The following is a 113,392-nucleotide window of genomic DNA, read 5'->3' as shown; positions in this document are numbered from 1 at the left end:
TCGCTATCTTCTAACACGTCTCCAGCTGTTTTTACCTCTGCCTGTACAGGTCATCGATTTCACAAACCACTGTGAAATCGGCAGCAGCCTCCACGTTTAGAATGAAAGTGGTTGGATTTGTCAGAATTTCTTTTATCGTGGCGTTTAACCCCGTTGTCTCTGATCAGACTGCGTCATGCTGCCGATGCCACGCAAATGGTTTCCTTCTCAGAATAAATCATGTCAGGTACAACTGAAAAAGGTAATTAGACCAGGTTTTATGCTGTTGTCATGTGTTTGATGTGTGTAAATAAAAACCATTGATGTGATAGAGAATACTGAACAGTCTGCTGCAGGGAGGCGGATTAGAGGCACATCTATCAACCTACAGATTAGCATTCTGTTTCTGTGCTACAATCCTGGATTCAAATCAGAATTTCTGTAGAGGGAAGTGTCAGTGAACCCTAAGTCAGCTTCCTGAGTGTGAAGTGAAGTAGATTGAATTAATACAGTAGACCGGGCATCTTAAGTTGACTCTAATTTTGGTGAATTAGATACTGTATAGTGGCATTGATTCAACAACAGGATCGTTTTTTATTTTAAAAAAGAAAAATAGAGCAGGTTGCATGCATCACCATCAGTTTTCAGCCAACCAACTGCCCTTCTTTAAATGTCCGTTCCTTGAATACTTAAAGGACTGTTTGGATAAAAACGAATTAGCTGTGTGCTGCGCTCAACTGATCGGACTCTTGTGCTGATGAATGCAGTGGTTTCAGCAGCTGGACCCTGGATGCACAGCGGAATTGGAAGTGGGAAAATCCATTCCGTCACCCACCCAACCCAGTGGAGTTATCAGGGGCGCAGCAACAGTGCTGTGCACGCATTTTAAACAAGCGCACTCATTCAACCCATCGGGAGGACACTGTTGAAATGTGAATCAAACGTTTCCCGGCTACAACTCAACGTTCCTGTGAAGCGTAATCGGGAGAACAATTACCAAGCTTCTCCTCTCAGGTGACTTTTAGCTACCTATTAAAATCCCGCTCGTGGTGTCGAATGTGGTATTCATTTCCACAGAGGTGGCGCTCCGCCCGTCTGCCTGTCTGGCTCCGTATTGTCCCACAGGGGGAACAATGAAACATTCATTGACTTCTACTCAATGTAATTAAACAGTATTAACTTGATTACCTCCGCCTCTAACGCAGTAATCAAACAGATCGAGTTCGGCGGCGTGCTAACCTTTCCCTCAGGTGTGAGTTACATGTCCAGAGAGGGATAAGGTTACCATCTCAGCCAAGTACCACGCCGTGTGGCTTCTGAGGTCCAAGGTCTTTATCATCTGGACACCGGTGCCCTCCAAACGGAAGAAACTCTATTCTTAGAACAATGACCCATCTCCCACGTGGAATTAAGCCCCTATATGATCCCTTCAGCCTTCACTGATTCACAGAGGGTCTCCTCCGCAGTGACGGCAATAATTAATTCCGCTGCGTCTCATCATAAGTCTACTTTTGGACAGGGAATTGACCTTGTATTCTGGTGAAAGAGCATGTTAAGCTGACCAACATGTGGCAGGCATGCAGGAGTAAACTGCAGGATCATCTTAGAACACTATTTTATTTCATCCAAAAATATATTTAAATAAAGTCAAAAGTTTAAGCTTCAATCAAAATAATTTGGTCCTCTTCCGCTAAAGATTAGGTAGCAAAATTGAATAAGGATGAAAAATAAAACTCCCCTTATGAAAAATGTGTCTTTTAGCGTAGCGGCACATCTAAGAGCATTGAGTGCATGTATACAGGCTCTGTTGTCAGGTCTATTTTTAAATGTTTGGACAGAATGGTAATCAAAGATGACTTCACCGAATCAGTATCTGGAGCTTCGACTGCTCCGCATGTCAGTGAACAACAAATGTCACCTCTGTCGTCGCTATAGCAACTTTACCATTCAACACCCTGCCGTTGTAAACACGCCTGGAGCTCAGACTTTTCATTTTGACAAGTAATTAAAGCACGTAAAACACACGTGCACGGCTAATTCATCTTCATTCCCAAACAAGTCGTCAGAGACTGAAGGTATCATAATGTATCACGTTAAACATAAGAGTTATTTTAAATTATAAATGTAGCCTGAATCTAAAACCTACGGCGACATCTTTGCATCCTATCCTATTGTATTGTGTTTAAAACCTAAATGGAAGATAAATTCTAGACTGTGAGGAAAAGTACAAGTAAAGGTTGACTGATGTTTAAATGTCCATAAGGGATGATTCTTAAGATGTTAATATTCTTTTTAAGGCTCAACTCAGCCTTGATTGCACTCTTATAGCCTTTTAATCTCCTTAAAGTGCTTTAGGGCATAAATAAACTATATGGCCATTATCAGAAACCTATTCTTTCTGGTGAACACATTACCTAAAATTACCCATTTACCTTCAGGTTGTTAAAATATATTAAAAACTCATTAAACAGGGATAAATATTGTATACTTTTTATTGATTGATTTAAAAAAAGCGGGGACAAATTCACAAAACTTTCACCAACTCGGAGGTGAAAAGAAATTTAGATTTACTCAGTATTTAAAGATAAATATACATGGTTTTATGTAGAAGAGAGTTTTATTATGAGAGTTCTATCGTGTTTGAGTGCTGCGCGTCATACACAGGTACCAAATTTATTGCACGTCTCTCATGATCACTCCAGCCAGTCCCACACGTCCCATCCGTCTGTATCGTGCTGCCAGAGCCGCCCAATCAGTGTGCGAAAGACTCAGGGTCAACTGTCAAGGACGGGAATCCATCGGCACCGGTGACCCGTTTAATAGACTGCTTTAAATTAGGTGGTAATGCCAGAGAACATGTACTATCAGGGGCCTTGACATGTCCAGCAGTTAACATTAGCTTTAAACACCAATATGAGCAACCTTGAAGGACATGGATGAAATGATAGCGCATAGCCACAGGACACAGGTATTGATTGGATTTCTCAAGCGGATGAGTGTGCATTCAGTGACTTATTGAACTGCTTCATGCAAATATACAAGGTTAACTCACTCACACACACACACGCACGCAGCAAAGATGGGGGATTGGATTTCCCTGCAATGCTATCCTCCATGCTTAAAGACGTCAGTATCCCCAACAAGCCTGCGACCCACATCAGCAGGTACACATCTTGAAAATGGAAACAAGAGAAGGCGACACCTGCTCGAGTTTGCCCCACTATTCAGCCGGTGCCTCTCCTCAGCAGCCTCTAACTGCCTCACAACCGGGCGAGCAAGGCACACAAAGCAGACGCCAATACATAATTCAAGTCAATTGGACGTAAACAAAAAGGCCCGTGCATCTGTAACCTTGTAATGGTAACTTTGCTCCCTGGCAGAAAACATTTCTGCACACTCCAGAAAAGGCTGTCATTACTTGCAGCCCATTAACGGTTAAGCACCACATCAGTATTACAGGATGCAATAACACCATATTGCAATTTGCAGTTGGTGTCTTAACAAACTGCCCTAGAGTTGCCATTTTATGTTGCAAATATCCTTTCATTCTTAACATCATTATAATGTTTTAAACCTATGTCAACTCAAGCAGTTCTGACAGTTTTTAAGATGAGATCATCCATGTATGAAGGGAAAGTGGTCGCCATTACATCTGCCCATAGCTTTCTCCAGTAGCGCTCATTGGTTAAAAGATTTCCCCATCACCGTATCTGAGGCAGGAACGGGCAGGTTTTGGTTTCCTGTCCAAATAAATGATCTTTCACACACTCGCGCTCAAACACCTGAACATACCCGTGGAGCCAATTACACAACTGACAGCTGTTTCTGTGCACCTCTCTGACTTCTGGCAGAATAAACAGCGCTGCTGTGCAGCATTAGCATTGATGATTTATGTGAATGATCTGCGCAGATTAGCGCAATAGGGAGCCATTTCGGAATTACGAACTTCTCCTGAAGCTAAACATCGGATTCACCCGGGAGACGATTCGGCATTAACAAAAACTTCACCACCAATCTGAAAAATCATCTACAGAGCATGCAAATCCTGTACTTCAGTGTAAACAAGTCAGAGCGATCTCTCCCTTATTTGTATTACTGAACCTCTTACTGCACATGTTCTACTGGTGAGGTATAAAACTGCTGCAATGTGGATGTTATACTGAAACCCTGCTGCATAATAGAGTTTAATAGGTGGTAAACTCAAAGGAGGTTGCAGTGCCTGCCTGTGCTACATCAGAGAGACCCATCAACTGTTCAGCTGATGTATGGGGGAACGCAATCAAAATAGAGCGGTTCCTGACTGTGTAGCAGCGGCTCTGAAGGAGGACGGAGTAATAATCGATCATGGTTTATAGGGAACAGCCTCAGTATTGTGGACGGAGCAGCATTTGTGCGTGTGTTTGTTTTAAGGGTGGCTTTGAAGCCGTTTGATTGATTGCAGTAGCGAGTGAGAATAAATACAGGGAGATAGAAGAAGAGATGATGGTTGGCTTTGAAGCAGGATTTAGGAGCCACCATACAAAGTCCGGCCTAGCTGGAGAGCCCCAGGGAGCCATGACGAAGGCCAGCGGCACCACCAAATACCAAACCACTTGCCCTGGGTTGTGCATTTGTAACATGTTAGGCGCTGCTGGCAGCATCAGTGGTGAACAGGTGTTCTTCAGGGGTTGAATGAAGAGATGACACGGATTGATGACCGTGGTTTGTCACGGGCCATTATATCGAAGGCCGCTGCTGCCCACTGTGGGCGGATGGATGTGTGGGCCTTGACATGGCCAGTAGCTAAAAATAGCCAAAGGGAATAAACAGGCTCTTGCTATAGGTTGTTCCCTCCCCCTTATTGACCCATAGACTCACAAACAGCTGAACACACAGCAACATTTTGCCCCGTAATGTTGCCCGGATCCTCACATCAACCCGACCTGACGCGGTCTGCGCTTTGAATGCCACAGAATAATAAATTATTTAACTGAATGGGACGACATATATTTGCCTTTTATTGGCAGCAGATGGCAGAATAATAGAGGGGAAGAGAACATACGCTTACACTTTTAATCCACACACGCACCAATTGTCTGCCTCCAGGTTCTTCCATGCATTTCAATATGCCCAAATAGAGGCGTTCCATGCTTTTTGTTATCTAACTGAATGTGACTTTTGATGAGAGAAGTCATTCAGCTATTTGCAGACAGGTTCTATTGATTTGTGCTCCTCTCCCTCTAATGAAGGTGTTATGAACAGATAATGTGTGCCTTGTTTGGATGACAGAGCCGTTGATGGAGAGTGTGATGTCCACAGTGTGGTTGGGACAATGGAGCGAGCACATTTTTGACAAATTGGAAGGAGAATACATTGCAGTCAATGGAAGCTCAGGGGTGATGTCGACGGTGGAGTCAGTCAATTCTCTTTGGATGAGAGCGAGCTGGCAAAAAGATGGGAGCCTTGAGTTGAACTTCATAACTTCCCTTCTCTTTCCACCTTAAGAAATTGCAATATCGAACTCCGGCGTGTCGCTCAATCGCCTCATCACATCACATCATTGCTGTCAGGGTGCACGATGTACTCAGATAAATGCAGCCACACAAAATTGATGCAGTTAAATCAGTTACTCTCAGACATGCTATCACAAGCTATGGTGGGCTGCCATTAAGTTGCAATTTGTGAGGCCGCAAGACCCATCATCGCTCCGTAACCACCATGTGTGTTTCTGTGTGTGTTTGTGTGGCCGAGGGGTGGGGGGGGGGGTGTAGACTAAATCGTCATTGAAAGGATCTTATTTTGTTGGTCTGTTCAGAGTTCAGAATTATCAAATTGCTGCTAACTGGAGCTCTTCCGCCCACATGGTGGGATGCAGGCTGGCTTCTACTCCCAGGAGTACCCGTCCAAGCGAGTGGTGTTAGTAGCTCAGCTTCTGCTGCATAAAGTGTGCCATTACTCCTCACAACCGATCACATTCGCCTGCATTAGAAACTGCGCTGCAAATCCCAGCCATCCAGATGATTTTGCATCAATGCGACTTTGCTCGTAGTCGGTCTGATTGGCAGGCTCTTTTAAAAATAATTAATGGAAGTGGACACACTCAATTGCCCTTAATCATTTCTCTGTACCCTATCTAATTAATTAGCATGTCATCAGTGCTTCTGTCACCAGGAGGATAATTCACATCTTTCACTCAGGGGGTCTGGGTGATGCATCCCTGCTCGATGCTGGCGAACCTCTACACCTTTTGTGCATATTTTCCAGACGCGTCCCGCGGCGATATTGCCACATTCAAATCAAATTTGCATGGCAAAGAGATGGAAACAGTCAGAGAAGTCGCATTCAAATAATTACCCGTGTCCATATGACGATACGTGATTGCCATAAAGATGGTGTCAGGTTGTGTTACACAAAAATGAAATCAGGAAATGTGACATCTGGACAAAGCCTTTGACCTTCCAGCAACAGTGTCCACACAGTCAGGCCAAAGTATCTCTGTACCGCAGAGGCTTCGTTACTCGATGCTGCATTGATCACTTGTCACTGGAAGGAAGGAACATGGCAAAAAAAATCAATATATATCAATATACCTATATGTGGTGTATAATCAAATTTCTGAGGAAAAAATGTGCTTGGCTAAGGGGAAATATTCACCTGACACACTAATGCCGTATGGGGAAAAGTGCTGTGAACAATACATAAGCTGAGTGAAGGAGTCAGAGAGGAGTGAAGCTAATGAGGGACGGTAATGGATCCCTGTTTATTTGGTAGGAATATACTGATGGGGTGGGATTTGACCAGCTGCACTTCAGTGCATATAAATCTGGACTTAACTGGAAACTGGTCAGAAGTATGACGGTAGAATCCTCTCATGTGTGATGGTGTGTATTTGCCTTCACATCGTTTTAAAAGTGAATCTTGGTGGTGCACGATTTTTTTTTGTGTTCCCACAATCACAATAACTAAAATGTAATTAAGAATTTCATGGCTAATCCTCACCAACTCTGAAAAATACAAACAAATTGATCGTTGTGATTAAGTCTAAGACCTGCCTCTACTTTTAGGACTTGGCGTAAAAGCTGCAAGTCTGTGAAATACCCACCAAACTCCGTGCGCTCATCATTTTTCCGCCTGAACCAACGGATCGTTTTTTTTTGTGTGTGTGTGCGTGCTTGTCCTTTAACAGAACAATGTTCTGTCAATTTGCCCAGGTGCATTAAAGGTTTCACCTCTGGGATGTAGTGTAATCCATGCGCGCCGCTCCGCTACTCCTTATGTAGTGTAGAGTGGGACACTCCGCAGTTCGCTCCTTCCCTTTTACGCGCCACACCGTCTGCAATACGGCGACTCAGCGGCTCCGTTTCCTCCGCACGTTGCGAGCTGTTTGGATGAATGCAGGACTCTTTCACCTCGTGTTCTGATGGCGAGCCAACGCCGGGTCTCTCATGCCATGGCTTTTTAGAGGGAGACACGCCCTTTCCCCTTTACGATATTCTTCTCGACTCGTTTTCAACAAAATGCGGGACAAACGTTCCGTGCGCGGCCACCGCAGGACGCTCTGTTCGGTCGCGGCCGCTTGACTGAAGGGGAATCCCGGCTCCCTTTTCATCCCCTACTCCTGAAGAAAACGGAGCAGTTTGCATGCAAGAGGAGGTTTACCTCGGCAAGGTGAGAGTTTTCGCTACTTTTTTCAAATGTGGATGTGACTTTGAGGAAGAATAAAGGAAATGTGCAGCCGGTGCTGCCTGTTTTAGGCTCATTCACACAGATGGTGTTTAATTTTGAGGAGCTCACAGCAGTCATTCTAGCGTAACAGGTAGCCTATGCAGTATTTTTTTTTTTTTTTTTATGTAAAGGACTTCAGAAGATGACAAGATTTTTACGCAATTAACCCTTTTCCTATTTATGATCTTATTTTTTTCTGGTAAAAATAGTACTTTAGTAATCATTTTTCAATTCAGTCATTTTTAGTCATTAAAGCACTACCAAATGTGACTTAAACTGTTGCCTTGAGGAGTGTTGGCACGTTGCATTAAAGCACAAAGCTATAACAAATATGTTTTAAACAGACTGATTCAGATTCTACAATTTTTATCTGTGGAAAATACTTAAATCCATAGAAAAGTACTTTAACCCAGTGGATGTGAACCATGTCTATTACAATAAGAACATTATTGAATAAGTGGCTGCAGTAAGTGTTGCTCCAGCAGGAGTTCACTACCCTTCTGGTCTTAAGATGCTGAAGTGGGGTGTCAAACAAAGCAGCCATGTTGGACATTAAAACCAAATAATTGATTCTGTGAAAGACTTTCTTCATAATGTTCAAGCTCACACATGCACAGAAGAAACCATTCACCTTATTGATTGCATTTTCCCTTTTTGTTTTGGTGTCTATTTGTTAAACATAGAATATATGTGTACGTATAGAATACTATTCTAAAATATCACACTTTGTCATGTCTCAGCAGTCATTTAGACCTCTTTCTCTTGCAGCCATGGAGGGACTTTCTTAAAGAGGACCCCACATAACTACAAAGTTTTATTTTTTCCCCATCGTTTTCCACCACCATGGCTGAGAAACTTGGTCCGGCAGGATTCAAGCCTGCAAACGCTCAAACCAGTCCTTCTCTTCCCCCGGAGCCCATCGACATCATCCGCACCAAGGCTCGCTCCCGCAGGGTCCGCCTCAACGTCGGGGGTCTGAACCATGAGGTTTTGTGGAGGACCTTGGATCGGCTGCCCCGGACTCGTCTGGGAAAGCTCCGAGACTGCAACACCCACGAGTCCCTGATGGAGGTCTGCGACGACTACAGTCTGAATGAAAATGAATACTTCTTCGACCGTCACCCGGGGGCTTTCACCTCAATCCTAAACTTTTACCGAACCGGCAAGCTGCACATGATGGAGGAGATGTGCGCCCTCTCCTTCGGCCAGGAGTTAGACTATTGGGGGATTGATGAGATCTACTTGGAGTCCTGCTGTCAGGCCCGTTACCACCAGAAAAAGGAGCAGATGAACGAGGAGCTGCGGCGGGAGGCTGAGACGATGCGCGAGAGGGAAGGAGAGGGAGAGTTTGATAACACCTGCTGCCCGGAGAAGAGGAAGAAGCTGTGGGATCTCCTGGAGAAGCCCAGCTCCTCGGTGGCTGCCAAGGTAAGGGAACCGAAACTGGGAGTGCGATCACACCGCCCTCCATCTCACACTCCCGGTCACATTCGGCCAGATCATAACACATTACCAGCGCGCTTATTAAAGGCTTACTCCCACGTGTAATAGATAAGCATGAGTTCATCAATCTGAATCCGGAGCAGACGTGTGCTGTAATCTCAGGAAGTCTCTTGTGCCATCTGCGTGCACTGCACCTTTTTAAGTAACAACAGCTATTTGGTTGTTATTGAGTTTGAGAAATCCAGATATATTGGATGTAATAAATTGGATAAAACAGCAGCTGAAGAGCGAATGTGTCATGTGCACATCTGGTTCTGCTTCCTCTGCTGTGCAGTGAGGACGAGGTCTGTCAGCGCGCTGCTACAGTGCATCTTTAAAAGTACGATCATGTTTCAGTCCCGCTGCTTCTGCGATTCTGTCAGTCCTGCTGCACCTATATTTACCTTGAGCACATTCATGCGGTTTTCTGATGAGACTGAGACAGTCATCGACACTTCTCCCTTCCCACGTACCACATGTTTAGAAAACTGCTGCATCATAAGCATTCGCACGTGGTAAAATGCCCATGTAGCGATATCAAAGCTGTGCTAAAATGCCAAAAATATCATCTCCTCCTCCTCCTCCTCCTCCTCCACCTGCTCAAGTCCAATCCACAATTAGGTAGGTCAGTGCTGCAGATAGCCACATTAGCTTGATGAAATCCAATCAGATGTAATTTACCTTTGGTCTCCAGTATCCTGATCTCATCATGAGGCAGTTCTGGCCTGGATTATATTTCATGTCAGAGGATCATAAACAATCGGGTTGTCGGTGTGACACTTTCTGACATCATCCCCTCGTTGTTTTAGATGCGTCCCGTGGACTCTCTGCCACACGCCGCGTTGTTTTAGTCCCTCCCAATGAAGCAAGCAGATGGGCTAAAAAATCATACTTGATTCAATCTTAGTACTCTATTGCATGGCAGAAAATGTATAATCTATTATTAACCTTTATAAAACGTGGTAATGACGTTTGAGGTCTGAGGTTAAGATGTGGTTTTATTATCATACACGTTGCTCTGCCCCGCCCTGTGTCATTTCTAGTTTCATGAGTCAACCAGTGATTTGTGGTTGACAAAGACCCCGTGTCATCTCTATTATCGGGTTAATCTGTCAGCAGTGAATCTGTAAATCAGTATTTTCATTTAAGGTGCGCTGGGGTGACAGCGTTGGGATATTTCAATGATACTCAGCCGTTAAATTACACCCACAGTGCGATCCCTCGTTCCCTGGACGCGCCTCCCCTGTATTGCTGACCAGTTCAAAAGCATGTGAGGGAAGCCTGTAAAACCTTGCAGGGAAATCCCATCATAATTCAGGCTGCACTGGCATTCTGCTGAGTGCTCCATGCGCAGAACCAGAACGTGACTCTTAACAGCGCGGCTCTGATCACATGTGCCGTTGAAAGTAAATTCTGGAACGGACCACATTGGCCACTCGACTGTCAGGTGGCAGCTGTCTGAGGTCGGTAAAGTCTTTTATGCGGCATGCTTGATGCAGCGAGGACCACTGAAAGCCCTTCACCAAGCAAATGCTATTACAAGGCTGGTACACAACCTTTACTTCACAAGCAACCTGAGCTGTATGTCAAATGCAATCACCGAGCCATGCACACGCACATTCTCTACCTTTTTCTGTTCTTTCACTCCTCTTCTCCTCTGTGGGCTGCTTTATTCGGCTCTTAGGTCACAGTGTGCTTCTCTGTGTCACCCATGGCTCTTTCTGCCCTTAAATAAAAGGGCAAGCATGAGAGGAGTGACCTTTTTCAACAGGGTCAATCAAAGCAGGGATTCAGAAATTAACAATTACAGCAGAGCACTGGCCCCCGAAGAGAGGAAACAGTGAGGACTTTGAGGGAGAAAAACTCTGGATTTGAGGATGCTACAAGTGATAGAAGAAAACCTGCAGAGAGAGAGAGAGAAAGACTGGGAGAGGATGATGTAAGAGATGTAGTCATGTAAGTTATGCTTCTAGATGCTGAGCTGGATCTTTGCAAACCTTCCCCAATGAATAATGAATGCAGTGGTCAAAACAAAGATGCCGCTGGCTAATGCAGTGGCCTCTTTGTGGTACCGCGTGTTTTGGTTGAGTGCTTCATCACAAGAGTGAGGGAGTGATGGGGTGGGGGGGGTGCAGAAGGCGGGTGTCCATGATGTCTGTTGCTATATGGACCTCATCTGCTACCCGTCGCAGGTGTGATGATGACGCTGCATGTACTCTAACGCTGTACCACAGCACAGGTACCTGCCTGGTACATGGCAGCACACTGAATGGGTGTCATAAATATCAGTGTGAGGGCGCTTTGCTGCACCAGAGATTTAGTGGATGTAACATCAGACTGTCACGGCATTATAAATGATTAGTGTTCCTACAGTTGTTGGGTCTGGATGCCCATTGTGCTCTCTTTAAATCTATTTATAGTATCCTCTCCAAGAGCAGCATTGTTTTATTTTGATTTGTGTTCATTGAAAGCTTTTCGGAATATCAGCAATGTCACATGAAATATTAAAGCTGCAGGAAACTCATTACTCTAAGAGAGAAAGCATTACCCTATTTAGGGTTTTCTTCCCTTTACGGTCGTTTTCCGGCTGGGCCACCCTGAAAAATAATGGCAGAGTGAGAGGGTTTTAAATGGAATCGATGTTTCAAGTCCTGCTTTTCTATCTCCACCCTCCTCCCTACATCAGCCCTGCCTACCCCTCTGCATGCTCCTAATGTGGATGTGCAACATCATTCTTTCCTTTATCTAATAATCTGGTCTAGCTATTGGGAATGCTTCGAAATGGGCCCGCATGAGGCGCAGTCTTGCTTTCTCCAGCACTCCCACGCTTGCAAGTGGCCAAATTCAACCCTCGGTGGACAGTGCTGGCAATGAGGATACACTTTGAGGATTCTGTAGCACAATATGTAACAGCAAGTGTCAATCTTAGTGGTCCGGTAGATTTATCTGCTCGAATATTGTTCCAAAGTACACTATGAGGGCTATTAATGGCAAGTTTCTGCATGATTTGTGGAGAGTTTTGCTCTTGCTCTCCTTTAATATCTTCCAAGACTGTTGTGACACGAAAACAAGAGGACAGAGGAGGAAATATCGCAAGAGGGAGACCTTTAGCCAACATTAAGTCCAATTTTCTAACCTGTTTGCACCCTGTACACGGTAGAATTTTATTCCAGAAATCTTTTCATCTTGAATGGATTTCAGTTTGGATAGTTGATGGCAGTGTAGCTCCTCCAGGCACACTTGATTTAGCATTTTTAATAGCGATGCCTGTGTGGCAGAGACAGCAGAGATGACCCAAGGGAGTTTCTGTTGAACTACACTATCTTTGTTTGGCCTTTGGGGACTTATCAGCATGTATTACCAGAGAGGAGTTTGTCATTTTGTAAAAAAAACAGAGCGCGCCTTCTCGCCTCCTTGTTATGTAAGCCTTCGGCCTGGGCTCTAATCAGTGCAGCCTCGCATTTAGGCACAAGCACCTAAATCCTCTTTACCCCACAATTATAATCAGATAAGAGAGGACCTAGATTATAGGTGGCATGAGTCCTTGTAGATCCCGCATGGGCAGAGGCAATGACATTTATCACGGGGATGTTCCAGGGTGCAGTGTCAACACAGGACTTCCTATTAAATATCTCACATTTTTATTATTTTCTTTAATACGCTATATATCTTAAATGACTATTGAGTTTATAGGTACACCAAATAGGGAGACCCTTTCCTTCATAGCCTCCGCTCAGGTCAGAGTATTTAGTTTAAAGTCAGCGCTTTTCATGAAAAATGGATGATTTCGCTGTATTTACAGCAAGTACTCGCCAGTTTGCCCCACTCTTTGCTCAATCTAAACATGAACTTCCTCATATGGACAACAAACTGAGCGGTGTAAGCAGTGGACGCTGTTGCGCTAGCGTCTCTCGAATTTATGGTTTTGTTACCGAGCAGCAAATGTCAGCTCTCAGAACAACCGCAGGATCACGTTCGGCGTGGATGGGCTATCTGTCGGCGTCGTCGTAAAATGAACTTTTAAAAAATCAATAAATTCTCAGTTTGGACGGGAGAGGTTTACGCTATAAATGCGGCATTTGTGTATCCTGTCAGAGAGAGAACATTTTAACAGCAAAGGAAGAAATCTTTGAACATTTCAGAGAGATAGAACACATGCTCTAAAATAAAAACCTATAATTATTCTAGAAACTGTGCATGAATTTAGGAGGTCATTAAAAAGAGCTCCCGAGGCTGGAAAAATCTACATTGTTTTACGAGTTATTTACCCACTTTAATGGACTGAAACAGAAACAACTCATTTTAACACATATTTAAAATGAACAACATGGCCACTACAAGCTAGAGCTAATGGGAGGCCATATGGCGTGAGGAGTCTAATGGCTCAAGTCTTATTAGTAATTCTACTGTCATCCTCAGAATACACCCTCACATTTTCCTGAGCAAATGTGTCACACTAGTGCTGTTACTGAAGATCATTTTCATATTTTTCCCCCCCTTGTTATGTAACCGTCTCGTATAAATTTAACAGGAAGCGGATTTTTACATTTTCCTGTTCTGTTGAGGATGTGGTCCTAAAATCCTCGTCTAGTTATTAGTATGCAAAAGAAAAGAAGGTTAACGCAGCACTACCGGTGAATGATTGCGTGATAATTACTCCTGTCACAAGAAGACCTGAGACATTTGGATTTTCTTGATCTATTGCCAGCTCATCCTTCAACTTCCAATAAATGACATCCTGCTTTAGGCTGACGTGGGGTACTTGTTAGCAAACAGATGGCAGATAGCACACTTGATGGAGAGGGAGCGCCATTAGCGTCTGGAGTTGTGTTTGTGTCTAACTGATGAAGTCAGTCGTGCCACTCTGTGTCAGTGCACGTGCTCTGATGCAGTGTTGGGGATTTTTTGGATGTGATGGATTTTGTCGCTCATATCTGGTTGATATGAAACCGCTGTTTACTCTTCACTAAGGTTGAGGACAGATATCTGACAATCTCCATGTGAAAATCGCCCCCTCGTTCCCCGGCTGGCTTAGTTTATCTCTCCCATTCAGCCATTGTGAACCAAGCAGTTGTTGGTGATGCCAGATACTAACAATGGTCGCAGCATTGATTGAAAATCCCATTTTCTTGCCGGGCCTAGCTAAGTTGTACGTTGGCGCGGAGCATCGGGCCGAGGGCAGGAATCCCACTGAAATCTGGGAGTGGCTGTGAAGTAGGAAGTAGCAGAGTGACACTATAGATCCGAGACGATTGTTTTCTTTTCTCATCTCCTCTTGCTCACAGTCTCCACCTCTGTCCTCTTTCAGGGTTTACCCACCTTGTCTTTTTGCTGTTGAAGGACGTCCGACACAGGCAGATATAGAGAGAGGACTGAGGTGGAGGTAGTCATCATTCTAAATGCTACCAGCGCCGGGTCTCTATTACGTGCTCCGGTGAACCTCCCTCAGCACACATACTCACACACACACGCACTCACAGCATATTTGGTTTTCCACATCTCTGCACATACAGTAGGACATGTGTTTGGCCCTAGGAAAGGACGGCACACAGAAGCGGGCGTGTCAGACAGACAGCCAAACACGTCTTTAAATTCTGCTGAGACAGCCTAGTGTGGGTGCACAGCCAGTGCCACGCTGTCTCTTTCACTGTCCTTATGCCATCACTCTTCTTAGTGTCCTTTACCTGCTGTTTTTTGTCACCCCAGCTTTCAAAGCCTCCTTTTACATTTTCTTTTTGACTGATAAATGCCCTAAATTTTCCCATTTCCTCTTTTAATGCACACTTTACTGCACCGGAGCGGTTCATATATACTTGCCTATATACTCGTATATACTTATATATTTGTAAGCATGTGAGCATTTTCTTGCTCTATTCTTTATTTAACACAAAATAAGCGTTTGCGTGCAACAACAGCACAGACGGCCTGAAAAATGACTAATGGTGAAGCATTTTCAGGATCCTCACTAACAGAAGGGAGAACCTTCAGCGCTCGCAGTCTCCACTGACCAAGAACAACCTGCCGCGGTGCTCTTGGAAATATGTAATCAACTTGGTTTTACTTGTTTCCTCAGAATTGCTGTGTTTGCATAGTTTCCATGGCGACCGTGGTGCGCCATGGTGACTTATCAACACCCAGGGAGCAATTCATCTCCACAGGCTGTGGGAGAGGCAGAGCAGCTGGTACCTCAGCCCCCACAGCCAACCCCAAATGCAAATGTAAAGGAAATGCTCATACAGTTCAGACACCATTGACTCCAGTATTCAGCACAGGTTCTCTCTCCTTTTCTTCCACTGCGTATTTTTTTTTTACTTCCATCAAAGGTTTCAGTGGTTCTAACTGATGCAGATCTGGGCTCCTGTTGAGCTGTGGGCTATGATAAGCATCAACTACAGCCACTTTTAATGACACCGAGCTTTGAGAAGCATTGAGGTGGGATTTCCATTTATCTGAAAGAATTCAGAAAACTGACGTCTGCTCTTTTCTCACGACCCGGGTGATCGGGCCGATCAGAGTGTCTGCAGAGCGTCGGCAGGAGAGCAGGCACTTGAGTTTACATGAAAGAGGAGATTAATTTAAAAGGATCTTCTGAGGATGAATGCGAGAAAAGGGACAGATCGTTGGGAGGTGGAAAAGGTTGGAGCTTCTTGCCAACCCTACCCTCATTGATATGGAGTGAAGGAGCAGGGGATCTTGTGGTTCGGCCCCTCTCATCACCATCCGCCTCCCCTCTCCTCCTCTCTGCTCTTCCCCATTTTTCTAATTTAAGCTCCTGTGTTGGACCACCTCCTTCTTGTTTTGCTTCTCTCTTGTGTCATAATGCGTATGGTGTCACCGTGGGCTGCTACCAGCTGTTTGCTGTCTTCCCGCACCCCAGGAAGTGACAGAAGTAATTATTATGTTATGTCACGTTCCGTGTTGCACATTGGACCTCCTGCATCTTCTGCTGAGCCACAGGAGTTCCTTCCTGCTGACCACAGTATTGCTGCCTTTGCCTCTTCTGCTTCTATGCATATTTTCTCCTATGCAATATATAAAGAAATGTCTTTAACTGTTTATTGAGATAAACACCTCAAATATGGAGTCGCTGAATTGTGAAGTTGCCCTTAAAACCAGTTCAAAATGCCACTAAATTTCCCTCTAACTTAAAGTCTGTGTGTGGTGTCAAATGAGGTGATCATCGGAACACCCAGAGGACAAAAGGACACCCAGACCATGTGACCAGTGTCGCTGTCAGCCAAGCAGCGGGCCGGTGAATCAGCTGCATCTAACACACCTGAGGTCACCTCTCATCTGCATGCATGTGTGTGTATGTGTGTGTGTGTGTGTGTGTGTGTGCGTGTCTTCAAAGTTAATAAAAAGAGGCTCAGCATCTCCTCTGAAGTGTTGTTGGGGAGACTTTCTTTGCATTTCCATGCATTATTCTGCCACCTGAAGAGACTGGCAGGATCTGTGAAGTCTGCTGGGTGCTGACATTTGGCTGTGGCTCCACCAGTCAATAGGATGACTCTCAGGTATTGACCGGTGTGCTGAAAGGCCCGTGTCTCATTGTATTTCGAGCAGAGTACAAGCATGTGTTGTCTGTACGATGCAAGTATCTGCCTTGAAATGCTAGCTTAGCGTTTGCTGTATGTTATAAATGTACTGATGCTCTTACATTTGTGTTTATTGCTATATAATTATTCACTCTTCTTTGCCCCCTCTGTCTTATTGCACCCTTCTGGCCACCTTTGATGGCACTGACCCAACTAAGGATTTTTTAAGTACCGGTATACTTGATTTGTGATGAACCCACTTTAAGCAACATCAAGGTGTTGAAAACTGCAGGTTTCACTTCTTTTGCCTCCTCTTAAGAGGTATTAAATCAAGTGTCTGAAATCAAAACACAGTGTTAATGGATGGTGGATTGTTTGTTGCCATCCTGTGTTTGTATTTTGTCCTACACTTTACTTAGAAGTCTTGATCTAGATGATGCTAATACCGCCTTAAATCTGTGTAAATGTTTCCATTAACATAACCTGAAACAATAAAGCTCAGTGTGAGATCTAATTTAAAGATGCTGTAAAAGGAAACTTGTTTTTAGGAATCACAGCAAGGCAAATATTTCATTTCCATAATGTGGAAATTTTCATTTTTGCCTTCATTTGAAATGTATAACTGCATAATGAATGGGTAAAAGATAATGCAGATTATAGCGTGAAGCATTAAATCGGTTAGTGATTCATCCTCTGTTGGAAATATGATTCATCTCCTGTTTTATTACTTCAACATGATTTTAAGCCCATTCTTCACATCTCATAGCTGATGAAAGCTTGGTCTTGTTGGATTCACTCAGGACAGTGTTCAGTTTTATAGTGATGCTTTTCCAAAGTGACCTTCAGCCAAACAAACATGGGTTTCGAAAAGCATTTTGCTTCAATTTGGGGAAAAAAACTTGGCTCAGATACATTCACTGATCTTACAGAAAAAAAATATAAAGTGAGTTTAGATGTTGGGTCCAGATTTGTGTGTTTCGCTCAGTCCTGCACCTTCTTAGATCCACTTGTCCACTTCAGATTCAGGTGAATTCAGGAGAAAAGAGTCTAGTAGGTTGTATTAAATATGCTTTGATCCTATATAATCTATATCTAAGATTGTTTAAGAGAAGTAAATTGCACATATTTCTTGCTCCTAATTGAAAACCCAGCCTGGATTAACTGGTGCTGAGACATGTAAATCCAGCCTCCTGTCTGTCTGACAGTCAGGGCAATACCCCCCCTCCCCGGCCTGATGTGCTGCTACCCTAATCCCCACTGATGACACCACCATCTGAAGAGAGAAATAACCTGCCCTGGTCCGTTGTGTCAGCCGCGTTGTCCTGCCTGCCTGTCATCGCTACATGCACTTTTGACAGCGGCGAATCAGTTAGCATTGCTGGTGCGCTGGGGCAGATTAAGGTTAAATGGGGGCAAAGACAGGCTCATTAAAATGGCTGTCTGTTTTCCCTCTGATAGAAGGAAGAAGATGGGGGAGGGTTAATGTTGTTAAGGTACCCATAGATTAACCGGGGTTCGCAGCCTAATCTGGCATTAGTGGCTCTTGTCTGAATTTAAATCTGACAAAAGGGGAAGGAACAGGTGGACATATACGCAAACTGGGATTAACACTTGAAGGGTGTTTGCCTCCACATGACGACACAGAAGGCGTATGCTCCATCCTTGTGTGTCATTCCAGGTTATTCTAGTCAGAGTTTGTGCATGTACAGATTAAACTCAGAGTTTCAGATAGCTTGGTCAGAGCAGGTTGTGTAAAAGCCCGAAGGCTCTGTATTTTAGTCAGCAACCCAGATTAGGAACGCCATTGTCAGTGCAGGTGAATCCATGTTCTCCAAATGTGCCCTTTTTCATTCATCTCTATCTTAAAACAGGATGCCCGCATGCTTGCAGTGTTTTTCCTGTTGGTTCTCTGCCCATATTGCTGTGCACTATAGCACATACATGCACGCTGAATGTGTGCAGGTATGCAAATGCAGCAAAGTGCAGCCATTCATGTAGAACACTGCATCACATTAAAGCGGCACGCTTTGCGGTTCAGATTTGCAGTTACATGACATTAAAAACAATCAAATGTCCCTTTTGTTGTTTGAATAATATAATGCCATTCACAACCTTTTACGTCTGGTACCACCCACAAAGAGGGAGATGTGTTTTCATATGAAATATTGATAGCCAGGAGGACGTTTACTTGAACTGCAACTGAGTGCTCGCAGACAGAATGAAAAGCTAATGTAGCGCAAGGACGGGGAAATACCAGGAAATGCCATGAGAGAGAGTGTGTGTGTGTGTGCGTGTGTGTGTGAGAGAGAGAGAGAGCACCGCAGAGTGGAGCACAGTGATAGAGGAAAATGATGGAGCTCTGTAGTGGCTCAGATTGGGCTGTGTGCTCCTGTGTGCCTCACAGGTATGTGACCTTTCATCCTCATTGGTCACTTCGTCCTTCGTCTCCTGCTGCTCCGTGCACGGCCAAGTCCAGAGCGCTTGTTTCTAGGCCACGCAGAAGACTGAACACGTGCGGAAAACGCTTTACTGTAAAATCAATAGTCCCCAAATAATTTCCTAACTCCTTATGTGATGTTTGTTTCGATCCGAGAGGTTCATCGATAATGCTGTCAGATGAAATAATGTCGTTGTTTCTGGTTAGCTTCCCCCCATGTATTTCTTCTCTCCTCCCCTCTCTCTTCCTCTCTCCCTCCCCCATCTCTCTCTCTTCTCCTTCTCTATTTAAATGTTTAATGGTCACATGTGTTCATCTTGCACCTGAAGTGTTCCTCCCTTTGAGAAGCACACCCCGTGCTGCTGATGTGTGTGACAGCCAAGCAAAAAAAAAACCACGCACGTCCAACCTTCTGTAAACTCTGCTGCGTTTAATGGGTCTTCTGCCTGCTGGTCTTTCCTATTTTGAAGTTCAAAGCGTGAGCTTCATATCTCTGTTTATATATATGAGGCGCATTTGCATTTAGCTGACGTTGCTGGAAGTGTAACGGGGCATAATGTGGAGTAGTACACACCGAGCCGGAGCAAAGTCACGGTTCATTTGGAAGCAGGATACTCGCGCTGGAAAGTGATATAGCTGATAAACTCGACTGCACCTGCAGCATCTTTGCTGTCGCAATCAAGCACCATTTCTTTTAATCCAATTTTAACCCTCTCGTTAGGTTCCTCATCTGTTTTCATCGTGCTCGCTGTTATTTATTTTTCCTCTTTTTTTCCCCTCCCTTGATGCCAATCTCTTTCTGGCCTCTATTTGCTTCCACCCACACACACACCCACAATCATTTTCTCCTCTATCCAGCAGAGAAAACTGCCGGGCACTTTGCATTGGCCCTCTAGGCATGGACCATTAAATGTGGTAGGGAATGGGAATCTGGGCCCATTTTAATTGGAGGAAAATAGGATACGTCCGAGCAATATCCATACCGCTACCAATCGATTAAGTCGTGTTTGACTAGTGATGCCTAGAATGACTGGAGGCATCTGAAGGGCCTGAAAATGACTATATAGTGACACAAAGAGAAAATGTTCACACAAACAAAGATAAAGACACAATCCTGTCTCGCGGTACCTACATCTCACAATATAACTTGTATTAAATGTCTTTATTTGGTCCTTCTAGCCTTGGTCCTTTCTCACCCAGGTCTCACACAACCTTCTATAAAGAGTTTCTGGATGATACTACAGTACTGGTGGAGAAGCAACTGTGCCAACAAAGCTATGAGTAACCTGAACCTGAACGGAACCTGAACTGTTCTCTGTAATGGTCGCTGTGTTTGAAAGGGTTAATATGTGTTTGCATTTGTGTGTCCTCCTTCCTGGATTCAGTGAGCGTCTCACAAGCCCATGTGGCACGAGTGCAAGTCATCACACCACCTAATCTGATGTCCCCGCGTAAGACAATTTAGGCAAATTAGCAAGTGAGCCGTGTGTGTCGGCACTAATCTGGCATAAACACAGAGAGGGCTATTTAAAGTCCACTTTCCACTGCAACACGTTGAATTTAGCTGGATCATTTGGATATCATTCCATCTTTCTGATAACTTAATCCCTTCTTTGTGTAGCGGTGCGAGAGGCAGTGACGGATAGGCTGGAGTCTCGGTGGCTGTGGATTAATAAACTATGGGAAGGTGATGGAGTGTGATGGTCTTAGACAGTGATCGAAGGCTACTTGTGTTTTTCTATTTGATTAAGCAGCGAGAGGATGTATGAAATGTCCGGGGAGCATTTTGGGCCTGAAGATGATGCTGTTTTAATGGAAGCTGTGTGTCATCTCAGATTCTGTGCTGTGGTCAAACACACACACACACACACACACACACACGCACACACACACACAAACACACACTATATGGTGTGTTCTGTGACTGCCGGTTCAGTGATGTATTCAGTTTTGTGAAAGCCACACAAAGTTTAATATTTAGTTCAAATCCATTTTAGTCCCACAACAGCATGGCAAGGGTCCATATAAAGAGTTCAGTATAAAAATGAATTTCATTTGGGTTTCAAGGCCTGGAATACATCTTTTTATAAACCAATCAAGAGAAAAGTTGCACCCTGTGCACCCTCTTTATGAGTTGCCCATCTGGACACAATTCACGGTGATGGATATTTTTTTCCCACCTCAACAATAAAAGTTTCCAAGCAGGTCCTCGGAGGATCTTTTGTCTGACTTCTGGAAACCAGAAGAATGAGCTGAAGAAATCTGGGATGCCTTCCTGCTAGGACAGTGAACTTCTGTCATGTTTCGTCTGTTCGCGTAGAACTTTTAGAAGCTGCTTCCAGACAGAGTGGAGCATTTTTTAAAAACTCCTCACCCTCCATATCCATTTCTTTGAAATTTGAGGTATCTGCACGTGCGTTCTTTACTACACCATCACCCAGATCGGCGCAGATACATATTATGTACAACTGCCCCTGATTTGATTCTGTTTTCTTTCATCCTGATTATCATCCTGAGAAAGCGCACCAGGTAAATGTTCAGGAAGGTAATCATATCACACACATAAATAACAGATCATAAATCACAGCCGGTCGGAGCAGCTAGCTTGAAACATTAAATCGGACTGATTTCTGTCAGAATGAAAAATGTGCCCAGGTGACCGAAGCCAGGGCAGTGTTTAAAGTTATCGGAGCATGCTTTCTAGTCATGGCAGCATGAAATCAAACCTACTCCTTCCGTGCGATCATGTGAGAGTCGAGCTTACATTTCTGTGACATTGCCTTATCGCTATTATTGTAGGACATCGGTGGCTGTGAAATGATACGGCAAAAAGGCCTGTGATGTATAACGCCGCAAACAAATGTAAATGTGGGGCTTTTATGATATAAAGTAGATGATTCGCAGAGTGAGGGAGATGAGAGGAAGCAGCGGGAAGTGAAAGAGTGAGAATGGAGGAGTGCAGACTGGGTGGGGCGGGGTGGCGAACTAATGTGTCCTTCATGGGGTGAGGCCGGACAGAAATGGCCCAGCGTGGAGCTAAATTGACTCCATTACAAGAGCGGCGCAGTGGAAAGCATCAGTGACATCATCCATCCCTCCTGGACAGCCAGTTACAACCCTCAGAGGGTTGATGGGCGTGGCCTATCAGCAGGATGGGGTTGAGTTATGTGCTGACGTAGGCGCGAGCGTGCGTGTGAAACTATGGGGAAATGATTTTTATAACTAAGAGAAACATATGTGAATTCTATTTTTAATTCGGGTCAGAAGCATCTTGAACCTATGACAAAGGTCCAATATTGGGTCCATGTTGGGTGAATACGGGGATATGTGTTCGTATTGATCCTGCTCCTCCTAAACTGCTGAATCCTGGACTTGTTTCACAGAAAACTGAGTGTGTGCAACAGCGTCCACATCAGCATCTGCACCTCCAGCGCGGTGCCTGAGCACAAAATGCAGTTAAAATTCTGCGCTAAATCCTACCTGCCAGCCAGGATCAACAGCGCCGTGCTGGAATCCATAACGGCTCTGTTTCAGTGTCGGATTTCTCATGCTCTGGCTTTGGAGAAGGTCACGAGTCCGCAAGTATGGGAATCACATGCCAGCATGTCATGTTGTTTTGTGTCTTTGTTCCCTGGCGTATTTTCTGTTTTTTAACTAAGCGTCGGTATCGATTGGATGTTTCGGGTCACTCTCTTGTCTCCCACCTGGGCTAAATCCTCACCGTTTGTTGCTAACGTTCGACTTTTTTTCTCGAACCTTCTGCCATTCAGTTTTTACTTCTTGATGCTTTACACCGTTGACTCACACTGAAGGGGGCTTCCTCTGAGTTCAGAACCCTCGGCGTTATTTATAGCGGCAGAAAAGACAAGAAGAAACATGTAACCAAGACAACAGTGGATACTTTCACAGCTCGCCATGGATTGAGCTCAATGGAAAAGAAAGCATGCAATTATGTGCCTTCCCTCGCTGCGATGCAGCTGCTTGATTATAGAGCCAGAACATGCACAAGATGGTGAATGCGTCCAGAAAAGAAGCCACGGAAACACCTTCAAGACAATAACATCATGTGAGATGGATGCTGAAGCATTTATCCTGGTCTCAAATGAGCTCCGGTTTGCAAACCCACTGCAGCGCCGCTGGACCTGGTCTTAGCTGTGCGATAGCTCCGCGATTAGGTAATGCAGAGTGAACAAGTGCGGGGACAATAATGCGCGCAGCAATGACTGATTAAGGAGGGTTAGTGCAGTAATTATACAGCTGTATGAAGTAGCTCATTAAAAAGTGACACTTGGCGGGCCATGTGCGTTGGACAGAAAAAAGATGGAGGCAACCTGCAACACTCTGGACACTGGACACTGTGCAGCTTTATTTTCTGGCCACTGGCCCATGGCCTTGGTTTCCTACCCTCCCCTACATTTGACTGATCAATCTCCAGCTGTTCTCCGAAGCCAAGGCACCCACGGTCCATTCTTTCCAGAACTGATTTCCATCTGTTCTTAGAACTTCCCAAGTAATAAAGGCGAGCGGATGACAAATGAGGGAGACAACCTCCCCACCCCCACCCCCCACTCACATTCATGGTTAATGCAATGGCACGTTGTCTGCTCGACTCATCGCTGTGAGCCTTTCCATTATTGACGATATTTTCCAGATCTGCTCGGCCACAGATTGCAGCCGGCTGCGCTTGACCCATGACTGACAGGGGAAGCTTTGCAGAAAGTGTTCAATATATATGTCAAACAGAGGGAAATCAAGATAACTGATGCCATGAAAAACTTATTTAAAGCGGAGATGTGCAGGTGGAGACTCATTAAATGTTGGTTACTTGCCTAATTTCAACAAAAACGGGCTTTAAGAGATTCTACAAAGCTAATTTGCCAAGGTTTCATTTTGCAAAGAGCAGCACTAACAGGAAGCACGACGTATGATGTATTTTTGTCATGTGCAGTATAATTAGCAGATCAGAAGAATACTGAGGGACATTTCGGTCTTTGGAGTTCACTTACTGCCTATTATCTGCATTGATTCAATCTGTCCCCCCCCCCCCCCCCCCCCCCCCCCAATTGGTCACATTAACTGGGTAATTATCAAACAGGGCCCGGAGAAACAAAAGTGCACAACATTTGGCAAGCCCGATGGCTCTGTTATCGTCCCTTTATTAATAAGACACATCCTTGTTCAGTGGCGAACCTCCACAGATTTCTTTGGGTGCATCAACTTTCCACGGTGACATCACTTCCTGTCTCTTTCAACCCTTCTTCTCATTTGCTAATAGCATTTCAAAAGGGGTTTCTGTGGCCCCTATTATCACAGGCTAGCACTCCATCACCACAATTAAAGCTTTACGTTTCAGGTCGCCGGGTCTCTCGCTCCAGCGGAGGTGAAACGAAAGACGGAACGTTTAAGGTAGTTTAAGGAACAGAAGTTGGGTTTCTGCGCAGAAGATGGATGGAGGGATCGTCTGTCCTTGCGGCGACGCTAATAAATACCTTTTTTGTCATTAGAAAGGGGAAGAGGTTATGTTTCACGTGTAAAGGAAGAAAGAACAGGCTGATAATGGGAAAAGAAAAGTGGCAAAAAGCAGGGAGGGTGAGTGACATTGAAAGGCAAAGGGAAGGACAGAGGCCTTTTGATAGGAGGCTTGTTTTGGCTCCTGTGAGAGTCCCACCTTTATTGTTCAGGTGCCCACATCTGAAAAGGGGCTGACTCGGTCAGCTCTCGTAAGCCCTCTGAGGCTTATTTCCTTATCAAAGAGAGCTAGCACTTAGAGCCCAGGAATGCGAGGCCGTCTGAATGTAGGTACTGTCAGGTTATTTAAAGGTCGTTTCAATTTTTTGAGCGCTTTCCTTTTTTCTGTCTGACTTGCTAAAAAACAACAGATTTTTCACAGAGATTTCTTCATTCCACTTTTAATTTTAAAGGAGTTCAATGCTAATATTTTTCCTGGAAGCTACCAAGCCAAATCAGGATCCAATAAGAACTGCAGGCGGGTGGCTACCCAAGTGCCTCGGCTGCCTGCTGCCGTTTTCCTGAAGGTCCCAAATCTGTGCAGCATATTAGAAGGTATTTTTTAAATGATGTTTTTCTGCAGTGAGTTTTGTTTTCCAGCCTTTCAAAATTTCCAAATGTGGCTTTTCAAGGAGTCTGATCCAGGCTGGAGGTGGAAACGGCCACGTCTGTCCCTGTGGGTGCTTTGTCCTGAGCTTTATTTTTATGTTTTGACGGCAGGGCTGAGGTTTCTGGGCTCAGGCAGTATCCTTCCTATGAGTGCTGGGTGCTCCCCTCTCCACCTCCTCTGATCCCACCCCCACAACAGTAAGCCCGTATCGCTGTCGGCAGACTTAGCTTTTCCCGGCAGTGTGTAGTGAGAAAAGGGACTGAGAGGTGCGAGAACATTAAGAAACGGCACTGAATGATGTGGAGCTCGACTTAAAAGATGAATCAAGGGAGGAGTCAAAGAACTGGTGGAAAATGGAGAAATGGATGAACGCAGGACAAAGAGAAGAGGGGAAAGATGAATGAGTTGAGACGGCTGAGTCACTTGGCTTCTGTCTGAATAATCAGATATTGTTATTCATGTGGAGCAAGCCGCTGCGCACAGCCACCGGCCGTGTGTAAAAGCTGAATGACTGTAAAGAAAGACAGTGACAAGCTAATAGACTTCTGTGAGGGTGTGAAGAGGCACTCTGAGGAAAGCTTCATCGACGGATGCGCACGTTGTTTACTTGGTGACGCCCGTGACATCCTCGTCTCCTATGAGGGTTGTTTTTCTGCCCAGGGGCCGCGACCTTGTCAGGATTACAGAAAGATGATGTGAATCCGTTTTGGGGATAGGTTTTATTTTCTTCCTGGGTTCTGTTCGGGAAAGCAGTCTGTTGTATCGACCTCACAGGGAAGAGCGAGTCCATATTACATGACCTGAACAAAAGCCGGGGCACACGCGGATCCCTGCACGTCTTCACGGAATCACACCTAGATGCGCCGACGACATGCGTCACAGAGTCAGACGTATGTGCAGTGAACAGAAACCTATGTGCTCTTACCTCATTAAACCTCAATATATCCTTACGGGATTATCCCATTACGGGATAATGGGAGATTCTGGAGTTGGTGCTACAGTATTATCTTATTCTTGTGTGTTTTCCTTCCAATCCCAGGATAGAAGAGGTCATTCCCTGTAAGGATTCCTGGATCTGCTTATATCTTTACATCTATATCAAGATATATCTGTATATATCTATATTGATATAGACATATATCTATATAGATATATAAAATATACATCTCAATCTCACTATGTATCAGCAGAAAATGATCTTGTTAATATTACACTGCTAACTGGCATGGGTTATATATGAATTGGAAGCAGCAAATAATTGAATTTGCGCTCCTAATCCCGAGGCGAAGGTTCAGAATTAGCAGCAGCTATCAGCTGTTCTTTGCATCCTATTATGCTCGGTTCCAGTTTCATACCTGCAGCATTTCAGAGAAATTGCCGCGGATTTATTTGTTTAATGCTTTGCCTTATGGGATGAGCCATCTCTTAAGACCTTTTACAACTCCCTGAATTGCGGTGAAAGCGAGTACGGGCCGTCACTTTGCTGTTTGTTATGGGTATCGCGAGTGATTTGTCATCATTGGGTGAAAAATCTGCAAAAAAATGGCATAAATCCTATAACGTGCGATGCAGTTTCCTAATCAATTAAGAGATGCCTGTGCGTCGGATGGCCATTGGGACTCTAAGTAGATATTAATGTGATATCCGTCCATGGAGGATGGAAAAGGGAATTATGATGGTTGACCCATCTATCTACCTGTATTTTATTCCTGACAGAAGCCATTAATCATTCTAATTTGTCACATGAAGCATGATTAATGAGTCTGCACTTCTCTTACCGCCTTACTTCCTCTTCTCATCCATTGTCTCCTGTTCTCGGTCGGCCCATCTTTCGCTCTTTTCTTCTGGTGATTTTTGAATGAATTTGGGAGCGACAGCCATCAGGAGCAGATTCTCAAGCTCCTTGGACTTTGACTTTGTTGTGGCGGCTCCTTCCGGCCATCCTGGTGACCTCTTAGGGGTGACGGCAATTAAGCCCTCGTATTGAGTTTGAGGTGACATTAGTTTAATTTAACGCTCGCTGAGTATATGACACGCTGACACACCTGAAGGGTCTTCACCGCTGTACCCAGGACGTGAGGGGAATCTGTACCATCTGCACAGCTAGCTTGGCCCTAACAAAAGCTGATTGATTTTTTTGTATTATGAGTGATTCCATCGGTTTGTTATATTACTGATAATATCTTTCCCTAATGAGGGGTTCAGAAATGCAAAGAAAAGCCATGTGAAACCCTCATAGGACATTCTTTGGCCTCTAGTTTCATGAAATCGCGGGCTGTCAGCGGGGTTAACATCCTCTGTGTGGTTGTTTCGCAGTAATGGACGTTAAATATATGTGATGGCTGTTTGGTAATGTCACTAATGGCCGCGAGGCGCAGCCATGATCTCCGTCATTAGAGGAACAATTGCTCCCGTTGATGATTGCGGCACACTTTTAAAAATGCTCCTGATCGTAGATCCCCCGTGCACGCGAGTGGAGCGCCTCATTTGGGACTTTACCGTACCGCATTACACGGACAGGCGCGTGGCGAACGCGCACATGCCAAGACACACATAAGCAAAGGCAGCATGCGCATTACAAGGGTCGTTTCTCTCAGCAGTGAGGAATATTGACTCTATTACTGCACCAGTGACAGCTCCACCCTCTGATATTCATCAGCCGCACCATCCAATGGCCCAACACGCCACCTCTCACTTCATTAGCGAGATCATTATCACTGACAGTGCTTATCAAGATGGAGAGGACTTTAAACATTAACTTTTGACAATCTGCGGGGGCATTTCACGCAGGTATTTATTTTCCGGTGCGTATTTCCTCAGATTTTGAGGCTGCAGAAGAAGATCTGTTAAGTAAGAGCGAGTTTGTCTGTGTTCTGCGATGAGACACCTTTCATGGGGTTAGAGAGGCGAGCTGTCACAATAACGCGGCGCTGTTATCCATCTCGCTGGCAGTTTGTACAACCAGTCTGGTCGCCCGCATCACTGTGACTCATTGCAAATGAATTATGAGTTATCCATGCCACGGAGTCTGGCACGCTCCCTGGAACTTCCTGCATTTACAACACACATTGAGATGAGTATTGATTTGCTTTTACGGCAAATTTGAACATACAGTATCAGTGTGGGATCCTCCACATGTGCCAGCTTATACACAGACAGAAAGACATTAGATATTAGATATTAGAGGATTTGTATCTTTTTAATATTGAGAGATTTTATCTGGGAGGAACTGATAACTGTTGAAGATCAGGGCCTCTCCGAAGTGTCTTTCCTGGAAATATGGATGGTAAAAAGCTTTTACCCATTACAGGGGGAAACATGCTGACCATGGGCGGCCACAGCAATTCCTCAGTCAGGAGCTAAACTTGCTAATAAAGAGAAAAAAGCAGATGGGATGGGAGGATTCATTTCAAGCATATGCTACATGGAAAGAGAAATTATAAACTAAGTGTGCCTTTAAAGCGCCACCCTCAAGATTTTGGCACTCACCCTTTCCTACTTTATGCATTATTTTTCACTGTGTAAAAGCAGCAATAAGCCATAGAAATCAGTTTTTTAATGAAAACTGCCATTCATACCATTTTAAATTAACTATTTTCTTTATGAGAAAAAGCATTCGCATTAGCACTGAAGCGTGCTCCTGATCCATTCATTCTGCTTTTTGCAGTTCCCTCCTACAAAAGAAAACAATGATAGTTAATAAGCGCCTGCGTGTCGCTTCATTGAGGCTTGGCGGAAACACACAGCCTGACAAGGTCACCAAACCCAGCACGTAACATCATATATACAACATATACAACATAATATCTTCGCACGTAGATCGTGTTTAAACCAAGCCTTCCCTGTCTGTTTTAAAGATAAGCCACATCGGCTGTGACCGCATTACCTTCCTGTTGGGGAGAAAGTGATCAGTTTTCTTCCCGTGCTGTTGCCATCAGAGGAATGAGACGGAAGCTTCGGTTTACTTGCTGAAAGGGCAACCACACGTGTGCCGTGTGAGCTACAAGTGTGGGCCCTGGTGAGGTTTATTTTTATAGTAGCACACGAACATGTAAGATTACAATAAGCATAAGCGTCACATGATAAAACAAAGCATGATATATACAAAAGGAGCATATAAGGAAATGAGGGATGGAGTGTCACAGGATGTTCAGGTTGTCCCCTGCTATTCCAAGGTGATAGAACATCAGCTAAAGTAGGTCACAGGGTTCTGCACAGGAGTGATAATAAGTATATGAACAGTTTGAACCTAACATTCCCTCCTCTTTATCACGAACTGAGCAGGAACATCCATAGTATACATTCTGACAAGCATTTTCAGCACACTACTTCATAAAGCATCAGAATTTCGCTACTCGTGTCGAGAACTGGTTCTTTACTGTTTGAAAACATTAGCAGATTGGAATCAATCGTCAGACTTTAGCAATTAAAATCACATTCAATTTTAGTTTTTAGCAATCAAAATCACATTCAATTTCAGTTTTTAGTAATCAAAATCACATTCAATTGGGTATGGGAAAAGATCTGGCCAGCGGTATTCAGCATTTTCCTCTCGTTTCTCATCACCATCCTTGTCGAGCAGAGGATAGAGCTGGGCCATTTGTGTGGCTACTGGTGAGATAGCTGTAGCGATTAAACGATTAACAAGAGAACGTACGCAGGGGATACAACAACAACCACACAGTGTCAATATTGCAGAAAAAATTGCTAAGGAGGTTAACACTGATGTTACCAACATCTTGTATTGTCCAAAAACATTCATCCCATATGGAGGTGTCAATTCCAGAGTGATCTTTCATCTTTCCGTTCAGGATCCGGAGGCCCTCTATGGCTTGGGTGAGGCTTCCATCTGAGGCGGTGTTGTTAGCAATGCCACATCGGCTGGGACTGCATTACCTTCCACCACAGACAATGGTGCAGCGCATTAATAATTCATAACATCATTACAGATGTACTGAAGAAGATATTCGCTTTGATTTTCCCTGTGCAGATCCGGAGACCTGGATCATGTTTAACAAGCAGAATGGTCCCAGTTAGAGTACAGCCCGTCTGAGTCAGGCTTGCATGTTTACTAAGCGTCTGGCTGAGGGTTAATCTACAGCAGTTAATTGGATTGTACAGGACAGCGCGTATATGTTTAAGCATTTGTTACGACTCTGTTTATTTTAATACCAGGCGGTGGGATTTTTTTTTGTGGCCTGTGGATATGCTGATCGTTTGTAACAGGGAATAGATTGCACTTTTCTTACAATGTTGAGTATTTACAGTAAATCTGAGTTTAACTGCACAACACAGGGAGCTCTGCTTTGTTAGTCGCAGCTTTATCTGTTCAAAGGTCCCCCTGTGAAATATCAGCCTCGGATGAATCCGCATCTAATTATAGAAGCCAAAACCACCAAATGACCCCCCGAGCTCAGGTGTCCCCTGCACCACACCACCGGCAGCAATGCTCAGGCGGTACGCAGCAGCGCCCTTTTGGGAATCGACTTTGATATCCAACCTTGTCTTGCAGTACTTCGTCTTGGTGTCGGTGGTGCTGACATTTTGACACCTAATAAACCATCTCTTATAACAAGTATGATCTGTGATCTATGAACTATAAACACCCAAGAAGCAGGGCTTCTGCATCAGGGACCTCTCACAGTCATCGCGGATGAAGCTATCTTTACATAAATTAGCATTGGCGAGGTCTCGTGGTATGATCTGACTCCATATTTTTAGGCTTTACACCTGAGTTGAAAAAAAAATCTATATATTTTCTATATATATTTTCTAGAAAAGCGTTGGGAATACGTTGCATGTCTTGACAGTGTGAAATGACAAGATTGATCCCACTTTTATCTCTCTATGCTAAATATACTAGCAGGCTGAGGTTGCATATCAACAGAGCACTAAACAGAGCGAAGTTGCCCGACAGCAGCATCAACTCTCACTTTTAATTCTGAAAAACCGAAAATGCCAAAAACAGGAGAAGGAGAATGTGTGTGTGAATTGTAGAAAAAGAGCTGGCACGTTTCAGAGATGCGTTTTTAACAGCATGTAATTTCAGCTAACACCAACTAAAAATGCTGCTAGAACAAGTAAAAGTCTGGTTCTGTGTTTTTTCCTCTCTTGCCTGCCTCCGATGCAGGGAAGTCACCCTGAATTACCTCGTCTTTACCTCCTGACAGGGATTAACCGTTGACATCACCACTCTGGCGGGCTACACCGCACGCATCACATGACGAGGCCTGAAGTATATGCTTTGTTCTCGCAGTCATCCCCGCTGGAAACGAAATTCAATTTAGGCACTATTGCAACCTCAATTGCGTTCTAATTGCCAGTGCATCAATGGCTTGTTGGAAAAGACCCCCAGATGTCTTGGTTTGTTTTCCGGAAAGCCGCGTAACAAGGAGCGGTTGTACCGGAAGTTTTGAGTGCATAGAGAAAGACCCGCACAGATTGAATTACTTCGCCATTACTGACCACTTAACAGTGGAGGCTTTGGCGTTGCCCTACACACACTGGAACATCTCTGAAAGTTGAGACGTTGGGCACTCTATGGCAGCCACTTTTCAGAAGCTGGAGGCTGGAGACAGAAATCTAGGAAGCATGTCTGAAATTCCCTAATGTGGCACAAAATTCTGAGCTGCGCGCGGCACGAGCGTTGTTTCAGCCATAATGGGCTTAATTACCCTTTAAGCCTCACGTGGCGTTCGGCGTTTGCCGCTGGGCTTTCTGCTTCCCAACGACAGAAGGATGGAATTTTTTTCCTGTCAAATCAACGCTAACCTCTCGGTTTTGACCCGCGGATTTGCCAAATGTCAAATGCAGCAGACGGAGTCAAATGTAAACCACATGCGCTCTGATTAGAACAAGCGCCATGATGGAGAAAGCAGTTTAGCCCGTTAGAAAGGAATAAAAGGAATCTTCATCAGCGTAGATGATCTGTCGATTACGCCCTGCTGCGGTCCTCCTCAGGTCTTCTCCTGGACCGCCTTTGTGCGGAGATGATGGGCCGAGGCCTCCCGAAGAATTGAGGTCAATTGACAAATAACAAAGCCGCTCAATGGTGTCTGCTGATAAGGCTTGTTTCCATGGCGATAAATGCAGTGACCACCGAGCTCAAGTGATTGGATCTGGATAAGATCCAATCGGTCACTGTGCTGTTTTGTTAAAGGAAAGAGCCGGTCGATGGAAAATCTGTTGGTTTTAAACTTTCAACCCAAATTTGATACTTCCCATTTGCAGGCTCAAGAACATTTAAAAATAGAAATTATAATTCCTCATGTGCTCATGCACAATTAATGTCTGCCTAAAATATCAATATTTCACTAATATTGATCGTTCTTCACCCCCATCTTTTTTGCAGCCACATTTAGAGCAAACAAAACATGTTTGCAATCCTGGAACTTCTCCTCTGAAGTGTTTTCTTCATTAATTAGCTGCGCGGCGGCGTGTTTCAGAAGCCGAGCTCGTTAGCTGCTGTGCGGGAGTATCATCTGCTCCCAGATCAGCAGCGCTCACTGACCCTCTGCTCGCCGCTCAGATAATTGTTTGCTCCTCTCGCGGCCGTACCACGTTGTTCTGTTCGCCGAGGTCAGCGTAGAGACGCACTTGTTGTATCGGTTATGTAAGTGTCGGTTTTGGAGAATGAATATTTGATTAATGCAGAGTGAGTGCTCGGATGAGGAGGCGGTCAGTAGGCGGGGAGCAGCGAGCTGTCCAGGAGCTGGCGGTGTTCCAACATGGAGAAGAGCTTTTTACTGTACCCACTCTGCTGCTCTTCTGTCTCCTCTCCAGCGTTCTGACCGCTTTACTGGTGTTTTCCTCTCCATGAGTACTCCTGATTAGTCACCTGCGGGACTAGTGAGGGAGTCTGATCACTACAACTAGTCTAATAACTGATCAGCGAGATTAAGCATTAAGTCGTTTGTTAACAGGCTTGTGTTGGAGGGAAGTATAACGGGGCTGCTTTTCCCTGTTCTATAAATATGCAGTAAATATGTGGTAATTATATGCGACTGCACAATCGTGCATAGTTAAATTGTGCCTCTTGGTCACATCGCAACACATGCGATGTCAAGAAAGGAACATTGACTTGAAGTGCTGCCGAAGCCCTTATTTCTATGCTTATATAACAGCAAAAGTCTTGTCTTCTGCAGCATCCTGCAGCACCTTTCAAATGAAAGAGAGGGGGTTGGATTTTTCTGATGTCTGTGATTTTTTGATTGACATTTAATAGCATTAACTGACCGGTTTGTGGGATTAAACCAGGCTGCGTCCTCAGTTGTTTCGGTTTACTCGCAGGATCCAGGTCGGGTCAGACTGGGGTTGTTGTAACTTAATTCACCTTCTTGATTTGCTGTCTCACATTCCTGCTATGGACACCAGCAGAGCCGGCATCTCCCCCTGTTAACCTTCTTTTCAATATTTAGTTTCTGATTAAGGCTGCAGCCTCGGAAGGGGGTGCAGCCGTACTGTTTGCAGCCATATTTCCATCTCTCCTCTCATTTCTTCCTCTCCTGGCTCACCCGCCCTCCCCATGGGGGAGGTCAGGCAGAGAGGCAGTTTGGCTCACCAGCTTAATGCCTCCCTAATTGTCCTGTGGGTGAGCGAATGATAGGGAAGCTTGAGAGAAGTCAGAGGAAACGAAGGGGGTTGAACAGTCGGAAGGGGAGGTCGCTTGTTTCACAAAGGACCAGGCTAATGATAGAAGCACCGACGCACAAGGAGAGTCAAGTTTACAGCAGGTTCCGCAGAACACTGGTGGCACAAGAGGGTCCAGATGGACCTTCGCTGAGCACACAGGGAGTACAGTAATGCATCCAGGAGAAAGATGTTGGAAGGTCACTGTTACACCCACATGGATTTATGGTTTGTACGAGGTAAACAGTCAGACAAGCAAACGGGTTTGTGTATGTGTGGTTCTGAATAATAACAAGTGGTTCAAAAGAGGATAAAACAGCTCGTTTTTTTTAACTTTTCTTTTGAAAGGGAAATGCTACAAGAGCTAAAACGGCCTGAACCTCCACATAACCGACAACCGTCATTATTTTATTTTATTACATGTAAATAATTATATCCTAATACTCATTCTGAATGTTATATAAATATAGCACCCATATATTACATCAACAAATCAAGATTTGCCCCTGTTAATAACATTAAGCTGATCATTAATACACAAGGTGCCCTTCGGTCCTTTTATATTCTCTTTGCTAAGCTAATGCCGCTTCGTGCACTAATGCAAATACTTACATAAGGATAGGGCATCAAATTACATTCTGATATCTTAATTAAGAGTGATCGATTTGGAGCAGCATTGTTATTAATTTTGTTGTGCTGGGACCATTATGTAAATTGAATGGACTGCTTTCCATTAAAATTAACTGTCAGCGTGCGAGGAAAAACTCATTAACTGGAACTACAGAGGTTTCTCCTCAATGATTTTTTTCCCTCTCACCCTTGATCTAAAATCGAGTTATTCTTAGCTTTGGTCGCTCTGGGTAACTGTTGCTATGCATATATACAGTATCTGTAGGTGAGCCCGGTAGTGTAGAGTTCTATTCTTCTTTTTCTTTTTGCTGACTTGACGGAGGCAGGAAGGTGATAATAAACCCAGGGGAACAAATAGATTTCTGACCGCTGCAGTTCAGCAGTCGTCTGTCCAAGGTGGGTAAAGGAGCCGTGACGAGGCCGTTGTTCAGGAGTCGAGTTAAGGCTCGGGTTGGTCCTGCAGGAGGGTCTCTGTCTGCGCGCTAAGTTAGAAACAACAATCGATCCATCTTTATTTATATAGCGTCTGTTACAATCAAAATTGTTTCTAGGCGCTTCCCAGAATCCCAGGGCCTGACCCCAAACAAGCAACAGTGGCAAGGAAAAACTCCCCTTTAACAGGAAGAAACCTTGAGCAGGACCAGGCTCATGTAGGGGGACCCTCCTGCTGATGGCCGGCTGGATAGAGAGAGAGGAGAAGGGGGGAGGACAGGTAGAGGATAGAATAGATAGAACATAGAAATACATTATATTAATTAAAATATGCTGCTGGTAGAGTCGGGTTGGGTGGGTCAGCGGGGTCGGAGGTCAGTATACAACAAAGAAACTCCAAATTTCCAATGGGATTGTGTGGATCAAGCAAGCCTGATTTGCTTGTCTGTGTGTGTGTGTGCGTGTGTGCGCACGTGTGGGTTCATGTGAAGCGGCCGGTTTAGCCGGTCCTCCTGTCCTGATGTGGGCAGATGTTTGCGGAAAAGCCTCCCCAGAAAAGAAATCATGTAAACATTTCAGCAATACCTTAATCTTCTTACAGACTTATACGTTTATTATGCTTTTGCCTCGTGCGAGCCTGTGGCTCACGTCACAGTTTTACTCAGCTGCGGAACCTCGTCGATGAAAATGTGCCTGGTGCCACCTGTCATCGCCGTATTACTCCAGGTTTTCAAGCTCCGTGACTGAAAGCTAACAATAATATTACGTCGCCGCGCATTTCGGAAGCTTCTCCGGCTGCCGGTGTTCCTGCAGCCGCGATTCCTGACAGTGTGGCGCCAACTTCAGTGCCAGCTGGTTTGAAGTAACCTGTCTCAGAACAAAAAGTTTTACCCCAGATATTCTTTCTCCTCCAGTTTTGAGGGCCAGCCTCTTAGCACATCATATTTTTAGGCGCTCTGTTGATTGATATCCTTCAGCAAATGGATTTGATGTGATGGATGGAAGCCATCGATTAAAGCTGATGGTCAATGGCCGGTGTTCACAAATAAATCTGGAGGAACGGAAAGCCTTGGCAGCAAAGGTTAGGGCAGCAGAATGAATTTCTTTGCCTTTTCTTCCTCTATACATGGATTTATTACAAGTGAGCTTAAAAGAAGCGTTCTTAAATCAGGGATTCTGACCCACGTGTGCTTGTGCGGATGAGAACGTGACATCACAGGAGCAGCGACTCGTTATGCAGCCTTATCGCTGCAGTAAGACAACACAGATGTTGATAACATCACAACAATGAAGCTAATGATTGTTGTCGAACCAAATGGGAACGTTTAACTGCTTTATTTGGCAATTTTATCTCATAATTTCTAGAGTTGAAATGTTGTTCTGTATTCTACAGTGAAATAAAAAAAGTGTAGCGTGCACAGTTCGCATTTACCTTCAAACCCCTCCGCTCATTTAAAACTGCACTGTTTAGCACCTTAATCCGACTCTCATTTCCATATCGCTGACTGTCTGGTGTTAATCTCGACCCCCTGCCACGACGTGTAATCTTTGATCTGCAAGTTGATTACTATGAATGCGAGTTTGTCATCTGTTTTGCTTTTTGTTCAGAGTTTTAAATGTCAATGCTGTAAGACCTACTGTAGTTTAAAATCCAAATAGTTTTACAAGCTTATTGTATGGAAAAAGACAGATTTACACAGCTTTTTATGCAAATCCAGCTGGCATAACAACATCCTGTTTATTCTATTTATACAGCTGGTCGGTATTTAGTATTTATAGCCCCTCTTTAGTTTTCATCGTAAGAACTGGTGATCAGAAGCGAACAACACTTATTACCACTTATTCATACAGTGTGTGCAGAATTGCTATCTAAGAATAACTGTAATGGTGATGCTCCAAATTGTGTATTTATTGCTGTTATCGCAGCCAGTTTGATCAGTGTGTGGCCGGTGATTGAGGGCCGCCCGTCTATCTGCTCCAATATTGATGGAACCCTGAAAGGATTATGTATCTTGGCGATGCGCTTTGACATTTCCAGCTGCATTAAGAGATATGTCTTTATCAACATCGTGCCAAGCGGCGCCCTTTAAAAATCAACAAAGCAAGTCAATGACACTTCCCATAAAGCTTGGAGGCAGCGGCTGCAAGGGCAAAGTGGATGAGCCTTTGATGCAGTTTGAAGAAAGTGCTGCTTTTAAAGGGACTGTGGACAACTTTTAGCCAGGTGACTAAATGTGTTCACATCATTTTCACAAACAGAAGACGTTATGTTTCATAGAGGGATGTTGGTGTTAAAAGTTGTCGTGATGTCTCTCCATCAACCCTGTCTTCTTATCTTGCACCAACTAACCTCATGTCCTCTTTGGTCTTCCTCTAGGCTTCCTGCTGGGCACTTCCAACCCCAGCAACCTTCTTCCCATATATTCCCGATCCCTCCTCTAGACATGTCCAAACCGTCTGGCCATTATGGCTTTTTTTTCCCTCCTCTGTGACCTCCAGCTCTGCTTCCTGTTCCTCAATGGCGCTGTCTAACACCATACATTACTGCTCTCACCGCCATCTTTTTCTTTCATTCTTCAAGTCAAAAAGACTGGAATTGTCATCATAAACCTTCTGAACCAACTCTTTCATCTGCAACTGTAGTGACGGGAAGATCACATGACTCTATCAGCAAATTATAGATGATCACACTGACAAATTAAAGCAATAGTTTGTATTTTGCATTAATTAGTCTGGGGTAAAAACATATATTCAAATGCTGATATGGATGTTGTTGTGTTTTTGCAATAACAGGTATAAACTCTGTGAAGGTAATGATCCAGCTGGGTTTTCTGTCCTACCAGAAGTCCGTAGAAATCTGCGCTGTAGTATTTCTCCACTAAAGTTCGATTTGATTTGTGTGGGAGACAAAAGCAAGTCAAGAGAGTTAAACTCCTGCCACGCTGGCAAGCGCTCCTATAACTCCTGGCCTGGATGACTTTATGACCTTCGGCTGTATGACAAAGGAAAAGAGGGTGGAAAACTGACCACATAACTAATACGGCTGTCCGGGCCCACGGTTGAGGTAGCTGGACATCCTCAGAGTGGGTAATAGCTGTTTAGGTGCTCGTATATAGCGTGGAATCGATGGAAGGGCTCTGCTGTGAGCAACGTATCCATCCTCCTGCACCGCGGGCAGCGGAAAACAGTAACCCTGGTCTCCTCGTTAAAGTAGCACAGAGAGAGAAGATCAACAAAAGTGCTCACACTTGCATGGACTCACACACTCACAAGCACTGGGAGAGTTCAGACGTGACTCTCAAAGACGCGAGCCGTCTGAATACACCAAAGATAACGCCACATTAAAAAAACTGATGAAAACTTCCCTGGGAATCACTTAGAGATTTCTCCGATTGCATTATTTGTTTGGAAGGGGGCTGTGGAAAAGTCAATAGACCCACTTTGTTGTTGTCCCTGGAATAGTTGTGGCAGTATCGATCAAGTATTTGTCTTTTTCTAGCAAGGTATATTCTCCAGTTTCTTGGTCTGGAGGACGCAGGGTTTCAGAAATGTGACCTGAAATACACCTTTCTCTATCCAATAATATCTGAACTCGGATCATTACATGCTTTTATTACAGCCCGACAGCTCTCTGGAGATCATGCGGAATATATTCTCATATAGAATTTTGATATAAAGAATTAAAATTGCTTGGCAGTTTGGGTATATTTTCATCCCTGAAAGCTCCAGTTACTGATAACTGTCTGTCAGAATGAGATCCCAGGTCATTATAAAAGCTTTTATTAGTTCAAGATCATATTATCCACAGCTGGTGTAAAACAAATAAATAATTGAATAGGTAATGAAAAATCACGTAAGGAATTTTTCTTTATCCCTCACTAAAGCTGGGTTCCATAGAAGTTCAATGAGTCCCTCCAGGGAAATTAAAGAAAATGTTTAAGTTTCCAGTGAAGGTTGAAAAATGAAATGAAGTAGGAGTTAAGTAGAAGGCTTCCATACAAACACGTCAGTTATTGTATAAATTATCCAAAACATCCGTTTATTTTAACTGGGTGCAGCCAGGACTCGTTTTTATGCAGTGGCACAAATTATCATCATTTATGGAAAGATGTTTTTTTTAAGTGCCTTTCAGACATTCAAGATCACTCTACAAGGGTTAAAAGAATTAAAATAACTAAGGATGACAAGAAATTCAAAGACAAAACTACAGTAATACAAAAGCACATCAGTAAAATCGAATATAAAAACAGTTAACCATAGGCCTAAGAACAACATTGAGAGTAACCAGCTGAAGGAGGAGGGTGGGGAGGAGGGTGGGGAGAGGGTCCGGTAAGGTGAACGGATGAAGATGGACAGAGAAAACGAGATGGGATATTGATATAGAGCAGTTCGGTGTAGGTAGGGGCAAGATCAGGAAGCTGCTATTATTGAGGCAAAAAGGGACCAAGGAGTGAAAGCGGATGGCAGTGGGGCTGAGTGTGAGGGAGGGGTGCAGGTGGTTGATGGAAGGAAGGTGATAGTAGGCATCATTGATGTGGGGCTGCTTGTCACCTGGGTGGGAGGGTGAAAATTAATGGTTGCTGAGAAGTTGTGGGGTTTGGACAGTGTGGATTTAGTGCCAAACAAGAGGGTCTCGGTTTTATTGCTGTTTAGTTTGAGGAAGTTGAGTGAAAACCAGAGCTGAAGTTTAGCGGGGCAGTTACAGACAGACGGGAGGGATGAGTGAAGTGGGGTAGGTGGAGAGGTAGAGCTGGGTGTCGTCTGCGTATAACATATAATATACTTCTGTGAAAAACCTGCTGTTTTCCGTGCATGGTGTCAGAACAGAGTTATGTTTGCAGGTTCTCTTGCATAGAAACGACTTGTTCCAGGCCCGGCTGCAGTGTTCAGGGAACCAAATGGCTCTGCAGGAACCATAAATTGAAAATATACATAATTATGCAGGCGGCATATGGTCATCTAAAAGCACAAGAGAGGTTAGCGCGAGGCAAAACTGTGCAGAACACCTGCAGTATTTGACAAATGAGGCTAATTTATGATGTTTTTTCGTACCAGGATTTCATAGCGAGCCAGTTTCATGATTTCAGAACACTGGCCTACAGGCTCTGGTGCTCCACCTCCGTGTAGTATCACTGGTTTGGGTGGGCAAGAGTTGCTTTATAGGTCTACAGTAAGTGCTTATTTTACATGCAATGATAGGAGAAAATCGTTTCCCCCGCCATCTGTTATACTTTCGCCATATTTTTTCATGGCCTGCCTATAAAGTTACTTTGGACAGACGTCCACATGTAAATGCAGGTTGCATACTCACAGTTACGCTGGGGACATGTTCATTATTGCTTCACCCATGCGATTAATTGTACCAGGCCGGAAAATAGGGTAGTAAAGTTAAGGTCACCTTGCGCTCGGCCCCGGCTGATAAGCCATAATGTTGTGTTTTATGTGATGCCGTATCCCTCCAAGGACCCTCTGCAAGCTTACAGCAGGTGATCAATACACTAAATCTGACGGTCTCATTATGACACGCTTGCCGTGCACGCTCCCCTGCGCCTGCGTGCACGTGTGTGCTCGTGCATGCATGCAGAATAGCATTTAGCATGATATCCGCCGAGCTCTGAGTTAGCGCACTGCTACCGCACACACATACAGATTTCTCAGGAGTGTAAGACAATTATTTTCTCAGTCTTTCCGTCGCACGATGCCCCAAATTAAAGGCAATTTAGGGTCGCTGAGCTGTCCCCATTGACATTTTGTGACATTCAGTGATATACGGCGTAAAAATGATCTTCAGGCAAAATGTCAAAAGGATTGACATTCATTGAGGCCACGCTTCCCTTGGGCAAATTGTAGAATGTGTTTTGCACTTCCTAATGTGGCAGACTGCACTGTCGTGGTTTAACAAAAAAAGCAGATGTGCGCATTTTCTCTAATGGAAGGAGAGAGGCTGCTCAAAAATGTGACTTTAAGTACAGGGAAACCGGGATTCTGTGGGTGTGTGAGACCTTAAGAACGAGGAAAACCATGAAGTCAGATGCAGCCTTCAGATCTGAAATGTGATCTGAAAGCATGGAGAAAAAAAAGCATCCATGGCATATTTAGCAGCTTGGAAATACCTTCCACCTTGAGGTTTCACCTTCGGCTTCCCTTCACAGGTTGTACCTGCCTGTTCCGTGATTTCCTCTGTCGCCTTTATTCCCTTGTTTCCCATTTTTCCCATCTCCCTTTGCTGTAATTGATGCATGTCTTCCCAGCCCATCCCTTCAGCTGCTGCTCTGAAAGAGGGAAATGCTCTGGAAGCTCAGGAAACCTGTCAGATGGGATGGATACTTCCTGGCTGCTTCCTTCCTCCAGTCTGACTGTTTCCCAATATTTTATTCTCTCACATAAAATCTTATTTGCTCACCGACCTGGTGGAAATTCAGCATTTTATTACATCACACAGGCATAAAGGTTGATGATAATCTGATGGCCCTGCTACTCTTTCTTAAGAGCTGCAAACTGCCATCGGTGATGTGTGCAACTCTCCATCCATTTCTCTCTGATACCCGCACAAAAAACCTGCAGTGCAATATGCTGCCATCAACAATCTGGTGACAGTTATTTTTGGCTTCCATTCTTCTCGGTCTGAAGAGTAACTGTGAGAAAAGGTCACGCGAATGGGAGCAGGAGGGAGGAGAAAGGAGACGAGATGTCTCGCAGTCGACTAAGCTGAAAGAATAGAAATCTAAATCTTTCAATTAATCTGCTTAGCCCTCCTGTGGGCAGATGTTGGGAGGGACTGCGTCAGGGCACAGGTCAGGAAAAAAAGGAGGCGAGAGGAATTGAGTCGGGGAAATAAAGAATCAAAGCTTAAGCGTGTCTGTACTTCCGTCCTGCCACCTTGTCCAAATCTGTGCTCCGATATGTATAATTTTTTTAAATTTCTCATTCAGCCATTTGACAAGGGGACAACTTTCTTGTCCTCTTGTCCACCTGTCCTTGTGCTCTATACAGTCATCTCATCCTGCCAAGAGATTTATTAACATATGCAAGAGATTTAGATGGGAACCTGAACAATGGCAATATTTCACTTAATATGTCATCGCACCATTGCAAGCGCTTTATCAATATTATCATTTTACTACAGTATTATATTAAAAACATGAATCAGGCTTTACCTGCATGAGCAGGTTGGGAAAACAAGACTCAGCATGTCATCCAGTGGACGAATGCACAATTTATTATATCACTGTGCCCTTATGCAGAAATAACATCACATGATAAATTCATCCAAATGTGCCAGTGTTTGTTTTTGCTGTGTGATACAAAGAATGAGGACATTCATGTATACCGCAGAAGTGTAGATATATTTCATTTTAAAGGTTTACATCTGTTTAGATCCAAAAATGAGCTCAATTAATGTCATCCTCTTATTTCACCCGCACCCGCGGTAAAATGCTACCTGGTTTTATTTCACTACTGAAATGTGCACAAAAGTAATCCTTGCATTCTTTAATGGGATGTTCCAGTTGTGTGTCTGCAGAAGATAATGGCGCTGTTTGCCGCAAGAGAGGGAGCTCATATTGAGTAGCATCCATAAAAGACATTAGTTGGGAACCAAGAGCGCTGCCCGAGGGATAACTTATGAGCTTTAATTGTACAGTATGTGCAGTCAGTAAAAAGGATGACAGCGTTTCCTCTCTCTGTTACCTGGAGAGGCAAAGGTCTCGTTCAGCCTTTCATTTAAACACACAAGAGAGACAAGTGTGTGTGTGTGTGTGTGTGTGTCCCCTCACCTGGCAGAGATCATCTCACACTATAATCAGGAAGCAAAAACTGCACAAGCAATGATAAATCGCAGCTAATTAGCCGCACCACGCGTCAAAGGAGGAAATGCATCCTTTGCTGTTTTCCAGTGTGCAGTTCAGTTTGATGTACCAAACTGGAGTGTGTATTTTTGGGAACCCAATTGTGTATTTTTGGGAACCCAATTTAGGCCGTAATCTACGGCTCAATTAGGACGCGAGGCAATTTTTCGTCCTCGGCGTGTTCCTCCGCTATCTGATAGGAAGGCAAACTGTGGTTCAGGCGGCCAACGCTGCCCGGAATGTCGATGAGAAGATGAAGGATGGAAGGATGAAGGATGGACAAGCTGGCTTTATCCCCCCCCCCACACACACACCCCCCTGCCCATCTTTTCTTTGTAGTTATAAAGTTCCACAGCCGAGAGTGAAGCTAACCGCTCAGCAAAACATCCAGTTAGATGCACGCTCCAAATCACAGGACACAAACTAGCTTTTCTGCTGCATTTAATAAATCAAAGTAATCAAAGCCTTGTTGAATAATACAAACAGAAATACAATCCCAAATCCTAGAAAACCTAATAAAGGTGAGCATATCGCAACTTCTTTCTAATAACGAGATCATCTGAGCTGCACAGATGCTGCTGCATCCATCCAAAAAAAGGGCTTTTAGTTATTCTTTTTATAGGCAATATATTTGCGGATGGTCTGTGAAACGGATTTTCCTCGGGCGTATATCTCCTGCGAGCTCAACATATATATGGATAATCTCTGTGAATTGGCTGGAGTAATACTCCCTTTGATAGCAGACCCCTGTGACACAGACTAGGTGTGACATTCATATTACTTTAGCTGGAAATATCCCGAGATATTTTCATACCTCTCGACCGAGAGTGTGATATAAGTGTCTTGGTAGAAAGAGCTTATAGCACTTAAGACAGATGGATTAATCCTGCATTTTCCTTCTCATTTCAAATAAAATTGATCGATTTGGTTATTCCTAAAGGAATATAGATTAGACCTTTCTTCCCCAGATGGTGGAAAATGCTCCTGTTGACATTTGCCAATATCATAACCCGCGTCTCAGCAGCCGGAGTGGTGCATTCCTATTGGGGATCATTATATGGATTAAAGAAAATCTCATTGTCCATAAATCTTTTCATCAAGGCTCTCCTCGCAGCATCACAATGTAATCAAGCAAGTCAGCCACACAAGGCTCATCCTGTGGCATCATTATTTTTTATTCCCCCTGGCTTTTGGATGAGCTCTCTTAAGGGTTTACGATACATCACGTCCGTTATTTTTAAACATTCTGCGCTCCTACTTCCACGTAAAACCCTCATCTTTCATCTCCGCGTATTCTGGCGATGTCAACACCACATGGCTGCTGAGATAAGACCTTGTAACTCATCGTGTGTAGTGGGAGCTCCAGTGGATTTATTGTCTTGCCATTTCCGTGACAAGAGTGAGAGCCCCGTATTATAGCCGACACAAAGCGGCACCAAGCTCGACACAATTGTCTTGGCTATTTTAAGACTGACGCAGTTGTCGTTCCTCTGTCCGGCACCACTGTGGCTTAAATAGCAAATGCACATGTGCCTGTGGGCCCATTGGTCTTAAAAGGAGGTGCGGTCGGGCACATTGTTGGCACGTTGAGGAATCAGAAAGCAATTTTGTAGATCAGAAACAAAAACAAGACTACTTAGCCAAAAACAAGCTGGCTAAGTAGTCGCGTGAAGTCCACGAAACGGGTTCTCGCTGTTATTTTAAGGGGCCATTCTCGAGGCCGCGGCAGGATCAGCACCTCGGAGAGCGCTGCAGCTGCACAATCCTGGAAAGAACACGCTGCAATTGAAACGATCGAAACGCCGTTTGTTGTTCAATGTTTTATGTTTTGAGCAATTTTCAATTTTGTGCCTGGATTTAACCATTTTATGTATCAAAATTCATTGACAGACCCTGAATACTTTGCCCCATTATAGTATAGCTGAGAGATTCCAGCCATGCTAACACCTTCCTGAACAGTTACTTATGCCTCAATGTCATTATGCCATCGCTATGCTGCCATGCAAGACGTAGAGTAGTTTGTGAGTAAGAATGCTAATGTTAGCATATGCTAATATTAGTATTCATTGGGTTTGGGATCACTTATGATGTTTTTGTGTACTGTCATTGCAATGAGAACAGAAGCAGCTGTCGCAAAGTGGAAACTTTCCATTAGGAGTGACAGCACTATGTTACTGTATATTCCATAGCAACATCCCTAAGGTTTATAGGATTTGATGTGTTGAAACATCCTGTCCAGTAAATATTGCGATATTAAATGAAGCTCAAAAATAACAAGCTGCTGGAGGAGCTAGGGACCAAAATGGCAAACTTTTCTGCATGCAGACTGTTGGACAGACTCTCCCGTATCTCTCATGCAGCAGGATCTACATCTGGTCCCTCTGCTCCTTGTTGTGCTTTGTAGCACCACAGCTTGCAGCTTTATTAGCACCAACAAATTTGTTCTTGACACTAATTACTGCTTCACAGTAAGCACTGCAGTGGGCTCGGCGAATGAAAGCGGCAATCTCCCCATCACCGCGGCCTTTTTGTGAGCTCAAACAGTGACAGGTGTGGGGGAGGAGGGAGGGAGTCAAACAATGCGTCCTCTTTTGGCTGCTGGGTTAAAGGTGCCCCCCTTCAAAGGAAGGAGTGGGAAGAGTAAAGGATGGGAGGATAAGAGATGCGAGGTCATCCTAAAGGGATTTTCTGTTCGTCTATTGAGGGTTGACAGAAGTCTGGAGGAGGATAAGTAATCCACACATCAGCAATGAAACGATATGTCCTCCCAGCGCAGCAGACAAACTGTTTTAAACTTCCCTTCTTTTCATGCTTTCTGCTCAACGGGCACGAGCTCATCTCTTCACTGCCAATTCTGTGGGAGTTATTTCCTGTCAGCGGCTTCGTAGGTGTACCCCTACACGGGAAAAAAGGAGTTAACTCTGTACTTACTGAGAAGCCCGTGACTCTCAAGCGTCTAAAAACAGACGAGAATGTTGAGCCACTCTCAACCCTCAAAAGAGGCGCCGCGAAGGCTCGTGATGCCACAACGTTGGTATCGGTAATGGTCTCACTCGCCGGACTGACTGCTGTAGAGGAGTAGCGGAGATGCGGCTGATGATGAGGGAGGTGTGTAGGCGCTGCTGAGGATCGGTGGAGAGAGCAGCAGGCGCATGCTAACTTCCTCTCCTACATTAGCGAAGGCCCCTCAGGGAGAAAAACAAGATGGACAAACATCCCTGCAGTTTTTTTTTGGTCTGTATTTGAGTGCGGAAATGTGCGAAAGTGGACATCGTGACTGATGCATTCTGTTCAGGCAGCCTATTAGACACCTGGAGCCATAAGCAGATGGGCTGACGACGTCTCTTTCAAGAGGCCTTGCATGCCCGGACCGTTTATTTATTGCTCACGTCCCATGAGGGCTTGTCTAATAGGAGTTTGCCGCAGATGCCGAGTGGGTGTGGATGTGGACCAGGAGGCTCCAAGCACCAGCTGGAGTTGCAAAAACTCCAGGCAAAAAAAAAATCTGTTTTTGGTTTCTTACGCAGACCTGTGAGTGACAACATGAGGGATGTTTCAATATCGCTGAAAACAACCTGTCTGAGCGGGCGAAACAAACAGTCCAAACTTTCTGGGAAGGCTTTTTCATGCCGGGTCCACTGGGTGTACACACTGTACTGGAAATTTGGCCGGACGGGCTGAATAAAAACCCTGAAGCACCAAATATGGCGTGAATGCGGCGCGGGCTGCCGGGGAGATTCCTTTCTGGTCCTCCCACATGTGTTTCCATCTGTGGGGTTTTGTGATTACATGTGACTCCCCTGCTCCCTCCAGCACATGCGCGCATGCAGACGCACAGTTTATCACGCGTAATGTGCAGATTGCCGGGCTGAACTTGGGAGGCTCCTGAATTTATTCCACTTATAAATCCCACACCAGTGTCCCAGTTTTTGCCTGCGCGTGTATGTGCGTGTGTGTGTGTGTGTGTGTGTGTTTGTGCCGGAATCTCGAGAATAATTTCCTCTGTCACTCCTTTCCTCGTTTCTCCTCGTCACCGATTTAATCTCCAGACACGCGTCGTCCCGCTGAAATTATCTTGAAAGAGGTGAGCGGCGACCTCCTCTGAGGATCCTTTTCATTCATTCATAAATCTGAAGATTTCCCCTCCATATGCTGGGAACGCAGGTTTGCTTTTTCCGAAACGCTCCTTCGATCCTCCGTCCGCGCTCGATGAATCCATTAAAAGCTCCTTTGAATAGCCCACCTTGACAAAGTGCTGACAGAGAATTCCAAACAAAGATAAAGTCCGTCAACGGCTATTTGTAACCATTAAGGCGGTGATAAAGACACACATGGGAGAGAAAGCAGCAAAAAAAATTAATAATTGAGAGAGATTGATTATTTAGTGAGGGTGGCTTGGCCAGTCATGCATTCCCTTTTAATTGGTTATTTGTCTCTATTAATGAGGGTCTTGTCCCTCTTGTTCCTAGGGGTTAGGTCCAGCATCATTAGAAGGAAGGAGGAAAAAGAGTGGTTTATGTAAGCGCAGAGGAGCGCGGCATTGCGTGATTTTCAGGCATGTGACGCACGTGTTCTGGCCTCCCTCCTTCCCCCGTCTCACAGAAGGAGAGAGCAGAAGCGCCCCGACGCGTTTATCACGCAGCCGGAGCGAATCAGCACAGGTGCCGCTCCAGATTCCCAATATTTGCCTCGTTAGGAGCCGGATGAGGGTCGCCTGTCGGGATACGGTCGACCCGCCTTCATGTGGATAGGAGGAAAAATGCAGGAGGGCGCCGGTGTCACACGGTCGCAGATCTGAAGTATGAATTGGGAGGATGAGGCCCAACGGGGAGAGACCAGCCTCCGCATTAAGAGGGAGGACATCCGACACCCACGGCATAACTGTATTAAGCAGATTGTTGTGATGCTTTGGGCGTTCCAGCTTCTGTCTGCAGCAGTTGGCGTTGACTGTCAGGAGGGGAAGGAAGGAGCAGAAAGTAAAAAAGACACATTTCTGACAGTTTCAGGTGTTTTATGCTTTCAAAACGCTGAATCTATTCAACGGCGTCACTTTGTGTTGTGATTGTCTATTTTTTTATTGAATTGGGATTTTTTTATGGCACGTCTCAGCTATTTCTTCTGAGTCTGAGCTCGTTCGTGCTGTCAGCAGACATTTGAGCCACTTTGCTGATGCCACTTCAATTCCCGTACTTGTAGCTCTACATTAGAGTGATATAATGTCGTGCAGCACAAATGGGAGCTCTGCATGACCTGCGAGCCCAAAAGTGCTGCCTCGCTGTCTGTCATCCGCTCTCTTATGGGCTGGATCGTTCAAGTTCGAACGGCGAAAATGACCCTCCGCTCATTTGTCATCATTAGCGGATTTTATTGCGACAACTCTGAAGAGATTGTTTACCGCTCTGCCGACAGCTTCCAGCTGGTGTCTGAACGAACCGGCATCCAGCGCGGGCAGGAAGGAAGGAGGGGAAAAGGCCGTGGAATCGGGAGAAAGTAGAAGTGTTGAATGGGAAAGAGAAAGAGAAAGCGGGCTGACATTTTGAGGGGGGACGCAAAGATGGAACGCAATGCAGCCTGGGGGCCAAGGTTAAAGCCGCTGTTGTTCGAGGGACATCTGTTCCCAGAATCCCGGTAACACTGCGGTGCGGCCCGCTGTCCCCGGACCTAATTTAGCCACATATGCTGGCTGACGCGGAATCCACTGTTCCTGTTCGTCAAGCAGGAAGCGTCGATGCCAGTAATGACATCACCATTTAGACACACGGGGAAGCTCTCCCACACACACACGCATGCACATTCGTAGGAGTCTGCACATGAATTTGGGATCCCGGCAGGAATATCGTCTTCGCCTGCCGCGGCGTTATCTGTATTACAGCGGTGTCATGTCGCCATTCCGGTAAGTTCATTCGAGAAAGCAGCGGGGAAGACCCCTTAATTCAGACGCAAATGGGCGGAGCCGTCATAGTTCCATCACAAACGTATCGTTCTAAAGGCAGACACCTCTCAGGTTACTCATGTTTCCCCATCCCCATTAGTTCTGATGAAAACTTCAGAGGGTCTTTTTTCTGAGGGCCCGTGACTGGACTTAATGAATCCGAATCAATACTTGGCATTGATTGCGGGATTTTCTGAGTGTACGGTGGGCCTCCGTGGGCCGTTCAGGCGGCCTGAATTTTTTATTTGAACTGGAGCGTGATGCCAAACAGTCAGGTGAGGTCAACACAGGAAGTGAAAGGCCCCATAATGCTGCTCATTAGTGCTGCTCGCTAATGGGCCGGTTGCTAAGAGCCGCGGGATTTAACTCTCTCTTTCTTACTGCAAATCATGTCCATATGCTAACGGACTGGCTGGTGGATGTCATTTAAACATTCAATCATAAAAGATGAGATCGATCACCGTGCCACTTATGAAATAAGGTCAAATTTGAAAACATCACATCTTTAAATAGCTAGTGGATTTAATTATAAATAATAATTTACCCAACCTTAGGTTTGTGTGTGCGTGTGTGCGTGTGTGTGTCTGCCTGGAGTGCATCAATTGTTTTAAGTGTGGAGGAGCGCGGGTGTGTTTGTTTACTCAGCGAAGAATCACTCTGTCAGGTGCTGCTCGATGCGCATCAGGGCGAGTCAGGGAGGACCTCGCGTCTTCGTTTCCGGGCTTAAATCATGACCAGGAGGAGCTCCCTGTTGCCGGAGGGGGGGGGGGGGGGGGGGGGGGATGATGCGCTGGGAGGTAACAGTGGCAGTAGGACCACAGGGCCACGAGACAGCCAATTCTTTTGATCACGGGTTGCTCCAGCTAAGGAAGCAAAAGTAGCATCAAAGTGGGAAATGTTGTCCGACTTCTTTTGCTCTTGGAAATGAGCTGAATCTTTTTCTTAATTTATGAGAAAAAAATCTGATCCCGTACAATTTGAATTATACTCCACGCTTGGCCAATTTGTACATGGCTTAAGACAATTTAATCCACATTATCCCCATTTTAGCATAATATTCTTTATTTATTTAAACTAAGCCAAGCTGTTAAACACTAATATATGAGGGGGAAAAGGTGTTTTTCATCTTTAATGCTCCTGGCGATTCCTTAATCAAGGTATAATTTACCTCTGATCTCACGATCTCAGCATCTTTTATAGACCCTTCTCTCCATGGTATTTTGGAATTATTATAGGCTTTAAAATGTGACAGGTCCCCACGAGGTTGCTGCGTCCCCTTTTTTATGAGTTTGTACAACCGTAAAGATTAACGGGTCGCTAGTTCACTGGAACATCACTGAAATCATAAACAATGGGGTGGATTCTTCTTCGCAGGCCTTGAAAATATCATGAGTGGGGACCTCGCTCGGACACTTTACGGCCATCGGCGGCAGGAAAGGTTGTTTTTAAGTCGGTATTACCATCGTCCAGATTGCTGATTCACTTCACGGTCAAATAATGTAGCGCTGGAGCTCTTTCAGTAACAAGATTACACAGGCAAGCATGTCAATGTGGAACTATTTACTAGTTTCTTTTCCCCATTATTGGATTTCAGTGTTCGTATGTGCCACCCATCCTTCTCAGAAAGGTTGTTTACTGTCTGTACTTCCTGTTTTCCACGTATGTGCACGCACGGGGTGGATGTCCCTGCTTAATCAGGCAACCAGTCAACAAATGCAGACTCGTCATTTCATCTGAGGTCATTCGAGTAGATGACACTGAAGAATGATGTTTCCAGGCGTTTCCAGGTAGCGGGCGCGCTCAATTCCCTCCCTCCACTTGGAGATCGAGGGTCAAGCTAGCTCAGAAGTCCCGGCTGGGAATTGGGGGCCTCGCACACGCAGCAGCCCAGCGCACGCGTGCGCGTCTTCCTCATGAAGGGCAGCGAGGCCTCCCACTCGCTCGTGCGATTGCGCCCACTCAGAAACTGTTTCACGTGTTCTGATTCACAACTGAGTCAGCCCCAAGGCTCAGTGACCATATTATTATCAGAGAACGCGCCGCTTTAGTCTCTAGCGGTGCGCGCTCATCATGATTAACCCTCCATTTCTTTCATCTGCCATGCTAAGCCCACATGTCGGGTCGTAATAATGCACTTAGCTTCACAGAGGAAACCTTTACAGCATCAAAACAGTCACTCAACTGTAGGAACAACAACAAAAGGGTCCTCCTGGCATCCCTCCTCTTCAAGGAGCTTTGGATGTAGAGTCCGCAGCGGCATCCATACAATTAAATCTGAAGATGATTCAGGCTCATCGTAATAGGATTTCAAGGCTATCTTTAGTAAGGATGGAAGGACAGTTGCAAGTAGTTACTCACTCCTTCCTTCAGGTAATAGACAAATAATCTGATTGCATTGCCAGCTTTTCATTTTTTTAGATTCCCCCGCCGCTCAGCCTGCAGGGGAACACTCATGGCGTTTGCGGAAACGTTAGCTTATCTTCTTACGCGCGCGGATTTGCTCATCGTCTACCTGCTTTGACACAACGGTGCTGATTTGACTGAGCCATAAAGCAGGAGGCCATATTTAGTTCAATATTTAGACTTATTTTACCTTTATTGGTTTTACATGGTTTAAATTTTTAAAAATCAGCATATGAGTGTTACAATCGGTAGCAGTGACCTCTGTAAATTGCAGTGTCCTCATTTTTTCCTGACCATTGCAGCAACAATTACACACTGTTCTGAACACAGTATGTGTGTGTGTGTGTGTGTGTGTGTGTGTGTGTGTGTGTGTGTGTGTGTGTGTGTGTAACCGTGTCCTGTTGTGAATTAATTAAAGGAAATCTCCCATGAAGAGTGGGTGCATCCCCGTCTGCTCTTCACAAGGACCGACAGCCTATCAATAATCCCCAGCCTCTGCCCGACCTACCCACAGAAGGCTACCACCCACCCACACACACACACACACACACACCCGCTATACCTCATTCTACCTCCATGGTAACAGTCTCCCAGCGCCGCTGCTGAGCCTTGTGATCATCACTCTGATTTGCAGCGGAACAAAGGCTGTAAAAATTGCCCGTTATTACAGCTCTCTTATCAGAGCTCCCTGCTAGCCTCCGCTAGCTCACTAGCTTATTCATTCATAAAGCCTTCGTTTCCCTGATTTTTGTCCCGTTTTCTTAGTGACGTTTGTGATGTAGGCTGGCTGAGGTTGCTGAACATGCTGACTAAGATCCATCGTGAGTCATGACTGAGGTAAACATCGTGGCACTTTGTGAGGCAGAGAGCAGCAGGAGGGGTTGCCCCGCCGCAGATAATTAGTGGAATCACTCAGCCGAAGCGCGTGCACGCCAACGCACGCGCGCTCGTGCCCGCAATGTCACTCGAACCGGATATTTAACGTGCACGGAATCTCTTTTGGGGTTGGAGGGTTTTTTTTCCCGTGACGACAGCTGCCGTTCACACGTGAGAGCCAGTGGATTCCATTCACAAGTTTCTATGGTTACAGAGACAAGCGTCAATATGCTCTTGACACCATAGTCCCCGGGCCTCTCTCTCTTTCTCACTTCGAGCAGACGGGAATTCAAGGTGCCATTTGGTAATTGGGTTGAAAAGAAATTTGTTGTTTTAAAAAAAAAAAAAAAGAGGGTTAAAACTTTGATGCAGGGAGGGACGCCTCCACCACCATGTTTGTTTTTCTCTTTGTTAATTTCTCTGTTGTTTCAGCCAACTCTTTCACTTATTCACCGCTCTTGTGTCTTGTCTCTGGCTCCTCTCTGTGTCGCTCATGCATTTATTCATGCGCACATCCTCGAGGGGGAGCCTCGTTAGAAAGTAAACCGTGTTTTCAGTTTGGTGCGCTCCTCTCTGTAAACAGCCCTCACTCCTTTTCGGCCTTTTTTCTCTATATAGTTCTGTGAATCGTGGTAAAATAAAAAAGACACACAAGTGCAACGCTGTCCTTGGAAGTGTAGCTGAATAATAATAAATCAACTCTGCTTTGGTCAGGGAGTTTTGCACTGCTAGCACATAACTTTAAAGAGACTTTGTAAGAGGCCCCGTTGACATTGACACAATATTCACATCTGAAGCCATCACTCACTCAGACAGTGGACATTTCACTGGGGTAAACGCTGGAGGCTGAAGCTGATGGGAATATCAATAAAGGGGGGTGTCATTTAGGGCTTTATTCTTTATATTTGATTGGGATTAGCTGGTTCCTCGGTGATCCCCGGGCCTCTCTAATGAAAGGCTGCTCCCAGCATGAAGGGTAGAGGTACAAGGATTAGCTCAACTCCTTTGTGCATCACACCTAATCTGATTTGTCTCTTTATGTCCATTTGGGGGGTAAAAAACACGGGAGGAAAAACCAACTTCATATCTCAGTAATTAAGAGATGATGACCAGTTGACAGGCTCCCCGGTGGGGCTCCCTGATGTCAGAAACATAAGTATGGACAGCAGGGATGCAGCTAATTATCCAGTTTTCCTTAGAATATCACAGGAAAAGAAAAGTTTAACTTACTCAAAGCTGATGCGGGTGGGGGGGGGGGGGGTTGCCTTGAGCTTTGGGAGCCCACTGAGTGCAGCTGAATGCGAGAAGTAAGAAAATGGAACGTCGGAGCAAAAGATACAGGCGGGAAGTGGTGCCAGCATTTGCTTTGTATAGATCTGGCGTGTGTGGGCGGAGCCTCTCAGGTTTTCTCTGTGAAGGTGAACAAAAAGAATACCCAGAAGAGGTGACGGGCGGGTCATTTCTTTGATTCTGAAACTGATGGTGCATCTTGTCTTGGAAGTGAGGGGAACCAGCTCGCAGATAAAACCTAGAATGCTCCTCGGTGAGACATTTGAGGGTATGGGAGCATCGTGGGTATCAGCAGAGATCCAGCCCGCATGTTTGCCCTTTGCTTCCGTGGGTCTGTGGGAGCGTTGGTTATATGGGCCTTGGTCGGGTGATTAACACAGTAATCGCTGGTCAGGCTCAGGGGCTCACAGAGGTAATTACATATAGTCCTGTTGACTGCTCTCTCTCTCACGCTCACTCTCTCTCTATGTCTCTCTCTCTCTCTCTCCATCTCTCTCTCTGTCGCACAAGACAGGACTCTCCCCTGTGGAAAGACTGAGCTTCTCGAACTAAAACACACAAAAATTACCATTAAAAAGTTATGCATGGACATCATCCTTTATTAGAACGTGCACCGTTCTCCTCTTTAACATGCACTTTTATTAGATTGGGCTTGTATTGAGGGGTGTGTACATGGATCTACGTGCTCCAGTGTGTTAGACTGAGGACTTCAGAGGGGCTGAGTGTGTATCTGTCATCCTCTGGCTGTTCTCTTCTCTCCGGGGAGGCGAGTCAGAGGCATATAGGTTAATAATGTTGTCACGCTATGAGGGCTGAAGGCTTGTTCTGCCCAGCAGCGCACATGCTGCAACATATGGACACACATGCACCATGCAGCATGGGCGCTGAAACACTAGACCTAACATCTTTATTTGGGATTCAAAGGAAGGAAATTGGTTGGATTAGCATTTAATGCAATCATCTAAAGTATATCACGTCGGCATTAATGAGATTTAAACAGTTTGGGCTGTCTTCTAGCTGAATCACATCCTTTTTTCCCTCTGTATATCTTCCTTACCATGTGAGTTTTTGTATGATAATTTAATTTAATGCTGGATTTGTGATTTTAGGCTGCACTTTTAACGACCTGGGCTGTTCCAGGTTGACACCAAGGACAGGTCTGATGGAGATTGCAAAGTATGGACAGTGAGAGATGAAGAGAGTGATAAAGAATGCAGTGCCATCAGTTTTCCTGAAAAAAGAGGGGGGGGGAGTTGTTCTTACTCCCTAAATCTCAGGATTTGATGCATCAAATGTGCTGCAGTGTGCATGACTTTCCTCGCCGCCCTTCCTGGGAGGCTCGGTCTCAGCAGGACCACTTTGGCATGGAATGCTTAATTCCCCAACCTGCTGAGTCATCGTCAGGAATAGCATCGGGACACCATGGGGATGTTTCTTCTTCCTTTTCTTTTTAATAGTTACTCCGATGACATATGTCGGGCCACAGTTGCTCCCGCCCTGATGATACTGTGAGGCGAAACGTGATGGCAGAGGCAGGAGGTTATGTTACAGGATGCAGAGAGGGACGGATCTGGCTTTACGGATCTATTTCAGTCAGCGGATAGCTCCAAGATCCTATCAGAGCTTTAAATAAATTCATCAATATGCTTGATTGAGACAGAGAGCCAGGCCCAGAAATGGCCTCGCTAGCTTGTTTAACATTTGATCAATTGCTTCTCTGACTTTGAAATCAGTGTGGGCGCTCGTACATTACTTACCCAAGCAACTAAATCTTCCTAAAATCCATTTTCCACATCCTGTATCCTGTCTGCTCTGTTTAAATCCTGTTTTTATTTCTGTTGTCATGCCCGTATGATTATGAAAGTGGAGCTCAGACAGCCAAAAATCTCCTTTTTGATCCCCACATTAGAGAAGGCTTCTATGTATCCTACATCAAACAATGAGGATAGTCAGCTTTGAAATTCTGGGCAAGGGTTGTTGCCATCTTGCGCATGACGATGTTATTTGCAGTCTTTGAGTTCCTGCCCATTCATGAGGAAATGTAAAAACTTTAATTCAAAATAATGATAAAGGAACACATTTTAAATCTTGTATGGGATAATAAATAACTTAAAAATACAGATAAATAGATATCAGAGGGCATTAGATGGCCTGAATTTTTTTTTAAAAAAGCCACCACTGGGAAAGTTTTTTTAGTGTAGACTTTTCAGCCACCAGAGGGCGCCTGTGAGGCTTTGACCTCACTGGTTAGGCCCTTTATTACTTACAAGTTGCTTGGCCACTTACTTATTTTATTAGGTATTTGAGCTTAATAGCATCAGAGAAGAATATTCTGCACTTTTATCACTTATTTTCTAAACCTCAAATGTCACTTTCTTGTTTGTTCCATTACACCACAGCAGTATGAAAGGTAGATCCAGATTCCTGATTCCTGCCTTCTCCCAGAGTCATCATCAGGAATAATCTGACACTATCACATTACAACATTCTAAATCTTCTTGCCTTACCACATGCTGGAATAGTTGTTGCCGGCACGGATGTGTTTGTGGCACAACTTGCCCATCAGAAGAACGCAGTAGATTAATATTTAATACAAGCCCACTTTTCCTTCTGGTTCCTTCTACAGAATGAAAGATCGAGTTATGCAAAAACAAATACCAGCGCAGCATACATCAAATGTGAAAAGAGTGGGAGAGAGAAAAGGACTCAATATGTTGGGGAAATGGGGGGAAAAGGACGACACACAAGATTGCTGCCGTGCACAAAGGAAGGAGGATTATGCAGGGAACACACACCTCCAGAAGGAAGAGTGGAGTGATGGATGGCACTCTAAACAAAATGTAGAGGAGTAATTTGATATATAACCTGCTTTAATTATTTAACACCTCATCCTCCTGAATAGACTCAAGCGATCCTGAATCAAAGGCTGCAAATTGATGACTATTGAATATTGATTGCTTTCCGATTCCTTCAGTCCACTCCGCCACTGTGCTGCTGAGGGAACGTCCCACCTCCAGGAGGAACTTTTGGCTGAATCCCTCAGGAAACCTTCTGTTGCCTGCAGGAAGAATGACTTAATGAGTGAATAAAACTAGTTTCCTCTAAAAAGTGTTGCAACTTTTCCAGAGAGTTAAGAGTTAGAGTTATTGTTGCTTTCAAAATTAATGAAGCAGATGGCCAGTGGCGCGGTTTCTTTTGTACAAATGTGTTGCACAGGAAAGTTGTTGGACATATTTTAGTTCCAAACCTGTTCTGCCAACATTTATTTTTGCCTGAATTTTACCACTGTTGTGTCTGTAATTGTTCCAATCATGTCTGAAAATGGAATCACTGGGGGGGAAACAGTGGAAGGCCATCAAATATCACATTCCCCCCCATCGCTCTATGGATGAAATCCATCATAAATGATAATAATTAATACAAGACTGCTTTCCCAAACTTTTTTCTAGCGGTGCTACAGCTGTAGCTCCTATGGATCGCAGAAGGCTGGTTAACTGGGCGTCTCCACTCGCTGCACACTGCATTAGCTGTCCTCCCATTGATTGGCATTATCATAGCCCTAATATCCCACATTGGTTCTGTGGCGTAAAAACGGATCATACCCAAGGCATCGCTCAATTTGACCAGTGCAAATTGATGGCACAAGTGGAAAGGGAAGGATACGTGGACACCTGGGAGGTGGATTGTGGTCCAAGAGAGCTTTGAGCAGGGGATCAATAGGGGCTTCCTGGACCTGACTCCCTGTCTAATGTCATGTGTGCATAATCAATAGAAAACCCCAAACCACTGGCTGCACATTTAAAGAGAAGTTGAAGCTGCAGGAACTGTGGTAAAGTCTGATTTTTTTCCACGGGGGACGTGAGGAAGGTAGAGGGCTGAAGATAGAAATCAGGAGATGCTCGGTTAAAAGGCTTTAAAAAGCTATAAAGTCCTGTGTGTTCTCTCCTGCGAGTAAACCTCGTGCTCCCAGAGGATCTAATAGTACCTTAACGTATGTGAATGATAGAGATGTGATGGCTGTCTGTGGCTGAAGTGCATTCTCTACCCTTGACTTCATCTAAATCGCTGCCTAAACTGCCTTTGGCTCTGTATTCTGAGCTGTCCCCGGAGGACTCGAGCCAGCTGTTTTTTCATGTTTTGTTTTCGTGTGCCATTTTTTCTGGTTATATAATGGGTTTAAGGGGGAAAAATCAAGTGCCCAGAGGAAATCCTGAAGGTACTGTACGACCGAGAGGTCATGTGACCTCGTATAATCCACGCCGTGCCCTGTATCTTATTGCTAATCGTAAAAGTGGAGCCTTTTCTTCGTCACACTCTGCAGCTAAATTAGTGAGAGGAGTTGCTCAAGAGTCTGAGGGCATCAGTAGCACATCACTCACGTCACCTTATTATCTGAAGCCGCTGCCTTCCCGTCTAAGCTAATCAAGAGAATCCTGACAGTGACCTGACTGCAGTGTCCTGAGGTCAAAGGAACTGAGGGATGACGCAGTCTGGAGGGTATCACATGAAACTTTATTTTTACTGGGACCTTCGCGTAGCACTGACTGCAGCTGTGAGTCTTAAACCAATTCTTATTCAGATATTGTTAATCTTTAAAGTTGATAGATCACTAGTGGTTAAATATAGCACTGTCCATTTGTAGACAGTCCTATATGGTTAGCTCTGTTAGCAGTCAGAGTTGACATGTTTAGCATGTTAGCGATAAATCCAAGTCATTTTGGCCTCGTTGAGATTTGGCCAAGTTCAATGAGATACTGTTTCACTTCCTGTTTCTGATAGTTATCCTCTTGCTCGGTCACCTCCGGGCCAGCTGCCCTGACTGTGCCCTTTTTTTTTTTTATGTTCCACCTGAGCTGTTCGATGCTATACTTAATGTCCCACACATGCAGATCAGGGGCAAAGAAGACAGTCCAAGTAATTGATCTTCTTAACTACTCCCACTCAATTACAAGAGGTTAATGCAAGCCACCTCAGGATTACTCATCCCCACTCTCAGCGCCATTTTCCGCTGTTCATGAGTTAGAGCTACAGTAGATTGCAGAGGTGTGGGACAGTGAAGACATTACTCTCTACAGTGAGTCCTCAAAGTCCTCAAATCTGATTGTGTATCCAGTGTCAATTATTGTGTATCCCATCAGTTATCATCGACCATCGTTATCTCTTAAACCCCAGTCTATTATATTAATAACCACTTCCTTTAGATCAACAAAGGGCCCGTTTATACGACGTTTTCCAAATCTCTAATAAAAAGGTTTCCCGCACAGACGATGTGTAGAAAACCATCTGCGTGCACTCTGTGGTACACATGCTGCTAAATTAGCAATGGAGCTGATTCAGTGGTATCTCCTGTTAACTAATTCTGTCATTTCACTTTTCACTTGTCAGTTTCTGGAGTCATGTCTTGATTCTGTCACGGTAGCTGGAGGCTGATAGATGCATCAGAGAAAAGGGTGACCCCAGAACACCTCTGCAAAGCCCTTGAACTTAATCCCAGCGTACTGAAGTGAGACGTGATCTTTGCTAAATCAGGGCAGACCGAGGAGATGTGCCTACTAACTTTGGACCACGCCGTGTAAATTCATTTAGGATAATCTGCCTGATTTGCAGCCTAATTCCACTTGTGATTAGTATTCTAGCTGCTATGATTTCCAATCTTGACTTGGAATCTTCAGCCTTTTTTCATTTAATAGGATTGAATATTCAATTCTCATCACACTCTCGCTTTCATATATTACTCACACCCTGTCATCTATATAAAGAGAATGTACACAAAGCCCACTTTGTATCCAAACTAGCTTTTTTAATCACCACTGCCCTTCCTTTACTTTACTGACTTGTCTCATGAGTAGTGAATGATAGTGTGCAGGACAAAGGATCAAAGCAAAGGTTTACAAATATAGTTTGAAAAGCATAAAGACAAGAACATCCAGCACTGTAGATGAGGGACAATCAACCATGTTGCTCATCCTTGCCTCGTAACATGGAGCATCACTTACTTTGCTAGTGAGCAAATACTAGAGCTGTTATATAATGATGCTGCAATATCCTTTTTATGCAGATGTGCATGAAAACACAATTAGTGGACCTAATTGATGTTGATCCCAACATCATCAACGTAAATGTCATACGCACAACAGTCCAACCACAGTAGTGTCATTGAAGCAGGAGGCTGATGGATGCACCAGAGAAAAGGGTGACCCCAGAACACCTCTGCAAAGCCCTTGAACTTAATCCCAGCGTACTGAAGTGAGACGTGATCTTTGCTAAATCAGGGCAGACCAAGGAGATGTGCCTCCTGACTTTGGACCGCGCCGTGTAAATTTATTTAGGATAATCTGCCTGATTTGCAGCCTAATTCCACCTGTGATTAGTATTCTAGCTGCTTCGGTTTCCAATCTTGACTTGGAATCTTCAGCCTTTGTTCATTTATTGGGTTTGATATAGCTGAGATCCACAGAGGACTCACAAAAGAATGAAACTGTTGACTGCTGTGGTGTGTGGGACAGTTCAGCTGTGTGGTCTGACCAGGGCTCCACTGCATGAGTTTTAGCTAAACTTGGAGTGATACGCTAGGACAGAACAAAGATAAACACATTTTAAAAAAACAATTTCACACTTTCTATTTATTTATGGAGATGGGTAAAAAAAGCTGCAGTTGAAGTGCAGCGTCATGCTGTGTTGGCCTCGTAGGATTATGCGGGATGTTCTTACTGAGTTCTTACTGAGCAGAAAGTGCAGCTCAGGAAGGACGTCAGAGGGTCATTAAATCTGGTGCAGTATTTTTTTGGAAGCTTGTTTTTCTAAATCGGAGGATGCTCATTTTAAAGCAGATTTCGTTAGCATTTTTTTGTTCACTTTTATCTCTGCTGCTCTGAGAACTTTCGATCTAATCTTTATGGCCAAACCCAGTAGATAATTTAATTGATCAGCAGCAGAAAATGTCTTAAGTGAACTTTTTATTGGTTCTTCTATAATGTGTACTCCACTAATGCCCCCCTCTGTTCTCTCTTTTCAGATTCTAGCCATTATCTCCATCCTCTTTATCGTCCTCTCCACCGTCGCTCTGTCCCTCAACACCTTACCAGAGCTCCAGGTCCTAGACGAGTTCGGCCACGCCAACGACAACCCACAGCTGGCCCATGTGGAGGCTGTGTGCATTGCCTGGTTCACCATGGAGTACCTCCTCCGCTTCCTCTCCTCTCCCAATAAGTGGAAGTTTTTCAAAGGCCCGCTGAACGTCATTGACTTGCTGGCCATCCTGCCGTACTATGTCACCATCTTCCTGACTGAGTCCAACAAGAGCGTGCTGCAGTTCCAGAACGTCCGCCGTGTGGTGCAGATATTTCGGATCATGAGAATATTGAGGATCCTCAAGTTGGCCAGGCATTCTACAGGACTCCAATCTCTTGGATTTACATTGAGAAGGAGCTACAATGAACTGGGGCTGCTCATCTTGTTCCTCGCCATGGGCATCATGATCTTTTCCAGCTTGGTCTTCTTTGCTGAAAAAGACGAGGATGCCACCAAATTTACCAGTATCCCTGCCTCGTTCTGGTGGGCGACCATCACAATGACCACCGTCGGCTATGGCGACATTTACCCGCAGACTTTACTCGGAAAAATAGTGGGTGGGCTTTGCTGCATCGCGGGGGTGCTCGTCATCGCTTTACCTATCCCCATCATCGTCAACAACTTCTCTGAGTTCTACAAAGAGCAGAAGAGGCAGGAGAAGGCCATCAAGAGGAGAGAGGCACTGGAGAGAGCCAAGAGGAATGGCAGCATCGTGTCGATGAATCTCAAAGACGCGTTTGCACGGAGTATGGAGCTGATGGACGTGGTGGTTGAAAAAGAAGACGACAAACCCTCCCTGGAAAACCACCTCACGCCGGGCCGCTGGGGAGGCTCCACGAGGCACGCCAGTTCAGAGACTAACCTGAAATCCCCAGATAAAAGAAACCCAGAAACTTTGTTACACAGTTCCCCTCATCGCGTAACCATCACCACCACGGGAAGTCCCCAGTGGACCAACCGCACCCCGCAGCACCTTAACGTGCAGCAACTAGAAGAGATGTACAACCAGATGAGGAAGTCCCAGTCCTTCACTAATCTCAACATTTCATGTTCCACGAGCGCTCGCCCCGCAGCCTCGACTGCGCCCGTGTCACCTAAGAAATCTCACAGCCCCGAGTCTGCTTTAAAAGAGAAAGTACATCTGGAGATGAAGGAGGTCCCTGCTCCCTCAGCAGATTACCTAGTTTCTGACTCAGGTGTTGGAAAAGGGGGACACCTTGAAATTAGACATGCAAAAGCACCACCTCATTTGGATCATCAGAAAGTAGGGTCCAGGGAGGAAGGAGATCTTTATGAATCTTTCAATCCAGCGGGTGGGATCGACATGCGGGAAGGAGAGAGTTTCAGCTGTGCTCTAGAAAACAGCCAGGGATCTCAAAAGAGGAATAACCCTCTTAAAATCAAAGGACTGTCAGTCAATTTCACCAAAACATCTGCAGAAGGCCCACTAACGCCACCGAGCACTACCTCTCCTGGAGACAGGAGCTCTAGCATCCTGGAATACGAGTCTCCGGAAGGTGAGACGTCGCTTCTTATCCCCAGTTCAGAGGAGCTGCTTCCAGTCACAGAGGAGCAGCTCTGCCCTTTGTCCCCAAAGAGGCTGGTAGTAGACACTCCCCCGGGCGACGAAGATCAGTCCACTGACAACCTCGAGGAGCAGCATCTCCTGGAGGCGGCGGGCGCCACTCCTTTGTCACCCAAGACGGACGCTCAGAACTGCACCCAAGCTGCGGCCGGCGCAGACGAAGAGTTGAAGGACGACAGCAGCCAAAGTGGACTCAAAGTAGACAACCACATGTTCAAGTCAGACATCCACCTGATACCTGGGGAAGGCAGCCTGTCTCCGACCTGTGAAACCAGCATGTGACTGTGGGGGAAGCCCTGAGGGACAGCAACCCCCCACCACCTGCAACTTCAGCCTGAGGAGCAGCAGGAAGCAGACATCGGTGCTGTTGTAGAGACAGATATTTTTGCATGGCATGAGAAGTCCTTTTTACTTGTGTTGTGTTTTGCTGGAAAAGAAAACCGCAGCACGTTGTGCAGATGCTGGACTTATAGAGGAGGCTCTTAAAAAGCAAAGGAACCCGACTTTTAGACACTTTGATCCTCCTAATGTACATAAAGACGTTCCCTTTTTAGCAACGGAGGAAAACCGCACAGAGGGCCTGAACTGTAAAAAGCATGCGTTAAAGGAGGCTAATTTACGGTGCTGAAAGCACTTCACTGTAAATAGTCGGACATGTACGGCAATGACAATGCACGGAAGGCAACTGAACACTGTGTCTGACAGTGCAATGTAAAAAAAGCGTGAAGAGCCCGGAGGTTAACCACAGAGGGCCCCTCAGACTGGGTATTACATCGTAGCGACTTATTAAAAAATGAACAAAAAAAAAACATATCATTACTTATTTGTGGAAATGCAAATTGTTCCCATGATGACCCTGTTATGTTTTATGTTGTGAAGAATGAACTGTTGACCTCGTCACTTTTGGTTGTCATAACAACTGTTGAACTTTTCATTTGAGCATTCGATATGCAGTCTTTAACGAGCGAGATGGAATTAAAACCATTCTGAGTCCTTTTGAAAGATCTGTAGTTGCCAAAACACACATATAACCGATAAGGATCATGCTATTTAAGATATTTAACGTGGTTTTAGGACAAGGTTTGCCCCTTGTATTTTGATTCTCTCCAAATCACACACGAATGTATTTACTCTCAGAATATAGATATATGTACACCTAATAGTAGTTTTAAGGAAAAAAATATGAAATAAGTAGGTTTAGATGGGTCATAGACAAGTTCTACATTAGGTGAGGTTCCATTAAATAATAGATAAGGATATTTATTAATGCAGCACCATAGATCTGGTCATATTACACATATACACTTTACACACACACACATACATATATATACTGGAAGTTTTAATTGGTCGGATTTTAGAAAAATATCATTTCAATGGACCAAATCAAGCACACTTACAAGCTTTCATCTATCTCAGCTGCATAGTGGCATATACTGTACACTCACAATATTCATCCTGACAGGGTTTTGGGGGGGGGAATTTTCTTAGGGTTTTGTTTACTTGTGTTGCGTTCATCAGCCGTCCCCTTATGTCAGAGTCGCCGTTTGTTTGGTCTACCCAATCCTGCATTTTAAAGCAGCTATTGTCATCTTTTACAGTCTTGGATTGTACATTTTTGTGTGTGTTCTTGTGAACAAATATGATTTTTACAGTCAAACTTAAACCCAAAGGAGTTTTATTGTATTTCCTCGTGCTCTGTTCTTGCTGTTCGTTTTACACCGACATTGTATGTTGCCTTCAATTCCACTGTACTTGCTGGGATTTTTATTTATTGTTTCAGCATGACACTTGGCTGAGTGCACTAGCAGTGTGTTTGTGAATGCCACGCAAACCAGAACGGTACTGAAGGGACATGAGTGGGTGATGTCTGTGTTGGTTTTGTTGTTTTCTTCATTTTGCTCATTGTTGTCATCTTACTGTGTGTGTTTTTTCTCCTCACAGAAAGGTATGGAATGTGCAATACCGCATACTGCAATCTATGCAGGCCAAGAATTGTGGCACTTTATTTTCTGTCTGTTTTTAAATGTACAGGCAGAAATGACTTGTATTTTTCAAATGATATATCTTTAATATGAGGCAAAACAGTATTACAACTTCCAGATTATCACACAATGCAAATGAGAATTAGAATTTTACTTTTTAATGTTGTGTCACTGGCGTTAAAGTCATAGCCGGTGTTGGTGTACCTTAAATTTGGTTATCTGTGGGTGGGGGGGGGGGTCCAAATTGACCACTTTTGGCCTTTTATATTGCTGTTAGATTTACATTTAAAACTGTCTGTGATTATATAATCTAATTTCAATGGCCACACACAAAAGAGTTATGTTTTTTGTGAATTAACGTTGAGAATGATTCTATTTTTTCTAAACCAAAATGGAGCACGACTACAATTGCCATATGGTGGTTGAAATGATGCGTGCCTTTTCATAACACTGCTGTTAATGAGAAGGCAGCAAGTCATTTTGCTTTGTTCATAGCACTGTACAGAAAATTCTAATTTTATAGCAGAAATCAGGTCTTTATGTAATAGATACAATTAATGTTATTGATTTCTCAGGTTTTCTATAACTCTGATGTTCTGATTGGATACGTTCTCTGTCATTGCGTTAACGATCTAATGCTACTCCTGTACTTCTTTTGAAAGGCGATGTTGTCAAATTCATGTCGATGTCTCGACTCCGGGGTAAAGGAGAGGCAGTATTGCGCCCTTCTCCTGGAAACCCATGCACCACATTCAGTGTCCACCGCCATTAATCTTCAGTGAGGCAGACAGGAGCACAAAGGAACAGAAGTTTCACCATTTGACTTTTTAAAAAGAAGAAATAGACAAAATGGGAGCAAAGTTTCTGCATCTGACCACCGACAGGAAGAGATGTCACTGATGCATCCGATTAATTGTCACGCTGACAGATTCGAGTGATCCCATCTACAGCTGTTAGGGACATCTTTTTGAAATGGTGATATCTAATCAGAGACGTGGTCCATATTTCCTTTTGTCTGCCCAACCCAACATAATGTCATGCAGTAAAAAGAGGAATGTGTGGAATTGTATTTCACATGAAATCATTGATCCCTTATTGGAAAGTCAAATCTTTTGCTAGTTAAAATGATGTCTTTTTTATTGTTTGGGCTTTTTCTCATGAGGAAGGTACCACAAAAACCTTCATGTTGAACTTACCATTCTCCCCAGAACTCTTATTTGTAGTAAACATGCCTCCATGTTAGTCTATTATTCTTTCATTTTGATAGGCAGGAAAGTGGAACAAAGGATTTGGACTGATCAGATATGGTTCCCGTTGGAATGATGTTTGTGTGGATACTGAAATTAATTCTGTGAGCTGACAGCGAATGGACTGTGCTTTGTCTTACTGTCTCACAACAGCATTATCATCTGTAATACTGTATGAAGTGGAAAGAGTGGGTCTTTATTTTCTCTGAGAGAATGGCAATTGTGTGTGTTACCTGTGCGTGCTTATGGAACCCTGCTCCCTAAAATGCATTGTTTGTTCTTATTTTTGTGTTTTTTCTGCCTCATTTTTCATTTTGATTTTATTTTATTTTGTATTTATTTTCTCTGATCAGTTTTAGAGAACATTATCATTAGACACATTCTAAGCTACAGACTGTTTCTGTAAAAAGCAGCATCTTTGTATGCATGTTGTAGTCCGAACAATTATGTGACCACAAAACTCTTTGTTATGTACATGTATGTCAACACTTCTGTAGAGCATTCTTCCCCATTATGTCTATTAGCATATGCAGAATATCAAATAAATGTGTATATAACTGCATTTTTTTCTTGATTTATTGTCATTATATAATGTAACAGACAATTTTGCTTAGAAATACAAATGTTCCATGAAGGTGGGTAGCACTTAACCTTATCTATGCTTTATACTTAACCTCTTACAGCAATCACATTCTGTCTTGTAATTCAGAGACAGAAAAACAAAGTATACACCATTACACATTTTGAACTGTACAGCCCACATCATATACTTTGCACATATTCTGGCAATCATGTTTAAATGGATTATAAATAATTATGTATTAAGTAAAAATAGAAATGTATTGTAAATATCATTTATTAGGTGTAACAAAAAAAAGCATTAGAACTATTGTACAGTGTGGAGGAACAAGCGGTAGTGACTATTGTACAGTAAAAAAAGTAGTTGTTCCTCCGTCGCTAGGTGGCGATGTGGGCTCACTAGCCATTAAAATACCCGCAGAAACGAAACATCCGGGGACGAAGAAGAAAACAAAACTTAAAGTCAAACATTGGAAACATGTCAGCGGGAAAGGAAATGGATGCAAATGGAAGTCAGAGTTTTTCCAGTGTTTCCAGTCTAGTTACTGGATGGACGTTGGACTTTATGTTTATAAGCCTCTATCGGTATTTTAAAGAAGGCAACCTCGATAAATTCAATGAAGTTCTTGCGACATTTGAAGGTATGTAGCTCCCAGCGTTAGCATAATTTCCTGAATATATTGATAACATTTGCCCGCAGCTGACAGGACATTGTCTCAAAACTTGCAGGCTTTTCTGCAGTCCAAACAGCTCAACCTACTTTAGCTTTTTGTGTCTGTAAAGTGTTTGGACCTTCGACTTGGAGTCATATAGGGTGAAATCTTAGTAATAAATAAGAACATCCCTAAGGGAATGCAGATAGGATGCTGAAATAAGAGACACAAGTACATTAGATATCAGCAGGAATGCTGAGGCGTAGAAAAACTAATGTAATGCTAGACATTCAGGAACTGTAAGACATAATTGCATATTAAATATTGACAAAATGTTGAATTGACAGTAAATTGTTGCCAGTAGTTATTGCCACCATAACAGCAGGACTTTTATTGTACCAGGTAGCATTCAAACAACCTGTAAAACAACCGACTCCAAGATGGAAGTTTTTTCATGTTTATTTTGCTTATTTGCAGGTATTTCTCAGAGTCCATCTGTGAAAGGAGAACAAAGCAAGAAACTTTTAATATGTGCCTTCCTTGCTAGAATCATGCATGGAAAGCAGCTTGGTAAGTTATAGAAATGGATCCAGTTTGTTTTGCTTCGCCGCATAGTTATTCACAGACATTAATGTAATTTAATGTTCCGATAAAAAAATGTTGTGAGCCAGTCTTGTGAATCTCTTAGGAAATAATTTCTCAGGCTAAGGGGTTTTCCTTGTGCTGCGATGTTTTATCTTTATTAAAAATGAAAAGGTAAGCCTTGTTTTAATGTAAATCTGGAGTAAAATATTTGAAAATCACGAAACACGTCTGCTGATCTAGATGTGCAGTTTGAAGACGAAGCCAAGGTGATGCCTCTGATGTCTGCTGCCAAAGTGTGGTCGGAGTTGAGGACCACTGTGGTGGATGAAAGTGTGTACAAAACTATTAACAACCTTTTGTTTGTCCAGGTAAGCTTGCAGATCATCATTTAAAACTAACACTACAAGTAAAGCAACATGACTGAGATTGATTAAGGTTTCCTCTTTTTCTAGATTGTGGCTGTGTGTTTGGAGAAAAGTAAAAGATCTGCAGCTTCCTCTGCACTCAGATGGTTTGAGAATAACCTTGAATGCCCAAAGGTCAGTGTGAGATTGATGAAAAATAAAATAAATACAGGAATGTGTGATGACTTGGATGCAATTTACATTTCAGCATCTTAAATGTATCTAACAGAACGTGAAGGCTCGACTTTTGGCAATTGTGACGAAGAATGAGCTGCAGCATCCAATCCTTAAGAGCTTCAGCTACAGCCGCCTGCTGAGGACAATAGAGTCCTATTTGGATGAATATTTGGAAAGGAACCCATCTGACTATCTTCTCAAGGTACAGAAGGCCTCGCATCATCACTTTCTTAGTAAAGTACTTTGATTTGTAAGATGCATTTCATTTATTCCACATCGGCCAACATCCTCCCAAATGTGTCCACTTAATAAATCCAGCTGTCACTAGTGACCTGTTCGGCTCTGCACCTGTCCTTCACTTAAATAGTGCTCTGACCAAGTCAAGGTGCTGATGTGACATTATCAGTCATGGTTAATTGCCTATTTGTCATCAAAATTAGTTGGAAGGGCAAGCTGTTAAATTCAGCCCCCCTCTCGGGCTTGCCTATTCATGAAAGTGTTGGAAGAGTAATTTACATGGAGGCCATTGACCAAGGTTAAACTTTGTAGGCTGTTGTAATGACGAGCCCCATAAGCTTTGCTTTCACGGTGTTATAATACTGAAAGTGAATTGTTTTGGAAGGGCGTAAAAAGACAGCGTGTATTTATCTTCCGCACATCCTTCAGATGGCCACAGAGATGGCGCAGTCATCACAGCACATGGAGGGTCCGTGGGACAGTGGATCACAGGACGGGTCTCACTTGGAATCAGTCAAGAATAAAGGGTAAGAAAATACCTGTACCTTACCTTCACGCCTATGCAGCTGGGATAGGTGCCAGCGTCCTCCCTGTGACCCCAAAAGAGATAAAACAGTCAAGAAAACAAAACGGCTTTTTTTCCATTCGACACTAATTGTGTATTTCTGTTTCCTGTCAGGGAAAAGGCGGAGGGGGAAGTAAGGTTGGTAAATTGTCCTTAGAAAGTGTATTTTCACTAGGATGATGCATCCTCAACCTTTTTTTGATTTCTCACTCGGGCACAGATCAAAAAAGAAACTGCTGTCCACGAAAATAAGTGATTTATGGGAGCCTGATACATGCAAGAAACCAACCGTGGCCATCAAAAGAATCCCACAGAATGGTAGGCTTCCTTCTGACATATACAGCAAAAACTGCTTAAGACTAAATATGTGTTTTTCATTTTGAATAAGATAAAAGCTTTATAGCTTATTTGCATGAATCAAACTTAACCTGAATGTCAAACATGTCCTTAATAGAATTATTTCAGCTGATGGCTGTGAAGACAGCTGGTGACTCCAATCTCTCACAAAGCCAAATAAAGAAGAGAAAACCACCACAGGTAAAAATCCTAACACATGGTCATCAGTCCTAAAGACACGATACAAGCTGAATTAAAGTGCATCCCTGTCCTTTTTATAGAAATGGACAGCCAAACTAGACAAGTACCTGAAGAATGGTGTCAAACGTCACGGCCAGGGGAATTGGTCCCGCATATTGTTGGACTATGACTTTGAAGGACGCACTGGTGTCATGCTCAAAGACCGTTGGAGGGTTCTAGTGAGGGCATACAAAGCCAGCTAAAGAAGAATGACTCTAAAGCTAAAGTTTCCTGCAAATTAAAAATCCTCATTTGCCTAATTTAACCTTTTCCACCTGGTGATTGGCGTTGGTTGGTGTTACTTTGTTTTTCACTTTTTTTTTTGCATGTATATATTTGTACCACTAGGGGGCAGTTGACAGAATACAGAGTGACAATTATAGACAGTTATGTTCTCTTATTAATTATCTCAAAGCACATATTTGTAAATCTCTTCAGAATATTTTTTTTTTTTTCAAATTTAATCCTTAATTCCTACTGCTCAGGAACAGTATGCCACTAGAGGCTACGTTACACAGAACAACATAAGTTGTGTCAAAATGAAGGAAAGGCGGAGCAAGTGACACAATTAGCTTTTTCCTTGGATGACTGCTTGAGTTTGTATATTATTTTTTTATTGAGTACAACTGTTCTATTGTTGACAAATGTCAAAATTTTCAAATAAATGTTGCTCTTTACAAGTCATCTCTACAGAATGCAGCAATGTTGGACGTAACAATCGTACTATGTGTTGCCAGAACAAATATCTTTTCTTCTCAGCTGCTTTGTTGTGAGTTCAGTTGTAGAGACGATGCTGTCTGCATCTACTCAAATTGACTGCCAACTGGCACAGATGTACTGCAGGCCTTTTGTTTTTCAAAGTATGTGATGTGAACTGGGAGAAACCAATATTTCCATCATCAAACTGAACCATTCCAGCAGCTGTTTGGATAAATAGGGCATCGTTCTATAATCATGTGTCTGTCTGTAACTTTGCAATCAGCGGCTGCAGCATTGTGGTGAGAGTAAACCAGTTCAGGATGCTCTTGTCCGTCCTGGGGTTCCTCAGATGAAGACAAAGCTGTGCTGGGGTGGACAGTTGCACTGCTGAGTTTTCTGGATCTTCCTCCATGTGCCGCTGCACTGATGGTTCACTGCTGCCTGCCAGTGGAGCACAGTGTCTCTGCAGCAAAAAAACACCAGTTTTTTGTTTCAACACCACTGGTACACAACTTTCCCCCTTACATAATGTGCATTTAATGTTTTAAAACGTCATACTTGTCTGATTCCTGGCCGTCTCCTTGACAGCTGCTACTATAGTGTGGCATGGCAGGAGGTTCACATGCCACACACACAATAAAACCTTCTGCGATGTAGCCCATCCAGCGTGTGTGTGGCTGGTTCCCCAGTGTACACTGAGATGTCCTGGACTCCACTCGAAATTCCATACAGAATCTACAGGGAGGAGAGAATAAGGTCATGAGGGTCACACAATCAGTCTCAGGATATTAAAAATAATCAATCCAAACACAAAAGGACAGTTTGCTTCACACAAGAAGCTAACATCCTAAATCTGGAGGTTTTTGCATGCTACACCCTTAATGAGAACGTCTCCTTGTGCTTTTCATATATGTTGCCGTCTCTATTAAAGCCTGCGTGTTTGATTTCAAAGGGCTGCGGGCAGACTCGGTATTTGAATTGAGTTGTCGACAGATATCCAGGTGAGCAAACACCTAAAGGTAGCTCCTGCTGACGGAGGGAAAGTTTATCTTTTATTTCCAAAATGGCTCCAGTTACACGGCCTAATGTCAGAATGATGTCAGGCCCTGGATGCATTCATGAACTTTTCATCTTGTGACATAAAGATCCCTGCGGGCATGAGCCACTTTAGCAGAGTTAACGGGGGAGCGATGTGAAACCTACCCAGTGTTTAGGGGGTTTCCATAGTGATCGTGCTTAGGCCTTGCTTTTCCGAACTCCATGCTGGTGATGAACGCAGGACCTGGTGAGAGTTGAATCTGTTACTTTTAGCTGATTTAAGGTCAGATATTGTGATTATCTGTTTACCTGATTTGTGCCCACAGTGCCTGCCCCAGTGGTCCCTGTAGTCCCTGCAGCCGCTTCGTTGTTCCAGACTGGGACAGGGCGCTCCGCTGTGACTGGGCTGCCGCTCGACCTCGCGGACACGCATTCGAAGTGATGGCGTGCAGGGTACGGCACAGCCGCTCCAAAAGCTCCATTCACTCACTTTGCAGTTCTGGGCTGGACGCCGGAGTAAAGAGGAAGAAAACAGATTGTTAAAGCACATCTTCATTCTGCTGGAGCTAACGCTTGAGTTCAGCCAGGGCCCACAGGTGTCACCTCTGGGCCTCAGACAAGCCTCAAAGCTTCTCAAGCAGATTGTATAATCACAGCTTTCCTGCAACGGATTTAAATATTCAGGAAATAACTTAAGATCAATGGAGCATTGATTGCGGCTTGTAGAATTAGTGTTTCCTGCTCTACAAGTGGGCTAAGAGGAAGCCAAGTGAGCAGCCCATTCAGTCAACAGGTCCTGTGATTTGTCTTTTCTTTCTCTCTCTGTGCTGCAGGAGCTTTGATGTCAGCCCGTTAAGCATGCCGATTTACTGACTGCTGGCCTAGAACACATTAGGTCCACTTGGCTTGTTTGACTGCAACTGTAATTGCTACGAGTGATTGAAAGATTCCTGGAATATTTGCAGTAATACCATTATGCGGGCCAGTCCACCCAAATGAGGTTAGGCACAGGTTTAGCCGAGAAACAAAGAGGGGGAACATGGAGCGCATGAGTTTGACAGGAGACACAGGCGGCGGGGTGGAGAACGGCATGAGCAGCGAAACAAAATACGTCTTGATGTTTAACAGGTTGAAGTTAACAGGTGGCTTCTCCCGCCCTCACCTGGACACTCTGTGAAGTAGTCGAAGCAGCAGTCCTTGGTCTTGACGCAGTCCTGGTCGCAGTAGCAAGTCGTGTACACTCGGTCCATCCTCCAGTCTGTGGTGAAACAGTCCAGGTCCCTGCCGTGGCAGCATTTCCCTGAGCAACCTCCAGACACCAGAAGGTTCTTGGTCAGCGTGAAGACAGTCAGCAGAACGCAGGTAAACTCCACAGAGGGTCCCATCCTAGGGGACGTCACGCTGAAGCTTGTGGGCTGACTTGAGGTTGAGTTCTGGATTTGAAATGTGTTTATCTCCTAGGTCCTACTTTTTGTTACTCATGACCAGGAGAGGTCTGAATACCAGTTCAGTCCAAGTCGGCCAAGACTACACTCTGCCACGGGGGCCCTTGTGACCTGAAATTCCTGTGTCCGTCTCCTGTGTCCGGCCCCCTTCTCCCTTCCCCTTCAGAAACAGGTCTGCAGAGCAACCTAAAGAACAGAACGCTCCATTCCTGCCCCGATCAGACAAACATGACTTCCATATTGTTCCCTGTGTCTCGCTTTCTCTGTGTGTGTTCACATCTGAGCACCTCCCTCCAGTCCACTGTGCAAGGGAGGAGACAGGGGGTAAGGGAGGGGTGAGCCGCCATTGTTTTGCTTCCCACATCCTCCCTCTCTCTCTTGCCTTTCTCACCTGTGTTCAACTTGTTTACCCCTTCCCTCTCTCCCCTGCCCTCTCCCTGAAGAATTCCACCAGCTCTGCTCTGTTCTGCCAGCCTTGCCCAGCCGCCCTCTGCCACCCCACAGCCTGAAATGAAAGCGAGGAATGCGACCACTTGGCAGGCCTCCAGGCGATTGTGCCAGGGGGCCCGTTGAGTTCTCCGCTGAGCGTTCTTAGAGCCATGTTTGGGGGTTTTTTGTTTTTTTTTCCTGCAACCTTTATATCAGTAAAGATTCTCATCACAGTCAGCGATCAGAATGTTCCCTCTGCTGTGGGTCCAGGAGTCTGACCCACCTTGCACCTGCTGAAGAACATTTGTAACGATCTGTAATAAACTTCTTCCGCTCCTCTAAAACAGGCTTAGAGAGCCGGCAGAGCTCTGATTAGGAGCTCTGGCTTCTTCTCACTGTAAAGCATATCAAGCAACAATATCTACATTAGCCTTAACCAGAGGAGCAGCCTCACCGAGCTGGTGTTTGATGGGTGGATTTAAAAATCTCACCACAAACTGCCCTTGAAAGAGGAGTCTAAACATCTGTTTTCTAATTGGATGATGCATTTCCACTGCGAAGGTGATGAAGTCGCCGACCCATGATGGAGCGGCCGCATAGAGTTTGTTTTGGCTCCAGCACATTTGCAAGTGCACATCAAAGCGTGTGTGTTTTTAAGTCTGAAAGGCGTCCGACCCTGCACCTCCCACCCTGGCTGTGCTCCTGTCAGAGACCATCAGAGGGGAAGGGGATTAAGCCCACCGCGGTAATGTTCCATGGCAGAGAGTACGTATGTTTATGGTGCTACTGTAATGAATCACACACACATTGTATTTGACAAAGGCAAGAGACTGTGTGAAATGGAGAGGGGAGGGTTGGATTTGGTTACAGATGTCATTCATCTGCCCTTTAGAAGTCAGCAAAACATTTGAAATGAAGCAGTGAGGTGATTAAAGTGCAGGCATTCAGTTCTGATTAGTAATTACTGTGAAAGAGTGTCCAAATTTTCAGGCGCTCAGAAGTGCTCCGAAAACAGCCTGATGGGTGCATTCATGCACCTTTCCCAAATGAAAAATTCCAGCTATCTCTGGCAGACTTTGGGTGGAATTATAGGAAAAAATTACAGTCCAGAGAAATGCAGCCATCAAACAAGGATAGCAAGGAGCGATCAGCTGAACATTTTGGTATGTTATTAGAATGAAAGTATTCAATAAAGAAGACGAGACGACTTTGGATAATGTTTATCTACAGTCTGCAATGAAAGGACGCCTTCATGAACATTCATAAAGAGGCTTTAAGACAGGGAAGGAATCAGGTTCTTTGATAAGAAGTCAAGATAATCTTCTATTAAAATCACTGAAGAGAAAAGTTTGGAGCAGACAGAAAGATCCCAAACCAGCAGCTGTGGAGGCGGAGGGCTTCCAGACCTAAAATATGACTGTTAGATTTAAAATGCTGTTGGGCCCCAAGAATTAGAGGGGAAACAGGGTTCCTCCTCTCACCTCTATGGGGAATGCCAACCTGGTCCACATTCAAGGTGGTATTGATGGATTGATGGATAGAAGCATCTACGAAATTATCAAATATTCTGAAGAAAATGTACTTCTTTTTTTTTTACATAACTGGGTCCACTTAATCATTTGTTCAGTTGTATTTTCAAGCCTTTAACTTGACACTTAAGTCCACAAAGGTTGAATTACAACAGTTTCCCTCTGTTCAGTACAGTTTCAGTCTAATGAAAGGAACCCTTTGTTTCTCTGACTTCCTCACTTACATCTGTGCATTTAGCGCGTCTGTGTGTGAGGGAGTGTCTTATACAATCTGTTTATGTGTAACAGTTTGAGTGTAGGCCGTCTGTGGCCTCCTGAGTATCTGGAGGTCTTTTATCTCGGCCCTCGTGAGTGATGTTCGGAGATGTGAGTCATTATTTTAAAGAGTTGAGGGGCTGGATATTTGAGTTGGCGTGTGTCAGTCCATGACTTTCCAGCAGAGGTCGATCTGGGCAACAGATAAGTGATGCCAGTCGGGTGAATTCAGGTGAGAAACGCTTCTAAATTTGAATCCAGGGCTGCCGCCGTGTGCACCCGAGGATCACAACTTATATATTTGCCCTGGATAACCCTCTGCACGCTGCGTGCCCTGCTAATGATGCTCTATTTATTCTCAGTCATTACCGTTGCAGCTTCTATAGATCATAACGTGCTTCATCGAAGAGGGATGGCGACACTCTGGCAGTGCCTCTTCGCAGGAAGACCGGCCCTGGAGCGCCGCCAGTGTAATAATAACAAAGACCCTCTTCTCTTCTATCCAAGCTTGACATCATTGATAATTTTCCCCTCATCAGTCACCCTTCCTGACATACACCTCCATTTGTGTGTAAATCACTGCAGATATTGGAAGGTGGAGGGAGTGACCCCCTGCCTCCGAGAGAGATGAAACCTCAGGTAACAACCATGACGGAGGTGGCATCCATCATGGTGGGTTTCATAAATCTTATCGGGACGTGTCACAGAGCGACAGACAGGTCAGTCCCACCAGAGCTGCGCCTGCCAAAAAGTGCATTGCACCATCAAGGGCAAAAGGGTTTGACATGTATTTGACATGGAAATCATTTTCAGCAGACAGGATTGGGGGGCAGAAAAACCCAAAGTCACTCAGGCAATAATCCTCACCTTTATCACTGTGCAGCTGTAAAAACTTGTACGCAAACACTGAAATGATAAAGATTATCTCGATTTTATTATCTTTGCATTCTGAAGGGTATGTTCGAACAAAGGAGGTGAATATTTGAAGGTACAACAAGCCCTGTTGCTATTTGACATAGTTTGTCTGTCTGTGTGTGTGTGTGTGTGTGTGTGTGTGTGTGTGTGAGAGAGAGAGAGAGAGAGAGAGATGGCAAAGACCTGAGATTTAACCTCTCGGTGCCCTGTTTGAACACATGGTAACTATGGGACTGAGCATTCCTGTTGACACACGTTTGTTTGTTTCAGTTGCTTATGATGGAATTTTAGAGAGCCTTTATCAACATGTTTTAGAGGCCGGACTGGTTTCACAGCAGATTAGGAAGGATGGAACAGTTTGACTTACAGCCTATAAAGGAAGAATTTTTATGGTTTTGTTGGAGCTCTTTTATGTCTGCTTGCACAAGAAGATGGATGTAATTTAGACTTCACTCCACCACTTTATTTTTAATTAATGACTCAGAACTGCCAGAATGCTCATCCATAAAGAAAAATATTTAAAGAAATGTCCCTCCACCCTCCATTGGTGTAAAACCATTATTCCCCAACAGACAGACTTGAAAACAAATCTTTTTTCCAACATGTTAATGCTACTTGTCAGATATAATTTAGTAGTTTAAAATACCGGCATCAAATGTCTTCAAATGTACATCAGTAAATAAATGGATGAGGAAAAAAGCATTTTGTTCCTTTGTAGGCAGTCTAACCCTAGACCTAACCCTAAAACTAACCTTAAGCCCAACCTCTAACTATATAGCACTTATTTCTAGTACTTCTGCACTACTGCCCCCAACCTCCAGACCCCACTCTTCTTTTCCCAATACTTTTAATCTTTTTAATTTTATTTTCTCCCGGTAAAAAATGATCTTATTCTTAAACTTTTATGCTCACATTTAATTATTTATGTGTCTATTAACTATTTAAGTAACTAATTCTCCTTTTTAATAAAAAAAAAGAGAAATATATCCATTAAAACAAATTTTAACATCCTGATCAAGAGGAGTGACTGGCTCTTTCTCTGCCCACCCAGGCCTGGTCCCCAATGAGAAAGCCAGTGCTGATAAATTTAGCCCCAAAATCCTAAAAACTGTAACCCTAAACACTAACCTAACATTAACTAACCTAACTTTAATCAACCCTAACTAGCACTACCCTTAACCCTAAACCTTAACCTAACCCCTAATTCTCAAACCCTAACCCTAACCCAAAAACTAAAACTAACTCCAAACCATGAAACCTAAACCTAACACTAATTAACCCTAGCCCATTAGCCTATTATCCTAATGGTTAGGGCCTAACCTGGCTTAACCCCATCCCAGCCTATTAGCCTACGGCATTCTGTCGAACAGAACCCTGACACTATTCATTCAAATGGTGCCCCCTTGTGGATTTGCATGTTTCACTCAGTTGGGCCATCAGGCCTGAGTCAACGACCTATAACCCCTAACCCTACCCTACTCCTGACCAGATTAGGTATTCCAACATGCTCCATGAAGAAACTAATAACCAATATAAACTCCCAAACCATTAATAACTATACAGTATTTTTATCAGGTCCCCACTATAACCCTTTCCCCATTCCTCTCCTCTCCTCTCCTCTCCTCTCCTCTCCTCTCCTCTCCTCTCCTCTCCTGACCTGCTGACATCTGACCTCCGACCCAACTGACCCACTCAACTACTACACCAGCACTTTGTTATAATTAATGTATTTCCCTGATCTCTGCCTATTCTGTCTTCTACCTGATTGATTGATTGATTGATTGATTGATTGATTGATTGATTGATTGATTGATTGATTGATTGATTGATTGATTGATTGATTGATTGATTTAACTCCTTTAACCCCAGCAATGGAGGGGTCAGGGGAATGAACACCTGTAGTACAAAGAGAGAGAAATTAGTGGAGGGTCCGGGCTGGTCCCTGTGACCACAGAGGGCTCCAAGCTCAGCTGTCCAGAGTCAACTTAACCTGCAACCACGGCAACCCCCTCAGCAGCCCTACTCACCTTAAACAGTGACACATACAGCTACCAGGCAAATCTAAAATCAAAATAAAATATAGGACTGGGGCATGAGCGTCAGCAAATGGTGGCTGGTGCTGGATGACCCCAACCTGAGCAGAATCCCAGCTCAAACACCAGCAGGTAGAGAGTAACGCGGTGAACTTCAGACACACTGAGGAAATTATTGAAAAGGCTACAGTTTCCAAAGACGCGGAATTGATCATTTATCTTTTTGGCCTCAACAACCGCTCTCAGGAGAGATTCGCCATGATAGAATGATATTCAGGGGCGCACATGTTCAATGCCTGTCAAGGGGATTGATTTAAGAGAATTAAATGACCAAGAAGCCCCCCATCCTGCACTGTGCCACCTTGTAGCCTATTTTCCGACCATGCTGTTGGTCAGAATGAATAAATCATGCACTGATACAGGCCACCAAACACCCATATTAGTTGATTGTGTTCGTGTAATGTGATCAAATGAAAATTCTTCCTGTTTACGTACCGTAAACAAATTTATCTTGTGATGGCATCTTTATAACAATGTGTGTGCAGTCGACAGCTCTGATTACATTAAAAACAAATCCTGCTCTCACTGTAAATTGCACACTGGCACAGGCAGGACGTGGCTCCTGGCCATTTCACGTTCCAAGTGTGGCTGCAAAAAATCATCTCACTCTCTGTAAACCCTTTCTCTTTGTGCACTGCTCCACTGGCAAGATCATCTAATAGTGCCAAAGCTGCTATTGTCGTTAACGGTATTTTCTGCACCGTTTCCCTCATTGAATCCACGCAAACACATGTGTGTTAATTGTCCCTCTGTCACTTCTGTCACTAATGTGCACATCACTCTCAGGAATGCAATTTTTGACAATATTAACAGTTTGCCAGCATCACTGCCGAGGGTCACCAATGTCACAAAAGCCAGCCACAAGGTTGGCTCACATTTCCACGGTCATTTCACGTTTGATACATCGGAAGATTAGTGTGGAAAAAATTGCATACACACCCTTTGTACATGAGACCCAGGGTCATTTTGTCTTTCGGCAACAGCTACTCATAGAAGGACAGATTGATCATCACCCTGCAAGTGCAGGTGGTAGCAAAGCCGCAGGTGAGCACTTCCCACACGCAACGGTCTGGGTCCCGCTTATTAATCTTACAAGGGTTTTTTTTTTTTTTTGGTAAAAAACAACACAACCTTAATGTTCAATGAGCTACATCACCATCCCTCTCTTAGCTTCCAGCCTCTTTGCCATGCGCAATGACCAAATAGTGGACCAAAGCCACAGACTTGTGGCTTTGACCATGTTGGACAGCCAGACCTCATAAGCCTGCCTGTTCAGGAGGGCTCAAAAAATGTGACCACAAGGCTCAGAGGCCGTGGTCTATAAGTCCTAAAGGCATAGAGTGTGAATATGAAGCCCAGTAAAGTAAGTAACTCAAAAACTCAAAATTTTGTGACTCGTGAAATTAGAATATTACTTAAGACAACCATGTTTATATAACTACCCACTATTCTCCTGGCTTGTCAATTAAAGCAAGAAGAGTCTTCTGACCTACAAAGTTATCATAGGCCAAGCTCCAGTGCCGCTCTCAGAATACTGGTTTACTTGTGGTCCCCAGAATCTTTAAAAGTGGAATGTGTGGCCCAGCATTTATAGCTATAATTATTATTTATGAGGTTCCCTGATCGCTCTAATTTTGAGAATTCTTTTTACCCTGGGTGCCCAGCAGGTGTCAGTATTATGGTTTATAGCGGGCAGCTGGTACACAACGCTGGCAACCAAAAGATGCTTTATGGAAATAAAAAGTATTTCTGCTTCTAGCAGCTGGTTACTATGAATGAAACAGTTCAACAAAATACATGTGGTTGGTAATCAGTATACAGAGGGATGTTTTCCAAAATCTGACCCCCTTGAAAGGATAATGGCAATTTAAAGCCCTTCCCTCTGTTATAATAGCAAAAAAGAACAATTTAAATAAGAAACCTTTAATGCTATATATAGTAATTCTTTCATTTCTTCTGTGTATGGCTTTGAAGTCATGCCGTATATTTAAAAAGGGTTAGTACTTTAGATTTGTGCTGTGACAATTCTGCAGTTCTGAATATCATTGTGCAGAGGTTTTTGTGTATCCATTTAAGCAGTCCAAACACATTGGACCCACATAAACACATAATTTATTGGTGCCACAATAGGGAAATTTGCATACAATGTAAACAGTAGTGACTGCCTCTGTATTTTATATTTGTATTCTGAGAACCTGATGTTTTTTAGGAATCTGAAACATTACATTTCACTGCTAACTCACCGTTTTCCTGAATTTTAATGAGAAGTTTTTGAACTTTACATCAAAATGTATATATTTATCATTGAGATGAACCTACTAAATTTCACTACATTTTATTTTTCCTTCAAGGCTGTATGAGACTGTAAATATAGGTTCTGTCCTTCAAGCTATGATAGGATGCATTGTTATAATAAATCTAGATTAATAATTGTAAAGGTGCTCCATTAAGATTTTATCACTTTTATTCTTTTTTTTTTTTTTTTTTAAAACACACAAGAGTTGTCGATAATTAAAAAACTTGTCTGGTCACGAACATCAAAAAATCTTAGCTGAAAAATAACATGGATGTGAGACAACAAGAACATTTGGGATTTCACAGTTCTATTTCCCCCTTCTAAATTTGCCTGGTGTGGCTCCAGTCTTCTGCTTCTTTTTTGCTGATCCTTTCCCCTCTGGTTCCTATAATTGACACAAATATCAAGTGAATAGACTGACACCGACTTCAGCGTCATCACAGCAACACAAGATGAAAATAACAATCTATGTGCAATTATTCAGATGACTGCGTACCTTCCGCTTGGAGGATAGAGAGCCAGTGACAGTGAAGAAAGAATCCAGTCGCCCCTGTGTGCTGCCCTGTCTGCTCTTCACAATCTTCTTACAGCCATTACGTATCCTGTCTTCACTGCATAAGTGAAGTATATGTAAACAAAAGACAAAAAAAAAGATTCCATTTCAATGTATATTCAATGTGCAGATGTGAAAATAGATTAAAACATTCTCAAAGTTTTTGATTATCATCGTCACATTTTGATTTCAGGAATGAGATAGTTTGAGGCTGTTGTTTTTTTTAATAGTTAAAGTTACACAAATTCTCCAATTTCTGTACTGTAATTGATAAATTACATAATGACCAGATTTTTTGGTGATTCGGGTGTCAATAAATATTTCATCTCTTAACTTACCTGAACTGTTTCTCATTACACATGAACTGGATCAATCCGTCCTCATCTGGCTCCCCCCACTTTAACTCTACAGTGGAACAATCCACCACATCTGGGTTCACAAACAAACCCCGAGCCTCTTTGAACAGCCAGTCTTCAGGAGAAGGATACTTCTGCAGAAGGATACAGAAGACAAGAGCTGACCCCTCCTTGGCCATTAACTTCCACAAAATCCAAACTATGCTGGTAATGAACATACGTTTGTGTCAATATTTTCAAGGATCTCTTCAATGGAGCCGTGCTGTTTAATCAGGTCGATGGCTCTCTTGGGGCCGATACCCTTGATAGTACCGCAGTAGTCGCAGCCGAGGAGGATACACAAGTCTATAAACTAAAATACACAACAGAGGGTTAAAAATGAGACAAGGGCTTCACTGCATCCTCAGAGCCCAGGTACTCATGTTGTGAAATTTCAGCCAATCCTTTACCTGTTCATTGGTCAGGCCAGTTTCCTGCAGGACCCTGGAGAAGTGGAATTCTTGAATGGGAAGTTTTCTAAAAAAAAAATAAAAAAAATAAAATATATCATTATTTAAACTTTTCGACATACAAACCTACTGCACATATTTAGTTGTTTCCATTAATGGTGAAAGAAAATTGCCTGCATAAAGAAAAGCATCAAATGTCGAAGTAATGGCCAGGCTCTCTAAACCAGCATCAGTTATATAAATGACTACACTTTACTTTGCTTCACTGGCAGTGAGGTGTCTGAGTAGAACATTTGTCCCAAATGTAAGCCCATCCATATCCTCTGTTGCTGTGGCAAAGACCTTTCCTGCCTTCACCAGAGCAGCACAGCTGGCCTCTGCTTCACAAGGAGCCTAAATCACAAAAAAAACATCAAAAAGATTGGGACAATTCACCCCATTTATCTTACTGCAATTCTTTCTCTGCTGTGAGGTTTGTGGTCGCACTTTAAATTACCTATAGAATTACTCTTTAAAGTTATCCAGATTGAGAGATTCCTTAAAATTAGCTGCTGATGTAGTTCAAATAAAACTGTATAAAAGGAAATTCATGGATGAAGTAAAAAGTGATCTTACCTCAATATAAGGCACTCCCATCAGGGTCAGCAGTTTTTTGCACTCGTCACTATGCTGCTTGGTAACTTTTACGAGACGTTTACTGAATTTCTCAATATTTTCCTGTTCCCCTGGAGAGAAGCGAAGATTTTAGACATTTTGGTACATTTCTAAATAAAATAAATACATTTAAAATATAAAACTTAATTTAATGTAGACAATTAAGGAGATACAGTGTAAAATATTAATATACTGAAACACATGTATTCTACCAGTTTCTTGAGCTTGAGCCAAAAGCTTCTCTGCTTCTGCCCTCTTTTCTCCTCTCTTTTCCAGCTGAGAATGAAAATCAGAGTAAAGGCAAAGTTAGACTATTAAGAAAATAGGTGTAGCAAAACAAATTAGAATGAAACCTCTAATCTACTCATTTAAAAGCATGAAGGCCAGTGTAAGTATGTCAGACAATGTTAGATTTTAAAATGCATTGTGAGTAAGTACCACTTTTTTTGGATACTTTTTACACCATCCTTAGAGAAGATTAGGCAGCCATCACTACTGGGGTCATAACCAATTTATGAGGAAAACGATTATGAAATGTTCTTTTCAATGTAATACTCAAAAGTTCACCGCTTGATCTAGATCTAGTTTCGTCTTAGGGAACTATTTGGTTCAACTACATTACATTTCAGAAGGATATGAGTTTACCATAAAAGGAAAAATTACTTTTATTCAATTACTTTCACTATAAGGTAGTTTGGAGATATGCAACACAATATATAACAGTCAGAAACTCATTTGGCAGCTATTTTGTAACTGCCCTGATAAAGGCCTGTCAGGCTGAAACATGTTGGCATGTTTTAATAATCCTGTTGTCCTCAGCCAATTAAGCCTATTTTCATCCCTGAGTGTCTCAACAATATTCATTTACTTACAGTCAATTTAGTCAATTATCTGGCAAGTACAGATGACAGATGTGAGTTGATGCCTAGCCAACAGGCTCACTGCTATATATATGGTGCTCTATTTATATATTTACTGTACCTCTGACGATTTGAGTTGTGGAGGCTTGCCATCAAACACATACACTGGTTTGATTCCATGTTCCAGCATACGGATTGTCCGGTAGAACATTCCCATCAGATGGCTAGAATAAAGACCAAAGCTTAGTGTCAACCTTGTGCCAGTGCCCGTCAACATTTTGACAGTTGTTAATGTGTCTGTTTTAAAGTGGACGGACCTTGTTGTCTCTCCGTCCTCATTCTGCAGAACATTACCATCTTGACGTACAGCAATCAGAAACTGATACATACACATAGAGGCATCAATGGCAATTTTCCTCCCTGGAAAAAAATCATAAACCAAGCTGTTTATTTACATCACAACAAGTTCAAAGAAAAGTAAATCATGACAATTTTAAACACGAAATAAATAATTAAACGGCAACTATAATGGCGACCGAAATAGTTCTTGATATCTTGCTCCTTGATGGCACCAGGGGCCTGATCAGCAATCAGTTTAGCAAGTCCATGTATTCCCATTGTAATGTGTTGTCTGAAACAAACAAAAACACACAACTTAACGGCAAATTACTAAAGATAAGATGCATATATTATACCGAGTTATGCGTCCTGGCCACATAACTTTGCTTACATTCAATTGGTTACTTTGCCAGAGAGCTAAATCAACACAAACATGCAGTTGACTACTGTATTGAGGCATGAACGGTTAAACACGGCTCCACACCATTACGAATAAACAATAAACACGATGCCATTACTATACTACAATGCATACAATAAACTAGGCTAAATAAGACTTACAATAGACTCACCAGCTCAGCGCTTTTGTGATCAATGGCAGCAGATTATCGAGCGCAAGATTTGCCGCGCATTCGCGGGAAATCCAAAACCAGACGTGATCAATCTGCGAGCACGGAAGGAGCAGCTGCTCCAGAGGAGCGTGCAGCGATGGTGCAGGTTTGATTAAGCGTGACTGAGCGCTAAGGCGGAAGTACCGACAAGGCATTTCATTGGCTCTTTTGTGAAAAAGGAAATCCGGTGGGTACAAAAAATAAATAAAAAAAATAGAATAATAGAATCAGACTACAGGCAAGGGGGCTAAACGATTTTTTTGGTCAAATTCTACTGACGATTAAAGTCTATTGTTAGCCTCTTTCATTTAATATGTTGGGGATCGTGTTAACAGCTGCCAACCACTGGTAACGTCTTAAGCGTTTTATTTCTCCGCCCACTCCGGAAAACTCGGCAGTCGTGGTTGTATTATTTTTAAGGTGACGTGGAGTCATGTTCCTTCGTCTACCGTGTCAAATGTAATAAATCACTGTGGTCTGCGAAGCGGGATATGCTACCAGGAGTGTACGTTAAAACGTGTATTTTCAAGATGCTTTACTGCAACTCACAGTGAGCTCCGGCGTCTTTGCATTTTGGAGCAAAGAAAACATTGTCAGGGCCTGGAGTTGGAGGAATCCGGTGGATATACTGGTTTTGCGATATTGAGTGGAACTACGGCGATAGAGGTAAGATCGATCTTTAGAATTATTGGTAAAGTCTCTGTTGTCTTACGTAAGAATAGTCCAATCTCTGCCAATAGCATAAAAAGACTGTTGTGCGCCGTGTGTTGAGTGGAATTGGAGCATTCTCTTTAGTCGTAGTTAAGCGAAGAATTGTGCGAGATATTACATACAGGTTGTAGTCTCTGACACTTTGCATGTTTTCCCCAAAAAGTCTTGCCAGTGGAGTCTATGGTTTGAGAAGCTGATTAGCCACATCCCACCATAAACAGTCATTTTGTCAGCAGTTCTGGCTGCGGTGCTCATTTGGCACCCCCAGTGACCAGGTTTGCTTCTGTGTTTATTACTAAGCCAGATTCTACAGATTTTTTCAGGGAAAGTCAAATTAAAGACTAAACCTGCTCTCCCGGGCGCATTCACCTGTTGTTGCCAAAAATAGGTGCTTTGCTCCTTCAGAATTCTGAATTAAAAACTCTGAAAGACAACATTCGTCGAGTGACACTGCATTTTATTAAATGGGTTGTTTTTGAATGCGTGTCTATCAGTGGCATTTACAAAATAGGTCCAAACTGGTCGTGAGAATAGAATCTGTAAGCAATGTCATGTTTCCTCTTATAACATACTCTTAACATGAATGCCAAAAGTGTAGTCATGTTTGTTACACACATCATTAAAAGGATTGTTTAAAGTCTTAAAACAGAAAGAATATGTGTGTCGTTTACTACCAATCTAGTATGTCTTTGAAGGTATGAATGTCACATCTTCTTTGTTACAACAGAATCTGATTTAAAGCACATCTGCCTCATTTTTTAATTTCTTTTCTACAGGGGTTATGCAGTGGGGATTGACACACCTATCAGCCAGCTACCATAGGATGATAGGCCTGGACTGCATCTTGCTTTTGATCTTGCGCTTGTCCTTGGGATGGGCACTGAGTTACAAGCAGGGGGAAAATGTTACTCTCTATGTCAACAAAGTGGGCCCTTACCATAACCCTCAGGAGACATATCACTACTACACTCTGCCTGTTTGTAGACCAGAGAAGGTCAGTCCTTGTTCCATTAGGCTGTGTTTATGTTGCAGTTAATAAAGGGAAAGGAAGATAATACACAATCTAATCTGGAAATTGCAAGTATAGGTGAGACTAAGAGATTTAGAAAACATAACAAGAAACACACATGATGATAATACAGGATAAAAAAAGGAAATCAATTTATGGCTGGACATCTTTATAGAAAAAGAATGCTACTACTTTTATTATTGTAAAATATTGTTTGATTTAGACTTTTTATAGCAGAGGCCAATTCAGTATTTTGTACCTGCACTGTGTGTGTTTTCATGTGAATATTATTAGTTTCTAAAGTATTTGGGACTTGATTGTGACCAATTTTTAACACATTGTGAAAATGACTCTTCAGATACATCACAAGTCTCTGACCCTGGGTGAAGTGTTAGATGGTGACAGGATGGCTCAGTCATTATATCACATTCCATTCAGAGAAAATGTGGAGAGGAAAACTGTATGCCAGCTCACTCTTACAGAAAAACAGGTATTTACTTACGGCTAGAGTAAGAGGTCTTTGAGCGCAGTCATGATTACTGAACGAATTCAATACCCCTGGAAGCGGTTGGAGTTTTTCATTTAAGGGTGTGCATTTATTTTTTTTTTTAGGTCGATCAGCTCCGTGAGGCCATTGAGGAGCTCTTCTATTTTGAATTTGTCCTGGATGACATTCCAATTTGGGGGTTTGTGGGCTATCTAGAGGAAAGTGGCTTTCTGCCTCACAGCCATAAGGTACAGCTGCCGGGTTTAAATTGTTCTGATTAAAAAATTGAATTCAATGATTCTATTCAAATGTGCTGTGGTGCCGCAGCCATCGTCTTTTCCTCCCTCTCAGCTCCATTTTTGTACCTGTTGTTTTTTCTTCTTTGACCTGACAGGTCGGACTATGGACTCATCTGGATTTCAACATTGAGTATAATGGCAATGCGGTGATCTTCGCCAATGTTTCAGTGAAAGATGTCAAACCTGTTATCCTGGAGGAAGGAGCAGGTGCAGTGGTAGGAGGAGTTGGTGTCGGCGGACATAGTCTGACAGTAACCCACACCTACAGTGTACACTGGTTTGAGTCCAATTTGCCTCATTCACGGAGAGCTGAGCGCCTCCGAGACTACTCATTCTTTCCCAAAACCCTGGAGATTCACTGGCTGTCCATCATTAACTCACTGGTGCTGGTGGTGCTGCTTTTGGGCTTTGTCATCATCATCCTCATGCGAGTTCTTAAGAATGACTTTGCAAGGTTGGTCAACAGTCAGACAGCTGAAAAGCTGACATAACTGTCTAATAATATTGCATGCGTTTCTTCTTAATATTGCACTAGTTTTGTTGATAATTAATTTTCATTGACTTCCAGAGACATTAAATATAAATTTAATATATGTCTTTAAACACTGTCAAAATTAAAAATAAACAATGAAAAATATGTTAAAAGTAGTCATTTTGACCTGAAAGCCACATGGGTTCTTCTGTATTATTCTATATATTCTTCTAAATCTATATTTAATTGAATTGGTAACTTTAAACTAACCACCATACTTCTCCCCTGCAGGTACAACGTGGAAGAGGAAGCAGGTTGTGATGACCTAGACCAGGGAGACAATGGCTGGAAGATCATACACACTGATGTCTTTAGGTTTCCCCCTTACAAAAGCCTGCTCTGTTCTGTGCTTGGAGTTGGGGCTCAGTTCCTCACCCTTGCCACAGGTAAGGTTCTTCCATGGCTTATGATTCTTAATTTTCACAATATCTGGTAGTGTCCGTATTAAGTTTGTAATTTGATATAATAAACTCCTTTATCTTTTGTAGTAATCATCGTCATGGCCTTGTTGGGAATGTTCAATGTTCATCGTCATGGCGCCATCAACTCGGCCGCAATTGTCCTGTATGCTCTGACAAGCTGTGTGTCAGGATACGTCTCCTGCTGCTTTTACACACAGATCAACGGCCAACGATGGGTGTGGAACATTATTCTCACCTCCTCACTCTTCTCTGGTGAGCATTTAGACATGAAAGAACCCTCTATGTGAAAAGGAGGGAGGGAAACCGTGCTTCAGTATTTTAGATGATTGCAATGCCAGGTCTGGCCACGTGTTTACATATGGCTCCTTTAATATCCTTATCTTCAGATAAGATGTGACAAAACAAAGGCTAAATTAGAAATTTTTGCCGAAAGAAAATATTGTAGCTTAAAGATAATGAGATAATGTCCTTTTTTCCTCCCCTAGCTCCGTTGTTCTTTACATGGAGCATTGTAAATTCGGTCCATTGGTTCAGTGGCTCCACTCAGGCCCTGCCAGCCACCACAGTGCTTCTACTGCTGGGTGCGTGGGTGCTTGTTGGCTTTCCACTCACCGTCATCGGAGGCATTGTAGGGAAGAACCGAGCTGGCAGCTTTCAAGCACCTTGCCGGACTCGTAACATTGCACGTCAGATTCCCGCCCAGCCCTGGTACAAACACACAGCTGTTCACATGGCTATCGGTGGTTTCCTGCCATTCAGGTGAGTGTTCTCGAAAATGTTATTCACTCATAATTTTTTTGTAAAGTTAACAAAATTGGGAAGAAAATTAAAGACTACACCCTACAAGGCAATTTTCTAATCTTTCTATTTTTTCCCCAGCGCTATCTCTGTGGAGCTCTACTACATCTTTGCCACCGTCTGGGGGAGAGAGGTCTACACCCTCTATGGTATTCTGTTGTGCGTCTTTGCCATCCTTCTTTCAGTGGGCGCCTGCATCTCTGTGGCTCTCACCTATTTCCTGCTGTCCGGGGAGGATTACCGATGGTGGTGGCGGAGCATTCTCAGCACTGGTTCCACTGGCATCTTCATCTTCGCGTACTCCGTTTTTTACTACTGGAACCGATCATCTATGAGCGGCCTTGTACAGAGCACAGAGTTCTTTGGCTACTCTTTGCTTACATCAATGGTGTTCTCACTGATGCTGGGCAGCGTATCATTCTGGGCATCTTTAGCCTTTATACGCTACATCTACTGCAGTATCAAGATGGACTAATTGTGGAAGCAACACACGTCCTCACAGCACACAGGGATGAGGCTTTTTTACATTAAATCCTACACAGCACACTCCTTCGGGAACTAACACAGGGGGTTAGTCCTTGACATGAGCTAGTGAATAAAGCCTAGCACTGTCATCAGAATAAGGGATTGTAATTCTGATGGGTAAATGGTTGTCTTGTATATTTAAGCATAAATGGAGGTATTTCTATATAAAGGGAGTTTTGGCATCAGAACTGTGTGAAAAGTTATTAAATGATAAAATATGATGCAGTATGGTAGCTTCTCATGGTGGGAATTGAGTTAATCACTCATGGCTGGGTTTTAAACTATTGCTGCTTGCAATTATACTCTACCATAAACTCAAACATTTTGGGAAAATGTTCAGAATTGGACCCCTTTATTGTATTACAGATGAAAAATGCCTTGTAGACAGAAGAGCATTTGAAAAATATGGATGATGGGAATGGGGGTCACTGCCACCATGGTTCTGATGTAAATCTTAATGCTTTTTTACCATATTGCCAGACCTAAATTGAATAAAGTAATTGCTTTGTTTATTTGCTGTTAGTTTGGACAGTCAAAATCAGTTTCCAATTACTAGTTGTTGCCAATATATTACAGTGCAGCACATTAGAGAGTTGGTAACGCATTAAAAGTTTAACTATTTAAAAAGGGGGAAAAAGGCACTAAAACATGTACATTATCCTCAACAACTTCCTGTTATAAAGCAATTCCAAAACAGTTAAATTCAAACAATGCATCAAAATTCAACATTCTTGTAGTAGCAAAACAAAAGAACGCTCCCTCACATATTAAATAGATTCATATAAAAATAAAATGGTACAAGGGTTTGAACTATAATATGAACAAATCACACGTGCACCTTGGCCCAAAGAAGCTCCCCAGTTCACGACTATCAAACGGAAGATTGGCAGCTGGCAGACACCATGCCATGGCAACGCTTTCATGAACTGTTGTCAACTGACTCCCCATTTTTGCTTTCCAAGCTTGTGCAATGGCCGCTGGAAAAACCTACATTAAATACATGTGGATTGTATTCATAATGGCCGGTGTTTGGGTTTGTGGGCCAGTCCCTGTGCTGGGTCCTGATTGGTACTGCAGTCTGCTGTGGAACACTCGTCCAGGATGGGTAACCAGCAGATCCAGGGCCAACAGTTGCCATATATAAAGCCACATTTTGGGGAGCAGTATTCTTAAAGGCTGTGTCCACCATGTGCTGAGGCCTCCCTTCTCCTTGATACTGGTGAGAAAAAACATTTTTTTCCTGTTAAAACCTTCATATTGGATTATGTTTCAGCTATCCCTTAAGGCCATATTCAGACCTCTATAATAGGCCTCCTTTGAAAGACGTACCCTCCTTATCAAAATTTTCAGACTGTTGAAAAACTGCAAGAATTTACATTTTGCACCGATGGATCTTAATGTTCTAAGGAGAGCTTCAAAATGCAAAAAGAAAGGGGAGTGAGTCAAAATAAAATTTGAGCAAGCAATTTATTGCAAACCATTAAATTGAAATAGGTTGTTCAGCTGAAAACAACACAAAACCCTAAATTAGAAATAAAGTTTCTGAAAAAGGAATCAGTAATGAGTAGCCGCATCATTCTTGTTAAGCACTGCAAAAAATCTGCTTCAGCATACTTGCTGCTAGTGGGAATGTTGCTCCAAGTGGTGAAGATGGCTTCACGGAGGGCATCCAGTGTCTGGAACTGGCCCATTTTTTAAACCTCCCTTGCCATCTAACCCCAGTGTTATCAATTGGATTGAGATCAGGGGAACACGCAGGATGGTTTAAGAGTGATGTTATTTCTATGGAAGAAGCACTTTGTCAGGCAGATATTGTGAACTGCAGCGTTGTCCTGTTGTAAAACCTTTCGTCATGAAGGATTCCCCCTGCAACAACTCCACATATCCAGCTGCCATTTGATGCCTCTGCACAACCCAAAGCTACATTGTTCCATTGAAGGAAAAAGCCCCCACAGATCATGATTGCGCCCCCTCCACTGTGCCATGTAGAAAACATCTCAGGTAGGGTCTCCTTGCCATGCCAGTAAGATTGGAAGCCATCAGGACCATTGAGGTTGAAAAAAAAAATTCTCAGAATAAAACTTTCTTCCAACTTTCAGTGCAAACTCCAAACGGGCAATTTTGTGCCGTTGAAGGAAACGAGGTCTTTGAAGATGGTTTCTTAAAAACCTTCTCTCACAGGTGCCGTCTAATGGTTATGGGACTGCAGTTGGCACCAGTTGACAAGCTTCAATTGGAGGAGGATCGTCCCGTTTCAGCCAATTGGATCCTCCGGCTCAGCCTATTTCAGTTTAATCTTTCTTTGCAATAAATTGCTTATGCAACTTTTTGGTCTCACTCCCATTTCTACTTTTTGCATTTTGAAGCACTACTTGCAAGTGCAAAATGTAAATTCTTGCAATTTTTCAACTGGTCTGAAAATCTTGATCAAATCTCCCCAGCCACCGTTTAACAGTCATTGGGAATCTTTTGCTGACCAATACAACATTTCAGAAAAAGATACAATTTTTTAACCACACAATACGTTTGTATAAATAGTACTTTTAAGATGGATACTTACAGATGGGCTATACGGGGGAATATTGTAGACTGTTCCATTAACTGGGGCGCCGTTGTTGATGGCGTAGCGCTCGGATATCCAGCTTGAGTCTTTCTGGTGCCTTCTTAGTTTCATTCTTCGGTTCTGAAACCAAGTTTTAACCTTGAAGATAATCAATTTGATCAGCAATACAGATATGCAGTTTTGTTGTGTACATACTAACCAACAACATTCTTAAGGGATCCACTCACCTGTTTGTATGTTAAGCCAGTGACTTCGGCCAGATTCTTCATTTCTGATGGAGGAAGGTACCTCTGGATGCTAAATTTATGGACAAGAATGTTCATCTGACTCTCTGAAAAGGCTGTGCGGGCCTTTGCTTTAACGCCTGGATTTTTGGGGGAAATGAGGGTAGTTTGGATGCCACTAGCGCAGCTCTTCCCCCTCTCCTCTGTGAGAGAGCTGGATACATCCTCGCTGGCAACAGGGCTCTTGTTGCTTGTCTCCTTATCAAGGTCTTTCTCAATCGATGCAGTTGGGTCAGTTTGGAGAAGAATCTCTTCTCTGCTGCTGGTAGAACTCCAAGAATCTAAATAACAGACAATGCACAAATTGACTGTTTATCATCAACAAAGAAACCTACGAATGAATCAATGTGTTTGAGAAACTTTTTTTTTTTAAAAATAAATCCATTAAATCCACAAATTTATTAAAAGATATGTCACTCAATTTTGGATGCTAGAAATTGCCCGCCATCCCGTCTCGCAAACTCACGCGAATAGTGGCGGGATTTTTTTAGGGGCTAGAACGAAGCCCAATTTAGCATTTCTTGAAGAAATCATCTCACTTAAACATGGCGATCTTACCATCTTAAACCACGTTGGCTTTGTTTTTCCATTACCTGGTGATATATAGGTTTCAGAGTCGCTGGTTGAATCGCTCCCGGCACGCTTGGTCTCAAGTGCCCGTTCATCGTAGACAGGTTGGCGTGATCCAGCCAGGAGGAACCGGCTTGTCTGAGTGGCGTCGATGTAGAGAACGCCAGCACTCTGGTAGTGGTAGTGCCCATTGGAGACCTGGTGCTCCGGTGTGCGAGGCGGTGACCCTTCCTGGGTCTCGGCGGTGGTTGTATAGTAGTTTTGAGTCACCCCAACGTTGTTGCTGCTCAAATCTGTCACTTCAGGCTCCCCCTGGTTTCCAGCGTTCTGCCCAGGTTGGAACATGTGTCCATAAGCATAGGCAAGATAAGCAGGATTGTAGCCGTAGCTTATGTGCGTCTTCCAGTCTGCCATTATTGCGCCAATTATTTTGCGTTGCGGGTAAAGAAAGACGCGAAAATAAAAATCCTGAACAAAACAACCAATGTCTTCAAATACGCTCTTTCTTTGAAGGTTGCAAATGAATAAAAGTGTTGTGAGTTACAAACGGTATTTAGACGTATAGCGCACATGAAAGACAAAAAAAAGCTAGGCTGGACTCGAAGGGTTTGGGGAGCAGCTCAATTAACGTTCAAAAATTACGCGCAGCTTCTCACAGGCTTTTTATAAACACGTGTGTGGGCGTGGGCAGTGATTCAAGTGGAGCTTTGGGTGCCATTTCATTAGTATCCAGTTCAATACTTTGTGTTTAAATAGTTTTCAGGTTTTGTCTGGAAACATTGAGCTTTAAAAATATAAACCACCACCTATATGTGTGAGTGTGACTGACACACTTTGAATAGTTACATCTAAAAAAGAATAAAAATAAAATGGTACAACTATTTTATCTAAAATTTATCTATGTCTGAACAGCCCTGGCATTGTGAGGATTTTAAAAGCTGCTGTTAATAACCAACCATATTTGCTTTCAAAGATGAAGCTCAAACTCATCAATTTTAAGATTTTCCATGCCAAGAGAAAACAAAGACCTGACCAACCTTACAAATAAAAGTTGGGAATGTTTTGTAGACTTCATATTTTATCTTAACTATATTCCACAACAAACTGTTACAAAACTTTTAATGTGTTCAACATTGTTTAAAACTACTACACACATAGCTTTGTTTTTTATTCTACACATTCTTTACTATACAAAGTCCATCATGGGTTGGGACATGTTAACACAAGCTTTACCCCAATTTGCTATTCCTTTCACAAACATGATTCTGACTACCTTACAAGTTACCATTGAAGTGACTGTTTGTGTTCCACCTCTTTGACTCTATTGATGTGGTAATGACCAGTTAGACATGGAATGGTACATTAGCATTCCTCCTGATCTCCACCTGGACAGGCTGTTTGTGCGATCTTGTAACGTGCCATGACATACGATTGTAAATGTTGAACTTTCCTTCACTTTATTACACTAATAGAAGCATAGAGCAGTAAAACCAGACAAGCCCGTGTTTTTGATTCAGATTCCATTGGTGATTTGAGAAGGTGGGTATTGTTTTATCACCCCTGGTCAAAATTTCTGTGAATGTTGTCAGTTAAGCAAGTGAAAGAAAGACTAAACAAACTCCAAAAGGAATAAGCAATTTCTGAAACTTTTTTTTTTGGGGGGGGGGGACTTGGTTTACATTTTGTTTGTTTAGATTGGAGTGTGGGTTTTTCTTTTCTTGTAAAGTGCAGTGTGCATATCGTGTGCATATCCTATTTGTATAGCAACATCCGTGGAATTACCCACGTCATAAATAAAAGTCAGCTTGATTGTAACTTCCTTCCACCCAAAATTGTCAGTACAATAGACCTATTTTAGGTACCATACACAAATGACATATTTTATCATGATGATGCCAGGGTACATTTTAGCAAGGTGTAGTTTCTCAACAGTGCATTAACGTACATGTATCTAAAGAAATGGAGCGGATGAATTGCTGCACTTAGGCCTCCTGTCCGCTTAGGGGCGCTGTTGCATATTCGTCGCGTGTAGAAGCGATATATGTTCCGGGTTTCGGGGTTCAGATCGGGCGCTGACAGGTCCGCTTGGTCCCCCACGTGGATCCTGTAGATTTAGGCAGTAAATAAACCACCGCTTGGATAACATCTCTTATCAGTCAGATACAGTATTTTAAATTGACATCATACATATCTGACTTCGTTGTAGAGGGCTTTTCCCAACAAGGTAACTGACAATACTGCCTTCCAACCGCCGTTTCGAACCTAGGTGGGCTATTCTTCTCACTAAAGTGATCTATCGAGAGAGATTTATTCCTACGATAATCATTGATTTTTGTATTTGTATCTGAACCACGTAGCTCTGATTGGTTACGATGGCAGAGGACCTGGAACACATTCTTTCACAGCTGTCCCAGCCCGATAATGCTGTTATTCAGCAGGTAATGTCAGAAATACCTCCTATCGCTCCCATGAAAGTTAAACTGAATTTGGAAAAATTCTATTTTGAAGGTGGTGGCGTCCATACAATGTTGTGGCTTACGTAATAAACTTGGAGATTGTACTTATTTGTTTACGATGCGAGGTTATTTGTTACAGATGACCACTTTATATATTTTAAACTTTATATATTTTTTATAGGCTACAGCCCAGCTGAAGCAGGCTTTCAAAGACCCAGCCATTGTACTAGCCCTTTGTACTGTCGTCATTGGCTCCACAAATCCCGAGGTATTGTGTGTGTGTGCGTGTGTGTGTGGGTGGGTGGGTGGGTGCACCTAAAGGTCAACAATTATTTTACCAGAAAGTTTTAATGAACAAACGTGTTAAGTGTGAAACTTGATTCCCCCCAGATTCGCCAGTCTGCTTCAGTGATGCTGAGGCTGAGAGTGAAGAATCATTGGAAGAAAATGAACCCAAACGACAAAGAAAGGTTTTCTCTTCTTTTTTATGCTATCCACATATGTTCATACCATTAATAATACTGTTTAATTCTTTAAAAAATAAATAAATCTGAATTCATCTAGCCTTAAAGGAGTGGTGCTGCAGGCCTTCATGCAGGAAAGCGAGTAAGCATCTTTTTACTTTAAGATATTTTGTTATAAATTGTGCGAGTGTGTTTATAACATGATTAGTGCAAATCAATTAATGTAGAAAATGTTTCTTGTTTTATTCTTAAGGCATTTTGTGCAGCACTCGCTCTCCCAGCTGTGCGCAGTGATAGTTAAGCACGAGACGCCAGATTGCTGGCCTGCTTTGATGCAGTTTCTCACCGGGTCTACCAAAAGCAGCAACCCACATGATAGACAGGTAAAGATCTCACCCATAACTCTTATGACCTTATTGAAATTGTTGTAACAAATCTTGTCCTGACTTTAAAGGTGTAGCCTTATGGTCATTTTTATAATTATGTAATATAGGGTGTTGCTCTGATTCAATAACAGGTTGGTCTCCTGCTCCTGAGTAAGGTGTTGGAGTCCAATCCAGAGCCTTTCAAGCCTCACTACACTCAGCTCTTACAGCTCTTTAGTTCTGTTCTGCAAGACCACAACAACCCAACTGCGTTGTACTATTGCATCCTCACCCTCACAACTATGACTCCATACATGGGTACTGAAGAGCTGGTAAGACACTGTCATAGAAAAAGCATACACTGTATCAGAATTGATGTCTTCTTCCACATTTAGAATGATTAAATGGATCTTACATATTTTACTTATTGCAGAACCAGATGCGTTCTGTCATTCCAAAATTGATTATAGCCCTGAAACATCTCATCAAAGCAAATCAGGTAAACTTCACATTTAAGGCATTCTTATGTGCTTATTGTCAGTTAGATATGTCCAAGAATATACCGTACATTCTGTGCTATAAGCCACTATTTTCCCCCAGGCTTTGACCCTGATGACTTATAGAGCAATGAAGCTTATTTATGGATTTTTATGACTCAATCGCCCCCACCGGGATAAATAATATTTTATGAATTTACCGGTATTTATGATCGAGCGGCCACTAGAGGGCGCTCAATCAGCGTAAGAAGAAGACAGACAGGGTTAAGGGATGCTGTAATGCACCAAGGAAGACGCTAATTTAATTGCGTTTTGAACAGTCAATTTGCGCTTTATGTACACACATGTACAGCTTGGATAACAGAATTAAATGGTTATGATGCAACTTTTAAGTGGCCACCTGCAGCTTATATGTATATTTTTTCTGAAATTTGGATGGTGCACTCTAGAGTGCAGAATTTACAGTAAGTAGGGCAGACCTGTTCAAATGATTGTTCTTTTGTGGACAGGACCAAGCCTGTGAGGCCATGGAGGTGTTTATTGAGCTGTTTGAGAGTGAAGTTTCTATCATTGTTCCTCATATTGCTGAGATCGTCGACTTTTGCTTGGAGGTGGGAGCCAAACTCTTGGCTTTATGTTTGCAATTTAATTTTGGTTTAAACCTTGTCATATAATTTTACTTGAGTGCAGGTGAAACTGAATATGTCCACTATCTCCTCTGTCAGGTGGGGAGTGATACCGAATTAAGCGACTCTCTACGGGTGAAGACATTATCAAGTTTGGCTTTCCTGATCAAGCTGAAGAGCAAGGTAAATTTAGAAATAAGTTACAACAGTTACATTGAATCACGTTAGACCCCGAAGTAGCGATAAACAGGTGTTGGCCAGGTGTTGGTAGCTGTGTCTCAGCCTTGTATTATCAGATTAAGCTGTTTTGCTCTATATGAAAATTCTCCACGGTTTTTAGGAATATTTTCCTAAATTACCCCTCGAGAAACTAAGGGCAATTTTCAGATGTAGGAATAACATTTTAGAGAATTATGTCAAACTGCAGAACAACTAAATAACAGCTTGTACATCACTATCTTATGGGTTTCCATAGTTTTGGTGAATTACTGCATGTAATGGAATAATTTCAACTCTGGTTAAGCTAGTTGTCAAGCACTGTTTTTGAATTGCCTACTCATGCTGTATTCAATAAATATAGACTTTTTATTACTTTGTAGACAGTGCTAAAGCAGAAGCTGGTAAGCCGTATTCTGCAAGCCGTTTTCCCTCTGCTGGTGGCCGAGCCCCCTCCTGGTGAACAGGACCCCGAGGATCAAGACGATAATGATTATAACATGGAAAATAATAATCCGAAAAACTGTGCTGCTCAGGTAGACTTCAATCAAAAATAAATCCTAATTCTTTTTATCAGCATTAGAAGAGTCTTGATTGAGCCTTAGACGACATGAATCCTAAAGACTGATTTTTCATGTGATTCCAGATTATTGATACCATGGCCCTTCATATGCCCCCAGAGAAACTGTTTCAGCATATTGTAAGTGATCGGATGCATCCATCCTCTAACTGTTGTTGCCTTGCAGATTTGCTGGGGTCGATATTCCAGCGTTTACTTAATCTTTTCTGGGTTTTTTGGTTTTTTTTTTTTGAGGGCATATTAAAAGCTTGACTATGAGATTTACCCATCAACATTTCATCCCATCTACTTTAGATGCCCCTTACTCAAAAATGTCTTGCCAGTGAAAATCCCTATCAAAAGAAAGGGGGTCTTATATGTCTTGCGGTCCTAGCCGAAGGATGTGCTGACCACATACGCACCAAGTACGTGCTCGCGTATTGAAAAACGTCGACCATTTATCACATTTTTGACTATGCATTTTTATGTTTGCCTTTTGAATTCTGTGTTTGTTAGGATGTTGTCATCTGTGCTTCTGCCTGTGTGTCAGAGTCTTTCTGACAGTAATGAGGTGGTGCGCAGTGCAGGTCTATTTGCCCTGGGGCAGTTGTCAGAACATTTACAGGTAAGCAAGCATAGAAGAATTCATGGAATTGTACATATTGTACATTTGGCTCCTTTAGAACAGTATAATTTGGGGTGTCACATTTGCATTTTCTTTGCATGTTTTTGTTATGTATATGAAAATATATATGCGTATAATACAGTGATGTTTTCTTCTCAGCCTGATGTGAGCCAGTACTGTGCTGATTTGATGCCAATGCTGCTGAATTACCTTTCATCCTTGAGTCAAGCTAAGATCAGCCATGTTACGAAAGCCTTTTATGCCCTAGAGAACTTCATGGAAAACTTAGGTAAGATTATTGATGCAGTTTTAAATGAATGCTGAGGTGGTCAGAAAACCAAAACTCAACCAAGAAGACATTCGCTTTTTTGTTTATATGTCATTAAAGAATTTCTGACAGCGCTTTATTTCTATTGTCCTTCATTTTCAATTGCACAGGAGCAGATATAGAGCCATACTTGCCTACCCTGATGGAGACCATGTTGTCCGCTCTTAACAACAGTGAAAATCTCAAGATAAAAGAGCTGTCTGTGTCTGCCATAGGTGCAATTGGTAAGAGCTCAAGAAGGAAACAGAAATTCTACCTTTTTTAAATATCCAAACAGTAACAATTACATTTTTGTAAGAAACTATGACACTGAAAAACTGGACTAAATTGAAGCCATTTACTGTCATTTCAGCCAATGCCGCAATGGAGCTGATGGTACCCTACTTTTCTCCAGTCATTATAAGCCTTAAGGGTTTCTTAACTTCAGAAACAGAGGAAATGAGACCTCTACAAACTCAGTCCTTGGGTAGGTCATCCCTGAAATGTAGTAAGAAAAACAAAGAATCTGTTGTGTCCATATTATACACCTAACATTTTTGACCTGAAAACTTATATTCTTTAGTTGGTTTGGATCTGTCAAATCAACAAAAATGTATAGAAACCACAAATACTATTACCTAAATCGCCTGCCTGTAATTTGCCTGTGTGATTGCTTTTAGACACTCTGTCTGTGCTAGCCCGAACTATTGGCAAAGATGTCTTCAGTCCTCTTGCTTCAGAGTGTGTTCAACTGGGTCTCAACCTGACAGACACCATTGATGATCCCGACTTGAGACGGTGCACGTAGGTGGCTTAGTACTTGCATGGCATGTCTTTAATGTTGGTGGATTTCTTGTCATCTCTGGAATCCTTATACTCTACCCTAGGCTTTGTGCCATTTTTGGGCCGATCACAGATTAGAGAGCTTAAATAAACAGATAACCAATCGTGATCCCATCACGCGAGGGAGCAGTATGGCTATTTAAAGGAGAAGAGGAGGCAGAGGGGAGGAAGCTATGAACCATTAGGATGACAGAAGCCTGTCAGGCGATCATGTTTATGCACCCCGGCAGCCTCAGCCTATGGCAGCATCACTAAGTTGTTATGTTTTCCTTTCATTTTCTTGACGCCTTTATCCTTTTCCCTTTAGCCCTCACTTTCAAAATAATCTTGTTCAAACTGGGCTTGCTACTAGTGGGATAAGTAACACAAACATAGCCAACACAAAACAACGCCACAAATCAAAAGGTTTTCTACAACGCCATTGGCCGGGTTGATGCTACTCCCCCGTACAGCTTATCAGCTCACTCTGCCTGGCTTCCTCTGGGTTCGGTGGACCGTGTTGTTGGAAGTAATAAAAATGTAAGGTCAATGTTGCCAGGCTTCGAAAAGGGCGAGTTTGAGTCTCGTGAATGAGTCGCTGTTAAGACTAAATCCCAGCCATGTAGGTACTAATGAGATACCTCTTACAGAAAATATGAGAACTCTATGGAGTTGAGCTGAGGACTTTTTTCCTGATATCTAGTACTTACGGGCATGGAAGATGAGGTTGCTAAACAGACCTTTTATCATCCCATCCAAAAACTGGTACAGATAGATTTTTTTAAATTGAAACTGAACATGAACCCTCATATATAAGCAATTCAATTTTCTGTGTTTCCTATTTCAGGTATAGTCTATATTCAGCTGTGTCAACCGTGAACCCAGACTGCCTAACTCCTCATCTCACTGCCATTACAACAATTATGCTACTTGCCCTGAAGTCCAATGAAGGCATCACGGTGAGCATAGAACTTTAAAAAAATATGTATTTAGCCATGAATGTAATAATTAAATAAAAAAGAATCATATATATGTGTGTGTATACATATATATGTGTGTGTGTGTGTGTATGTGTGTATATGTATGTATATATATATGCATGTATATATATACACACATACATATACACACGTATGTATATGTATATATATACACACACACACACACACACATACATACATACATACATACATACATACATACATACATACATACATACATACATACATACATACATACATGTCTACTATCCACTGTTCTATTTTCAGGCACACCTTGAGGAGGATAAGACCTTTGTTCTGCTAGATGATGATGATGACGACGACGACGAAGAAGAAACAGATATGGAGAATCTTCTGGAAGATGATACAGAAGCAGACCTCCAAGATGTTGCTGGGTAGGACTCCTGAATATTCACATTTACATAATGTTTGTGTGTAAATATAAAGTATATATATCATATATATAATGTATATGTCGTTGAACACTCCATTTCCCTTTGACACAATGTTTATGCAGATTTAGTGTGGAAAATGCATACACTGATGAGAAGGTGGATGCCTGTGAGGCACTGGGAGAGATTGCTTTCAACACAGGGTAACAACTTTTGAGTTGTGTATATGAGCATTCAAAAAAGTCAGTTTGCAAGTGTTTTTGTTTTAAATCTGATTTTGTTAGACATGCTCTTGCCTTATTTGCTTGTTTTTTCTGCTGTGGTTCCCTAATAGTGCCGCTTTCCAGCCCTTCTTGGAGTCCATCTTCCTGCAAGTGTATGAAATGAGAGATGTAAGTCTGTCTCCTGTCATCAGTTTGACCTTACAGAGGAGGCTGTTTAATAATGTTAGAGTTAGAGTGCGCTCACACTTGGGTCAGTCGCTCTGTACTGTGCTGAAACACAACATTGCATCCTTCTCCTGTCTGAAGCATGTTGTTGTCGTCATGTTGTAATATGCGTGGTGCAATAACACCATAACATCAGTGCTGTCATAGATGGCTGCAGCAGCCTGAAAACATGATTCCCAAATGACTTTGAAAGTTGAATGACAAATAAAAAAACAAATTAAGCCGCCCTCGCAAGGGTCCACATTTATTGACTGTGCTGGTTCGCACGGTTCATACGTAAAGACCTCAGGCACGTTACATATGCAATCCTGTCACCGACTGTATGGTGTTTAAACTCGCCTCTTCCAACCTGGCTGTCCAAATAACCCCATAAAGTGGGAAAATGTGCTCGGACACAGTATGATTTCCTAGTGTGTGTGTGCCCTTAAACAGTAAAACAGGAGTAAAATCTCATTTACGTCTGCATTAAAATAAAATTTGTTTGAATTCCTAGTATCCGCATGACGATGTTCGCCAAGCAGCATTTGGAGCCATGGGCCAGTTTTGCCGAGCTCAGCACCAAGCATGGAAAGATAGTCCCACAGAGGCCAACCATCAAGGTGAACTTTTTTTTTTTTATTGACTTGTTTTTCTTTTGGAACAGAAATGCTTTGTTGGTTTGTTTCTGTGATGAAAAAACAGCGACCCTGTGCCATAGTTCTCTGCAATATTGTACACAGTTGCACACAGTGACAAATATATTGTATTTTACCTGTCTGTACTTTTTCTTCTACAGCGCTCCTAAAACTGCTGGAGGTCGTGATTCCTTGCTTTGTAGAAAATGTGCGAAAAGACCATGAACGACAGGTTGTGATGGGCATCCTGGAAACCATGAACAGTGTTATCAAGTCTTGCAAGGAAGCAGTTTTTATAAACCCTGCACACCTGAAGGAGGTCAGCCACGTCATCCGTGATGTACTGAAAAAAAAGGTGAGCAGATTGACTTTGGATTGAGATCCTGATTCCCTGGAATTTTTTTTTTTTAGATGTTGCGATACTGATTAAAGTGAACTAGTGGATCACTTTAAAGCCTAGAGACAACTTATGATTGTAACAGACACTATATCAATAAAAAAGCTATAGAATGTTGACTAATATTGAAGCGTACACATGTATTGCTTAAGTCAGAAACGGTTTGTTATAAAATCAACTACACATCAGTTTTTTCATTGGAAAAGAAATGTTGATAGTTATTGCTGAGCAGTGACAAAAGGAGAAAAAGGTGAGATTCCAAAATATGAGATATATGACTAAGACTGCGGACAATTCTGTGTCACTACTGGTAAATGTGCTCGGTTAAAGCAGGTAGACGACAGTGAATACACCTGTTTAACTAGCACAACGGGACAGTAAAAGTTATACAAGTTTGTTAAGAAATAAAAGTTTTCAACTGCATTTGGGTTAAAACGTGGTTCAGATGAGCAGCAAGGCTCTAACGTTATCAATGACATCACCGTAGGAAACAATACAAGCCTTGATACATTACATTTACAAAAATGTAAATAAGTAAATGAATGTGCGCATTGTAGGAACACTTCCTGGTTACTCTGCTTTAACTCGCAATCACATGATATTTGGAAACTCAGAAACTGAGGGAGAAGCTTGGAGGCTTTTACTAATCTGAGGAAAATAGGAGGCACTTGTTACAGATCAAGCTCACAAAATACAATGTTGAAAAAAGTGGCCGCATTTGGAAATTGATATTGCAAGTATAAGTGAATCAAGATTGTGAATTATTTTTTTAACAATTTATTCTGCAGCCTTACTGTGGTCTCTGAATTACACATCGGATGTTTATACTGTTATTATTTTATATCCAGCATTCACTTTTTTTCTTGTTTATCTATTTAGACTGTTTGCCAGGATGGTAGCTGTGATGAATCCGATGGAGAAGAACAACAGGTTAGCTGTCCTCTATTAAAAAAAAATATCGCTGAAATCCGAGTTCATACACGACAATTGAATTTGCTATTTGACTTTTTGACACATATTTCTGAATTTTACCTTCCAGGCAGAATACGATGCTATGCTGTTGGAGTTTGCGGGTGAGGGAATTCCCCTGGTGGCTGCTGCTGTCCCGGCTGACAATTTTGCACCTTTTCTCAACGACCTGCTGCCTCTCATCATGAGCAAAGCTGTGAGTGTGTAGAAGAAGTTATTCGAAAATAAAGAAACACATTTATGTTCTATAAACCTCTTTTTTATGAATTGGGAGTGTAAGAATAATCTCTATATTTATAGAACTGATAGGTATATATACACACACACACATCTATCTGTGTGTGTTTATATACAAATACTTACATAAGCATACCTACAAGCATGTGCACACACCCATATATATATACTGTGTGTGTGTGTGTGTGTGTGTGTGTCAGTCAGTGATACACTCTTTCTTTTAACTTATCTAAATGTTTCACATGGGTTTTGAAATCCTACATCTTTAATGCGCTTCATTTGTTTAAAAATTTAAGGAAAATAAGCCACACTTGGTTGCACACCTACCGTAATTGTCCTTTACATTCAACAAAAAGCACTGTGCACGGAACGGTAATATAAATGCCATATCTCTACATTTGATCATTATTCCATTTTGAATCCACTAACGGATTGTGTAGAGGTGAAAAGCTTAATATTGTGTCATGATCAATTATGCAATTATGACTACATGCATACATACTAACCCTAACCAAGTAGGTTGGTGTCTTGATTCTCTCAATGTCTTTCTCAAAAGAAATCCTCTTGCACGGTGGCAGAACGCTCCTTTTCAGTGGGCACCATCAGTGAAATCCTGCAGGCCTTGGCGACGGTGTCTGGGGGCAGGCAGGTGGCAGGCCGCCTGTCCACTCGTTTGCTTCCTGTGTTAGTGGCTGGAGTCAAAGACAGTGATGCTGAGGTTCGCAACAACAGCGTGTTTGGCCTCGGATGTCTGGCGGAAGCAGCTGGACCCATTGTTAAATCGTATCCTTCTCATTACTGTTGCGGTTCTCAACACGTATGGGGTATAACTTAAACATGACATGCTTGTTCCTTAGTTAACAGCGTAACAGGGACTATCCTACGATGCTGTCTGTGTTTTCCAACATGCTGACCAAAGAGTCAGATCTCAGGGTGATTGACAACCTGTGCGCTGCACTCTGCCGGATGATCCTGAGCAATTTTGAATCCGTTCCACTGGAACAGGTATGATCTCACGCTGTATTTATCTCATCTTTATTGCTGATTTTGATAATCAGAACATGCTGTCTGTAACTGCTCTCCAACAGGTTCTGCCTGCACTGGTGGCTCGTCTTCCCCTCAAAGCGGACATGGAGGAAAACAAAACAGTGTATAGCTGCCTAACCATGCTCTACAATAAAAGCCCTCAGCTGGTATTACACAATATTATTCACCCAGGTTTTTTTTGCCAATCTCTGATATTTTTGTGTTTAGAACTCATGCAATCCTTCTCTGACCTATTGTCCCAGTTTTTAATGTTTTATACAGCACTAATGTAAACATCATGCACTCATACACAACATGCTTAATCTTTCTAAATCATGCATTCTGTCTTGAATTTTTTTTGTGCCAGGGTGTTAGTTGAGCACAAATTTCTTTTCTTTTAAAAAAAAAAAAACCACACTCTTCTACTGACAAACACATGTAAAAACCAAAAAAAAACATTTAAAAAAATGTATATTGTCTTTTTTTTTGCCTCAGATCGTAAAAGTAATGAAGCCAGTAGTTGAGGCCTCGAGCCACGTCCTCGGCAACAAAAAAGTCGATGAAGGTGAGGATTTGTTTTTCAGTAGCCTCTCTCCTGAAATTAAACTGTCTCCCCAATTGCTTTGATTTTATACCATATAATACAGTTATTTTAAAAAAGATTAGCTCATTTCCTTCTTGTACACTCAACAGACAGTAATCCTATCAGCATACATTTTTAGCACGTAGCCCAAGTGTTGGTGGGGGTAATTAATGTTCCTGTCTTTCCTTAACAGAGACTCAGAACAGCGTTGCCATGCTGATGAAGCTCTTTTCCCAACAACATGAAGCAGATTTTCATGCCACTTTGACCTCACTTTCTGAAGAGCAACAGGCCAAAATCGGTGCAGCCATCTCTGCCTCTTAGTGTTCAATCTCTGCCTATTAAGACAGCTAAACAATATTTTTATACTGTATAAAAGTATAAAAAAGGGTTATTTTCTCAACAAACAGCATAACTTCAACCATTCATTAGTTAATGTTACATTGAACAGATATCCTTCATCTTATTACATTTTAATTTATTTGCTTGTATGCATGCTGTAAAACAAAGGTTTTTTTTGCCATGCCTATACAATGCTAGTATTTAAGGATTTTTTTTTCTGTCCCCCTTTTTGGCAGCGTTGATTACATCTGGTTTCTCTGGTTTCGCTTCCCTGATGAATAAATAATTGATCTGTTAACTTTTAATCCCTCTGAATTCTCTTCCAATGTTGTTATGAATCAGAGTTTATCTGCAGCTTCAAATGAGTCTCATTAATAGCCTGAATGCTGTAAGTTGTAGCTGAAACAACTTTCACAGCGACACATCCAGGCTCTATTAATACAATACTGACATGATATTCAATTGTTGAAACACAAATTCTAGATGTTCTGATGCCAACCCAGCCTGTGTGTGTGTATGCAACAGAGTTTAAACCTTGTCCACTTCATCTTAAAATGGTTTTGAGTGTTCTGGTTCATGAAGTGTAAGGTTATACAGTTAACACTAATGTGTGATGTTGGCAGAGGTTGATGCTACGCAGTAAAACCTTTCCATTGTTGAAATAAATGCTAAAAATCATCTGTGATTAGTTATTTTCTGTTCTTTGGGATTGTGTGTTCTCCTTGCCAATGTTACGCTGCTGCTCAAACATTCATCGGGTTTTGTTTCCACTGAAATTTATTTGGTAAGGAACTTTAATAATAATCAATAAGTCAAATATTAAGACAAGTTATACTTAGAAACTAATGGAAAACCTTTTTCCAATTGCTAAAAAATGTGGAATAAATGGAAGGCAGATAGCCTCTTACCAATTGAAATGTGGCAGTATAAAAATAATAGCTGTGTGCCCCAAGAGCAAATAACTTATTGGAGGGCCACAAAAAGAACGGCTTCCTAAAAAATGTGGATTTGTAATTTATTTGGAATATCTTCCAGCACACCAGGTTGAATAATATCCCTGTATCAAAGAAATTTTTCTTTGCCACCTTGTGATATTGATTTTGATTCTGTAATTTTTCGACTATTTAAGTAAACTAGATGATTTCACAGAAATTGTAACTGTGTGCCTCATCTGGCACATCCCTGCCCTCATGACTGATGCCCCCCAACCCAGCTGAATATATACACTCTGGATAAAAATTATAAGACCAGTTAAAAAAAACTGCAAGAATTCACATTTTGAACCATTGGATCTTAAGAAGATCACAGACAAGCAATTTATCGCAAACAATCATTAAACTGAAATAGGCTGTTCATCAGCTGATCAAAAGTTTAACACCGCAGCCTTTAAGAGCCCAAATCTTCTCGAAAATGTGGATTTAGTATCATTTTCTGCCAAGTATCCACACTGTCATCACCTGATGGCAAGGGCACAAAATTGTTGAGCTGCATCAGCGAGGCCTCTCGCAGTGCGTCGTTGCTGCTGAGGTTGGACGCAGTAAGACAGTCATTTTAAACTTCTCAAAAGACCCTGAGGGTTATGGGGGGGAAAGGTAGACCCAAAAAAATTCACTGGCCCTGAGCCGGAGGATCCAATTGGCTGTGGTCAAGACACAGGGCGATCCTCCTCCAAATGAAGCTCGTCACTGGTGCCAACTGCAGCTCGATAATCGTTAGATGGCATCTGCAAGAGAAGGGTTTTAAGAACGCAAAACATCTTCAACAACCTTGTTTCCTTCAACGGCACAAAATTGCCAGTTTGGAGTTCGCACTGAAACAGTGGGACACTGAAAGTTAGAAGAAAGCTTTATTCTCTGATGAGAAACCATCTCAGGTGGGATCTCCTTGTCATGCCATCAGGACCATTAAGGTTAAATGTTGGTTGGATGTTTCCCTCCAGTGTTCAGTGTTCTGTTTAAGCCACTGCACCTGATCCTGAACGGTGTTACTGTCACTTGCTCTTTTCTGTTATTTCTCCTTGTGATGATGCTTCCCACTTCTGTTGCCAGTGTTCTTATGCTTTTTTCCCAATGCTCTTGCCTTCTGACTGATAATCTCACTTTCAACAGTGCTCTTGATAACTGATTCCTTTGCTAGTTTGTCTGCCCTCTTATTCCCTATAAGATCCCCAGTTTAGCTGGAGTCCACAAACACACAACACGAGCCCTTTCCCTGTATCACTCCCGTCAGAGAAGCACGGACCACAGTTCTTTTGATTCAGATGATTTATTGCCACGACATCGTCGTAAACGCCATCACCACCGTCGAACTGTTTAGCACAACGCACAATTAAACAGGTTTCACATATACATCACGTACAAACGCAACATAAGAAAAACAGATTACCTCGCTGGCTGCACCCCTGAGGGAATGAGTCCACCATGAGCAAAGAAAAACGTCTTCAAAAAAATATCTTCTGCAACTTCCTCTTCTTGCAGTGTTACCTCAAATAAAAGTTTGTGAAGTGGAGTACCACATTAAAGGTCCGTCACTAAACAAAGAACAGAAAACCACTTCCCCCTGTATGATGTGTTAAATAAAGGAATATTCATAAAAATAAACAATGTTAAATAATATATTCTACAGACATAAAATGACAACATAAATGATATTTATGGCAGTTAAACTCCCACCAAATCACAGTTATTGTGATTCCAATACACACTTTACACCTTTGCTACAACCTTACGTTTTAACATAACATTTAACGTAACAAGTGAACTATGACACTTATTCTGCTTCAATCAACACAACAATCTTTTGCACAGGCCGATCAAGATACAGCGACTTAGTAGTACGCTTCCCTTGTTTGTCTAAGGTTGAGTCACTGACTAACAGTTTCACTTTTCTAACCTTTCCATCTGCACTGGGATACACTTCTGTCACTCTTGCCAGTTTCCACTGATTTCTTGGAGAACTGTCCTCACAAATGATAACTATGTCATCAACCTTTGTATCTCTCTTATCTGTTTGCCAGATTTGTCTCTGCTGAAGATTAAGAAGATATTCTTTCCTCCACCTAACCCAAAACTCATTTGACAGAAACTGCACCTGTCGCCACCTCTTACGCAAATACAGATCCTGCTTCACAAATTGACCAGGAGGGGGATACACTATGCTAGACTTTCATGAGAATGTGGTTGGGAGTCAAAAGTTCGACACTTGTGGGATCATTTAAGTGTTCAATTGTTAGACGTCTGCGGTTTAACAGCCATCACCAAATACAGAAATGTGCGAAGTGAAGCAGTGTCAAGTCTTTTAGCAGATTCATCCAGGATTGCAGTGAGAACACTTCTGATTGTCTTTGTCTTTCCCATACACCTCCCATATGGCTTGATGATGGGGTGTTCATTAGGAACTCACATCCATATTCCTTCATTTGTTCATGGTTCAGATCTTTCATTGCATTCATGAACTCTCTTTTCGCACCTACAAAGTTTGTGCCTTGATCACATCTCAGCTGTCTCACATTCCCACGGATTGCAATGAATGTGCGCAGCGTGTGATGAAAGCATCTGTGGTAAGATCATCCAACATTTCTATATGTACGGCTCTTGAACACATACATGTAAAAAGGAGACCATATTTCTTGAGTTCCTTTCTTGCTTCCTTCATGTAGAATGGTCCAAAGCAATCTAGGCCACAATATGTAAATGGAGGAGTACTTTCCATCCTGTCTTCTGGCAAATCTGCCATCTTTGGATCTTGTGTGTTTCTTCTGTACTTTCTGCACATCATACATTTGTGGATGTGTGAGGCAACTGCACTGCTGCAGCCTATGATCCATATTCCACTCGATCTTAGTTCATTTACAGTTATGCCTCTTCCTTGATGATGCACCTTTTGGTGGTAATGCTTGATGAGTAAAGAAGATACATGGCTTGTCTTAGGCAAAATGACAGGATGCTTGACATGTGGGTGAAGACTAGACCTTGTCAAACGTCCTCCTACCCTGAGCACACCATGCTCATCCAAGAATGGACTTAGCTTGTGTAACTTGTTTGTTTTATCCTTAGGTCTTACTTCCTTGCATTGCTTTATACCTTTGATCTCAGAGTTGAATGCTTCCTCTTGGACCTCTTCTTGCTGCACTTTCTTCTACTTGTTGCTTTAAAAGTGCAGCTTCTTTTCTCTCTCTTTCTATTTTGCGTTCAGTTTCTCCCTTTTCTGCTTGTAGACGGCGAGATACTGCAGCTGCTTCTTGGTCTGCAGCTATCAGCTTGTCCTCGGCCTCAAGTCTTTGCAGTTTCTCTTGGTGACCCTCTTGTTCAGCCATAATCTTCAGTACAGCTAGTGTGGCTGCATATTCTGCTGCAGCTTCTTGTCTTTTGGCTGAGGATACATTAGAGACAACAGAATTAGCTTTAGAATACTTAGAGGCTGAATGTGAGCCACTTGATACAGACGATGCAAATACAGAACCAGCATCAGGCCAAACAATCCTCTCTGCTGTTCCTTGCATTTGAAATTGGGCATTCTGAACCACAATCCCTGTGACAGATACACACTTATCCATCTTGCAGCACATTTCATGTTCTGGGCTGTCAATCCTCCGATATTCATCATAAACAATATTCAGCTCCGACAACTCCCTTTGAACAGTACTGATATGTTCTTCTAGAATGTTGCTGGGGTCCTGTCTTATTACTGACCTTTTCGCAACCTTGCCGAGAGCTTTCCAGCGGTCATAAATGCTGTCAAAGCGTAGAAGTAGCCCTTTAGTCTTTTCCTTGTGAAATTCTTTTCTGTTAATGTGCGGCCTCTTTCACTTCTACGAGGCTCTTCAAACTGGACTACTTGTGCATCATCATGCTCATCTATCTGCTCTGGTTCTGCCATTTGAAAGCTACTTCAGAGTGACAGTTTTTACGTCTGACAAATTAATTACTTAGAAATTAACTATATGTCATTAGCTCGTCTGACATAAGAAGTTTAGCCCTACACATGTTCTTGAGGCACTCAGGTCAATAAACTTAAAGATAATTTTGCTTCTAATTAACCCTTAAAGCAAGCATTAAAAGACTCAAAATATTATCAGTATTATCAATATTATCAGTTTATTTTTTCAGCTTACTTAAATGCTCATGAATTATTTCAAACCTTTCAAAATGTACAGATTACCCCTTTAACGAATGAGGTGCTCAAATAAGACATCAAACGTAAACGACATTAATTGCTCATTAAACTTATGACCACTGTCACTAAGCTTCACAGTCCCTTGTGGTTCTCCAGACTTGTGTCCCTTTTCAGAGCATTTTAACTTGTGTGTCTGACTCTTAGCTACTTAGTTAAATCGAGGTGCCGATTATTTTTAAATCTCAATCAGTTTCGACGCATGCGCAGTGGAAAGCGTGATATCACAGCGTTTCCCGGAAGTGGTTGAATGAATGGCCACGCCCCCGTGCGGGAGGAGGCAGGAACGACTGAACGTTTGACAGAGTCAGATTGAATTCTTTTCATGAACTGCAGCAGCGAGTGACGGTGGTCAGTCGGCGTTGATAGCACAATTTCCACAGAGTACTCCTTTTAAGATGGCATATCACAGCCCGTATAAGGCTCCCCCGCACATCCAAAGCCCCCCGGACCAGGGTTTTCTGTGGAATATCTTTCAGAGGTGAGTGGGGGGTTGGATGTTTGGCTGCTGTCACTGCGCCCCGCAGTGGAAAACTGCTCTTTTTACTCGTGTGGACAGGAAAAAAAGAGGGAGACTGGCTCCTTAAGTATTTTCCGTTTCGCCTGAACTCAGTTTGAAATTTGCTTTTAGCCTTAAACAGTGAAAACAGTACGTTGGGAAGTCCTTGTATAACGTCCAGCCAATTCCAATTACACGTCATAATGTCCAGTTTACGGTAGTTTCGCTTCATGGTTCCGCAAACCGTTCTCATTAAACGGGATTTTATCAATGTTTTGGCCCAGAAAGCAGTTAGACCTCCAACAGGGGTTCGTCACGGATTCTTGGAGGTTTCGCATTCAATGCACCTCCAAGATCCAAGCCTAAAGTGCACAGTTCCGTCGGGCTTTCCCGTCCTCGCAGCAGAACCCCCGTAGAACCGGACTGTTGGAGGCAGCTGGTTCCAGAGTTGCTGCCCACCTCGTCGCCTCTCTAGCGGGCGTTTGCAGTCGGAAGGGTCGCAATTCAAGGCAAAGGGAAACATGCCATACACTTTAGCCCGTGGCAACCACGAAGTTATGTAACACTGCAGAAGAATTTTGCTCCTACTGCTATAGTTTCTTTAATTATTGAGATGCTGGCACGACTTGAAGCAGATTATTTGTTGGTGACCCCCCAAACCCCAGAAATCTGCTTAGCTACTCATGGTGCCGTCTCATATTTAGATAATATACACATATTTTATTCTCCATTTCATTCACAGCACTTCCTATGACTCTTATAAATATCCATGTGGAACATTTAAACTTGCAAATGGCAGATTTTTAGGACGAATGCTAATGAACTTTGGCCTGCTGCTGGAATTCCCTCAGTCACGTGATCAACGGTGGCTCTGAACCAACTTCCTACAGAAGGTTCCTCTTGTACCACATTTATGTCGGTCTAAAAATGAATAGTATTTTATAGTTTAGGGTTATTATTCTCTATACCTCTGATTCCCCTCCCCCTCCACTGTGTACTTTTTCTTTTTTCTATTATACTATGTTGGAACAAGATAAGTGAAACTATTTTCTTGCTTGACTGCTTTCCTTGTAAGTGGATGTCAAAATGTTTGTGCCCGGCCCGTAAGGTAAATAACATGATTTGCGTAAAAGATATAGTTCTACATTAGATAATTATTTTCTTATTCATAAAGGCTTGATGAGGAGTCATTCTCCCCAAAGAGGCCACCATAATCTTGACCTAATTATTTAAATGATTAGTTAATCTATCATGTGGGCAGAAGTTCCACAGGGCAGCACAGTGGGGGCAGTGGCTAGCACCGTCCCGTCACACTTGGGGCAGGTTTTGTCTGAGCAGGATTCCCCCGTCACCTCCCATTCCTCCGCTGGTATTCCAACTGTGCCAATCCCACTCTGTTGTGATTGTTTTGGCGAGTCATGTTGCTTAGGAACCGCTGAGTCACTGAAACAACCACTGTGTGTCAACATGTTAATGTATTTTGACAGGGGCTAATTTTCAAGAAAATGTGGCTTTGGTCTTAAAATGAAGAGATTGTGTGTTATAAGAGTTTTCCACAGCTTTGTGTTTGGAGAGTAGTTTAACAAGTGTCCAATTTAGTTTTTTTAAAAAAAATGGGTTTTCCCCCTTCGTCTGACACTGACACACTTTCCAAGAATACTGTCTTTTCCATGATTCAACTGGATGTTGGTGACAAGGTGATGACAGATGGAAAGACTATTTTAGGCCCTCCTGAGCTATCACAAATATGTTACGTAAAATGAACGTTCATCACGCCACCTAATGATATTTGCCGCATTTATTGAATAAAATCAAACAATTTGGACAGTAAAGGTCTACAGCGGGAATATTGCCATGGATTTTTTGTTCAGATTTTTCTACAGTACAGTAAAAAGTAAAATCTATTTTATATATTTTTTTCAAACCTTTATTTGCAGGGTGCGTTACTCTTAATAAGTGCTCTGATTCATTTTTTCCAATTTACGAATGGAAACATTTATTTTTATCCCAGGTATTTACTGGTTTTACTCTTTTCTACCCCTTTAGAAACATTTGCTGTTGACTGAAATAGCTTGGGCTTGTCACCACTTGTACAGTGGAGAATACACACACTCCCAGAGGTTACCTTTGGGAGCTCTAAAGAGCTTCAAGTGTGTGTCCTAATCAGAGCTCCATTGATTCTCAGTGAACTACAAAGGGACAGACACGCGCTTGGAAGGATAAAGTTTCTGCTGGTGACTGGTGATGTCCACTACTATTGTGTGCGGACTTGACGTGGGGATGCGATCTAATCTTATTTTTCTCCCCAGGGTGGACAAGGACAGAAGTGGTGTGATATCAGATTCAGAGCTTCAACAGGCTTTATCTAACGGTAAGTACAGGGCTTTTTTATTCCTGCCTCCGTTTACATGTGATGTGTAACTCCCTTCCTTTTGTCTTCTGTTGTTTCATCTTCTTTCCTCTGTGCTACTTTGTTGTCAACATTCCATTTTATTTAATCATTTAGACCTCTTCCTTTCGCCAGTTTACACACTTGCTCTTCTTTGATTCCAGCCTAGGCAGGAAATGGTGAGGGATTTTATTTTTATCCTGCCGCACCCTGCAGGTGAATTAAAATATACCAATAGAATCGAAAGTTATTTTTATTCCAGGATAACAGATGTAGGTAAATGGTTACCAGTGAAGCTTTGATGAATATGCTTCGTTGTACCGGCAGTTTTGCCATTCACAAGCTGCATCATACTCAGCAAACAGGAAGTGATTGATACTGGTGCTAAAATATGAATATTGGATGCAGTAAATATGTCAGTTCTTTGGTTACTCATCAGATCAGCTTACAGATCTTTCTCTCCACGGGTTTTAAGATTTACCTCTTCTGTAAATTTGTATTAATGTGGAAGAATTCCAAATTCTCAAAAATGTTGCTGTTGTAGTTTGAAAACAAAGCTGCCACCTTTTGATATCCAAAAAGATCATTATTAAAGGCTACGGTTTGCTGCTAGATAAAGTTGCTCTTCATTTGTCTGGTCTAAGAACAGTACTAGGCTCCTAATATATGCCTTTTTATGTATACACTTGACCAGGCAGAGTCTTGAA

At 42.9% G+C, this 113,392-nt stretch overlaps 8 protein-coding genes and 2 long non-coding RNA genes across 13 annotated transcripts in view; 6 read left to right on the top strand and 4 right to left on the bottom strand.

Moving 5' to 3' along the window:
* The first annotated feature begins 7,212 nt into the window (after nt 1–7,212).
* Nucleotides 7,213–65,733, top strand: kcnb2b (potassium voltage-gated channel subfamily B member 2b). The gene is made up of 3 exons (XM_011607921.2): nt 7,213–7,626; nt 8,452–9,111; nt 60,309–65,733. The coding sequence occupies exons 2-3, from the start codon at nt 8,527–8,529 to the stop codon at nt 62,229–62,231; spliced, it is 2,508 nt and encodes an 835-aa protein (XP_011606223.2). The 5' UTR covers nt 7,213–7,626; nt 8,452–8,526; the 3' UTR covers nt 62,232–65,733.
* Nucleotides 65,734–66,189: 456 nt separating this feature from the next.
* On the top strand, nt 66,190–69,649 carry terf1 (telomeric repeat binding factor (NIMA-interacting) 1). The gene is made up of 10 exons (XM_003967983.3): nt 66,190–66,401; nt 66,891–66,983; nt 67,239–67,366; nt 67,451–67,537; nt 67,632–67,781; nt 68,246–68,343; nt 68,496–68,519; nt 68,602–68,699; nt 68,836–68,918; nt 68,999–69,649. Exons 1-10 carry the CDS (start codon nt 66,239–66,241, stop codon nt 69,158–69,160), a joined length of 1,086 nt encoding a protein of 361 aa, XP_003968032.1. The 5' UTR covers nt 66,190–66,238; the 3' UTR covers nt 69,161–69,649.
* Nucleotides 69,348–72,455, bottom strand: sbspon (somatomedin B and thrombospondin type 1 domain containing). The gene is made up of 5 exons (XM_011607922.2): nt 71,857–72,455; nt 71,004–71,198; nt 70,860–70,938; nt 70,215–70,391; nt 69,348–70,119 (listed from the first exon to the last, which is right to left on the bottom strand). The coding sequence occupies exons 1-5, from the start codon at nt 72,077–72,079 to the stop codon at nt 70,002–70,004; spliced, it is 792 nt and encodes a 263-aa protein (XP_011606224.1). The 5' UTR covers nt 72,080–72,455; the 3' UTR covers nt 69,348–70,001.
* Nucleotides 72,456–74,400: 1,945 nt separating this feature from the next.
* Nucleotides 74,401–76,348, top strand: LOC115251277 (uncharacterized). Its single transcript, XR_003889852.1, has 3 exons — nt 74,401–74,584; nt 74,715–74,822; nt 74,938–76,348. It is a non-coding gene; the product is annotated as an uncharacterized lncRNA (long non-coding RNA).
* A 3,251-nt stretch (nt 76,349–79,599) lies between these two features.
* Nucleotides 79,600–83,562, bottom strand: fen1 (flap structure-specific endonuclease 1). 3 transcript variants are annotated; one of them, XM_011607924.2, is made up of 12 exons: nt 83,429–83,506; nt 83,065–83,159; nt 82,846–82,948; nt 82,650–82,752; nt 81,881–81,944; nt 81,630–81,739; nt 81,271–81,407; nt 81,015–81,081; nt 80,786–80,917; nt 80,548–80,699; nt 80,153–80,267; nt 79,600–80,041 (listed from the first exon to the last, which is right to left on the bottom strand). In XM_011607924.2, exons 2-12 carry the CDS (start codon nt 83,144–83,146, stop codon nt 79,964–79,966), a joined length of 1,143 nt encoding a protein of 380 aa, XP_011606226.1. In that variant the 5' UTR covers nt 83,147–83,159; nt 83,429–83,506; the 3' UTR covers nt 79,600–79,963. The 3 variants fall into 3 exon arrangements, with proteins under 3 accessions (XP_011606226.1, XP_011606225.1, XP_003967993.1); XM_011607923.2 differs by lacking the exon at nt 83,429–83,506 and adding an exon at nt 83,259–83,358; XM_003967944.3 differs by having other exon boundaries at nt 79,807–80,041; nt 83,440–83,562.
* Nucleotides 83,563–83,707: 145 nt separating this feature from the next.
* Nucleotides 83,708–88,446, top strand: tm9sf1 (transmembrane 9 superfamily member 1). The gene is made up of 9 exons (XM_003967945.3): nt 83,708–84,144; nt 84,966–85,183; nt 85,557–85,688; nt 85,811–85,933; nt 86,080–86,438; nt 86,748–86,902; nt 87,005–87,190; nt 87,424–87,697; nt 87,818–88,446. Exons 2-9 carry the CDS (start codon nt 84,971–84,973, stop codon nt 88,209–88,211), a joined length of 1,836 nt encoding a protein of 611 aa, XP_003967994.1. The 5' UTR covers nt 83,708–84,144; nt 84,966–84,970; the 3' UTR covers nt 88,212–88,446.
* A 302-nt stretch (nt 88,447–88,748) lies between these two features.
* nanog (nanog homeobox) lies at nt 88,749–92,284 on the bottom strand. Its single transcript, XM_003967985.3, has 4 exons — nt 91,702–92,284; nt 91,052–91,389; nt 90,822–90,962; nt 88,749–89,477 (listed from the first exon to the last, which is right to left on the bottom strand). Exons 1-4 carry the CDS (start codon nt 92,090–92,092, stop codon nt 89,181–89,183), a joined length of 1,167 nt encoding a protein of 388 aa, XP_003968034.2. The 5' UTR covers nt 92,093–92,284; the 3' UTR covers nt 88,749–89,180.
* A 1,433-nt stretch (nt 92,285–93,717) lies between these two features.
* On the top strand, nt 93,718–105,303 carry ipo4 (importin 4). 2 transcript variants are annotated; one of them, XM_011607927.2, is made up of 31 exons: nt 93,718–93,902; nt 94,036–94,116; nt 94,316–94,402; nt 94,525–94,604; nt 94,699–94,740; nt 94,852–94,981; nt 95,116–95,295; nt 95,397–95,462; nt 95,970–96,071; nt 96,186–96,269; nt 96,686–96,838; nt 96,949–97,002; nt 97,177–97,286; nt 97,378–97,486; nt 97,646–97,775; nt 97,925–98,038; nt 98,167–98,280; nt 98,474–98,597; nt 99,463–99,574; nt 99,884–100,011; nt 100,134–100,211; nt 100,343–100,400; nt 100,951–101,056; nt 101,233–101,426; nt 102,348–102,398; nt 102,508–102,633; nt 103,231–103,457; nt 103,547–103,679; nt 103,763–103,867; nt 104,196–104,265; nt 104,477–105,303. In XM_011607927.2, exons 2-31 carry the CDS (start codon nt 94,051–94,053, stop codon nt 104,605–104,607), a joined length of 3,264 nt encoding a protein of 1,087 aa, XP_011606229.1. In that variant the 5' UTR covers nt 93,718–93,902; nt 94,036–94,050; the 3' UTR covers nt 104,608–105,303. The 2 variants fall into 2 exon arrangements, with proteins under 2 accessions (XP_011606229.1, XP_003967995.1); XM_003967946.3 differs by having other exon boundaries at nt 93,718–93,944.
* On the bottom strand, nt 104,867–107,070 carry LOC115251192 (uncharacterized). Its single transcript, XR_003889755.1, has 2 exons — nt 107,011–107,070; nt 104,867–106,348 (listed from the first exon to the last, which is right to left on the bottom strand). It is a non-coding gene; the product is annotated as an uncharacterized lncRNA (long non-coding RNA).
* Nucleotides 107,071–110,070: 3,000 nt separating this feature from the next.
* pdcd6 (programmed cell death 6) overlaps nt 110,071–113,392 on the top strand; it is an 8,424-nt gene continuing 5,102 nt past the window's right edge. Inside the window, exons 1-2 of the mRNA XM_003967947.3 lie at nt 110,071–110,278; nt 112,606–112,667. Of these exons, the coding sequence (XP_003967996.1) occupies nt 110,196–110,278; nt 112,606–112,667 (145 nt within the window). The 5' untranslated portion in view covers nt 110,071–110,195. The remainder of the gene's footprint in view (nt 110,279–112,605; nt 112,668–113,392) is intronic.

Source organism: Takifugu rubripes, chromosome 10 (assembly GCF_901000725.2).
Source record: "Takifugu rubripes chromosome 10, fTakRub1.2, whole genome shotgun sequence".
NCBI classification, from domain to species: domain Eukaryota; kingdom Metazoa; phylum Chordata; class Actinopteri; order Tetraodontiformes; family Tetraodontidae; genus Takifugu; species Takifugu rubripes.
This window is presented reverse-complemented; position numbering and strand designations above follow the sequence as displayed.

Coding starts and splice junctions, on each gene's coding strand:
- nanog (XM_003967985.3), bottom strand. CDS start 92,092: ATGGCAGACTGGAAGACGCACATAAGCTACGGCTACAATCCTGCTTAT. Junction 90,963..91,051: donor CTGGCTTAACATACAAACAG/GTGAGTGGATCC, acceptor ATTATCTTCAAG/GTTAAAACTTGGTTTCAGAA. Junction 89,478..90,821: donor TTCCCCCGTATAGCCCATCT/GTAAGTATCCAT, acceptor TTTTCTCACCAG/TATCAAGGAGAAGGGAGGCC.
- sbspon (XM_011607922.2), bottom strand. CDS start 72,079: ATGGGACCCTCTGTGGAGTTTACCTGCGTTCTGCTGACTGTCTTCACG. Junction 71,199..71,856: donor CTACTTCACAGAGTGTCCAG/GTGAGGGCGGGA, acceptor TCCGGCGTCCAG/CCCAGAACTGCAAAGTGAGT. Junction 70,120..70,214: donor GACGGCCAGGAATCAGACAA/GTATGACGTTTT, acceptor TTTTTGCTGCAG/AGACACTGTGCTCCACTGGC.
- kcnb2b (XM_011607921.2), top strand. CDS start 8,527: ATGGCTGAGAAACTTGGTCCGGCAGGATTCAAGCCTGCAAACGCTCAA. Junction 9,112..60,308: donor GCTCCTCGGTGGCTGCCAAG/GTAAGGGAACCG, acceptor CTCTCTTTTCAG/ATTCTAGCCATTATCTCCAT.
- fen1 (XM_003967944.3), bottom strand. CDS start 83,146: ATGGGAATACATGGACTTGCTAAACTGATTGCTGATCAGGCCCCTGGT. Junction 81,740..81,880: donor GGCTCAAGCTCAAGAAACTG/GTAGAATACATG, acceptor GCTTCTCTCCAG/GGGAACAGGAAAATATTGAG. Junction 81,082..81,270: donor CTCACTGCCAGTGAAGCAAA/GTAAAGTGTAGT, acceptor TTTTTTTTTTAG/AAAACTTCCCATTCAAGAAT.
- terf1 (XM_003967983.3), top strand. CDS start 66,239: ATGTCAGCGGGAAAGGAAATGGATGCAAATGGAAGTCAGAGTTTTTCC. Junction 66,402..66,890: donor AGTTCTTGCGACATTTGAAG/GTATGTAGCTCC, acceptor GCTTATTTGCAG/GTATTTCTCAGAGTCCATCT. Junction 68,520..68,601: donor AAGGCGGAGGGGGAAGTAAG/GTTGGTAAATTG, acceptor ACTCGGGCACAG/ATCAAAAAAGAAACTGCTGT.
- ipo4 (XM_011607927.2), top strand. CDS start 94,051: ATGGCAGAGGACCTGGAACACATTCTTTCACAGCTGTCCCAGCCCGAT. Junction 95,463..95,969: donor ATCTCATCAAAGCAAATCAG/GTAAACTTCACA, acceptor TTTTGTGGACAG/GACCAAGCCTGTGAGGCCAT. Junction 101,057..101,232: donor CACAGAGGCCAACCATCAAG/GTGAACTTTTTT, acceptor TTTCTTCTACAG/CGCTCCTAAAACTGCTGGAG.
- tm9sf1 (XM_003967945.3), top strand. CDS start 84,971: ATGCAGTGGGGATTGACACACCTATCAGCCAGCTACCATAGGATGATA. Junction 85,184..85,556: donor CTGTTTGTAGACCAGAGAAG/GTCAGTCCTTGT, acceptor ATGACTCTTCAG/ATACATCACAAGTCTCTGAC. Junction 85,689..85,810: donor TCACTCTTACAGAAAAACAG/GTATTTACTTAC, acceptor TTTTTTTTTTAG/GTCGATCAGCTCCGTGAGGC.